Consider the following 144,179-nt stretch of genomic DNA (forward strand, 5'->3'; position numbering starts at 1 on the left):
GGGAATGATGGATTTTGTCTTCTTTGGCTCTGAAAAATAAAGTGGAATCATACTAGTAATTACATTTTATGTGGGTGCTGTTTTAACTTTGTCATTCTAAAAAAAGAATGTAATAAAGAGTGTGGGTTTGCTTCTGCCTTCAATTTGATTTCTTTTCTTTTAATCTGTAAAACTGTGCTGAGGCTAAATGGAAATTTTCAGTATTGCTGCAAGATTTAATAAAGCATTAAAGTAAATTCTCTATGTATTCTGTGTTTAGAAACAAGTAATTAAAATAGTTTCAGTGACAGAGTTCCTCAGCCAATTAAAAATATTTCTTTCTCATGTTGCTGCATAAGGAAATCCATAGAAATAAGGAGTCTGACTGTATTTGAGAAATTACAGGCAGAGAGACTTAAATGATCTTTTGATTAAATACAAAGGGCTGACACTTGACATCATTGTAAAAATATCGTCCTCCTCTCAAGCTTCTTTTATTTAGACTCATCTTGCTTGGAACAGTAATAGTTTAAAAAAAAAAACTCTGAATGAAGTGTGATTTAGAAGTTGACTGAATCAGAAACTTTTTTTCTGTTTTGCTTTCTGCAGTGAAATTTCATTCACTGTTGGCATTCATGACTGCCCATGTGACAAAGTATTAATGTGAAACAGCTATTTTCTCTTATGCAATACATTATGCAATACAAAAGGCAATGCCATTACTTTGATGCATGCCATTTTATTCCGTAACCTAAATGCCTTTCAAAGAAAACTGTTCATTTAATTTTTATTGCACATTACAAAGTTGCACCTACAGTGCCATATGAAGATAGAGACAAGCCCAATTTTCCTACTACAGTTTCTTCTTTTTCCTTGATATTTTTCAGATCTAGACTTCTGCCACAGTATTCATTTTTGTTTCTTAATGGTGGAAGTTAGTGAGACAAAGTGTTTCCTGACTGTGAGTTTGGAAAATGAGAGTATTTAACTTTCCAGAAATTCTAGTGCTTTTTTGTTTTTTCTGAAAATCATATTCAATAGGAAAGTTGTTCCAAACCTCACATTTCTTTTATTCTTTTATCTTTAATGAGGTTTTSTACTTTCAAGTAGCTCTGGAAGTCAGGTAGTTCATGTTGAAATCATTAATTCTGAACTTTGGAGACATCTCTAGGCTCTATGAGCAGATTTAAATCTTCAGACTTTGTAGTAGGTGGTAGGTGTAGTAGGTGTTACACAGTAAGTCCTTCCAAAATTTTTGAAAGCGGGTAGTCTGTCTACAAGCAGAGACCATAGGAACTGACAAAGAGCAAGAGCTACAAACCTTACTGGACTCAAAAGTAAACATCCCTCTCTGAGCTCTCCTAGCTTTCAAAGTCTGCAAGTTTTGCAGGAAGATAAGCTACACCAGCCAAACTATAAGAATGACTGAATTCAGAGATGAATTATTTTATATGATTTTTCTTCTTTATTTGTTGAGAAAATGTCAACAACCCAGCCCCCTAAAGCTGGGATATAGCATGTGCTTCTTCATCAAATTGAAGCTTACATTGCCATTTCATCCTCCCTCATCCTAGCTACTAGGATAGAAAGTATAACTCTTTTTCTTTCCCTTCTCTCACCATTCTCATCATTCATTGGGCCATGTTAACAAAGATATCCCAGCCAGATAAAAGTAAACCATTCAGAGAACTAGTGCAAGGACATATCGGTGGTCTGCTATCTGTGTTTTTAATGACCAAAGTACAATTTTCAGTCATATTAGTAACCATCTTTAGACTGGAGCTCATTGTAGGCTATGCTGCTGGCTCCTTGTTGTTTGTATCCAGTCAACTGTTATTAGCATATCTATTTATACTCTCTAAGCATAGTCCCTTCAGATAAAGTCAAACAAYGGGAACATGATAAAAGAATATTTAAAAAAAACCTCAAAACACTGAATCTTATCAGAGATAAAACTCAGTGTTGTTCATGCACTAGTTCAAACTGTAGCAAGCCATAATGGCAGGCACTGTGGCCAAATTCAATGTCACGCCCTGTTGGGGGAGAGAAGAAAGGCTGATTGTTGCTCAGTTCATTCTGCATGTCATCTTCATGTCTATTCTTGAGACGTTTCTTTATATAATGTGTTTGTGAGGTAGTCTGATAGTGAGTGTTATGGAAGCATGGATTTTTGCTGAAACCAGCATTCTCTTCTCCCTTTCTCTGTGCCCGTAGTGACTGCTTAGGATGTCTCATTTATCTTTTTCTCTCTTAGGCTTTAGGGAATTCTGTACTTCACAGCAGTGTCATAACACATCTAAAGAAAGCACAGAAGCAGGGGCACTGCTTTAATGAAGAGAAGCTGTTTGATGAAGGTGGATGGAGGAAAGTGTGAAAAGATGATGATGCTGGGTTTTTAACTGAATCTGTTAGTGATGCTGTGGAGCATGCAACCTGTCTTGCTTGCCATTCACCAGTCACAAGCTGATGAAAATCAATTGCTCTCACAGCAGGCCCAATCCTGCTCCCCTCTGCATCAACATACAAAAATAAAATACTACTCACTTCAGTCAAAGCAGGAGCAGGCTCGTAGTCTGGCATAAAGGACCTCCTTGTGTCCTTTAAAAGCATAGCCTGGGCCAAAGGCAAAGCATTAGTCTGTTTTTGCATTATTTATTCTAGCTCCAATGCTGGAAGGTGCTCAGCATTTTTGAAAGATACTGAACATTCCTGATGGATGCTGAGGGCTTTCCACGGCCACTGATGGCAGGGAGAGTGAGAGCACTCAGTCCCCCACAGTGATGCTCAACACCTAGCAGAATCGAGCCATTGATAAGGCAGAGGTCCTACAAAAAAAGTAGCATGTGGTCATTTGACTAAGAGCAATATTGAAGAAGAGCAATATCTGTAGTGACCTCCTCAGATGACTCCTCCTCGTCCTCTCTTTGCAAAATGCTTTGCATGCCATAGCCTGTATGAGAAGTAATCAGCATGATGTGCATGTTGCAAAACTGTGTGCTCAGGCCTTGCGCCTTGACTAGGTCAATCAGTTCCTCTTGCTCTCTGTGGGGATCAGGAGTGAAGGCACACAGCTGAAACGTAACCCATTCTGGCAATCCACAGCTGATGCAGGGCCTACACTAGTGGTTTGTCAGCAGAGAAAGTCTTTATTGATGATAATAATCACACTGGTATTAAATGTGACTTAAACAAAGTTCTTTACCTGAATGAGTTCTGCTAGTACAAGTCCTCTCTTACACACATGCAAAGTTTTTGCACTTATGTAGTTTCAGTGGTGTAATTGCATTTTAATGAAAAAATATCCAATGTAAACAAGCTCTTGGAGACCACTGCCAGGTGCCATAGGTCAGAGCAGCTCTCATGTTGCTCAAATCTATGTCCAAGGCTGGGCAGAAAATCAAGGAACTGTAGCTACCTCACAGCGCTAAATCTTTCGCTGCGCTTGGTCTCAGTGAAATGCATCAGGGAACCAACTTCATGTCCAGCAGAGTTCTTGTGAGGCTGATGAGTGTCTAAAAGCTACAGGAGAGAAAGCACACTGGAGAAGATATCTGGGTGGGTGTGAAAACTGATATGAACTTGAAAAGTTCTCAGTTGCCTTTGCACCCATGTGATACTACCTATCTTTCTTATGTGATTCTAAATGTGGACAGCCCTGACAGGACTCGCAAATTGCTAATGACTAACTCCATGACAAAACACTAGCCTCTCCAAACTAATGCAGCACACATGAACTCATCAAATAGCCTCAAATAAAGCAAAAATTGAAGTTCATAGGCCAAAGCATCTTTGAGCTGTGACAAAGATGTTTTTAGAAGTATTTCCAGTGTGTATGTGACACTTGTAATTTAATGTCTTTCTCTCAGAAAAGCCTTGTCCAATTCATCTCACCTCTGATATCAACACAATGGTTCTGCTGTTTCAATCCTGAAACCTTTGTTTTTAAAAATATCTTTGTTTCATATTCTTTTCTCCTGAAAAACAACCTCACCTTTCTTTCTTATGCCTCCTTCCACAAACTAGTAACTGCCACCAACAGCAGGAAAACAAAGGTTATGCCTTGTGGGGACACAAGCAACATCACGCTAAAGACCAGACTATGAAGTGGAGTAAGAAGGATGTCTTTCTGGTCAGATAACTCCTAAACTGCCTTAGGTAGATAGGACAAAGCCTCAGGAAATAGATATATTTAGATACAGCCATGGCTTCGAAACTTTCAGCTACACAAAGATTAAATAGACAGATTGTCTACGGCAACCCAGGTATAGAGGGCAAATTATTAAGGCTTTTTGATGAGTCAGACTGATTCCTCTGATTCGCCCCACCCTCTCTGGGATGCAGAGCTTAACTTCTCGTGGTGCCTGCAACCAGAACCACAAGCTGTTTATTCCCAGCACCTTCAGCCCCCCTCTCCAGCGTGGCTGGAGTCTGGCACCAACTGTGCGGTGTCAGGACCTGATTCTGCAGATGCTTCAGCTGGCAAACAGCACTTAGTCCTATGAACAGTCCCATTGACATTTTACATTGCACGCAACAGTATGTGTGCAAAGGATCAGGCTCTTAGTGTTTATGTGGTTACAGGTGCAGCAAATAAGACTCACAACAATGCATGTCATGGAAATGCAAATCGTTCTCATCTCTCCTGAAGTATTAAAAATCGTGAAATCAAACATCAGTACCTAAAATTAGCTCCACTACCAAGTGACAGAGATTATACAACATTCATTACAAGGTTTGCCAGGATTTTCAAGMAAAAAATCCCAGAAGGAAATATAGATCCACTCATTAGGACTTCCAATATCACAGTGAGTAAATTACTTTTTTTTWAAATCTTGAATTACAGGGAATATATAATCTCAGGGGAACTGAACAGTCTCTGAGCAGCTAACACTTCTGGCAGCAGCCCAAGATACCACGAGCCATAAATCACAGAAATGTCTGAGTTCGTGTAAATTCTGTGCTCAGCATCTACAGGAGCTTTCCTCCAAACTGTAAAATTCCTAGCTGATGCTTTGTTTCTTTGTCCAAATACAAACATCAGCTATGTTATCAGACATATCAGACATATGACTGTTATTCCTTGAATGGGAACCTTTTGCAACCCCTCWCTCTAGGAGGTATGTATTATATCTCACATGATATATCATGTATTGACAGTCAATTATAACATAAAACCATCAAAAAGGAGAACAATGACAGTGCTGTGACAGTTTCTTGTTTATGGAGCCATTATTTACCTGCTTAAAGTGCTTAAAGTTCTGTTAAAATTTAGGTATTACTACCATTATTATCGTATTATGCAGGACTTGAAATGTGGTTATTTGGGCATTAATAACAGTCTATAAATATTTAAAACATTATACCCCAGAGAGGGTTAATGTAATACAGGAAAGTAACATTATGACTACTGGGATAAATTGTGGAATGGAAAAATGGAAAAGTTTGACTATGTATGAGTGTGGAATAATCTCCCAATAGGATGGAGCTGATACTGCATTACTTGACACTGTTTCAGTGACAATCCCAAAACAGCACTCAAAATCTACTGCATTAACATATGTAAGATGAGAGACAAAATGGGAATATATTAGAACATGAAACTGATTACTTACACTAACTGGTATAAACAGAATCAATCACCCAGCTACTAACAGAATAAGAAGTTCATCATTGTCAGCAAATGGTATGGCTAAAAATATTTTGTTGGAAATTGGTTTATATCTCTTAATTTTTGCATCCCAAATACGGACACTTTCTTGGTCAGCCACCCCTCCTGTTTCAAAATCAAGACGTACGCCCTCTTAGTGCCTGTAAAACTGGTAACACCTGTGCACCACGCCAGGATATTAAGCTGTTCATATCATTTTATCAATGTTGTTGAGATCTTTGTATGGGAGAGAGAAGTAACCGCCACTGCAGTGTGATTTCTGGCCTGCTTGTTACCGGCTCGGCTCACTCGGCTGGCTCATTCAGAGTTTTCAAAAATGCAAGCTGACAGCAATACACCCGAAATGTTGGACTCAGCAATTTTGGAACGTATGTTTAGTTCAGTGTCTTGATTCCTTTTTCCTTCAAGTGTGCTTGGTAAGAATGAAATATTTTGCCTTAAAAAAAAAGATCATGTTTAGACAAACGCCTTTTATCTAAGCCTGTTATACACAATGCAGAGGCTGTACTTATGCAGGGGATAGTCTTAGTCTGGATTTGTGAGATTGGGAATGCCAGAATCCTAAATTAATCCTAACTACTTTTCTTTTGATTCTGCATTAAGCCCTCCTGAATTAAGTAAAGAGATATCAAATATGGGAACTTTCCATGTTAAAACCTCTTTCACCACTCATAAATATTCTCTATGTGGATTTTTGAGAACTTTATACTTGCTCAGGATTTGTAGATGTCCTGTACTAAAAGTTGCTTCCTTCCAAAGTGGCTCCTGTACATCCAGGACTTTGAGAGGACAAGCACAAAGCCCTTCAGAAAGAGATACAATATTCTGGGTGCTATAGCAAGAGATGGGGAGGAAGTTTGAACACATCTGGCCAAGAGAAAAGTAGCAGAAAGACTTCTCTCAGACCTTTGGAGCACTGTGAATGCAGGAGGATGAAAGACTGAGACAGCAGGTGAAAAAAGGATATTAAAACCCTCACAAAAGCTTCTGTAGTGTTTTCAGTTTAGACAGTATGGTTTTCATAGCATGAATAAACAGCACCGTTTTAGTAATGGGTTTGACACTGCATGGCAGATGAGATCTCTGTCAGAGGGACAGGAAGATTGCCGAGGGCAGACCACTGAGAATTCTCATGAAGTCGTGAGAAAGTAACATGAAGAGCTTAGCTGAGCACGAGTAACCCACATGTCCATCAGCAGTGTCAGTTAAGTAGCTTCCAGTCCAAACTACACCTTTATGTTCTTCACACTTGCCAGTATGAAATTGCCACACTAACCCGGTCAACCTTATCCCTTCTCTGTGCCCCTCAAGCAAATCACATATTATTCAGATTGCTGAGACACACAGTACCTCACTCTTAGTCACCTACGGATTGCTTTCTTACCTGAGTCCTGGATTGCACAACAGATATGGCTATTGCTTACTTAATATTTGTTATAAAATCTGTGACATCATTTTTTCCTCACGACTCTACAAGAGGAAATAGCATTTTATGTGAAATGCTGTGGTGAGTGTCAACAGGAGAGGTGTTTTAGAAGAGCTGAGGAGTATGCTGTCAGGAAAGTGTTTCCAGGCCTACCTTCCCTCCCACATCCAACTGTGTTGAAATAATCAAACGCTGTACCGCTTGTACTTGGGAAGAGGATGACTAACAGCAGCTAATTAACTGCTCAATCTGTTGCCCTCAGCAGCCACTGGGCTGATTCACACCTGCTGGCACGAAGGGGCACAGTCTGCAGCATGGTGCTCTGGAGGCAAATTAATTCTCAGGGGCTCTCTTGGGAGACTGCAACTGGCATGAGGACTCCACGTATGACGACCCTATCGTGGAGATTGCTAAGTGCCACATCTGACTTGGCAGATCCCCTGAATGCCCTGGCTCCGACCCTCTCTGAGTCAGCCCTGTCCTGCCTGATGCACTTGACCAGCCCACTTCATACTCTCCTCCAAGCAGAAAGGGGAAGGCAGCTACTAATTTCTTCCTGCCACATCCCTCTGCAGCAGAGATTGAGCCTAGCTCAGTGGTACTGGATATTAGTTTCTGCTTTCCTCCCAGTTTGCTGCTGCAGTAGCAAAGACTTGGCAGAGGGCCTTCTGTATCATATTTGATCTGTTGACACTTGCAGCAGTGCTGGACTCTAAAGCTGTAGGAGTTTCCATCTGGAGAAATATGGTAGCCCTTCCTGCCTCTTCATTCCACTCCCTATGGAAAACCTCCTTCTTGTTTTCCCAAATGCTGGGCCAAATAAAATATACCAAAATAACACTGGAGACAGAGAAGGAATCTCTTGCCTCAAACTTGGCCTTTGAGCAACACAGGCAACCATTACTTGTCTCACAAGTGCAGTAACACTGGTGGAATCCAGGCAGGGTTTCATCAGCAGGGACTGCAGGTTCACCCAGGGCTGCCATACAAACAGATATCCCCCTTGTCTGTGATGGCCAGAATGTCCTCTTTTGCCTGATTTCATACTAGGTTGAGTTCACAAAAATCAAGGCACTTTACTTTTCAGCTGGCTAACTGTTAAAACCTTCTAGGAAAGAAAGCGTCGGTACATCTTGAACTATGGTGGAGCGGCTGCCTGCTGGCCAGCATGCTATGACACTTCACTGATGCGCAGAGAAGGGGCAGGAAAGCCATACTTTTATCAAAGTTGTTAGAGATCCCACCTCACTCTTAAAGCTTCTTATTACTTCAAGGATGATTTCATGAGTGATCACATAATTCTGCKTCACTTGCATAATGTATTCAACATCTAATACATGAACCAAAGGGTGGCATTCTACAACATTACTTGCCTGCCACAAAACAACCATTATTATCCTGTCTGTGCAGAGCACAGCTCTATTACAGGAAGTTTCTTGCTGGTGGGGGACCAAGGCCCAGCACAGAGATACTACAGAGTGTCCTTTCTCACTTGCAGTTCTTCAGTGTCATTCCAGGCTCAAACCATTATGTCATCTCACCATCAAATAGATTGGGATTCCACCCAGAGCTGATGATGTAGCATAGTACTGTTCTCTAGGAAGTAAGATAAGCCTTATTTTCAAGCTTCTTTTATCATTGTCTAGCTTGGGACACCTTTAACATAAATGTATCAGACTCCCATACAGTTAGATTAATGGTGCAATCCCTTTGAGAGAGACATACAGGGTTTCTCTAAAATACAGCCTGTCTGTTTACTTCTGCTGAGGTGTGTATTTGAAAAGCACATTAGTAAGATCCTGTCTAATTTACCCTCTCTTACATGGATTTTTATCTGTGTGAGCAATCCGAGTCAAAACGGTACGTCCAGTGGTAATGAATGGCCACGTACTGTGTGCTGTAATTTCAGCTCTTTTTAGGGAGTTTTAAATCTCTTCATGATCTCCATCTGTCTCCTATTCTAACAAAGGCCATATGGCTCTTCAGACCCACCTATTCTCTGGTTAGATGGGATGGGATGTGTCTGAAGTATAACTGTTCATCTGAGGAGATTTCCATTTCAGGTATAGGCTGTCAAGAATGGTGTTACCAACCAGTTTTGGGCACTTCTAGGACACATAAACTTAAAGGCTAGAAGGGCTCATCAACATAGTATACCTGGACAGCCTGTTTAACCTGAGATGTAGAATTTCATCTATTCTTTCACTCCTTCTGTCATATCCTTATCTGTTTGAACCACGTTGGAACTGTAGAGGTGTTCAATATCTAAACAAAATTCTGAGAATGCCCTTCTGCAATTTATCTCCATCCCTAAATAGGTTGTCAAGGCAGCTAGTACAGGCGGCAAGCTAATTTATACGAGATAAAGTTCTCAGCCTCCATGTTCTCCTCCACTCTCATCCTTTCCTCTCCTCATCTGTTACTGGTCTACTGTTTTCAGTAGATGCAAATTGCTTGTAAAAATGTATATATATAAAATTTGTGATCTCCGGAAGAAGTTCTTCCCATGATTCAACAGCCTCTCTTTATTTGGCAGATCTCCAAGAAATGACTTTGTGTCACTAGCTAGGTTTTTCACATTTGACTGTATTGTCTTACCTTTATACAGAAACATTTAAATACTTTACAGCCCTTTAGACCCCTTACTCATGGATCTCTTAGCTTTAGCGACAACTACTACACCACAGCAATTCACAGAATGCACTCTCTGCATCTACAGAGACTTCAAGTTAACAATCACATGAATGTTCACATGATCATTGGTCAAACAATAAGAAAAGTACAGTTTAAAAACAAACAAATAATCAGTAAAATGCCCAGGGAGTCCAGCACAAGTTCTCCTTTCTTCCTATACAAGTTTTCCTTTTCTTATGTAACTTTCCCCAATGAACTGCAGTTTTCCTCAGCTAAGTCCTGAAAACAGCTTTACTGTGGTTTTTCACATCCTACGCCCCCTGTTCTTTGGATTTTTCTTATAGAAGTTATGGCTGAGATTTTTCACTTTTTGCTTCTTTTCATCACATTCCCTTGCTCTTTTACTCAGCTCCTCCTGGTTAACTGGTTGGATTATCCACCTCCATCTGACTTTCCATCCTGCCACTCCACCTTGCATGTCATCAACACCTTCGTCTCCTCTGAGCTTGTGAAGCCTCTGTTGGTGGAGGTCTTCAAGAACAGGTTAGATGCACACTTACTAGAAATAGCATAAGTACAGTTGATTCTGCCTTCAGGCAGGAAACCAATTAAAGGACTTACTGAGGTCCCTTCCAGACTTGTGTCTTTCTGATTCTATTATCCTCTGCATTAGTGGGAGAGCAGTAATGGAGCCATACTTCTTGGCACAAATGTTTCCAAGCGATTGTTGTCTTTCACTCTCAGGCTTTCAGCTGGAGCTCCCCTTCTGGCTGTTTGCGGGGTAGCACAGGCTGCAGCTAGTGCGAGGTCTCAGGCTTGCTATTTCAGCCTCAGCAATGACTTAAACATCTGAGCTTCCTCTCTCCATAAAGTTATTGACTAACTTTCATTTTCAGTCATTCGACATTTTCAAAGTACACATCTGTAGATACTTCTCTTTATTTAATAAGGGTCTTTCTCTGGAACTTCCCTGTTAGTCATCAGCTATTCCCTCCCGCTCTTGTTTTAGATCTTTTGGGGCAAACATCACTCTTGTGCACTACAGCCATGCAAACCTACAGAGATCAGTTGGGCAGCAGATATGTAATTGAAAACAGTTTCATTCTTTTTGTTGTGTTGAATGTTTTTTATTTCTTGTAATGTCTTTGTCTTTTCTGGTAATTTTGCAGGAAGGATACAACACTGCACAGCACACCCTGCTCTACTCTTTAACTACTCTTCCAATCAGGGACCAAATTCTCAGGTGTGTATGCAGAATATGCCAGTTAAAGAATTCAATCCTTCCAAAATTATTGATTTTCTTTCATATTAAATTCCTTAGTAAATAGGTTTATAAGGAGTAAAAATTTACTTTCCTGCACATAAAAACATTCCAGAATGAATACTACATTATATCCATCCAGCTGCAAATTGCTGTTATCTGTTACAGACAATTAGTTTATTATACTTCCTCTTAAAACCTGATACCATCCCATAATCTTGGAGCCCTAAGTATAAAGGCATCCATTAACTTCCTTATACTTTGGATCAGCCTGCAAAAATAGCTTAGTGTTCCAGGATTCTTCTCAATAGGGTTGCTTATTATCAGCTATCAACTGTTGTGCTAACAGTTCAACTCTGAGTACAAAAAAAAGCAAAAGGGTTTGCCAGCAGTTTTCTGTTATTTTAAGCACTCTGGACTGAACTTACATCAATATTGTTACTGGTGTACTTAAAATAATAGTCAAAAGAATAGATGACTGGAAAAAGGTGAGGTGAGTAGGGAGGAGTAGGAAATGCCGATGCTGCTGGAAAAACAATTTTTTTTAAAAAAAAACAGCATTTCACTGAGGCAGGTTTTATGACAAGCACCATTGACTTTTACAGAGATATTCCTAGCTTGAACTGAGAAGAGAACAAATGTTTTATAAAGGTAGAAAAGAGTTAAAGTAAATTTAAAAAGTTCAGACAAAAGGGATATTTGAAGCAACCAGAAGTTTTCAGAACTTTGGTACAGAGCGCACCAGGCTCAAGAGGCTTCCAGTCTTGTGTAACTTCTGAAGTAAATCAGTGCAGCTCACTGTGCAGGGGACTAACAGATGGCATTTTCAAAACTGAACATCTGACTAGTGTATGGTTTCCTTAGAAAGTTAGGGTTGTCCTTGTGCTGTTAGCCAGTATTTATTCACCTTTAGAGTACAACTTGCTGGGTACTAGTGGGTTGGTGCAATTTTTTTTTTTTTTTTAAATTTTTGCCTATTCCTTGAAAGTGCTTCTGTCTGCTAGCCTTTAGTTTGAGAGGGAACCTGTAAGCGTAAAGAGGGAAATCTGTATGTGTAAAATGTGATTATTTCTTTAAAAAGTTGTACTCTATTTCATATCCTTATATTCCTTTTCTCCCATTCAGTTTTCTAGTTGCTTTTATTATCCATTGGATCTCCATCATGCTAGGATACAGGAGCAACTCAGATAGACAGATACAGTTAGGCAGGAGCAAAAACAAAACAAGACCAAAAATCCTATGGTGTGAATGGAATTTCTTTTTTTCTCCCCATCACTTCTGAAGAAAAGCTAATCATTGTCACACCCTGCTTCACACCTGAGACAACACAGAGCAAGCTGCTCACGCCAGGGGAATCCTTCTCTGTCTCCTAGGGCTGCTGGTAGCAACATGACTCTCTCTTCTGGGTAATAAATCCCTCTTCATGTCTGCTGCAAGGCTCTTGAAAGATAAAAGGCAACTTCCCTCTTTTGATCTGGGGCTGGTAGAAAGACACATTGTCCCTCTCCCCCAGGTGCTGCTCATAGCAGGGCATACTGGCCCCTCTAAGAAGCTGGTAGTGCAGCTGGTCCAGCTCCCTAATGAAAAATGCACAGGTGCTGGGAATCTGCCTGAGGGTATGGTTCTCAGATGAGAGATGCAAATAAGGAGGAGTAGATGTGATACTTTGGAAAGGGATGGATGTAGAGACTAGCCCAGCACAAAGGCAGCCCTTCCCCTAGGGTATCTGATGGGCACTTCTGCCTGTGCTGAAGGATGACAGGGATTTTTCTTATTTGATGAGCTGAATTATTCCTTTCCTTTAATTCATTATGGAAAAAAGCTTAAACTGAGACACTTTCAGGGGAATGCCTATAGTATTCATTATCATAAGCTGGCAAGAGGCAAGACTGGCCTGTGATGGTAAAGAGCAGGGACCTGCCTCTATCAGTTTCAGTGCATCCAAGCTGCTTGTAAAGCTATTCCTCTTTCTTCCCTCCCTTTTCTCCTTACCACCTGGGGGATGCCCACTGCCAGCAGCCTTCAGTGATGACTGAAAGCACCYGGCTGTGATACTTCAAAGCAAGGAGCAGATACTGGAGGCTCAGAGCCTATGTCTGCAGGTAACCAGGGTAAAATACCAGTTTCCAGGGAAGCTGTTTTCATTCAGATGGCTGGTGCTGTCTGACAGGGAAACTCTCTAAATCAGTTTTCAAGGAAAGAGAACTGCTCCTGAAATAGTAGTTCTACTACAAAGACAAAAATAGAAGTGAGCCAGAATGAAATTTGATAGTCTGAATAGCAGATTTTGGAAGTCTTGTGTCAGGGGTCTATAATCAAATGGCTACCTTATCATTCTAACTCATAATCCCCCCCCMCACACACACACACACATACACACACTTTATGTTTGCTATGGATTATATATTGGGAAAAGACTATGATTTTTCTTTGTCTGTTTAGGTCATGGTGACCTTGCAACTCCTACACGATGGGCAGTCACAGATGCCTGACATAATCAGGTATCACAGTTGGTGTTTCCCCAAGACTGGTGATGTTTGTGAGAAATGCTTTTGTTATCATATTTCTTGGCTTCTACAGTCCAGGCTTTTTTGTCCAAAAAATCCTTTCATATTTGTTAATGGGTGAATGAAAAAAAGAAAACAATTTTCCTTTGGGAACAATTTTCTTCTAGCATAATGATAAATTTCATTTGGAAAAAAACCTGCTTATTCCAAAACACACTGTTAGCATTCTAAACCATTTTTGTGTGTTTCTAGCTATTATAATCTAATTATGTCTATTTTTAGAACACCAATGAATAATAGTATTAGGCAGCACTGTTTTCTGTGAGACAATCTGAGACTCCCAGTCGAGCTTCTGCTGGAGAAGCATATCAGAAAAAGTACCATCACAAATTTGCACCTTTGTAACAGAGGCAGGCAGACAGATCAAGGACTTAGAGGGCCTGCCATTTGAAGTCTCTTCAGTATGAGGATGTACTGTCAGGGATCGGTAAGGAGGAGGCTTTGTTCTGCTGCTGATAAAAGGAGGACTCTGGTGCCTGGGCCATCAACCTGACACTTTTCAAGACATGAATTTCACTTAGAATTAAGCACGAGCTGGTGGGCTGAAAAATAAAATGTATTTGTTTTTATTTTATTTACCACCTTAAACAGAGTTCCAGTCACTTTGTAAATAAATACTGATGGATAGTTAACCTACTGGAATGAAGGATTTTACAGCATAAAGATCAAACATTTTAAATTGCACAAGCACAGTAGCAGAATKAAATCTTTTGGGACTACATTATAGTCACTAGGGATATTTCCATTACCTTCAGTTTTGATCAAGCCCTCAAAACTTGTGGAGCACACACATTCAGTCACCTGTCACTCTAACATCCATATCACAAAGCCATCTCCCTAACAGACTCTAATAAACCTGAGCACGGATATGATGTCATCTCTTGCTCCTGGAGCAGCCCCTTCAGGTCCTGGATGAAGTACACCAAGGAAGACAGTGTAAAGGGGAAGTTGTTCAAAGCCACAGTTCATCTTGCACTGTGGCTAGAGAGATTACTTTAGTTTTTTGATTCTCTCTGACACCTGTTACTTATATAATATAAAACCCTTTTTTAAATGCACTTTCTTTTTAACATTGAAAAATAGAGTATGAAAAGAGGAGAAAACATAGCTCCCTTAAGCCTCCAGCTTATGTTATTAGATTTTCAGCACTCCCAGCATTCTTACTTTGCCCATCATCCACAGCCTACATATGCCCCTGCCAAGGAGTGGCTGGCATTTAAACTGTATCTTTCATCCAAAGGTCTCAAAGCACCTGATGAACTTCACCAGCTGCTTATTTACTAAATATACAAAGAGCATTTTGTTCCCTGCAACTCAGCCACCTCTAGGATGAAAGGCAGTTTTTTAGTCAGCATATATTACTTAAGGGATCTAGGCATAAAGCAGTGAATATCAACTTCTTAGTGAAACTAAAAGGGAATTTTAGACAGAAATGGTTTAATTACCCATCCAGGATGTTTTCTGGTAAGAAAGATTTAGTCTTTTCCRAAAAGTGACACAATTAGTTAAGTCCCTAGTTTTATCTCTGAGCTGAAAGACACCACCCTGCAAAACACTGCCTGCTAAATACCACTGTGGAAATTGGCTCAAAGTACTGCCTTGTGAACTACCAGCCCTGTTTTCTACTGAATTTTTCCTTTAGGATGAGGGGGACTAACACCACGTGCATTTTCAGTGTACAGAAAACAATAGTACATCATAAAAAGATTTTGTGTCTGAACAAACACACATAATGAATGATGATACTGAGGTAAACCCACTGGTAGGTGTCTGCCGCGAGATCTCTGCTTTCTGCCAGCGGATCTGAGTTATGTATCCCTGTGAAGGAAGGCTGGTGTCAAAGGTAGCACCTTTTCTCCCCTTCCTTCTGTCTTGGCAGACCCCTGTTTCACAGCTCAAACAGGATGGACTGGCTGTCGCACAGAAACACCAATATTTGTTTTCATGCACATGGAGGAAAAGACTGGATCTTGCTTCCATTGCTTCATTTTAATGCAATTTAGTGGGTGCAGCAGAAAGTGGACATTAACTGGGGTAGATTCTGGCATCATCTGTACCAGTGTTAATTTGAGGTAAATTTTGGACATGAAGTGACCAACTTCAAATATACGGCAGTATAAATGAGGGCAAAATGTGACTCTGAAGTACTAAGCTTACTCTTGCTGCATGCATGACTCTCAGTGCTTTAAGAAATGTTTCAAAACATTTCTCATCCCAAAAGACTAATTAAAGACACAATCCTTTAGCAACAGCTCACCCTTAAAAACTGAAAGCTAATTTCTGATGGAATACACAATAGAATACCAATGTTGATGCTTTCTGGTTGCTTTTCCATTCATCCATTTCCTTTACCTGCAACCTGATCTTCAGTGGCAAGAGTGAATGACTTACCAAGATGGGTGAGAACAATTCCTGATAACTCCCATATGCAGTGAAACAGCCTCAGACCATTTAGACAACTTTGTGAGTAGCCAGCTATAGTGAGGCCACAAGTTTGAGCACAAAATAATCCAGGTGAGCACACATAGCCTTGGCTTCCACATTCACACAGGGCCTGGCTGAGCAGCTGAAGAGCAGAAGGGGCATTTGGTCCCACTACTCGAGCACCTATAAAGCTCAACACTTTGTTTAATGCTTTGCTGTTTTTAAGATTGGAGTGGCCTGCACTTTGCAGGTGTGAAGCTGTTCCTCCTACCACATCAAAGGAAACTCTGGATATGGTGGTGTAGATTTGGATCTCCCACCAGTTTTAACTGGTATGAACTGAGTTATGCCTCATCAAGTCCATAATACTTTGGAACTGGTAAGTAATACCATGGTTGAAATATCATAAAAGTGATTAGAAATCTATAATTTGTACAAGATCTATAGCAGAAGTTGTGTATTCAAGGACCAGTTGTGTATTCAAGGACCAGTAAAAGCTAGAATTGAGCTTAGCGCAATGATCCTGATAAGGAGCTGCTATAATAAAAGTACTTATACTGTGAAGGATTGTAACCTCACTTCCCAACTGTAATCTGAAATAGTCCTGCACAAATAAACAGTTGCAGTGGTGTAAAAGCTCAGACTATGGGACAAAAGAAGACCGTGCTTTGTTTAGTGAATCCCTATAATCTATTTCTTTGCAATATTCCCTCATCTCAGAGACGCATCTGGTGTTTTAGGAACATTGCATTCAACAGTGGTAAAAGTACACCAGGGCCAAGAATAACAAATGAAAAATGAAAACACTCGGGCCTAATGCTGATCTCATATGGGTGTAAATCAGAGGGATTCCAGCAAAACCGTTGGAACCACACCAATGAAATACTTGTGTCTGGTTCAGAATCAAAACTGTAGAGACCAGTGATTTTCATCGAGTAAGACTCACTGTCAGGGCTGAAATTCTCTCATTCCACTAGAAAACTTTACTGCATAGGATCCTTAAAAGGGCTTTGCACAAATGTCACAAATGCTGTGGAAGTGACAAAGTTAAAGCAAAAACATTTTTACTAGCTCTTGTGTCTGCACCACATGATGCAAGGTACCTGTCAAAGCAGATTAAGCACAAGTTTTTGATTTACAATTTGCAGCACAAAAAGGTAGTTTGTGAGCAAATAGATGTATATTTTGCACCTATTTAATGGACTGGTATGTGCTTGATCCTGAATCCTTTAAAGCCACAGAAAGTCTTTCTACTGACTTCAGGGAGGACTGGATAAGGTGTTAAACACAAAGTCTTCAGTAACATTACCTTCTTAAAAATATACATCATTGCACTTTGTATTTCTAGTGTTGGCTTTAGGCATTGTCATAACAACAGCACTTGTAACATATGGCATTTTAATTTGAATAGACTGCCTTTAAACAGGAAACAGTTCTCAGCTGGTTATTGGCAAAACTGTTTGAAGACACCAGAAATTAAAACCTCTTAATCAGCTGTTTGCTGTTGGGAGATCCTAGATGGTGTGTCAATAAATGACTGTGCTGAAATCATTCTTGAGGCTGAAAATTCTGTCTCCCCTTGGAATCCAGCAGTGGGGAARCAAAAGGACATTGAAGACAGAGATACAACAGCTGCATTAAGTTTCCTAATACCACCTTCCACTGTAAGATCAATTCTTTTCTCTTGTTGCTGCATGCTTCCAAGGGCTAAATCACATCAAATTAGGACTATCATGAAAACACAGGCCTTCTGCTTCCCAGAGACATGATGCCAAAATGGAATAAATTTTGTATAATTGCCAAGTACTGCTGTTTTAATTTCATCTCATTGTACCTACATTTTTACCTCCCATTCTCCCTCCTATTTCAAATAGTGGTGGAATCTACCCTTCCCTTCCTGTCTCCCTTTAGAGCTGCTCTAAAGCTCACTATAGACAAGATGACTTTCTGTGGATTTAAAGGAGCTTTGCAGGAGGTACTGACTTTAGCTGTCCTCCACATGCTTCATACTTTGCTTTTAACATACTTCTTTGCAAATGATATCTTTCATTACCTCCCAGACTGCTTGTTGAGTTGTCTGCAGTTCATCAGCACTTGGAGGCAAAGCAGCCYATTGAGGACTATATTCCAGGTATGAAGTCTCTTCCTATTTTTCCCTACTGTCCTCTAGTACTTTTCCTACATCAGGATGCCCTTTTAAAGTCCACTTTGCCAGGAATCAGTATACTGCTTGCTTTGTAAACAGAGAAATAACCTACTCAGGCTTGCTGTTGTTTGACTTTGTATTCAGTGAACATCAGGGCAAGCAGCAGCTAGAATACCTGACCTTAAAGACTGAAGTTCACTAAGAAGCACTAAGATCTTGAGGCAAAGGGTTTCATATTACTAGCTCCTGTGTCTTTCATCGATTAGAGGTTTTACAACTGATAGTGTGTTTCAAGGTTTATTTGGGGACTTTGTCAGGAGGGCAGGGAGAGAGTATGTGAGTCTGAGGGTTTCTTTTATATGTGTGGCATTAAGATGGGAATAAACAAAGGCAGCAGAAGGGAATGCCATTAACATACTGTTTCCAGATCTACCACTCAGTTTACTGCTGGGTCAGTTCTCTGCAGGAGTGAGTAGGGAGATGGGTGGGATGGAGACCTGGGCACTGGAAGGAGGGAGAGTACAAGAGAGGGAATCTAGGACTTGTTCCTTTCAGAGGGTTTGTTCATTTTCTGCAAAACGTATTCAACTCTTACTGAAGCAAATGGCAGTGATTTGAATATTCTGAATATTTGAGTAAGAGTAATCCAAGATCATGTTTGAGCTTCACATTCTAGACTCTAAGGAAAGTGACTTAAAGGTGAAATGTTGTTGCCGTGTAGGGGACTTTGCAAAGTTCATTCACAGCATGCAAAATGTGTCCGTGGCAAGCTCTGCTACCAGGGTTAGATTCAGGAAAGACTCCAGGAGACTCAGGCACACCGGGAGGAGTACCGATAAGAAAGAGAACAGATCTATATTCTGCCCGTTTTCCACAGGTCAAATATAGAGGAGACTTCCAGAAGAAAAGTAAATAAGCATGTGAGGGGAGTCTTAAAGTTTTCAAATTTTACCCTGGAAAATGGTTTTCAAAGATGCCAGGCACAGCAATGCTATGAAACACTGCTGAAGATAAAGGCAGATATGGACCAAGGTAGTAAGCACTGAAGTCAGTAGAGATATCCACAGGAAAATTTAGCAGTAAGTTTTACGTTCAGAATTATCACTGAAGATGTTCTGGTAATCACTGTAGGACTCAGAAAGAAAGAATTTATGATAGTTCTCTAAAAGACCATGCTTGTAGCAGTGATCATGTAACAGGGGTGTGTGCACGTGTCCTGACCCACTGTTGTTCTTGAACTAGAGAGACTAAAAGAGAGCATGAAGCAACCTCTAACTTCTATATGCTATGGCTAAGGTGTTAAAGAAAAGAGGGTGTATATTGAAATGCACATAACCTTTTTTTAACCTCACATGCCTGCCCTGTACAAGATAAGGATTGACAACTGAGTTCTTTGTCTGCTTCTCAAAGAATTCAAGGAAGTGCCATTTAGGCTGTAGTCTGACTGTGCTCCCTATTTCGTGAGTGATACTTTCTCCTGCCAGGCCTGTGGTTACTTAATGTTCTTAATCTGCATTTCCAGTGACAGGTGTTTGTCTAAGGAAGAAAAAATCCAACAACCTAACATCTAGAAAACAGCGTTCAATCTTCAAGAACTACTCTCCAAATGGGATGTGGTTTCACTACTCCAGATCCTTCAGCAGAGAACCAAAGTGAAGACCGGGCTGCTCAGATTGCTGGAAAATGTCAGTAGCTGCTTAGTTACATGAACTTCAGCTGGTGCTCAGGAGATGACCTTCGGCTTCCTACAGCCTGATCCACCTTTACTCCATTCTCACTCCCTGACTGTGCTTTACCACAACTTTTTAAAAAGTTGAGCACTGCTGAAAGAATCCCTTTCTTGTCTAGCATCTATCCTGGCCTTCGGGCTGGAAGCAGTGATTTTTCTTTCAGGGACGGACAGAATATTCACTCTGAGTCAGACCCTACAAAAATTACAGTCTGTGCCCCAGACTCCTACTACCAGTCCAAACACACAGAATATTATTTCTCTATTAGCTTGCACCCCCTATGACCACTTTCACCTGTGATAAGTGAATGCAGGCTGCCAGCAATGCAAAACTCTCCAATACCTCAACTAGAAAGAGTCTGGAGAGCAACAAGAGCAATCAGAGATCTGTGAAATATAACCTATGAGGAAACAGTGAAGGAATTTTTGTTTTCTTAAATATAGAGAAGACTGAACAGAGACATGATAACAGTCCTCAAAAATGTAAACGGCTCCAGCAAAGAGGAAGGAAATAATCTTTCTCTCCCACATGGAGAGGATTAGAATAACAGGCTAAAATTGCATCAAGAAGGTTTTTGATTAGATATTAGCAAAACCATTTCTAACAGTAAGGATGGTGATACTGAAGCCCTGAAATAGGTTTCCTTGCAAAGTGGGTGGACTCTCTGCAACTGGAATGCTTTCAGAGCAGGCTGGAGCAATATCTGTGCTAACTAGACAGGTACCAATGACCCACTGCTCTTGGAGCAGAAGAAGGAACTAGGTAACCCCTTAAAATCCCTTTAGGCTTGTTTTTGTATAATTTAACAATTCATTGTCTAAGTAAGTTTTCACATATTCTCATTTCACATATCATTCTCAGGGAGAATTTTAGAAGTATACTTACTCCAATTCAATTGCATCTTTGTTGTCTAAATCCTCAGAGCCTTCCTTAAGATTATTACTCTTCCAAACACTAAATTACACTCTCTGTGGTTCTCTCCTACAGAAGGAGAAACAAGTCTTGCCAACCAGGGTTTAGGACCCTACCATTCACTGAAAGACATGAAAGACTAACACTCCTAAACAAGTTAAAAAAAAAAAAAAGGGCCTTTGGCTACCTAATCACTTGCCTTTGCTTTTGCAGTGTCATGCACTACAATATTGCTGAGCTGTGATCTTCAAGGAAAACCACCAGTGGAATACAGGAAGTGGGACTTGACACAAGAAAGCACTTACTGGGTTAGCAGGTTCAGTCTGTGGCTGCGACAGGCAGCCATATCAGATAATCCTTTCCACAAACTGAGCAAACTCCATCCTAAGTCTGATTGGATCCCTTGTCCTTGCTACTCTCACTGGCTGGCTCCTCTGGAACATCAGTACTTAGGCAGCCAAGAACCTTCTTATTTCTAACCCAGAATTTTTTCTCAGCCAGTTTATTAATTAGTTTTTGCACTAATGCTTCCATCTCTCTGGTGATCCTGCTTAGTGTATGCACAGGTGGCAGCAGTATTCCTCTTGGGTTTCATTCTATAAGGCTAAACAAGTCAAGCTCTTTTAATGTCCTCTCAGAAAATAAGGCGAATGCAACCAAAAATGGATCAGTAGCACACACTTTTTCCTTCTGGATATAGTAAAGAGGTGGTCCAGAATTAGAGAGGGGAGAAAGGGGGTCTCAGAAAAAAAACAAACCAAACCAAACACAAGACCACTTTTGTAACACAAAAAATCAAGTCATGGGAAAGGTTAAGAAGTGAAGTTGCCCTGTCATTTGCCCTGTTAGAAGTGTAGTTATCCTACAGAAACTCCTGTGGTCCTGGTTATGGTTCTCTCTGGAGCACCACAATATACCTTAGAGTGGTGGGCAAGAGCAATTCTTCCATCAGTCTTCGAACAGCATGGCCTACTTTCTGCTACCAGCCATCTCTACTGGCCCATGCCGTGGCCCGAGGATTTCAGCTCTTCCTTCCCATGCCCCCTTTGCAGAGGCCAGTCCCACCAGTGACACCAGCACTGCAATGCTGTGGTTACACATTCAGCAGCAATGCTGCTTGAACCGGCTTGTCCCGACCCTTAACCACTCCCAGCCTCTTTTTCCATTTCCCGCCTGGCTCCCTCCCTACTGCCAGCATAAGCGTTCATGCAGTTATGTGCAGAACCAGGTCAGGGAAGTGATCCCAGCCAGAAAAATAGCCTGGCAATTTTTTTTCCGGCTGGACCTAGTTCTTCTGTCTGGTTTCTTGGGTGGCTGCACAATCACTTTGGCTGGCATACAGGAGGGAACAGGATGGGGGTGGAAATAAACAGCTTTGCCRTCCTCCCTCCTCCCAAGTGAGGGCGGCTGCCCCACAAAGCCTCTCCTCTGCACTCAACCAGTGCAAGCTGATCTTGCAAGGGAAAATCAGATACTTTTCTTCTTTCATGGCATCTTTCATGACCTAGATGCTCCTCACACTCCTTTCAAGAAATGCTGCTCCCCATATGCTCTTTCCCCATCCATCTCTACTAGGTATTACTAAAAAGAATCCTTATGATCTCTAATCACAGCAACATCCATTAGAACGGCCAGTTCTGGAGGTTTCCCACTTGTCTCATGTTTTATAAACACAGACTAGAGGAAAATTTGGGGTCACTGAGTCTAAAACTAGCGAGTGCTGCCACTCATGTCACACAATCTCTTTTAGAAGTTGTGCTGCATTTTCTGTCTTAATCTTTGGACCATTACAATGGTACTTTCTTACATCATAATTAACAATTACTGGAAAGATAGTTTGAAAAATTAGTCTGTTTTCTTTGTAATCAGATTTAATAGTAAGTACATCTCTGTTACTTACTTCTTCACTGAGGCATTCCTTCTTTTCTTGGGAAGTTATTACAATTCAAGTTAAAATAAACCCACTTCCCTCTCTTCTCACGTTTCCAGGTTCTGAGCTCTGCTATTAATATGACATACACAAACAAACTCCAAGAGACATTTTATCATTTGAAGTTTTTTCATTCTAATGTGTTTGGCTCCAGACACTCCAAGGGAGGTTGATACAGCCATTACTACTAATATACTTTGCAGAAAGACTCTTTCATGCTATCTTGGGAGAGGGAATTGGGAGCCTGGTTTGATTTAAGTGTCTAGAAGGACACAAGGGTTACTGTAAGTTTTGCCTGATTTCTGTAGGTTTTCTGAGGACACCATGAAAGATTAGTACTCTTTGCAATACCTCTCTGGAGAGCATAAAAAAAAAAACCTCACATAGCATTTAGATAAAGTACTAAGTAAAACTAGCTCATTTAGATAAAGTACTAAGTAAAACTAGCTTAAAAAGGAACATTGTTATATATCATGTGGTCTTGTGTGAAATTACTGCACTGGTAATATTTTTTTATCTAGTAAATAAAGTGATAGATACTTCATTCCCATCTGACCACTAGAAGATATTTTGGACCTGTTTTGATGCTTATGGCACATCTAGGGACAGAAAAGCTTTGGCCAGACTTCACGGGTCATTTGTTGGAAACCTGTTCACAAAGAACCTGCACAACATGAACTACCAACAGCGGCTTTAACAAACACAGCAAACACCCGCCCAGTATAAATTACCCATTAATAAACAACATTTATTTATAAACTGATGAACCATGGCACCTTTTTATAGACTGTACTAAGAAAAGTAAACTAAAGCAGGTAATTATCTATATTAGCATCTCTGCAATAACGTACTTACACGGAGTTATTAGCTAACATATAGATTCCCATCAGGATGTCTAGTCAACAACAGCAGAAGGTAATAGCTGCATTTTGGTTTAAATGCTCCTTACATTAAAAAAAAAAAAAAAAAGAAGCCCATCAGGTGTGGAAGAGTAGGAGTGAGCAGCCTGCGTTTGCCCCTCCCTTTCCCTTGTAGGATTCAAACAACAATCACTTCAGTGATAACAAGGAACAGGAATCTTAATTTTCATTCGTGTGTAGGAGCCATAAAGGTGGCTTTCATTATGACTGTAAAATCAACCTCCTTGAAACTTAAGCAAGCAGTGACTATATTTTAAGAGAACCAAAATCTTTTTGTCTTGTTTTCTTTCAGAAGAAGATTACAATAAATCTAAGAACTGTTTGCCTTAGAAAAACATTACAAAATACAGAAGCCAGGTAGTGTAGCTTCTGTTTTATATTTTAGGAGGAAAGTTGTTTGTTTAGAGTGGATGTCTAGCTGTTGGCCAGGGGGGCAGATTTAGTCCAAATGATGATTCTGTTTTATCTTTTCACCAGAAGAGTTGTCATCGCCACTTTGTTATTGTGTCTCTGAGCAGCCATCACCTCTGCATGGCCCAAGGGCCGGAGGAGTGAAAGGATCTCTCAAAACTGTTATTGCCTCCCCAGTGCTAGAAGGTTTGACCCACTGTGCAAACACGAGTTATGGGGCAAAGGACCAMTGCACAGCAGCAGAAGCCCTTCTCAGTAGCAGCTGTGTGAGTCTGCCCCTTTCCTTGTTCCAGGTTAGTTATTTGACTGGATCAGCTCCCACCTGATTGATGCAAGTGCAAGGAAAGAGGCCAGAGGTGAGGGCTGGGCTGGGCAAAACTGCAGCATCCTTAACCACCATTGGCTTATGCTGCTGTGGAGCCACAGCCTAAGGAGCAAATGAGCTGTGTCCTAGCCCTGCTTTTCTGTGCAGCGTTAGCCCGGTTACTACACACAGCTCGCTGCTTCAACTCAGCCATCCATAAGGAATAAAAAATACTAGCTGTTTGAGAGGAATGCAGGGAGGCTAAAATCATTAGGACTTTGAAATGAAGCTGCAGTACTAAGCACTGGTATTATTGCAAAACTAGGCCTTTTGCTGGGAAGCATCAATGAGACAGCATCTTCCACTGACAGAGGTGTCAGCACCTTTCATAAGGCTGAAGTACTAGGACATGCACTTGGCTAAACTGTTTAAACAGAATATATCACCATAAATTTTCTATGCTATTGTGACCACAAAAATTGTTCTTCAAAAAGCCAGGCAAGCCTATCTGATCTGCAGGCAGTACAAAGTAGCAGAGTTTCTCTGAAATCTAGAGAGTCACACTGATTTTTATTGCCTGAGGATTCCACCCAACTTATTTTCCTACGCTGCAACTTGATTCTGGCTGCATACATTTCCATTCTAGTGTCATTTTTAGTTCCTTTCAGCTTAAGCAGAAAGCAAGATTTGCTTCAGGCTAGGATGGGCCGTAAAAATTTCAAGCTAAAAAAAGAGCTGAGGAGGGGAAAGGAAGGGCATTTTGGCTGGGGAAAAAAATGAGAACAAGTGTCTATAAACAGAGTAAAGTGGAAACTTTTTTTAGCCTTAACATCTTTGCTGAGGCAGCAGCAGCTAGCAGGCATAACTTTCTGGACTTAATCTCTTCAACTGTTATTTTTTCATCTGTATGCACAGGGTAGCTCTGATGTGCGCTGGGGAGAGAAGAGCGATCGGGATCACTACTACGGCTGTGCAGCCTATGCCAGGAACGTCTTGGTACACTAGCTGCATCACCAAGTCCCAGCCCAAGTGAGCTCATGGGGCTCAGCTGGACACTGCGAGGTAGCGCAGACGCGTAATGAAGACAACCGTCATGGAAAGTCTAAGAGGGATGCTTGTTCCGCGGACGGCCCGGACAATGAAGAATTGGCATGCCACCCCCTCTCTCGCCCCCCAGCTGATGCCAAGCGGGCGGCCGGCAGCTGGCAGATGAATAGTGGGTCTGTTCCAGCAGCTGCGTTTCCTGGTCCAGCGACTGGAGAGGCTCCGCGAGCACAGAGTTCCCGGCTACTTGCGTTGTCTGTGGAGGGAGAGACCCGAGGGCAAAAGGATGGCCTCAGAAGGGGAGAGCATCAACCTCCAAGTGAGTCCAGCTTGGGGAAATACCCATGGGAGGGAAAAGTGGGAGGGAAGATCCCCACAGCTGGGGAAATAGCCACCGCTCCTGTCACTCGCGCCTCAGCTTTGGCAGCCTATTTCACTTGAAAACTCAGTGCTGCTTATTTCCACTGCTTGCCTTTGAAGAAAAGCTAGTGGTGGGATCTCTGCTCTGTTCTGCCAGGAGCTGTTATGAGCCTTTTCCTGAATGGGATGGGGTAAGAAGAGGGGGATTACTCAGACGAGCTGCTTTTTCTTGGAGAAGGAGGGAAGCAGGGGCAAGAGTTGGTGTTCAGCTCTCAGAAGGAGGCAGCACAGACTTTACGAGCTACAAAAATCTGAACTGCTCCTCATCTCACAAAGCCTCTCTCTGTTTGGCAAAAAGTGCTCCCAATCTGGGGAGGAGAAGAAGAAATAAATACAGCAAATGCTGAGGGCGCGCAGAGGCCAGGGTTTCCTATGCAGGGTTTATAGAGAAACAAAACTTGATAAAGCTCTTTCAGTTCTCTGTGTTCCTCTTCTGAGTGTTTGTGTTTTTTGAGAAGGGTGTTTCTTGTGCTCAGCATGTGCTCTAGGAAAGGGCAACTACCCAAGGGTTTGGAAAGAGAAACTGTTAGAACTGAAATGGAATCAAACTTCAGAAGTTCAAAAGTCCAGATCTGCACTTCAGACAACTCTGGAGAAGGGGAGAAGGCAAAGCGTTGCCTGGGGCACGGCTTCCAGCCCTGGGAAAGTCAGCAGCACCGTCCAAACTTTGTAGCTGTTTTTTTCTCTCCGTAATGGTCTTAACATCCTCAGATGCAAAAGTGGGGAAGTCCATTTGGGATGGTCTCCATTTTTATTTCTTTGGCCCATTTCAGAGAAACTAAAATGGAAAGATTTGTGCCCTAGGAAATAATCAGGACAATTATCCCAGAGGTGGGTAAGTAGACTGCAAAGAAAGGGCTAGGCTTCCTGATCCTGCATATCGTAAGGAGAAAGAGGCAGGGTTACCTCAGCTGAGATATGAGGTGCATAGCACACTTTTTAAGACCCTGGAATACTTGTGCTCAGATAAGAGGCAGGATAACCAAGGAAAATACATAGGTAGCTTTGGCAGTTGGTGAAAATGGTTGCTATTCAGGATTGAGAAAAAGAGAAGCTAGACTTTCCTAGAACTAGTTAAAATGGGAAAATATATAGAAATCTGTATGTCAGGAATTGGGGATGGTGGGCAGAGGGGACAAGAAAATTATGTTTAATAAAAACCCAGGTTAACTCCTCATATTTTAAACCTTTCCACAGAATAAAAAGTTTCAGGTCTATGTTGGATTTGTAATCCAGTTTTCATAGGTGAAAGAATCAATTCCATTGATTAAAATGCTTATAAGCTTCTGAAAAATCTGGATTTTACTTTTTTCTGCAATCAGACTTTTCTCTTTCCTGAGGTTAAATGAAGAGCCAAAAATGATCCTCAGTATCTTCAGCCAAAAGTTAAGATCTTCAGCAAAAGCGAATAAGCCCCAAAGGGCAGCAGTTCCTTGAGTTATAAAATTAAAAAATTAAAAAGAGCATACATATATGTTTCTAGAGCAGGAAGGTGTGAGGTGTTTCTATCCACCTCTACACAGGTTCCCACAAGAAAAATCATTCTACTGAGATTTTCCTTGTGTCACTTTACAGGAATTTCACAAAGCCACTAGAAAATACAAAATATAGGCAAATACACACAGATTCCTGCATGCTTATGACCAGGAAATATACGGTGCTGGCAAGGGAGGGAAAGAGCATTACATACTACCACAGAGCTGCAACAAGTCTCTCAGTTGAAAGTACGTTTCAAAGCCTCTGCTGAGTCCCTGAACATGGAGCAGGTGTCTTCCTGAGAGTTTCCAGCTGTGGGTTTATAAGCAGCCCTGCGGGAATGCGCGCTGCCCGCTCTGGGGCGGTAACGTGTGGCTCTGCTCAGAAAGAGCTCCTGTATGGAGCAGCACAAACAGCCATGGGAACTATGGTACAATACAGAAATCAGAGTTTTTATTTACGGGGAGTGGGTCTTGTGTCCAAAACAGTTGCACAGCACCTACTAGCATTTTTTATACAACTTTTACATGTCCAGGTTTGACAGGTAACAAGAGAATGAAAATATGAGCCTTTAGCCTAGGCATAGGAAAGAGCTAGAAGAAGTGGATGAGATTTAGGAAGGCTCTAAGGAGAATTGATCAGCCCCCGATGTTTTGGCTCATCCCAAAACATGAGAACAAGAGCTCACTAAGCAAAGTTAAAAGTCTCTATAACAGGAGCCACTCCTTCACACAGCATGTAGTCAGCTTGTGGAATTTACCATCTCCTGGAGCAGGTCAGAACATCAAGTATTGGAGCAAGCATTGAGAAGAGGTCAGGAAATATTATGACCAATAACAATATTTACAGTTATGCAAGCTAAAAGAGGTACTTTCAAATCTCATAGGCCAATGGCAAGATAAAAATAAATACCCTTTTCAGCTCCCTACAGGCACTAGCATGGTAACTGACCAGAATGCAAGTGATATTTTGCATTAGAAAAGAAAATATGCCAATTGTTCATGAGTGAGAGCTAGGACCGCTTTTTAACAGCAAGAACTAGCTCACATTAATATACTTCCTCCCTCACAAAAATTCTCTTGCTCAGTGTGTTTCAATGGACTCTGTTTTACAGTTCTGACTTCTAGGAAGGCTAAGAAAACCTCAAACTGCGCACAGAGAGATGCTAAAAGGAAATGATGCTGAAATGAAAAAAAAACCACAAGGCAGTAGAGCAGTCTCACCAGATCTACACCAGCTAGCCAAGTGCTAAAACAAAAGATAAAACTTTAACTTGAATTAAAATTTTTGAATTAAGAAGATTAGTTTACTTATTAAAAGATAAGACTTTAACATGAATTACTTTGAATTATGTATTTTTCTTACCAGACATCTCTATTTATGACTTCCAAGTGAAAGTTTCACCTTCCTCTATGAAGCATCTCCATTGACAAGAAACCAAAGCAGGTAGACCAGTAATCTGGTGAGATATAGGAGAGTATATCCTGAGATAGCTGGGACTGGAAAAACACATTTGGGGTAGAAACAAATAAAAAAAACCCAACAAGATACCTATCCCTTTTTAATTCAGGAAATAAAGGTTTACAAATTAGATTAGAGTAATGGCTTTGATAGGCATGCTCTAGCTGATTGATCTGCACTACTTCATGCTATTATAACCCCTGACTCTCACCGCCTCCCTTTCCATAGACATTTGCAGGGGGGGATAGAGGAGGAGGGAGCCATACAGGATGACTCTTTTCAGTGGCAAAAGAGCCATTAAATCTGTTTAACTGCATGCCTCAGCTGCTGCAGTTCACGATCTGGCATCTTAACACAACCCTGTTTCATTGGTGATTTAAACTAATGTACCAGACTTTGAATGGGAGCAACTAAGACAACATCCGTTCTACCACTCCCACCACAGTAGCAGTAACCAGGGGGAAGTGTGTGGACAGCTGAAATCAGTAACACTCACACATTACCACAGCTAAATCTGTCAGAACCCCAGATGAATATTGCAAAATGGAGCAAAGATTGGGGTTGATTCGAAATGGTGCCTGAGTTTTATTAGGTTTGTATTTCTGTATTTTCCTATTCATGAATGGGTGTTATGTTCTGTATAAATGGGTGTTATGTTTAAAGAATGTTCACTGGATGAATGTCATCCATATTCATATTGCAAAGGAGACTATATGTTGTTTGTTACTTCTTTCTTTTTTTAGTTTACTCTTTGGCTTAAAAATTTGTGATCCTCTGGGATGAGAGCAGAAATAATACCTCACCATTTAGGGATTCATTCATACACCAAAAGTAGAAAGAGYAAATAGATAAAATAATCATTCTGGAAAACAGATCCTACACTGAAAATTGCTGGCAGAAGTTGTTTGGTGAATACTTTGAATGCAAAGTACATCTGCAGAAATCAAGACAGGTTTACAAGCAACTTGCAAGGAAAAAAAATTTTTAAATCATTGAATAATTTACTACAAGTGCTTAGTTTGACCAGGTCTACAACGGAAAGATTTTAGACAGGCAGTTATAGACCTGAGAGTGGGGACTTTTCCAAAACGCCCACAAAGCAAATGGAAAGTCCCACTTACCACTGTAAATTCCATCTCCCACATCCCACTTTCAGACTAGTCCTGATGAGGGAATGCAGTGAGTGTGTTCACAACTGGGTTAGACTTCTGTTTTTCTGTTTTTTGGGKTTTTTTTGTGTGACTTTAATATGTGCCTTGAGGCTGTGATGTGCTTACAAGTTCTTGGCTTGGACACATATTTGTCTGCCTCTGGAGCAACAGCCAGCTTGTGCTTTCTAGTGCTGTAGGACCTTTACCCTCATTCAGCCATTTCATAGCACAGTGGCAATCTAACATTACAAACCAAGCAGTGTCTCTGTCCCAGAGGGCTTCAGTAGTGTTGTTTGGGTTCTGGGATAGCTTGTATAATTTGTGCTTGGATAATGACATTCTGTGTTGAGAGAGAGCCTTTCATTATGAAAATTTCAAGTAGTTCAGAAAGAGACACTCTTGTGTCATCCCTGTAGAGTGTGTGCAACTCAGCCATCAAGAGCTGGAGGAACTTATCTCACCATGTTTATAACAGAACAGATCCAATTGCTAGAGCCCCTGAAAAAGGATCCCACCTCCCACTCCCAGTGGTGCACTCCACTGGCTGTCGCATTCCCATCGCCCTGGCAAAGTCAGTTCAGAGAGCTAAACTGTGTGAAAATTAATCACTTTTGGGTAGGGTTAGTTTTCTTTTGGTTTGCAGTCCTGAACTGGTTCCTGTGAGGATCAGACAAGTGCCAACACCAGCACCCAGGAGGGCGGGACTGTGCAGCCAGGAAAGCGTGTGGGGAAGTGGCAAGATCACTCATTTCAGATCAATTAGCTGAAGGTCAGGCTGCAGCCCAAAGGTGGATGTCGCCAGCAGTAGARGTACTTGGATTGCAAGATTTAGGATTAAAATTTGAGAGCAAAGTCTTTATAGGGCTAGCTAGAGGGTTAGACAAAGATTCAGTGTGCCTTGGTCAGTCAGAAGACAGGTGTGAAATATGATATTGCACTTGGGGGAGAGAATGAGCCTATGCACTTCCCCCCCATCACAGGGACTCGCCAGTCTGCAAGCCTTACCCACACAGTTCCCAGGAAACATATAACACTAACACTAGAAGGCCGATAAGCGTGATGACAGCACACTGAGAAGAAGGAGATGTTTTTTATAGCCATTACTAATTGCTTCTTTGTTCTCTAGTCAGATGTGGCATTTCTCCTCTACCCTATACATTCCTCCTGCCATCTCTACCTGGACACAGTCAGCATTCCCGCTTAGGGCCAACAGTTCATTTATGCCCTTTCCAAACAGAAGGGCAGTAGTCTCTCAACTTGAGAAAGTGGACCCCAGATTTTAGGGTATTTGAGTAAATGAGGCATGCGGAGTGAAATATATACCTGGAGTTATCCCAGGGTAATCAGTGGCCTTACACTGGCGACTAATCTGGTCCCTACCACTCCACCTTGATGAGGGGTGGAAAGAAAAGTAGCAACATCTTACTGAGGGTAGGAGTCTGATCCCATGCTATGCACTCAGCAAGACTTGTCCATGATGAAATTAGGCATGTGAAGACAGTGAAGAAAAAGGGATGTGGATGTTGCTGGCTATCCTTCAATTACACAGGGATCAAACAGTGAATTAGCCTGACTGACTGATCAGTACATCTGCTCTCACTGAAACAAAAGGCATGTAGAGGCCTCCCACAGAAGAGCATAAGAGACTGTTGTTACACAGGACTCCTCCACTGGGTTTAGACTTAGGGTAGGATTAGGATGGCCCTGCAAACAGAAAGAAAAAGACAATGATTTGACATTAGAACGATCATTTCCTCTGAGGTATCTAAAAAGTTGCCTTCTGAGAGCTATAAATTGCAGGAAGGAGGCCATGCTGCCAGGGGGAATTGAATGTGCAGGATGAGGACCCCAGGCCCACTGGGGCAGAGGGCGACACCACTGTACAAGCAATGTCCTCTCGTTGGACTTGCAGGAACAGGGATGTGCAGACCTCCCTGGGCCTCCTTACTGGCTGCCTGCGGGTTGCATGTGCGTCCACAGTGACACTCTGGGGCCAGAGTATCTCTTGGGAGACAAATTCATCCTTGACATGTCTCCTCTGAAGCCAGAAGAGGTTCGCAGGAGGAGAACTGAGTCCTTTAAGTTTGTTGTGGCAAGAATTTCAGACTAACTCAACTATCACAGTTGCTTTTAGAATAGTCTTCGCCATAGCCCTTGAACATTTCTTTTGCTTCAGGCCCACACTGAGGCCCCACTGTACTCTGTGGTGTTGGTCCTTGCTCAGAAAGCTTTCAGCAATGACCAGTGCAAGAAAAAAACAGGGCACAAAGGAAGGAGCCAGAAATAAAAAATTCCCTTTCTATATTGTATATTATGAGACTGATAAACAAATCCTCTTCTTGTCATGTTTATATAGCACTCAGCCAGGGTTCGGGCTACAAAATATAGTACTAGAAATACGTGTTTTACTCAGAGCTAGAGCTATATGAGCACTCGGCTGTGGGACATTTCCTTATAAGATTTACGGCAGTCCACGTTCTGGGGTGAACAACGTGTGGTGCAGACGTTTGAGGACCTCAGCAACATAGGAGCTCAGACCACAGCTAGAAATGCTGAAAACAACTGTGCRGGAGGGGAAGTTGGTTGTATAAGAACAGTCTGAAGAAATTCAGAGACTTCAAAAGAGGGCAGAGACCAAGCTCCCCGCTGGGAGGGAGGAGGATTTCAACCGCAGTTCATACCCCACGCCGTGGGAGAGGGCTCCACTGGTGGGTGGCTATGAAAGCACCTTAACAATAGCAGCTTTCTGTCCTTTTTAGAACTTGTAGAAAGCAAGTGAGGGGAGTGGAGCGGTGACAGGCCTAGGATGCTGGTGGTAATCATACTGGTGAGGAACGGGGGAGCCTGAGGGACATGGTGGTGGCCGGGGGGGCATGCGAGCCCTTTGCATGGAGCTGTGGCTGAGGGCAAACCCACCATCCTCCTCCCGGTGCCCATGAGTGAGCCTCTATTTTGGCTTTACCCCTGTGAGGGCAGCTGAGGCCTTCCAATACTAAACCACAGCTAAAGTGAATTTCCATGACTTTTGTGAAAAAGTTTCCTCCCCTGGCGTCATTGCCTCCCATTCCTGGGAACCGAACCATGCATCTGTGTCTGTTTCCTACATTGGACAAATGGGTACGGCATCTCAGTTCATTTACCCACTAAAAATGGAAACCATCAGCCCCGGTTACTGTCTCTCAGCCCTTCTTGAAAAATCTAACATTCTTCCAATCTCTCTTCTAAGAACCAAAAGTGGGCGAAGCTGCATGCATACAATAAACCCCACACAAGTGTAAGGTTGTCCCACTACAAAAGCCATGTGAGCATTTTCACAGCCATTTCCCCATCCCTGGCTTGTGAGTCAAGTGTTTATGACACTCTCTCTGAGAAAGGAGAATACAAGCAATGAGCTCCAAGAAACTTAACACTGCCGTAATCTGAATCACCCCAGGTATGTAGACATGTAACAGAAACACTTGAACTGAACACCTGAATAATAGAAGGACAAATGTGCAAATGCTGCAAGAAATTCACATCACCGGTTACCATATAGCTTGACACACCCCTTTGAACCAGGCAAGTCATAATTCTTTGTCAAATTACATAAATCAGCTGTGTGATTCTATAATTACTGTTGTGAAGACTATTATTCTTGGGATCTTAAAACTTTCCATGAAAAATAACCCTTGGGGGAAAAATTTCTCATGAAGATTCTCAAGCCAAAGTTCAACCAATGCTGGAAATTCTGGGGGAATCCTATCAGCTGGTTTAGAGAAATGAGAACAAGAAAATGAGATGTCRTACTGGTTTGGGGGTTGTTTGGGCCCTTGTTTCTTTGTTTTTTTATTTTTGTAAATATTTATGCATATTTGCAGGATTTTTCTCTTTGCACTCAGACAACTCCAAAAAACATTTTGGGGGATAAAGAAAAAAGCCCCAAATTCACCACAGACCTTAGTCATCCTAAAAAGATAACTGCTCCTACTAGTCTGATAAGAGCCAAAGGGGAAGCAACCATCCTCTTCTAGCCTATGTTTTTCTGAGGAAGGAATGTTTCTGCAGAAAATAACAGCACTGAAATATTCCATACTCTCACAGGACTTGTGTGAGAACCAAGTCCTGCTGTCCCTGGTTCTCAAAGCACTTTGTAAATATCAATGAATTTAATTTTGCATTCCCCATATAGAGAAGGGAGTGTTTCCTGCCTATTTTACAGATGGGTAACTCAAGGCAGAGAAAATTAAATGACCACTACCATTACCCGTGGACATACAAGTAGTAAGCAACAGAAACAGGAAGGAAAGATTGATCATCTCTGTTTGGCTGAACAGGTGAATTAACATACAGCAGCAGTGTGCCCTGTGGTATCATTTTTGCTTTGCATTGGGACTAAGTTCTTTGTAATACTAATCTCCACCATTTTTTTTTGAAGAAACTGTTAAAAATTGTTTTATTCAGTCATCAGAAACTGCTCTGTTACTTCATGCAATGTAAAGTAAAACATTAATTGAAGCTCCCAATAAGAGACCAAACACAATACCTTCTCTGCTGAATGTAACTTCAACAGCTGGAAGGCAAATTTCACTGGCGCACTTTCAAAAGTCCAGGCACACAGATGTGTTTGCACCTCTTTCTAAGTGCAATTAGAATCATGCTCAACCATATTGGTGTCAGAAGCAAACCCCAAGCCAAAGTGAAGCAAGCTAAATTAAATTAAAGGTAAATTCTGACTCAGGATGATCACACAGATTCTTGATACAACCTTACTATCCTACTTTCAGTTTGCACCTTTTTTCAGCTGATTCAGATTAAATGGTCCTGCATGTCCTTGTGTGACTTCAGGCTGCAGTCACACAGCTTCTGTTGACTGGAGCTGAAGCACTAAAGGGGGTGAGTTTCATCCTCAGCACCACCACCAATTATTATTGCTTCCTCAATGCAACTGCTCAAAGTAATCGCTCTGTCAAGACTGTCTGGGCTAGGAAATCTCCATTGATGAGTGTCTAAGCTAACCCAGATCATTGTGAAAGAACTTGTTTAGGGAACATGTGCAATTGCATCTTCTTCCAAAGAAGAATTAAGTTCCCCTGTCTTCACAAGTCGGGACAGAGATAGAAACAGTAGCTCCTTTAGATAGGCCCTCAACCATCTTATTGCAATTGGATAATTGTTCTCATTCTTGCRTATTTCATGGCTGATCACCTTAGCTGAAGATCTAGTTCTTCTAGGATGCTCAGAAGACCATGAGATGTACAATATGGGCTCTTCTTAACTCAAAAGTAAAGAATAAAGAAAACAGATACAAATACAACTTGCATAGTACAAAGCACCTATTTTTTCTGATCTTTTGCCTGTGGCAATACCTTGAGTGGAAATCCACACTGAACAGAGAGACATCCAGCAACGGATTAATACGCCACAAGAAAATATAATATGCTGCTGTTATCCTGCCTTCCAATAGGAACAGATTTGCACTCCATCTTCATTTTCCTGTGCTAGATTCTTGAGAGCTGATTCTGGATCAATTCCTTAGCCTCCATTTTTGGCATGTGGCTATGAAAAAATTGCCCACAGGAGCTGTGTCAAAGGGCTTTTACTTTGCTCTTAAYGGCTCCACGTACAGTCTGAAGGAATCTCAAGTGCTCACGAAATGTGGTTTCCCCTCTGGTGTTTGCTGTTCAGCTGGCTCAGCAGCTCAACCATTTAAAACCATTGTGAGTGGATTTAGCACTTGTGAAATAATGCTGGCCTATTCAGATCCGAGAGGCACGGGCAAAGTCCACCAGAACAAGAAAAGCCCCTCTTCCCTCCTCCTCAGTCGAGAAGCCAGGGTGTAACATAGTTCATGGGAGAAAGCTACTCATATCTGGGGTGGAAGCTACTCACATCTTGGGGGAAGCAGGTATGGGCCTACCAAAATAAAAGGCTGACACATACTCAGAGAAGGCAGAAGTCTCAGCATCCCTGAAGAAAACAAACAAATAAACACCTCCTCTCCTTAAATACAGGAAGTAAATCATGAATAAAAGAAAAGAAAAACAGGGATAAGGTGAGTGTAAGACCCACCCAAAATTAGAGGTTTGTCCTCTACTTCTACCAGACAGTCAAGAGAACAGCCCCAGAACATAGAGCTTCAGTCAGGGGGTGCTTGGCAGCAAAGCAGGAAAAGCTGGAGTTTATGCTGGCTTGAGTCTCTTCAGTTGTGTCCGAAGATCTGTTTTTTCATTTTTGTGTCACTAATTTAAGAAAGGCCAGGGTCCCGTAAAGCCCACAACTCAGCAGAATCATGGGAAGAAAGAAAGACAATCAGAAAAGAACTCAGAGACCATTTCCTTCCTGGCAAGACAGGTAAAAGTTCAGTCAAAGCTTAGAGTCCACAAAATAACAGATCATGAATAGTAATCAGCAGGGGAAACATATAACTGACTAAGAAAAGACAGAGCGTTGAAAGTCCTGGAGGCCTCTGTGCCCAGAAATCAGGGAAGATGGAGTTCCCCACTTCATCCTAGCCACAACTAACAAACATAGCTAGAGGTGTTTCATCTCTGAGCCATCAATTATTCTTCTGAGACCATGAAAAGAAGAGATAGCTAATGCCATCTCTGATGTGGACGGTGTTGCAGGCATGCTGTAGATCTGTATCATTATGCATTTATATCTTCTTGAACATCCACTCAGGTCTGGACTCATAAAGGCAACTGAAAAGCAGATGGCAACTGTTCTTGGTGGCTACTAATGAAGTTAGCTTTTGGTTAGCAATATTGCTGAATAGCCTGCTGATTCATTTCCAGGCCCTTTGCCCTGCCTCCAGCCACAAACCTCCAAGCATAAGCCTGGGTTATTGAACTAGTCTTACAGTGCTTGACTTTCTAAGCTAGTGGTGAAATGGCTGCTCTCCTATGGGTTGGGCTCACCAGGTGGGGAAATGGGCTCAGGAATAGGATTTGGGCCAGCTTGGTGGTGACCTCAGGTATTTGCACCCAGGGTGGGGCAGGGGTTGAGCTGAACAGGTCATTTTAAAGTGCTTCCTGTTGCCTCACTCGCATAAGGTACAAACAGGGACATTATCTCTCCTGTGGGAGCAGCTGACTCAGATGCTCGGCCATCTGCAGGGAAAGGTGTCTCCATAGCCACCAACAGCAAAGAATAGCTAAAAAAAAAAAAGAAAAGAAAAAAAAAAGCATCGCTTTGTGGCTGCAAATGATAACAATACAATTCCCCTTTTTGTGATCCAAAAGCAATTTTTTTCTTCCTTTGCTCACCTCCCTGTTTTTTCCTGTCTGGGGAGGGCTTGCGTCTCAGCTGACCTAAGAGGTCAGTCTGTCTGTTATTGATGTGCCTCACATAATTTTTTCTAGACCCCCCCCCCCATTTTTTGTTTTACATATTATCAAATGATTTATGAAAAGCAAAGTTCAACAAACTAAACCTCAAGGGAGTTATGCAAGAGCAAGTAGCACTGAGATGTATTTTCAGCTTTGTCATGAGCTCTGTACAATTGACCATGCGTGTCCATGGACTTGGTAAGTCTATTTACAAAGTACTCTGTGATTTTCTGCTGAAAGATGTTGTGGGTATATACTCTTGCAGACCTGGCTAGAGCACTGTGAAAGGATGCCATTCCCAGTGGCATACTGCTGTTTTTCAATCAGAGGACGCTATGTCTAGCCCTCCATTCCTTCCCCCCTCTAAGAAATAAGGGGACAGTATCTAGTTGAGTAACTTCTCCAGCTATATCAGTCATTTCCATACACGTGATGTATCCAGGCCCTACACACGATGAAGCACTTTCATTTGTTATCATCTGCCCAGTGGGTGTTACTTGTAAAGCAGATTCAGCAGAAATAAGAACAACAGTTATGAGAAGTTTGTCTTAGGACCAGCAAAATACAGAGACTAAGAGGATGCTGTGATTTACTGATCACAATCTTTCTATGGGAAGATCTATGTCTTTTGAAGGCCCTCTTCTCCTCTTGGTGCATTGTGGAGGGAGGGTAGGCCTCTGTGAGTCCTTTCAGTTGTGCTATAGATGATAACATCCTTTGGGCCCAAAACTGTGGGAATATTGTATCTGTTACCAAGCAGCATTTGGTCTGCCTTTTGCCTGAGGCACCTCTATTGCATACACAGTCAACACCAACATGTTGATACCTGTGAGCAAAGGGAAATTCACATTCTGTGCTCAAATGCCTCAGGAGCAGAGGTGTTAGGAGGATGTATGAAATTAAGGTAGGGAGGGCAGGCAAGAAGAGGAAAAACTTTGCAACCACATTTAAATATAATAGAGGTAGCTGAGTGAAGGCCATCAAACACGATTGAGGATCGAAGAGGTAGCCTTTGAGACAGTATTTCTTTAGAAGGTGAATTACAAAGAAAAAACTCTTCAAAAGGCCCAACAAAAAACAAGAATATTTGGTCCCAGGGCCAAAGCTGAGGAGAACAGTTGTAAGGATCCCATTAATTATTTATCTTCCTGGCAGGTAGAAATAAATATAGATTAAGAGTTATTAGTGACAACAATCATTAATTGGTGGAAAAGAGTTTCTTTTGCCCCTCTTCTCTGATCATCATAGCAGCGGCAGCAGACAGGGTATTAGGATGCACAAACAGGACATGAGAAACTGTGAAAAAGCAAAAAGGAGCAGACTAGCATTTCTTTTTAGTTCTGCAGAGAAACAGACTGTACTGAATGCACAGGAGGGCACCACAAAACACCTTTGCAGGTATACTACAGAATGCATTGACAATAAAGTTGAGGCACTCCAATGACAGTGAGCGCAGCAGGGAGAGACAGAAACTTGAAAAGGAAAAGTGTAATCAAAAAATGAGTGAACTATGGGGAAAATGCTGCACCCTCCTCCATCACTTTCTGCTGGAGCATGTAAATGCTTCGACACACAACTAAAACTGGGAACCAATATGAGCTCTTTCTCTGATATCAATTAAATGGTCGCAACAACCATGGTGTTCTACACAGGAGCCCAGATTGCTACAGCACTTCCCAAATGTCTCTCAGAGCCAAATCCACCCAGGAAATCTCTGAAAAACACAGTTCTCACTAAGGGGATATGGGCCTCTCCTTAAATTCTGCCATGCTATGCTACAACTTCTTTTTACAAAGTTAGCTTTATCAGGTTCTTTTTCTTTGCAGGGTTGACAGTTCTCCATAACGTTGACTGAAAGCCTGGGTCCAGTTTTACACCAGTCTTCCTTTACATGGCCATTCATAGCTATGCAAAATGTTTGTATAATACTACAGGATCATTCACATCAATCTTTTTAGCGTTTTGAACCTGTTTTGCAATGGGGTTAATGAGAAAACAAAACACATCTGAATAACAAATCAAAAAAAAAAAAAAAAAAAACTAGCCAAACCTTTAATTGTAGAGCCTGAACTGCAGTTCTTTTCACAGAAACAAGAGGACTGACATTTTTCTAATCTGAGAATATAATTCTCAGGGACAATGTATGAGAAAACAGCAGTAATACACAGAACACCCAGGAACAGTTGTTGAAAGATTCCCAGGGAGTTACTTTTGGCAGGACATCAGGTTCTGATAAAATTCACTGAAAACACTAGACTAACAATAATAATAATATTTTACACAAATGAGTCGTCTTTCATCTAAGGGTCACAAGGGTTTCTACAAACAGCAATGGCTAACAAACTGCTTGAGGAGGGGGAAATGAAATTGATACCTGTAGATGTTGCCAGTGTCACCGATTTAGAAGATAGGCTATTGTGTAGAGAGTGTTAGAAGGTACAGAAAGAAAAGAGTTAACATGTATAGGCAAGCTTGGGAGCATTCTTTGTAGTGGACTTGCATAGACACAGTAACCTATTTTTCAATGTTTTCTGTAAATCAACTGCTGACATTTCACATAGACAATTTGCGCACAGGCGCACAAACCAGGTAACCAAAGATTACATTGTGCAAATACACAAAGTACTAAGTGAATTCACACACATCTACATGACTCTAATGTGAAATCCCACATACTATGCTTGCAGTTCCTGCTTTGCACCATTCTGTATGTTTTCTAGGATCAGTCTGGGACTTAAAAAATATATATATAACCACATATAACTATATGAAGAGTTAGGGTATAGAAATCAAAGATTGAAGTGGACCACTTGTGAACTGCTGGAAATTTTGGATCCAGATCCACACTTTGCAGCTGTGCCTATCTCTGCTGGGGAACAATTGCACAGTGTGGCTGCCTTTCACAAGAACTGCGATATGCACAGAACCTCACAACTCCTCCACTGCTCTTCTGCCCATTTTATGATATGATTCAACATATCACCCTGTTTTCCAAACCTTCCAAGGAAATGCTGCATCTTAGCTGTCTCACTCTGGGCCACATATGAATCTCAGGCCTACACTTCATCTATTAGACTGCAAAGGTGTTGCTGGTATTGTTATACTGGCAAAACTTCCAGTGGAAATACAGCTTCTACCAATCAAAGAAGGTATTTGAATGGTGTAGTTCACTAGTTGTCACAGGCAAAAGGTATCCTGACATAATTCTGAAAATATAAATTGCATCATTAATAGCTTTGATGGCTTAATTTGATTGCTTCTGACTTGCTGGTGCAAGTATACAATCAAAATGTTTTAGCACTGTCCTGACCTAAGTGATGTGCTGAGGTAAGTGATATTTTTCTCCAGGGTCTCTCAGTGCATATTTTACATGGGAATTACTTCTTGCTCTTTCTAGTCATTTCCACTTTCAACATCACCCTTATTTCCCACCCCAGCACTCTCCTTGGAAAGCAAAAGCTGTTGCAAAGATACAATCTGTGCCCCTAACACAAAAGACACAAAAGTCCTAGTCATTGTTTACATGAAGGAAATTATGTGAAACACATCATGCTTCCTCTATGTCATGAGGGTAAAAACAATAGCAATGAAGGTCCTGTCATGACACCCTCAGTCTAAAGCAATGACTAACCAACAGAAAGATTAGATACCAGGGTGATCTAACTGCCTGCTGCTCCCAAAAGGGGGAGGTCCTGCTCTTCCTCAGCCTTACAACCCCTTGTTCCCTCTTATCTCCTGCTCCCAGATACACATCCCACCTTGTCCTTGTGCTGGCTTTTGCYAGACCCTTTTCTAAAACAGTTCAACTCATTAAACTTGGAGAAAATGGATCACTTTTTTTAAAGTACATTTTMCCTTGGCTTAATGTGCTGAATTGTCTCAGAACTGGGTTTTATGAATGCCAGAGCGTAAGACAGCACAGACAGATTTGGAGGACCATTTGCTTTGGACAGAAATGACTATTGGATCAGCTTAGCTACAAGGTGCAACCCTCAGAGTTGTGCAGAAGATACCATTAGCTTGCTGATAGTTTCACTTTTTTATATAGATGATAACAGCTATTTTCTGAGAAAATTTGGTCAAGTATGAAATGGGGTTAGCAGAATAGATGGTATAATTCAGAAGTTGTACTCAGCTAGAAATGCAGGACAGAATAAACCTGGATTCCTTCTAGAGGTCTGCCATACAATACCACGAAAGGATGAAGGGAGATTAATAGTGATGACACATGACTGGAATAGCTCTTATGGGTTGAACATACTGCAATAACAAGACATCACAGCTACAAAGAGCTGCAAAATGCTTTCCTCACTATCAGAAATACCTGYGTCTTCCCCATGGCTTGAGACAAAATCTGTCCCTAAGGTGAAGCATATGGACCCGCACCAACCTTAATGACTCACTGCAGAATTCAGTCCATTTTCTCTGTCCTGTTCTGCTTGTTCTGGATTGGGAAGGCACCTTGTGAGAATGCCTAAAGAAGCTTCAATGCCACCTCCACTTGAGTGTCCTCAGCGCTTCACAAATGCATGTGCCTTTGTTCTTTTCAGCACTCAATTTCCACACAGAGATGAAAGAAAATGCATATGTGTAGTTCCTATCATAGGCCACAGGTTAACAATTTACAAATGGGACTTGGCAGCCATATTTGGAAACTAAATTCTGAAAAACTGAACTGTTCTCACCTTTTCAGGTTCTGGTTTTGAACTTCTCCATAGTTATGGTCAGCGATTAGAGAGATTTTGTGGTGTTAGAAGAATGGTTTGGAATTTTTCATCCAGTCATCTGCCCTCAAAACTTAGCAGATGTCTCACTGGTACTTACCTCCATTTGTTACAGAGCTAAAACTTTTATCTTCTAAGTTTCTTTTAAATTTCCACTCTGTAACCTTTCAGAAGCAGAGCCTGTTCTGAATACAAAAGAACAAACAGCAATGTGGAAAGCGCAACTCAGAATTCAAGTTTTCAAAAGTGCTCATGTTAAATTCCATCTGAGCTAATGTGCACGTATGCACAGAAGCATTTACACACATAAATCACGGCTTGCTTATATCTGGCACATGCAAAAAGCACTGCTTGGCACATTGTTTAAATGTACTTGATCTATTGGACTGAATTCAGGTCTGCAGACAATTTTGAAAAAGCTTCTTTATGGTCAGGAGACACGAAAACCTTACTGAGTATCTTGCTGATGCATGCAGGTACCAAAAATGGTCACTGTTGCCTGTCATTTCCTAATGAAGTTTTTGCAGCCTTGTATCCTCAGGATTATCAAGATAGGTGCATGTCCTTCYTGGGAAGTAGAAAAGCTATCTCCATATCCCTAATGTTATGTATTTACCCTGCACAAGTACTTATAAACAATCACAGTTCCTAAGCTAACTGCAGAGCATGACCAAGCCCTRGTTCCAAGTAAAGCAGCTACCCGGAGCAGTAAATAGTTATAGCGACTTACCCAAACTGTATAGTTTTTTGCAGTCTCACAGAAACTGCTCACCATTTTGCCTTCATATTGAGCCCCAAATATAGAAGATATGGCCAGAAAAGTCCGAGCTAAAAACTGATGCCACTCCTAGAGTGCTCTTACCATCCTGCACCAGATTAGATGCACATCAAGTGAATTTTCCAGAGTGGTTTGTGAAAACTCATTAGTCAGTACAACATTGGTCACAGGTCTTTAAACTGTTGGTTTTTTTTTTTTAAGTGGGTCAGATTCTTTCCAGGTTCTAAATTATAGCTTTTGAGAAAGGAGTATTTCTTTTACTCTTAACCTGGAAATTTACAATCTACTCAGCACCGCTTTCAAGTTATGCAAGTCCAGATCTGTACTTCTTTCATAATTATCTACCGCAGTAACAAATAGGGCAGCGCCACGACTGGTCCCTCAAGCTCTATACTTGTGCCAAAGAATAACCAGTTATACTGGCATAATTAATTTTGATGCATTAATAACACAACACTTTTTGTCTTTACCAGTCAGCATATTTGCCAGTAAGATTCGGCAAATGTAATTTAGTAACGCTCTTTCCTCTGCTAACAAGGGGAACAATCTCTGACGTTAAAGAACAGGGGAGGAATCCTCATTTAAGGATTAATCATCGCTTTATAACTCCTACAAAATTCACACTCCAGGCTCTGATTTAGTTATACACAATAACAGTGGCTTGCTAATTAAGAACAACACGGGTATTAGCCTTTCTTCTTTTAGGCTTTTAAATTGCTGATTTAAAACTTCTTTCAGTGTAAGAAGCATTTTTAAATATCTGAAGTGTGAAATAGCAAGGACATACACGTCTTCAGCCAAACCCGCAGAGGTTTGGAAGAAAGGCATGATTTGCATTTAATACCTCAGCGTATAACCTGGGGCACTCTGGAACTCTTCGACACCAAGCTCAACGCAGCAAAAGGGGGGCTCCTCGCCCATAGGTACAAAGCAGATTCACCATTTAACTGACTATTTCTGCTGTCACTGTTGGGGGGCTTTGGCTTGAATTTCTCCATTTCCTCCTATGACTTGGAGAGGACACAAAGCAAAAAGTACTCCAGATGCATATGAAGTTGACATTTATCAACAGTCCTTCCAGAATCATCTGAAATCTTGTCTTGGTATTTGATTGGATTAYGTAACAGGGACCCTGCTTTTCAGTTCATGCAGGTTTACCAGAAGACCCTCAGAAACAGTCCCCTATTTACTATGAACTGAGACTGGGGTAAAAAGCAAAAGTTTTTTCCATTTTGTTTAAGAAAGAAAGGAAAAAATGACTTCACTTTTGAATGCCAGAGTGGCTTTCAATGAGTCCTACTTATCTATCAGTCCTGATAAATCTTCTGTTACTCTATAAAGAAGATAAATTACAAGGATCAGTCCACCACATCTGCTGGGTTTTGGTCTTAAGCCTTACTAGTGGAGTTTAATAGTGTTTCTGATTGGTTGGGGTCATTGGAGGTAGTTCATCTTAGCTTAAGACAACATTCTTTCTGATCATGTATTATTAAAAAAAAAGTGATTAAGTTTGAATTCAGTACTGCATAGAGTCTTTTGTTTTTCCCAATTCCTTTGATGCTGAACTGGATTTGATAGTATTTTTGAATAATGAAATTTGATGTCCATTTTGATTGTTTCAGCTGCATCAGTAGCATTGATTTTTTCTGTATTTCCTTTTGTTGACTTCTTTATGCTATCGAGACTTGGTAATCATTTTATAGCTGCAGAATTTCTTCCTAAAATCTGGTATATTATAAATATAGAATTAAAAGAGCACCAGGTCATGTGCTGTACCAAATCAGAGAGACTTTTTTAAGAATACATGGCACCATGAAAAAGGTGTGGAGACATGAATAAGAAGGGAGGAATGATAACCCTGGAGGCAGAATGCAGCATATGCACAAGAGCACAGCACGAGCAGTGGCAGGACTGGAGGCAGACATTAGGCAAATTAGACACCTGCAGCCACGTCCCCRTCATGTAGGGTTCAGCAGAGAACCACATGACCCTTTTTCTATTGACTTTGATGAAGGGATGCTGAGGGCAGATAGTGAAATTGTTTCAGCTGGGATACCTTCAATACGCACTGAACACTCCCACTGAAAGGGTCAGCTCTTTCTGTTTCCTCAGTGTCAAGAAGCAATACCAAGCTGGCTGAAAACTCATTCTAAAGATGATAGTGATATATAGGGATAATGGAGGGGAAAAGGGTGGTGGCTGATTTCTACTTCTATTATTCGATTACTTTCAAAGATATATGCAAGGAATGTACATTGTATGGCCCTATGCTGCAGTAGCAGGAACAGCTTGGGAGTCTTGAAAATGGGAAGAAATGAACGGAATGAAAACCAGTTATGGTGGACAAAACTATTAGATTTTATTATGTCCTTGCTACTTTCTTTCCATGGGATTCTAAATTCCCAAAGGAAGTTAATGGCCAGAAGGGTCCTTTGTGCATTTTCCAGGTAGCTGCAATGATTTCTTTCATATGTAGATGTAATTTCCATAATTCAATGATTTCTCAGTCAGTTCAAGGATATATTCCAGACAGTACAGACTTGCAAGCTATCCAGAAGCACCAGGTAGTCCAAATGGGGCTGCTTGTTCATTTAACTGTCAAATATACTGTTGATGTAAGAAGTGCTTTCTCCTGCTTTCTCTGGTTTCCTCTCYGTTTATATATGCACTCTGAGGAATTAAATGCAATATTAAAAGCTCAACAGCATCTATCATTTGTTTGCAGTAGTAGCCTTCTCTTACTCTAGCTGTAGCTGGAATAGCTCAGACTCGCTGCRGTGATTTTGCTAACATTCCAGGGACCTAACTATTCACAGGGACAGCGTATTTTTCATAGCAAGCCCTTAATTCTTCATTCTCTAGGCCCAGCTGGTCCACAGAGGCTGACATCATTTGACCACATAGTATAAGATACTAACCACTTGAGCTTTTGCCAGAGTAGAGGTTGATAGCTGAGCAGCGGATCAAGATTTCTTTTGGAATCGGTGTCCACTATATATGGTGTTATTCATCAGTGGCAAGCATTCGATGTCTTTATGCACTTGGCCAGAAGTTATTTTCAAGGGATATATTTGCCAAGATAAGAAACCAGAAAAAATTTAAACAATTTTCAATGCACTTCCAACTGCTGAACTACGTTTTCTGAACCACATTACTGAGAGGTGATCTAAACTTAGTGAATATTCTCTTGGGCTGCTATTCAGACAGTGATTCTCCATTTTATTTTCTTATTATGATGTCAACCACTGAGCATCACCATTATCAAGTGGGGCTACACATATGCACAATCTGGAGTCATTACAGTGCAACTCATAATGGGCTTATGTTGTTATTTATTCCTCTCTCCCAGTTTAAAAATCAAGTCTGGAACAATTTTATAAGGTTGTTTCGGGGATGAAAAATACTCTTGAAACAACAAGTGTCCGTCTTTCCAAATATGTGCTGGTGTTGCTACTTCAGGATTGACTCAACAGTGACATGTGCCTATTTCACAGGAAAGTTTGTTTGTTTATTTATTTATTTGTTTGTTTGTTTTTCTGTCCTCAAGCTCAGTGTTCTGAAAGAGCTGATGCTGAAATATTGAACAAATGCTGTTAACACTTACTTGGAGCAACATAAAAGCTTGGCCAGGAGCATTAGTCAGAAAAAATCCTGATATGGAATCATTTTCCATTGGAAAAAGACAGTTCTAGTAAATCTTTGCAAAACTTTGATTTAATCAAAATTTGTGAAAGTGTTCCACTAAACATTTCAGAATGAAACATTCCAGCTTTTCTCTTTGAAGTGGCTCTTTGTTTTGGATTTGATTGTCCTGGTATTTTGTTACAAAACATTTAAAAATAGTTGAGATGATTGATTAAAATGTTTTCTCTAAACATAATATAGATATTTAAATTTAAGGGCCCCCCAACTTAGAATTTTCTTTCCCAGAAAATTGTGAAGTGCTTAGCCATCATTCCAGATCAGAACAAAATAAACTGAATGTAACCAAGTAATCAGTGTGTATTACGCACTTTTCTGTGGGTCTGAGCCACAGACGACCTGGACCAGTTACAGCTTTCTGCTGAAGAGCTTGGCTCTTTACCTCAAGCTGCAGAGACTTACATGCTCAGCTTTGGATGTTCTCTAGTCAAGACGTAAGTGTCAGTCAAAGTGTTGGCTATCACAACAGTGTCTATTCTCACTGGATTCTGTAATCTGAGTGCTGTAAAACCCACCGAGTGTGTGATCTTAGTAAACACAGAGTAAATTCCAACCTYTGTAGCAAGATTTCTTGAACAAACACTTTGTATTTATAATATACTGATTAATAAAACGTGAGAGTTCAGGTTTTATGAGACCGTTGCATGCAGAACTGAGATTTTTTCTGGATAAAATGTGTTCCCCTTTCCTGATCTTTGAAGTATAGAGGAATAGCAAAAAGCAGTTAGTTATCCAATAAAAATTTACTGGTTACATACAAACTTCTGGTTGAGAGGCAAATTTTCTCTAGCTAAAAAGAGATAGTATTCATGCTGTTCCATCATTTACTAAGAATCAGCCTCATTCTAATCAGTCCTTGAAAGGCTATCCTGTTTATGCATTGCGTCAAATAGCTTTGGTGTAGAAAATTGAAGCACAGGGATGTTTCGTTCAGGATTTAACTCGGATACCAGCCATATCTCTGACTGCTGTCTTTTACATGCAAGATATGCCGATATCTCAGTAGGTGCTTATAATCTACAGTTTGGTAGGTCAGGACGAACTGCAGCATAGCAGCCAGATGGATTTTGGATGCGAAGGCCTGCCCTTCAAAGGAATGAGATGTCACACACAGCTAGTATGACATGGGCTCATAAGTAAATATTCAGATTTTGACAAATTAAAGATAGTGAAGAATCATCACAAAAATATTATGCTCATGGAGCCATGCATACAACTTCCCTCTGGTGCTCTTGGTTATTCACATGCTTGAAAGATGCTGCAGAAAGTCATGCCACATTGAGGCCAAGAGCTGGATACAACAACACCTTCAAGTGCCGTTCCATAGCTGCTCTCTGTCGGAATAACCATTACAGAGAAAGACAAACAAAACAGGAAGGTCCTTCAGGTGGTTCAAAACCCATCCATCTTTTCATGCAGCTGCAGTGGCATTATTACAGCTTCACAACTTTTTCAAGAGACATAAATCTGTTCAAGCCTTTCATAATCCTATTGACCAACCATCTACATCTTTGGGATTTCATTAAAGCTAGGTGAACCAATTCAGTAAAAAACCTTCAATGTTGGGACAGGACAAGATCTGGATAATTCAGCATCTTCACTGTTTGTCTAACTGCAATTTATTGTCAAATCAAGTCATGCTAGGTTATTCATAAAGAGGACAGAAATAAATGATACAGATATACGGGAGAGATTTTGGCCTGTGTATGCCATTCTCTGGCAGGAAGCTAGGCAGAAGCAGAAAAAGAAAAAAAAAAAAAAAAAGACAGACAACAGCCCATCCAGTACCAGGAGAAAAATAGTTTAGCATCATCACAAGGCAAGTTCTTTATGAGCCCACCTGCTTTTGGAATCTCTTAAATGCGTGCTTCTTGTCATTAATATCCAGATCCCAGAGTTGTGAAAAAAGCATGTTACGGATTACTTGGTTAAACCACATAATTGACTAATTAAGTCTAGCTATACCCCTATTGTAGTAGATTGATAAGCTTCAGTCAGCTTTGGTGTGAATGTAGCAGTTTTTCTAACAGTGTACAGAATACAGTTCAAAAGTTCAGGAAGAATAATATATTTGCAAGTCCTTAGGGATCATTAAATTATTCAGAGTCACCTTCTGTGTAAGGCTGATGCTGTATCACTTCATTTCTTCTGTAGTGAGTTCAGGAAGTGGTGTTCAACTAGAGCATATAAAGGTGTCAGATTTTCATTTGAAGATTTCAAGAGACAGAATTTATCCCCTCTCTCAGCAAGCTATCTTGCTGTCTTAATTTCTAATTTTAACTTACGTAGATTCAGTTTCCTTTTGCAGATTTTTGATATGCTTTCTCCAGCAGTAATACAAAGTCTTTTAGTACTAGGTAGACTCTTAAAATTGTGCTACTTAAAGTCTGAATCAAGCCTTTTTTAAAAGCAGGACAGCTGCATCTCTTTCAGTTTTCCATTTGGAAGGCATTTTTGGGCATATTTTCAGAATTATAGGGCTCTTTCCTGTGCTCTCTCCATATTTTCTGGATTTCTCAGCTACAATATCCAGTTTCTTAAGTTATTCTGGTGATAAGTTCGCCAGCCTTTTGAATACAGCTTTGCTCCTGCCATCACTGTAGCACTGCTGTGTGACATGGCAAGCTCATATTCAGCTCTTCTTCCATTAAGATCTCTAAATGCTTTTCAGAATCACTGCTTTCCAGTTGTATAATTCTCATATTGGTTCAACTGAGACTGGTTGCACTTTTTGATACAAACCTAAGACACCCCCTCATGCTTTCCATCTCCCACCAAATAAAAAAAAACAGTAGATTTTTATTACAAAATTATTGATCCTTAGATGCTCCCTTGACCATATGTGTAGCCTCATGGCTCACATGCCTTCCACCACAGCCTACTTTTCACACATTCTACTCTCCAGGCTTGCAAGGATCATTTATAACATCTATTTTAAGCCAGCTCTGGTCTCGGGTAATGACACAGACAAAAAGACTGAACTATACCAGCAACAGTCAACAGGTTGGTCCTACCTTGGATGGTTCCAGCTCTAACACTCAACAACTGTGCCAAACCCAGCTATAGCACCAACTAATCCCAGCCACCAGAGCATGCCACCGGGGCTGATAAAGAGTTCTTCATTAAATCTGCTCCTGCAGGGTAGCATACAAGGGAAGAGATGTTTTCAAATAATATTTTCTGAAATAATGAATGCCAGGAAAACAAACCTCACATTATACTGAGGAAAAGATGGTATAGTCCCTTTCATTCTTTAGTAGCTGAATCCCATATCAAACTTCCCCACTATTTGCCCTCTACCGTCAAACAAGCAGGGCCAGGACTATCCAGATCATCTTGCTTTGCCTTTCTTTAACGCTCCTCCAGACTTACTGTTCAAAGACTTATTACAAGTTAGCAGAAGGATATGCATCTCACACTGTTCTCTTTTGCATGCCTTGTGCTATCTAGGCACAGTGACATACTTAATTCTTTATGGATGCTGTTTCACATCTTTGTTGCTTGGGAGGACTGGAAAGCACTTCTGCATTCCCGTTAGGCATGATTACATCATCCTGCTTCTCCCCAAACACGAAAGAGAAATATTGAATATTTCTGCTTTTCCTGTATCATTAACACTTTCACCATCATTTTTCTAGCAAGTGGACTATGCCATTGTCAGGAATAATTTTATTTCTCTTATCCTTTAAAACACCTTGATGTCCTTAGGCTGTGAAGTAGAGGTTTCTTTCCCTCCCTCTCAATTCCTTCTCACCTCTTTAGATTTCCAGTCTCTAGTTTACATGATTGTTACCTACTTCCTCTTTCTTCTCCATTTGATTATATTTTTAATAGCTGCCTTCACTTCCTCACTTAATAAGGATGTGCCTCTAACCAAAGTTGCCCTTAGTCACAATTATGAAATTGTGGCTTTTAGTCATCTAGTAAACTCTTCTAGAACAATTTCCAGTTTTCATTCACATTTTTCTGCCTAAATAGCTCTGCTTTTGTCCAAGTTTTTCTTCCCAACTAATTTCACTCATTTTTTTCCCTGTTGCTTTGGAAAATTAGCCATTTGGGAGCACTAAAAACATTTGACTAAAATCAGAGATATAGTAAACAGAGAACATCATAAAATAAATCTTGTRTCTTTCCTAGAATTTTGGTAAGTTAGAATACTAAGTACAATAGAAAAGTGCCTTGGCTTCACATCCCRACAAGAAAAATAAGAGATCATCTTCAATGTTCTTTCAGAATGTGCTGGTTCAGTTCTTGTTCTAATTAAGTCTAATTACTTAGTTATTAGCAGGAGTTACTAGGCTTGCCCTGACAGTGTCTCTTCTAGGAATTAACCAACTCTACTCAGCTTGAAAATCATCTGGAATGTGTTAGACCCTAGTACCAGAGAAAAGAGAGGCTACTGGAAAAATAAGATTAAAAAGATTAGAAGCTCAAAGAAGCACTAAAATACTGAGTACTTGCCCATATTAAGCCTTTTAGAGGCTTGTCCTTTATTAACAATAATGATGATTAGTGCTGTGCTCTTAATGAATTGTATTGGATTGAAAAGTCCTAGGGGAAAATACTAAGGCATGGCATTAGTTTGCTAGATTTTTTTGAAATGCCTTGGTGAAGGAAGCAAGTTGTATAGCATATGCAGAAGTCTAAGAAAAGATGAATGAAATACACCTACTTGGTGCTTTTCCTTCCTGTTAAATGTTGGTGTTTGAGAAATATTGCCAAGCAAAGACCAAATGTTCATGATATGGTAGAAATTTACCAAAACTCAGAAAGGGCTAATGATGAGCTGGAGACTTGTTTACAATTTAAAGTTGATTTGGCTAAGATGTGATATGAACATAAAGCCCACCAACTCTACTCAGCTACTTCTACTGGTAGACTTTTTTTGTTGGAGATTAAGTATGATAATACATAACAAGAGGAGTATCTAGCAGTGTTTACACAACTCCTAAATGGCWGTTCTGTTCTTTTCTTAGATCAGATCTATTGAAATTGGGGGGGGGGGAGCTTTGGGAAAGTCCTAATAAAGGTTATACAAACTTTGCTACATTATAGCTGCTTACTTGATTTTAATACTACTACATGTGAGGAAAATAGCTGTTGCAGAAAACAGGTATAAATGGCTGTCAGCAGGGAAGAGTTGCATATATTTGGGAGGGGGGTACATATACTTGGGGGAGAGTGAGACCATGGCCAGCTAGGCACAGACATGTGAAGGTCAATGGCCTGTCAGAAGGACAATGACAATCCTTATCCTTAACAATCAGTTTATTCATCCCACGCATGTCTGCAGTTATACAGCTACTGCAGGCAATATAACTGCTGCAAGTGGCGAGTTTTGTATTTTATGTATAGTATTACATGGAAGTAATTCCACTGCAGGAATAAAAAAGTTGATTGAAAAAAGTGGGCTAAGAAAGGCATGTCACATTAGCTCATTTCTAAGTTTAAAATCTTGGCTGAGAAAAGACTTGGATATTTCTGACTTCAATTTCTGCCATCTAGGAAGGCTAGTAATGTAAAGGATTAGTCTCAAATTTCCACACTAAAATAAAGTCCATAGTGTCTCATCTCCATTAGAGTTCTTCAAGTTAGTAATCTTGAGAGCATAATGTTGAAATAATATTGCAACTTTTTCCTCAGTTATGATGAAGCCAAGAAAGTTTTATCAAAGAAATGTATTTAATTGGTGCAAATAACAGAACTACCTACTAAATATTTTACTACAGAAGATCTGGAATATATAGCTTGGTGCAGCAGCATGTTCATTTTCTGTGCTTTTGGCAATTCTTCTTAAAAATTAGGTCACTTGCTTTTTTTTTTTTTAAGAAACATTAGTAAGTAGCATATGTGAGATTATATACTACAGTTTGAAAGCAGCATGCTTTCTAGTGGTGTCATTATTTCACATCCTATGTAGATTTTGTTTTTCAACATACAACAGAAGATTTGTCAAATTGCAGTGGCAATATTTAGCCTAATGTTTACACTTCCCTATAGTTAAAAGCTAAATTAGAACCACCAAGTTGCCATCATTCTCTATAAGACAGTGTTTGGCCTTTTTTAAAAAAAAAATATTTTTCACTGTCACTTTACACATACCTTTAAATCAAATACATGTGTCTCATGCAATTTTTCCCATTACTTTTTTGCTGGGAAAGGCTATCTTCTACTTCAGAAATATTGTGCTCATATACAGGAAAGAATAAGAACAGCTACTGACCATACAACACTTCTTTTGCTCTACCTAGAATAATATAAGATTTATCCCCACTTAACCTTCAATATCCATCTTTACAACACACTTTTGAAACCTCAAGACTTCAAAGATTGCTGTATACTTTTTTGTTGTCTTCAGCTATCTAACAGGAAAGTATACAGAAGACAGAGCCAGACTCTTCTGAGGTGCACAAGGACAGGCCATGGCTGCAAGAAGGGAAAGTCTGATTAGTTATTAGGAGAAATAAAGAAAAGAGATTACTATGATGGTGTACAAACACTGCAACAGATTGCTCAAAGAGGTTTTGGTATCTCCATCATTGAAGATATTTAAAACTTCACTAGCATGACCCTGAGCAATCTGATCTAATTTCACAGTTGGCCTACATTTGAGCAAGGGGTTGGACCAGATGACCTCCAGAGGTCCATTCCAACTTAAATCATTTTCTATCTTAGGTATGAAAATAAACAAATGATGTTAAATATATTCTTTTCCCCACTTAAGAATGAAAAAGGAGAGATTTAATAGGGTCCTGTTTAACACACACATCCTGATACATATGTTTCCACCAGGAACACTTGCTTCTTCAGCAGTGCCAGTAAAAGATGATTGGGTTAAAAACAGGAAAAAGAACAGGTCATGTCTTGATTTGAGTCACACTGGCAAATGTGATGTGGTACACTCTCATGCTAGGTTGGCTGAGCAGTGCATCTGCTGGAGGTGATTTCTGGAGCAACTCTGAAGCTTGGCAAGGACAGCACTAAGAGCAGCAGTACGATGAGAGTTCACGTGGAAGGCAGTGCTGATGAACATTGATGCTGAAAGAGTCAAATATGCATGGTGTTGCTTTGTGAGTGGAGGATTGCTCTTCCATGAGACTGGCCATAGAGGTATCTTTCCCCTTGACAGAAATGGTGTTCTTCAGTATGTGAAATAATTATGAGATGAATATGAATTGAAGGTGCTCCTTTTGACCTACTTCCCAGGCAAGGAAGCAGAGCTTGAAGCCTTCTTGCTTGAAAAGGTAAAATTATCTCTCCATGTTGCCCGCGTCTCACATAAGCCTCCATTGTCTGGTACCAACCACATGGCTAATTACCCTACCTACTATGCAGTTTCTTTTAATGATTTCCTCCCATTTCTTGTCAACACCCAGTCTGACTAACCAAACTGGTTTCTTCAGAGAGAAGTGTGCTTGTTTACTCCTGTCAATAAATACACCTCTATTTAGTTTGCACTGTGAAGGTAAACATCCAGGATGATAACATAGGTTGGCTTTGGGAAAGTGGCTGATCATTCTGAAATGCTCCAGGACTGTGCATGTCTGAATCCTGCCTCATTAGTGAGTACAGCTTTCTTTACTCAAGAGGTTGCAGGATGCATCTTTACTTCACCACAAAATCAATTACATGTTCCATTAGCTCTGGTGTATTCTGGCTGGGGCCCTGAACCTTCACGTATGAATCTCCTGGCAGGTCTCCAAACATGCACAGCAGCTGAGGCCTTAGAACAGGACAATAATGCCATTTCTGTGACAATCTGCGCAAGGAACTTGAGCTCCAGCATTAGTGTTCTTGATACGTGGATCCTCCTGGCCCTTCAGAGAGGCCCGTGGCTGTCATGCTAGTGTCTGTAAGACAGCACCAAGGACACCTCGGCACAACTCTTGCTAGCATTTCAAAGCCACTGACTGTGCTGGCACTCAGAGCTGATGAGAGGCTTGGCTGGATTTGGTTGTTAGAGTCTTTGGACTGACTGGCGATGATCATTGAGGCTATCTTCTTTTCCTGTGGAGTCACTCCACCACAGTTTTTCAGTCAAAAGTAACTGTCTGAAGAGAGAGAAGGTGCTGGGACTTTCTGACCTGGATAAGAGCACCACAAAAAATGTTTTAAAAAAAAAAATCTGTTTGCTATTACATATAGTTTATGATTATCCAGATGAATGTCTTAACTGACATTTTGCTGTAGCCAGGTACTACTGCAACCAGGCTGTGAAAGCAAGCACTGAAGGTTTAAAGGAGAAAAGAGAGTTCAGCAACACTGCAGATAGCAGGCTGCGGAGGTTCCTAAATTAGCACTGACAGCAAGTCTGTGCAGCCCACATAGCGTCATGTAGCTGTACCAACTTGGGCTGCAAGCAATAGAGAGCAGGGTGTTGCTAAATGATTGCTCAGTTAATCCATAACCTGAATAAACCACCCACAGATAAGCGAGAGCTGATGGTGTGTAAATTGCTGGAACACAACCTTGATTCCAACTTCACATGCAGTGGAGCAAATCAGAAGCCGATAAGTTACAGTGAATAAAATTTGTGCTAGGGAAGAATCCAATCATGGATTTTTCTTTTTTCTGTGTATGGCACTGAGATCATACCTTTTCCTGCAAGCTTCACCCAGGATGTATTGTGAATCAGTGTACGTGAATCACCTGCCAAACCCTAGAGTGCGTCAGTGATAAGAGAATACAAATTCAAAAGTGCAGGTGTGGTGTCAGCAGCTGGAGCAGAGCTGACAGCACAGCCTTGAGACAATGACCCTTCCCAAATTTCTTCCTAACCAGGGGTCGCATTTTTCATCTCACTTTCTAGGTTAAGAGATGAAACAGTCCCTGGATTTGACTAATCTCAGTCTATTTCTTTGCAAACAATGATGCAATGATCTTCCTCTAGATGATACAGTTTTGTTGTCAGCAAGGATACTTAACAGAGAGTCTCACTGAGGAGATTTATTCTTGATAAACTGTTTCAAAGACATCATTTTGGATATCAAGACAAGCACAGCTTCAGCTGAATTGGGTTCTCATTTTCTTAATTTATTTCTCTGGCCTAATTAAATGCATCTTCTTAATTACTTTCTTAAACTAGAGAAGATTGCCTCAAATGCACATAAACCCTGTTTGGCTTGCAGATGTGCTGGCTATGTGCCAATTCCACCAAAGCCAAGAGGAGCTATTACTCAGTGCCTTTGGACAGAAAACCCCATCCCATTACTGCCCACTGAATGCCTGCTCTATTTCCCCCAGTGAGGTCAGAGGAAGCTTTCTTCCCCACAACTTTCGAGAGGAACACAGCTGGCCACTGAGTCAGGTATGCATCAAACAGGTCTTTAGCTAAAGCTGGTAGCAGCCCAAATGCCATTCCACAGACATTTGCTTAAATGTTGCCTTGGCTTTCCTGATGCAAAGCATTTCCTGTGACACTGTAGATATATCAGCATAATGAATCTCAGAATTTATTTCCATCCACTTCAAGTGACTAGAAAGACCTGAGACAGTGTAATTTTCAGAGAGCAGCATTTTCCTGTACTGTTGTCTGGAACAGCTGCCTAAGCAAAGTATTGTGGGTGAGAAGTTCCCACTGGTTATACCAGAAGTTCCAACCCTGTTAGGCTCATTAAAAGGAGCAGCACTTAGTTCAATGCTCAGGAGAGACCACTATTAATTTTGAAGTGGAGGAATTATAAATCAGTTATGGCTTCCATGAGCCCGAAACAAATGCTGGACTAGATGAGTAACAAAAAAGTCAGATGTTCCTTGCTTCTGTGATCAGAGACAAACCTGTACCAAACACTGTGGTCCCACTAGTGTGTCAGGAATCAGCAAACTGATCTTCCTCCCCATGCATGCCTGCTGTTTACGGAGTACTCTCACAAACATGATTTCAGCCATATGAGCTCTCTTGGTAGCCCGTGAATGTTTGCCAGACTACTGGTTTCACTAACTCATCTCTCTCCAGTCATCTAGAAAACCCTCACCACTTTCKGAAGCACCAAAGTCCACTCTCTGGGACTCTTGAATCTATTTTTGAGATACTGTTCCCTTTCTTCTCTCTCTCAACCTAAGCTTTGTTGTCTATGTCTTTGGGTAGAAGCTAATGGTGTATGTTCCTTCTCCAGACAGATTTGAGATAGGTAAGACTGCATGGGAATGATCCTTTCAGAGCAGGATTGCTCTGAATGATTGCTTTCAAAATTAAAACTGCAAGACCAAGTCTATGCTTGCTTGCATTCCATGCACTGTCAGTAAGTGCGGTTGMATGGGATTTAGGTCAAGCTCAGTTTTGCTCCTGAAAAACAATCTAATCCGACCTTTATTGTTGCTTTTACACAAAACTGAACAGCCACAGCAGCAGCTGTGTCAAGAGCTGTGCCCAAAGCACAATACTTCTCCAAGTCCTAGTGCAGTGTCCTTTCTGTGGTGCAGGGAAGAGAAAATTAAGACTTTAGGAGGCTGCTATTGAAACTCAGGGCATATATTGTTAAAGCAGGAGACAATTTTACCTGAAGAGAAATTTCACTGGGAGAAATTTGTGTCATGTAGTTGGTATTAGAAAGAAAACATTCTAACACTACAGCAACCATTAACTCCCACCCCCCCCAAATTTAGTTAGAGCCAGTTTTACATGCATGATCAGCCTCTGAAGTAGGGTTTTGTTTTGTTTTGTTTTAAAACAGAGCTCCCCTCCTGAGCTTTGTTGCAAACATTACTCGCTATAATTTTCCAGTTACAACTTAGCTCAGAGTCCTGTGTATTATTTTATCACAACAGAAAAGCACGAAGTAAACTCTAAAATAGAAGACTAACAGAAGGAAAAGGAGAGAGAGATTTAGTTCTATAGTTGCTGCATATTTCTTTTACTGTGTGAATTCCTATGGCATTGTATCTTAAATGAGTTATGTGAAGCATCTTTGAAGCACAAATGATCATCTTGCTTTCTGAACTCTTTGCCCCTAGACTTCAATCCCTACTTGTGCAGCTGCTCAATGAAGTTGCTGAATTATACAGTTTGCTTTTACAATACCTCCTAATCTAGGATACTATCCAGATAGCATATAACCCCTTTTAGTCCTCATTATATCTAAATCCATAACACACTGGAAAACCTGCTAGCATTTTAGCCAAGGCACAGGACAATTGATTGTGCTGCAAAATCCTGCCTACCATATCAGTGATGGAGCAACCCTTTGCATTTACTGCTGATCACCACCTACTGGTTATCTCAGGTCCCATCTAATTTGGCCATTTCTCCTCCCACCCTTCTTCTCCCGATAAATAGTGAAAAGAAATCATGATTTTTTAGGAACTGATACTGATCTAAGAGGGATTGGCTGCTGTAACATGGCACCTAGAGAATTAAAAACTAGAGCTTCTAAGCTCAACAGGAAGGCTGGTGGTGGAAAGGTGGACACGGAGCCATCAGAGCAGGCACCAGAGGGGGACAAAATCCTGCAGCCCACAACATCGAGGGCAGTGGGGCAATATCCCTCCTCCCTGTGTTCAGTCCCCGTTCAGTCTCAGAGGCCTACACAAAAGAAACAGCTCACAAACAAAAAGAGAAAAGCAGCAAAAATCCCTTCTGTTTTTACTGAATTCCTGATGGCCGTTATCCACAACGTCTTCAGGCTCTAGCCTATCTCTCCTCATTTTAATTGACTTTCCCTGAAACATAGCGTTTTGCCTAACACTCTCCATCAGCCCCTGGTTGAGATGCAAGATGTTTTATTTCTCACCTAGTTCCTCTGTTGTGCTAGTGACCGGGCGATCTCCCAAACAGTTTAACATTAGCTACTTAATACAGTTTGCCAAAAGGAATGGGCATGTTACCTGTTAGCATTAAAAAAAAATTCTGATCCTGGCACTTCAATTCTGCCACTTTGCCTGCTCTTACAAACTATTTTAATAGAGTTATTTTTGGAGAAGCATTAATGGAGTATAATTTAATTTGACATTGTGATCTTAAGTGAAATTGCCAAAGATGGAGCATTTTAATTGTTTAACTTCCACTGAGCCTAATGGAAGCTGAATAGGGAAGTCCCTGTACCTTTTTTTTTCCCCCCCAGAAACAGGAAACATTACTGGTTGCTTCAGTTTTGATCTCTSCCCAGCTGCAATTCATAGTTTATATGAACAATTACTAGTATACCAATGGCCATTTTTACAGTACACTATAGCAGTCTCCTGACTTTAGTACAGCTAGCTTTTACAGAACCATCAAGCTGCACTGAAATACAGAAAGAAAAAGGAAGAATAACATCATCTCATGAGTCCTCCTCAACGTAAGAATCTATAAACCCAAACAAAAGCATGATCCACCCTGGATCCAGAGCCAGGAAGACAAGGAAAAGCCAAACTTAATAATTCTAATTATTAAGGAAGTTATTAACAGGAACAATAGAACTAAGTTTCCAAACTCAGATGCCTAAAGTTGTTAAACCCATATAAAGCATTGGGATGCTGGATGCACTGATCTTAGATTTTCCTTGTGGGTACCCAGGGTTTTGTAAGGATGATTCATTGGAGCTTTCCCTTGTCCCCCACAGGTGAAGGGCTCCCATGCTGAACCCACAAGCTGTGTCTCCAGGTCTCTGGGCCCCAGTGCCCTCTAGTGTCAATGCTTTGCCTGGGAAAGCCAGGTCCCCTGCATGAGCTGTACCTCTGAGGGGGGAGATTAATCGCAGAGCTTGGACCCTGTGGGCGATGTAGTTTGAGATCTTGCTAGCTTTGTGTGGCTTGGGAAAGTCTGCACCATGAAAAAAATTAATTGCTCTTTTGCAATCCCTCCTCCCCCACCAAGGCTGCTCTCTCCCACTGCACAGGTCAGCCTGCCAAAGCAGCCAGCCTCCAGGGAACCACACAGGGCATGAGAACGTCCTGCGGAGCGTAATGCTGCCGGCTTTCTGCAAGGAGCCTGGCGGTGTAGTCTGGTACGTGAGTTCAGCTGAGGAAGCCAGCTCTCACGCAGGGCTAATTTTGTCTGGAAGAAAGTTCTAAAAGGGCTAATTGTGAAAGATGTCATAACTGCTTAGCCTGTTTGCTTCCAATTTACTGTATAGGGACTATATGTTGCATACTCCAGTAAAGGCATGGCTAGGCTATGCTTTCCCACTTGGAGAGAGGCTGCCTCTTTGCCTTGTCCAGGCTTTTGGTCCCTTGGCCTCGTAGAGGGCTCTGGAAGAGGGGGGGGAAAGTCACCTAGAGCACTGAGGCATGCTCCAGAGGGGAAGCTTTGGCTTTTCAGGGAAGAGGGCAAGTCAGTCAGCAAGCACTGGAGAGCAGACCCAAAGCCAAGTCCCAGAGTCAACAGGGAGAAGGCTCTCCTGGGGACTTAAAGGAAACTGCCAGGTTTGTACACACCAGGAAGGCGGTGGAAATTGCTGGGAGAGAAACCAAGACTGAAGGAATGGACTCACTCTGCAAAGACACTTTGTTTTAAAAGTTAATGTATCTCGCCAAGAGATCATGAGGTTTCTCTAATTAAAGAATTATGCTTAGACTGTTCTCATAATCTCAGTATTTACCAACTAGAGACTCTTGGTGCCTTTTGATGTGAGGCCATTCCACCTCAAGTTTCCGGCTGCTCCAGGTTTCTGTCACATATGGCCAAAAACAGGTCATGGCACAAAATTCAYCCCAGCCCTATCTGGATTTTCCTGTTGGTTCAGATTCATGCAACTTCAGCTAACATCAGCAAGACTGAAGAGAAGCCTGAGCACTTCTTTCACCATATCATCCCTAAAACAATGTATGTGTCCCCAGAAACAGAAGATACTAAATGTGCAAATGAAAGAGGACAGTTGGAGAGGAAGACACAAAGGATGGGTTTGTTTGGTTCCAATAGTGGGCTAAGACTTGGTGAGTTGCAGTCTGAAAGAAGGGAGGCAACATCGCATATTTCAGAGAGTCAGATCAAATTCTGGGTTACATTTCTGGTTCTGTTGCAGGCAGCCTATGTGCTCCTATGCAAGTAATATAGGCCACAGATCCCCAGTGGAAAACTGGAAAAAGGATTCTCTTTTCTCAACCTTTGATGGCTTTGTCAGCCAGAACATTGTTTACTGGGAGTCTGTTGTAACAGGACCCCAATGCGTGATGAGTCTCTGCGTACCACTTGAATCAGACAATGACATCCCACCCTTGTGCTCYGTATCCCGTGTTCCTGCAATTGATGCATCTCCATTCTGACTTGAACTACAGTGACAATTCTTCCAAAAGATGAGAAGCAAAGAGCCATTGATTTCAATGCAATACATGCTTACTGTCTTTGGAGGGACACAAGCTTGACCTTGCACGCTTAAAAGGGAGTATCCTTAGATGAGGCCTCACTCACTAAGGTATTTAACTGATGGTTTTCCACTGCTTTAAAACTCTGACCTCCTATATGTTTTCCAGCAGAATGGCAGACCTCTTCAGAGGTATGACATGTGTTCAAGAGCTGTGCTGTATGCAAGCTTGCTTTTCTTAGTTGCCTTTTGAGGATCCCTTAGAAGCAGACTTCTCCAAGGCTCCATAGGATACAGGTTGAAAACAGCTGCTTTACCCAGTGAGATAACAGCTCCCTGGATTTTATTTCAAGTGCCTTCTTTAATTCAGTCTTGCCTCATACTGACTATTTTTGCAGCAATACACACCCAAAAAATTGCTTAGTGCTTTGCCATCCAAAGGGGAAATGGAATTTAAGCCAGTGAATCCATAGTTGTTTAATAAGCTTTAATATACACCTTGAAGTGTTGATGTGGCAAATGTAGGAGACAGAAATCCTGTATCTGGTACTTCAGAAGTTGCTACGTTCTTGCTTTGTCCTGAAAAATAAAGTGCTCTCAACTGCCACAAGCTATCTGTAACTGTGCTGCGAGGCAAGTGAGGCTTTTGGGTGACAGCAAGACTCTCAAAGGCAGGACACTGGGTCTTGTTCTGTGCTCTGCCTCCATCCCTGATCTGTGAATGATATCTTTTGGCTTATCTATTAAAACATGAATAATAGTTACATTTGTAAATGCTCTGCACAAGCTAACTATTAATCCTACTAAAAATTCAGTTAAACTTTTAGGACCCTCTTACATTTTTATCTCTAATAGAGTTATTAACAGTCGTTCTGATTGAGTCCAGGGTCCCACTGTGTTAGTGATCATACACACACAGAAGAATCATTTTCTTGTCCTGGAAAGCTCTTAGAATATGGTGAGAGAAATGGTATTACCCCCATTTTTACCAAGAAGCCAAGACAGAAATTCTGCAACAGCCTAGAACCAAGCTTGGACTTTTCCAGCTCCTGGCAGTGCCTTTACCTCACATGATCCCATTCCTCTCCATCTTAGCAACAAGAACAGTAATGAAAACCCTCTAAAATGGAACTAAATGACTTGCCATAATCAATACAAGAACAGGAGCAATAGCCTCAGTCAGACAATAACCAAACCGCAAGCAGAAATGCTAAGATATTGGCTCCACACAAAGCAATCAAGCATGACAATTCTCRAGCCAGGCTCAGAAAGATGCTATGGATATGCTCCGAGGTACACAGAGGGGCTCATGTGTGCTCATGGGAGGACACAGCCTCCTCTCAAGCATGGCACCTCCTGTCCTCTCCTGGTTCCCCATAGCTCTAGCCCTCATGAGACAGGAACAGCCTTCCTTGGCACAGCAGGCTCCCAAGCAAGAGGCAGCCCCTCCAGCCAGAGAGTTTAATGGAAGGGTGTTAACACTAATTGAATTTGAACAGCCATGGCCATGCATCACTTTACATTTTCTCATGTTAAAATGCAACAGCCATTTGCTAGAACACTCCTAATGCGTTTAAAATTTTTCTAGAGACAGTCAAGGTTGTTTCTCTGCAGGACATTCCCAAGGAGCCTAGCACAGACTCAAGATGCTGCTTTGCAGACTTCCCTGCCCTGAAGTCCATTGCTAATTGCACACATCTGCCCATATTACCTAGTTACTGCCTCACTAATTTCTGTATTTAATACCTAGTTTGACAAATCTTGAAATAAAATATGAAAACAAGGGTTTATTGAAGGCTAGATGGGCAACAGCACTTTTTTTTTTTTAAAAACTGGCGTTAGGCCAGAAGCTCAACTGCGAACCAACACAACTCAGAATGTGCTCGTTCTTAACAAAAATCAGCAGATTTGGCCTTTTTAGGTGCAGAAACTGACTCAGTTTCCTGGCAGAGAAGGAAGCTGAGCCTGGCAGTTTTTGAAGAAAAGGGATAGTATGGGCCTAGGTGAGACTAAGTCAGCAGGGTCTGCTTGGTGATGCTGGTGAGTGCTGGAACTGGAGACAGGGACAAGGACCCACAGGACAAAGACATGGCAAATGTTAGCAGCTGGAGGTGGAAAAATGCTTTGTGGATAAAAGCCTTTATAAATTACAGAGGGACCAAATACCCCGAGTTTCACTGTTTATGGATGTGACTTCATCAGCTCTGCATGATCTCTGTTGAGATCCACAGTCATGGTGTCCTGTCTTTCTGCCTGGGCTCCTCCAGCTTCCTTTTCCTGGAGACCCCAAGCACTCAGAGGGCAACCAGAGGGACATGCAGGTCAAACTCTGCACCTGAACTCCAGGGCGGTTTAGAAGGAGGTTTATTTTATTTATTTATTTACAGTGTTTCCCAGATAAAGGCCTAGGAATACAAAAGTCACCTGCCTAACTTCGTTGACTTTAGTAGCTTGCCTGAATTATAAATTCAGTCTGTGTATTATATACACCAAACACAGGCAGGTAGAATACTTCTGCAGTTCATCTTAGCCACATCTCTTCCTAGATGTCACATATGCAAGTATTCTTTTTATGTTATACATAGGGAAACTAAGAGGCAGGGAGAGCAAATAGTATGCTCTAAGCCACACAACATGCGACTGATGCACAGATTAACCTCAGACTTCCTCACATGAAGACGAACATTAGTCCAGGGCTGGGGTGACTGTATATTGAGTCACAGATTACTGGGTGCATACATCACAAGAGACCACTGCTGTATGCTTGTCCCGTTCTAATATTTCTACCTAGGTATCTGCTGTCAACCACAGTCAGAGGAGCTGGACCTTTGGTCTGACTTAATAGAACTATTATGTTGTCTCAGTTTTAGAAGTCAACCTGACCCTCAGCAATGGATCCAAACACCCTTAGACTTGGAAGAAGTTCAGATTTCAGACTAGCTTTAGGAATGTTTTGAATTAAAATAACATATGAACACACTTGCTCTTTGGATCTGGCAGCAGTCTGTGAGATCAGGCCCAGCTTTTCTTAATATTTTGGGCCATAAGMCATCCAGCTTGCAGATTTATTCATCTTAACTTGTTTAGCTTTGTAAGCACAATGCAGTAGTTACTGTTGTGCCTCCCGGCTGCTCTTCTATTTTTTATAAACTCATTTTCTCTGCTAACCTACTTTTAATTTCTCTTGTAAAGCTGTTTTAAGTCTCCACTTGCTTTTTTCAAGCACCAGGGTAAATCTGCTCTGGGTGCTAAACACAAGTGACTTGAATAGGCTCCAGCTTCTATATCCTGACTTTGGAGATAATTGTTCCAGCTAATCCTTTTGAGTGCACTCCCAATTGCACATATTTAAATAGTTGTCCCCCCCTCTGCCACACCTACACACCCAATTGCTTCTGTTTAACAATCAAAAATCATGCATGGGCACATGGTAATTGCTGGTGCCAAGCAGTTCTTGATCCCCCAAATCCTCTTATTGCTTCTGAACTACTGATAAAGGCTCCTCCACCAGTATCACTGCCCATGCCCCCTCCTCCTCGCTCCAGCTACCTGGAAAAGTTATCTTCTATTCCAGCTCAGCTCTGAAGCCTGCCAACTGATTCCTGGATCTCTTCAATTCAGTATCATAAATACACTTAACTAGAAAGTTTAATATAGATTATCTAAGACAGTTATTTGAGAGATACATAATTTATGTTGCCCTGTAGCACAGGAAGCTGTGAGTGGCATCTGAGAGCGAATGGATTCAAGAAACTCACCCTACAGCAGTGCTGAGTGCCAAAGGGAGAGAAGGGTAGGGGAGAGAAAGGAGGTGCATGAAGGAAAAGAGCAGACTGATTGCAGGAAAGTGTGAAAGCACAGGAGGGAAAACAGAGAAGGAGAAAATAGAGGAAAAGGATGAAAGGAGAGAGCAAGACCAGGACAGAAAGATGCAGATGGGAACAGAGAGGCTCTGCAAGAGGCATAAGAGATATGAGGACTTGGAGGAAGGGAGAAGGAGAGAGCAGAGCACACACACTTGATGCGACAAGCAGGTCTCTGCAGGCTGCAACTGCTGCAGCCAGCCACGAAGCAGAACCCAATTGTAGTGTCAGCCGGAGGGCAAGGGCGAGGAGCGCGGCTCCCATTCTCATGAAGCTGTGCTRCTTCATGACTCACGCAGACTGCTCTCCTGTGCCCTGTGTGAGCCAGGGCCGGGACACTGCCCAACTTAACACCACGTAAAGAAAAAGGATTGAAAGCAGATATTTAGGTTTCTGTTAACCTCTCATTCCTATATATCCTCATTTTGGCGAGTTGCAACAGGAATATAAGGCTGGACTTTCAGCTAGGTTAGGCAGAGAGGCTCTGCTGGCATCTCTCAGCTGCACATTTGTTCCCTTATTGCTATGACTCTCCCCAAGGGGCTCCCTTGCTCAGGGATGCAGGTCCTGTTGTCATCATACAGCGCTTGCATTGCTGCGCAAGAGATCTCACCAAGCTTGCATGCGGGCATGAGGCGAGACACACGAGGTGGATAAAGCAAACAGAGAATGGGAGTTGGGTGGAAGGAGAAGTGAATGGTGCTAAGCAAGAAATCAGGGCCTGTGCCTGCCACTTGCCTAGCCTTCCACTGCTGAAGAGGTGCTGGTCCTCAGCCTCTGGAAGGTGCTTTCAGGTTAAAAAGCTCTCTTCCAAGCAGCTGTTATCAACAAGCCCCCTGTTACACTAAGCAGCGACCTCTCTCCACTTCCCTCTTGCAGAAAGGTAAGAACACCTCAGAGAAAAACCTTGATCAGGACCACTCCCACATGTGGGGAGAGCCTGAGAAATGAGGAAAACATCCCTGACTTGCTTTCTGGGCTTGACCCAATACAAGTTGAAGTCAATACAACCATTTGGCTCTGGATGGGACCCCTAGCGAGCAGAACAGCTGGCTATATTAAAAAATAGCCTAACCACAACAACTGGACTACTTGACAGCCTCAGCAGAGGCCAAAGAGGGGGACTGGCCCAAACACTCAGCTTTCCTTTTGCCTACAGCTGCCATGGCAGGGTTTAGGATACTTCTGTTTGTGGAAGGCAGCCAGGATGCTTGCTGTTGTGCTGCAGTGGAGGAGGGAGAAGAAGGAGAAAAAACCAACAAATAAAACAAGAAACAAACACAAAACTTTGCCTCAGAGAGTTCACACTCCACATGGTATTGACCAAAGCATTCTCCTTGTGTCCCTCCTCTTGCATATGTATTGCCCAGCTCTGCATTAACCTGTTTCCTCACCTGTGGATGGACATGTACAACTCTGCAGGGGAAATACAGCCTACTTGGGGGGGGGGGGAAGGGGGAGAGGTTGGCAATCTCTGTTCTGTTCCCAATTCTGCCACTGTGACACTGTGCCTAGACATGGCATTTTGGTCAAAAATATTAAAAATTGGCTCCATTCATTCCAGATGAAATGGTCAGGAGCTGCAGTGCAAAGTAGAATAGCTAGTAAGTGGGCACTTAAAGTAGAAGTATTGACTGAGAGCAGGGCCTTTAATCTCTGCTCCCAGCCTATGGAAAGGGAACTGTGCTCCTCTCCTACCCTGCAAGATGAGTTTCTGTGTGCTTTAACCTTCACCAACTGATGTTTGCAAAGTACTCCTAAAGTTGCCAACTGGCAAATACCATGGAAAAATACACCCCAGATTTCCCCTGGTGCCTGATGTGCTGTGTGCGTGTCTGTGTGCACTCGCCTACACGCGGCTGTTTATCAGCTGGGCTCCCCGCGATGCGCGTCTCTGCACCTACCCCCTCTCTGTGCATGGCCTGCATTCATGTCTGTTTTCTTTGGCATTCTTCAGCATTTCCCTTGGAACTAATTGCCAAATAATATAGTTTCTCCTCAGACATCCCCTTCTGCCAGAGCGCTCCCATGAAGAGGATTATCATTCTCATACTTCTGAATCTCATGCTGTCTTGGTGTCTCTTTCAGCCTGTTCTCCCCCGAGGAGAGGGTCACAAAAACCACAAAGCACACAATTTGCAATTAGATCTGCTCTGTAATTTTTTTCCCTTGAAAAATACAAGAAAAACTGTAGGTTTTGTAAAAATTGCACAAGTAACTTTAAGAAAGCTTTAGACCAAAAAGCCTGCAAGCTTTGGAAAGAAATATTTTAATGAACTGCCTCCAAAAGTCTTCAAAAGAAAGGCGCTTCTTGGGGGAAAAAATATATATAATAAGAAGAAAGTATTTCCCTTGAAAAGTAGTTTCATTGGAAAATTTTCAGGTAGTTTTAGCTAGCAATGCAGCACTCAGCAGCTGGGGAGCTCAGCATGCCCTCTGGTGCCAAAGCAAGGTTTCACAGGCCTTGTAATTTGACAGCTCCATATAGCAGAAATAGAGATCATGTTAAAAAATCCACCCCCACACTTGTGATCTTCTGCCTTCTTTCTTTAGTAATTCCTACGAAAATTAAAAATAACAAAAGAAGTCAGAACTGATGCAGAGGGTTTTTTGCTCTGAGTAAAAATAAAGCCTATGACTTATAAAACCCAAAAGAATACCTCACTGAGGCCCTTTAACGGTCTGCATCACTACACCACRCTTACGCAAAATGAAGCGCAAAAAGGATTTGCCTGGGGTCGGACTGAAGCTAGTAGCTTTTTTATGGAAAGAAGGCTGTATAATAAGGAAAGCCGAAACACTGGCAATGGGATGAGAGAGCCAAGTTCTGGCGCCAGCTCAGCCAGAGTTGTGTGATGCTCCCTACCCTTAAAGAATGGGCAATAATAATTCCCCATCTTTGGGGAATTGCTGCACAATGGTAGTTGCTGTTTGTTAGCAGACCCATGCCAGCTCTGGGACAGCACTCACCRAGACTAACTCTGCATGATATCAAGTTTTCCTCTTTGACATTATGGAGGAGGAAAGGCAGTGATCCCCACTCTCAGAAAGGGAATGTTTTCAAAGTGACTAGAAGGACACCAGATTTAGCCCGATGATATAAAGCACATTGATAAACCTTAAAATATGTCCTGTGACTTAACCCAGGGCTCTGTTTGCCAAAAGGGAATCACTTAATCTCATCAGCGGTCCCGTGTAACCCATCCACCCTCCCCCAGCCACCCAGGCTTTTCAGCTGCAGGGAAACCCAAGTTGCTTGTGAATTGGCTTCTGAACCACTGCACTTTACAGGGTTCAACTCTAAGACAAAGCAAAAGCAGTAATGGTTCAGTTTGAAGAGCTGTGCATACATTTTGCAGCTAAAAAAAAAAAAAGAAAAAAAAAGTCACAGGCATCTGATTCATACACCACAGATGGAGTGGGTAGCTGCTGACAGCAGTGGCACCAGGCATCCCAAGTAAAGCCAGCCTTCTGCATTTATCAAAAAAATGCCAGGTCTCTGAAGGCTGCTGGTTTTCTTAAGCCTCTTGTTTTTTGAGGCTCCAGGTTTATATTTGTAGCTGCTGGACTAGACAGAATACTCTGTAAGGGCCAAATCCACAAAGGAGCCGGATTTTTCTGACTTTAGCTGCAATCATCAGGACTTCTTCAGGGTCCTTACTGCATGGTAAGCACTTCTGCAGAGTGGCTCATTATGTAGCTGTCTAAATGTTAGCTCAGCACCCAGCTTTAATCATACAGGTGGCCTTTTGGTCACCTTGGCGGGCCAACCAAGCCAGAAGGAATGCCTAGTTTTTCATTGCACAGTGCAAGGATTTCCCAGACCCTGTGACTCCACCTCAGAAGCAGTGGCCTTCCCTGCCTGTGGTCTCCTGCCCCAAACAGGGGAACATGCCATTGCTTTCATCCACACGTGGGAAAAGCAACGTGAAAGCTACCTATTTTTGTTGTCTGTTTCTCTGATACTCGGAGCTTAGTACATTTTAACCCTGACCCATGCTTGGGTGACCCATTTCCCACTACAGGTAAAGGAGCTTGGGGGGTAGCTTGAAGAAAGTGTTTTCACTCAAAAAGAGCTCCTGACTTGCCTTATTTGTCCCCCTGTAAGTGACTGGGAGCAGATGGCTCAGCCTCCTCGTGCTAGTCACTCATTTGACCGAAGTTGTCAAAGCTGTCGTGTTTGTTCAGCTTCATTGTTCTCCCAGCCCTAACTCATCATCAGCCACAGATAAACTGTCAATRCCCATCATTGTACCACTGCAGCGAGGAGGGATGACTTCAGGAATAAGGAAGAAAGCACATTAAAGGGATCAAATATCATCAAACCCTGCACCACTTGGTATGGGTACCACTCTGTTGCAACAGGCTCATGTGCTTTTAAGCCAGCTAAGAGCTGGTAGTGTCTAATTCTAGGATGTCAGGACATGTTCCCAGGCTCAGACCTTTTGCCAACCTCCTTTCTCTGCAATGTGAGATATCTCTATTCTACTGCCCTAGACACCAGAGTAATGTTTAAGAAGTCCTGAACCCCTACACACTACCTTAAAGTCTTTACAGGCTCTCTAGACTTCTACTTTTATCTCCTTCCAGGATCCTCTAGCTTCTGCCTTTAATAGCAAGAAATACAAGCTCTGCAAAGGAGTCTCTTAACCACAGTTACTCTACTGTTAGAAACCACAAGAATTACATGCTTTTAACTAGCAAAAAAATCCCAAAAAGCACTTTCCCACCCTGAGCTGACCCCTTCTTAGGGATCACAGTTCATCAGTATTTCAAGCTGAATACAGTTCTTCCTGCCCTCTTTCTGCTACATGATTTTCTCACAGGAGCTGATGTTTGGCCCGAGTCCCCTTCTGAAACAGGGCACCTATTTCAGTGCCACACATACAGACAGCACTCTTGTAGGTTCACTGCCCATGCTCACCTTCCCATCTCTGCTCAGAAAAAGCCCTTGCTCCCCAGGGACACATCAAGAAGCCAGAGGCAGCAACATGAAGTGCTGGCCATAATTTTACTCTATTGCTCTGCCTGGGACACGGAGAAAAGATTACATTTTGTACTTTATCTGCTACAAAAGCAGAACTCACCATTTGAGATAGGCACAGTCCTACTTTCAGCACACACCTGGAGAAACCTCTTACAGCACTCAGCAAAAGAAGTTACCTCAGACCCACAGCTGGGCCTCTTCTCCGCATTTAAAGGATTATCCATCAGGACAGCACCAATGGTAAGGCTGTCAATCTTGAATAACAGCCAACAGTAGGCTGATTTTCCAGAACTGAAACTTGTCTGCCACATGGAAGTTATGTTTTTCTTTCCTTTGAAGAAAGAAGATCATAACTTACTGCAGATACATCCAGATCTTTTGTAATTATCCTTTGCTGGTAGTTTATTACCAGCTGATGACACTCTGGGTGAATTAAAATCAATGTCCTCCTTTCCTATCACCTTCTTTTTTGTCATATGGGGCAAGACAACTAGCAGAAGAACTCAGCTAACAGGAATGTTAAAGGAAAGGAGGTGGCTGAAAGCAGCAAGAAGACAGACAGCTTGTAATTAGGTTAAAAGCAGCCAGATGACCTACACCTGGTAAATACTTACTCCTCTCTACTGACAAAAAACGTGTCTGAATGATTAGCTAAAGTTAGGTGTGATGAATCCCACCCTTTGTATCCATGCTTTTCAATGCCTGACATTTTGAAGAAATAGTGTCCCTGGTTTCGGAAAGAGGAAAATGAGGATTGTAACATCTGCTCTAGTACCTTGTATAAGACAGCAGCCAGCAAAAAAGTGTTCAGAGAAGATATAAATCCCTGCACTGACAGTCCTTTGAACACCCTGCCCAAAGGGAAGATCTCTCTCTAATCCCCCTAAGTTTGAGGCTTGTCTGTGCCCTCAAGGAAGAGAATTTAATATTCCTTGTAAAATCCCTGGCTCGAGTTAATCTATGCTATCGTAACTCTGGACAGCTTGTTATCCATAAAAATACCCAGTATTTTTCTAACCTTGCAGAGCTCTTGTGCCTATTAATGCCATAAGGCAAGTGTGAGGGAACACTGGGTGCTTTTGACATTTTTAAAACACATGGCTTTGCCTCTTCCCCAGGCTTTCCAGATAAACACCATGGTGAGGCAGCAGTCCACCCTGCACGGACAGGCCTGTCGGCTTAGGAATGAGACTGGTAATGCTGTTTCTTTTGTCTCCCCAGGGCATGAATCCTCATCTCAGGATTAATGGTCCGATGAACATCAACCATTACGCAACGAAGAAGAGCGTGGCAGAGAGCATGCTGGATGTGGCACTCTTCATGGCCAACGTCACCCAGCTCAAAGCAGTGCTGGAGCAGGGGTCCTCCTTTCAGTATTATGTCACCCTGATCGTGCTCATCAGCATCTCTCTCTTCTTCCAGGTGATGATTGGAATTCTCCTCATCGTCACTGGTAAGGCAGCGTCCTAGCCCCTGTGTGCCCTCGCAGGGTGCAGAGCGGCTGGCTGTGATGCTGGGGCAGCCAGGAGGTGGAATGGAGAACCAGGAGCTGTGGCCTCTTGCCCTGTGCTGTTCCACTCATTGCAACCAGGGTTGTGGAGGGATTTAAGACAGCATGATGGTAGTGGTGGAAAGTCTGTGTTACTGTTTTACAAAATGGGGAATGTCTTTTCTTTTTTTTTCTTTTTTTTTTCTTTTTTGCTCAGTTTTGCTCTGAGCACTACTCAAGTACATTCACTTGTCTCTTCCCCATTGCTGATCCCCATGGTAGGGAGAGGAACCGGGTTTCAGGCATCGTCGCTGCACACGCCTGCAATATGCCCCTCTATGCAGCTCCTGCAAGTACCACATTTTAGCCATGTCTTTTGCCCTCATCCAAGCTGGGGCCTGACAGACATGTTAGGCGGAGGTATTCCCCATATTAATATCTCATTTACTGAATCCCACACTTCTAGTGCCATATAGACAGTAGTGTTTCCAACAGACTCGACAAATTCTCCATTCARTATGGGATTTCCTATAATTCAGCCTCAAATGCAAGCTCTGTATTAAAAGCATACACTGGCCAGTAGCACTGGCTACTTTTTCTGGTGTTTCCTGCATGCTTTTCTATACAGGGCATATGATTTGAAGCTAAGGGAAAACCTGTGACTTGGTCCCTCCCATGCCCCATGCTGCACAGCCCTTCCCCATGGCAGCAGGAGTGGCTGGAGCCAGCTGTGAGGAGAAAGGGGGCAGGGGACCATGTCTGAAGACAGAGAGCCACCGGAGTGCCATTTGCATGGCCTATTGGCCGAACAGCCCTAGTAACAGGGATGTTCCCATATTTGAACTGTTCAATGCCCATCAGCTATAGCTGATCCCATTCAGGTACCCCGATACCTCTTGTTTGGGTAGGGGAGGGGGCTAGCTCTGTCAGCACTTCATCTGAAATCTGGGCATGAAGGAGGAATTGGCCTCCCAGCCCTGGTCCAGCACCACTGACCTTGTCTCCCGCACCACCCAGCCTTCCTCAGTGCATCCTGCTGAGCATGTGGAGGGATGGCGATATGGCACGTGCCCGGCTAACATGCAGTGGTAACTAACTCAGTTATTTAGAGCCAGCCCATTGGAGGGCCTTGGCACCCACATTGCAAAAGAAAATACACATGACAAAAAAAAAAAAATCTTCTTCTGCTCTATCCTTCTACCTTGTCTTAGGGCAAGCTACGGTGCCTGTAAAGACACTGAGACCATTCCCCCAGCTCTGTGGCTGTGGTGCCCAGGGGCAATTTGCTCCATGTGTGTTTGCAGGCAGTGGAGGCTCCCTGGGGCTGGGGACTTTTGACTTGGAGTCCCTGTACTTTTGTTTTTGAGCCGAACTACAAATCTCCATTTGTTTTTGCACTGTATCACGCAGCTCGTTTGAACCTGAATGATGTCACAAAGCAACCCCGTCTAAATATCCTCAACAATGCTGCCACAGCTCTCATCTTCATCACGGTCATCCTCAACATCTTCATCACGGCCTTTGGAGTGCAGAAGACTGGCCTCTACCCTACCAGGAATTATAGGGGACCTTATTAAGTCATGGGGCAAGGGAGTCAGGTAAGAAAGGGGTGAGTTCCTATCACTGCCAGCCCCTAGAAGGGCTGTCAGTCTCACAGAACATCACTGCAAGATTGAGAAATGGAAGACAATGCTACACAAATAAGCAAAGACTTTCTGGAGGTGTATTGTTGTCCCATGGACATCCAGGGCCATTGAACAAATTCCCTCAGAGAAGGAGGATTTTCTTACTTGGTCTTTAAAGCAAGATCACCAAAGCTCCCTACTTCTGGGATTAATCAGTAGCAAGTAGTTTTCAGAAGATGACAAATCCCACATTAGCAGTTGTGGTTGGGAGCTAAATTTTGGAAAGAAAAATGGATGAGTTCTGGGAGACAGACAAAGACAGCAGTGTTATCCGAGCAGAAGGAGAGGAAGGTGCTGGGGAAGCAGTGGGAGAAAGAGCTCTTCACAACAGCCTGTGTGGTTTGGTGGTGTCTGTTTAAGAATCTAACTCTTATTTTCAAAAGAGTCTTGTGAATGAGAGCCCAGCCAACTGCTTGGCTTCACACATCAGGTCAGATGAGGGAATGGCATGTTCTTAGGTCCACAGAGCTCTTAGGTCAAGAAGGTCATTAYCTCTTGCTTACATGACCTGTCACGAGTAAACATGGTTCAAATGTAATATACTGGGGCAACAGCCAGCAAGAAAGCTTGATAGAAGCATGCTATGATGAGTGAGGAAGTGTTTTGGATTCACTGCAAAGGCCAAAAGCCTCTGTGAAAGCAGTACTGGCTTTGGATCTAGAGGGATGAGAGAGTTGAAGGGCTGCTCCCTGTGCTTGGTACCACGGCCACAGTGCTGGATGATCCTGGCACACTCTGTATGTATTCCTCCCTGCCTGTGTGGGCAGGGGTGAATCTACTGCACGCTCACTGGGCATTTTTTGTCTTTCCTGCAGGATATGGGCAGTGCGACTGATGGGGCAAAGCTCTCCTCTATATTTTTGCTGACCTCAGCAGAATCCCGTCAACCCAATGAATCCAGAGAACTGGTTTAAACTTTCAAAATTGTACGTGTTTTGTTTCATACAGGCCCTTTAGTGCTTTAGCACTTCTGCAGGGGTGAAAACTTACATTGCTTTTCAAAGGTAGAGCAAACTTTGAGTGATTTCTAGTGAGAGCTGTAGAAACAACAGCAGGTATGCAATTTCAAAGCACAGTTCTGTAAATCTTTTCTCTTATTTTAGTTGCCTGCTTCTCATATGCAATATTGCCTCATTTTATAGAGAAGCCTGAACAATTTATTTTATAGGCTAAATAAACAAAAAATGTCCAGCTTTTTTGTCTCAAGCATAATTTGTTATATTTAAAACAMTGCTATCTAATAGTTTATATCCCAAATGTAAGAGTGGATTTTTTTAAACTAAAAAGAAGTTCTCGTGGGAGGATAAAAAAGTGTGTGTATGTCAACGCAGATAAAAGGAGTTCAAATGTTTTCCTAGCTGTTTAAAAATAAAATTAAATGGGAAACAGTTAAGAAAACAATCAGATATTTCCAGCATTGGAAAATGAACAATGACAGAAAATAGATATTATGTTCTGATGTCATCATCAGAGTCCTATCAGGAATATTGTCTGAGTAGCCTGATAATATTTAGGATAAAAAAAAAGAGAGAAACTCATTATACATAATGAGACACCGTAGACTAATTGCCACACTGAGAAACAGCAAATGAATAGTGTATTACTTTATAAAAAAATTCAGCATTATAACTTAAGATGTTATCATTAACACAAATATTTTAAAATATGTAATTTTTATATTGACAATGTTGGGAATTCTATTGTACTAGAACTTTTTTTTTTCTTTAAAAATTAGACTGTTAGAATTCATGAATTTTCAAAGTTCTTTGGAAAGATTTTGGATCCCAAATTGGAATTTTGTAGTCACGCTGAAAAACTGGATACTTTTAATAGCCTGTTATAAGCATATTTAAATAATGACATGCTTTTCTGATTATTAAATGATTTTTCAAAGTAAGGCAGAATCAGTGTCCAATATGGATAACATCCTTTTGCATACCCTTACTGCCACTAAGAAAGAAATGTCATGAAGTTATGTGCATATTATTCTTCAAGAACTAATGGGAGCGACTGACACTGCTAAAAAACAGATATGAGCAGATTTTGTTTCCTCTATATTTGTCTTTTCAGAATTAAATTTCTGTTTAAGTCACAGGTGGTGACTTTGTCTGGATGATTTTGTGAATGATCTTGTCAACAGTGGCTTACAGGCAAGACCTATAGGCTAGCATCAGGTCTTACCCTCAAACCACAGTGGCTTTTTTGCAGATGAAGAAAAGATGTGTAGAAAAAGTAAAGTGGAAAACAGCATTTATGTACATATTGGAATTTTAATTAGAGAAGTTGAGCACAGTCTAGGTCTGTTTGGTGAATTGGGTAAAGATGTGGCCTCTCCCCAGACCAACAGCACCATGGGGGAAATGTTTCTGAGAAGTCTCTATGATCCTGTTGTCCTCCAGGACGAAGCTTCACTGTAGAGGCAACAAAACTAATTGCAGCCCCTGGAAAACCATCAGTCAAGGGCTTGCAGCCACTACTGGCCCAACTGGGTTTATGAAAAGGTAAAAAATTATGCATCCCATTTGCAGAATCCCAATCCCGTGACTCTGCTTCACAGAGCAGGAGACAAAGTGATTAGTAATTATGACTGAATGTAAAAAAGTAGGTTCAGCTGGGGAAGAAGCATCGAGGGGAATTCATTACCAAATTGTAACTCCAATATCAGTCTTACAGAGAGCTGCCAAACGAGGTACTGCAGTATGTAAGGCCTGAGCTGAGCAGGCTTCCTGTTATCCAGCACAGGAAAGCAAAAGACCAGCAGCGCACTGGAGTGCTTTTCCCCTTGTCACCTTTAATAATTGTTTCTTATTTTAATGGAATCAGACTCATTAGCCACCCTGGCTGCCTTTTTGCCTCTCTGTGTCTGACCCCCATTTGTGCCAAGCTGTTCATATTCAAGAGAGGCAGGGCTGAAAGGAAAAGGGGCCACAATTTTAACTTAAATAACCCATTGCCATGAAAGACCTGACCTCCCATTTGTGTAGGCTGCACCAAGGACTGAGCTCAGGTCCTGGCTTTCATGTGCAGTCTCTACTCCATGAATTGGCCCCTGTTTGTGAGAGAGACGACTTTATTCTCTGCAGTCCCTCTCCTGCATCATACAGCACTCCTGCTTTGCTGGGACATATATTTATCCAGCATTTCTATCCTGTTCCACATGATAAATTCCAGGAAGATAGGAAAAAGTCTGTTTGTTACCATCCCATTCTCTACAGCACCTTGCCTAAAGGGGACTAAAATAGGTCTCACTCCTGGCTAACCATGCTTGCCATGTCTCCCCGTTCTGCTAGCCACTTCATCACTTGCAGAGCTCTTGAGGGCTTGGGTAGAGAGTGACCTATCTCTGTGGCACTGACTGCACCTTTAATCATATGAGACAAGGGGAGGCTTTAATTATATGAGACAAGAGAGGGAACATCTGATTTCTAATCTGTGCTGTATGGGGATGGCAGGTATATGAGCAACACATGGAGAGAACCGAGCTCTTGTAGGAAGACAATGTATTTATAAAACGTGGGGGAGAAACAGCATATCCCCGATTCTAACAAAGATGTGGCCCAGGAGTCATCTTGAAGGCACAGAGCCACTTTAAGGCAGAGGATTCAAAGGTACAATCCAGATTTTTAACACAAGACATTGGTATCTAAAAAACAAACAACTTAGACATTCATAAGCAATGAGAAGAAGGCAAGATGTTCACACCAGAAAAACATTACAGACAATGACAAAACAAGTCTCATTATTATTTTCACCCAATACATTTCTCTTATAATAAAACCCAGTCCTTCTTCATTCTCTTTGCTGAACTGCAAATAAACCTCAGGCCCATAATTCATTCAGGAATGCAAAAGTTCTGGTGACAGGGTCAGCATTTGTGGGCAGAGCCACTTTTCAGTGCATCCCACATTTCTGGGGTCAGGGTCCCTGGCCTGGCCACGTCCTGGCTGCAGGGAACGTCTGTTCTGCAGCATGCCCCATCATTTCCCCTGCTGTTCCCATCCAGTGACCTGCTGGAGCAGCTCCCTCCCGGCCTGTGTGTCTGATACACAGGAAAGCACATGCAACCAGTTTCCTCCTACCATCGAATCAGGACACAGGCAGGACGCACACGAAGGCCAGAACTGCAGGGCAAACTTCACCACAAACTCAGGCAAAGCTTCCTAAGAAATCCCTGTGACAGAAACAAGATCGACTGTATGGGGAAGTCAGCTTCCCTGCTTTGGCAAAGCCAGCTTCCCTTCAGCTCTTTGGGAGTTGTGCAGATTCCTGAGATAAGCCTTCTTTGCAGCAGTAGCAAACAGTGTGCAACACTATCGGCCATATGGCAGTGCAGGAAACAATTGCCAATCAGAGGTAAGCTGCCTGTCGGGTTGTGATGGCCGGGCTACAGCCCTGCCCTGCCATACCCTGTCACTGCATGGCTGTAGGTCTTGCTGTTCCTGCAGCACTCCCTGCTCTCCTGCTCTTCATAACTTTGCTTGGGGGAGGAAAAAAACATATGTTGTTTAGGAACAGGGGCAACAGCCCAAGGGCAAAGCCCGGCAGTGCTCCTGCAAGATTTCATGCTGGCCTGTAAGTCATGGAAAGTGTAGCCCACTCTCAGTTTACAGCCCACGGCAGTCTGAGCGGGTACCTTATGAGAAGGAAGACAAGGTCTGTCCCCATGGGCTCTCTCCAAGCTCCTCCACAGAGGCTGCCAACTAGTGCCAATTAGTATTAATCAACTTTACAATGCCAATGTATAAAGACTGACTAAGAATGGGGCCCCATTGTGCTAGGAACAGAAGAACAATTGTGACGGCAGTTTTTACAGCAGGCATACTGGCCCTCAGGAAACTGGACTGAGACCCAATAACTCCTTTCATATCCACCAAGGAGTCCTCATGAGGTAAACAGTTCTGTTCGCTATTGGTCTGGGTGAAAAGGCATGAAGGAAGGAACAAAGTCTCCTGGACAGCTAAAGCATGGGGGTGAAGTCCTAAAATGCTGCTGGCAGTGAGGGCTTTACCCTATTTTCTAGCCGCCTCTTTGCTGGTTATCCTCTCTGGTGAGGAAGAGGAGTTACTCGTACCAATCAAGGCAGGGCCTGTGAATTACCTTCTGGAAGCACCTAATTCTCTCCACTGTCTGTAGACRAATGCAGGGTGCTGACTTTAGGTGCTACAAATCACATCTAAGCCAGATGTGAAAGTATATGGTATGAACAACCCTTCTTCCCTGTGTATGGCGTAAGCGTTATCCCTGAAGCCATCAGTTGCCCATCTGCAGAATGGGCATAACACTCCTCTCGGCTTCCTGGGACAGAACTGCTGAGTTCTGCTAATAACTCCCTGCATCCCTGCTGCTTGTCCTCTCCACCAACCTATCCCTGTCCCACAGGAATTGCTTGACAGGGCCAGTCCAGACAAGCTGTGAAACTTGCAGTCCCAGAGTCTGGTGAAAGACCTGCTTGTTTAGTTGTGGAGTTGTGCCTGTGTCGGTGAGCAAAGCACAGGCTCCGACACGCACTCGGCGTGCAACTGATACTGCACGCGCCAGGCAGAAACAGAGCTTGTTGCAACAGTGCATCACAGGCCTCAGCCTCTTAAAATCCAGTATTACATAAAGAAAAAAAAAAAAGTTGCCAGTTGTCAGCCTCTTAGTCTCTACATGTGAAAACTCCCTTCCCTCATTAAAAAGACTGCTATGATTTGAGCAGAAGGTTAAGGCTGCCTCTTCTTAGATATTCAATGCCTAAATTCTGACAGAGGCTCCATGAATTAAGAGATACAGTAGTCTCTCACTCACTTTTCACCATCTCTGCACACTGCACAGTATAGCTTTCTCAAATCTGACTCCATCAGCCACAGAACTCACACTGAGGCAACTGAATGATTTGACAAGATTTATACCCCATGTGCCAGAACCTGTATGTTCAGTTTTCTACTTGCAATAGTGGGACTTAATGAATTTGTCAAGCACCACAGAATTAATAATAAATGAAAACCTATTCTGAATTGGCATCCACTCCATCAATGTAAAAGCAAACAATTCTAGTACTAAGTCAGTATTGTTTGTATCCTATAGACCTTCATTACAATGMCTCCTCTCAGAGCTGAGAGCCACGAGCAGAATCCTATGTCATACTCTTCCTGATGCTTGATATCAGTAGCAGCCTTTTCAGGATGGTTAGGGGAAACGGAAGCTCCAGTGCAGAGCACTGACTGCACTGCGGATCTCTGTGCTTCTACAGTCCTCTAAAATGGTTACTGGGAGTAAAAATATTGCCTTGCATGGACAGGAGTTTCAGGGGCTGAGAATTCACCCTAGAGTCAGGCTGACTGTGAGCAGGGGCTCTTTCCAAAGCTCTTTCATCAATGCTGGCATTGGTCTGCCCATCCTTTTATTCACTCAGCTTTCTGTCTTCATTGCTCCTCTGCTCCCAGTACAAGTGCCAAGTCCTGAGACTACCTCCTCAGTACCAGGCCAGAGCTCCCAGGACTGTTCCAGAAATGAAGCACCAATAACTGTGCCTGTTCTTCAGTATAAACAAGCCTGCTCTTTACATAAAAGTCAAACTATGACAGGACATTACTGTGAAGCCATAACTTATTAAATTAACCTTTAGATGCTGCATAAATGTATAGGATTTAGAGAGCAGAATACTCTGTCTCCTCTTTTTCTAACAAAATCACAATTTTAAACTAATAAAATATTGCCACTTCTTCCCTGCTAGGGTTTCCCTGATATTGTTAGGACAAACACACATGTCTGTCAGATAAGGTTGCTAAGTTTCTCCTGAGGTGCCCTCCTAGAACCTCTGTATAACCCCTCCACTAGCCTCAGGCAGTGGATAAATAATTCAGGTGGAGTTGTAACATCAGTCCCTGCCACATCGCCCGGCTGCAAACGTGGCTTTCATAAGAGAAGCGTACTTCAGTCTCCATCCATAGCCCATACCTTGCTGAATATGAGCATGTTTTTTCCTAATGGTTGAAGTGAAAAGCATAGAGAAATATCTAAGCATTGACAGCCTAAAGTGCCTGTCAGTTTCTCCTCATCCAGACTTTGTCAGGTCAGTACATGGGCGTGTGAACACAATACAGTTCAGAGAACTTATTTTGGTCCCCTGTCCAAAAGCATAGATACCAGAGAGCCTCTGTGTGTGTGTGTGTGTGTGTATTGTGTGTATGTGTATTTTGCTTTTTTTGCCTATTTTTTTTCTTCAAGTATTGAAAGAGAAGGTGCATTACTGTAAATAACCCATTCTGGGTTTAGCTGGAATTTTTTCCTTTTTGTTTTGCACCATGCAAGACACAATAGGAAATATGGCACCTCTTTCACTGTACCATCCACCAGCCTGCATGGCAGGAAAAACGAGTCCTTCACTTGCCTAAAGCTCCCCCACAAAACTCCCCAGCAAGACAAGGAACCCACATCTTGGATGCAATAGCTCCCAAGAGAAGTTCCTGCTCCTCTAGTCTGACTTTCACTTCCTCGCTGAGCTGTCTCACAGGAGGGCTCTGGAGAGAGAGGAAGAGCATGCGCACTCAGCTGCATGCCTAGATAAAGTGCTTGCTGGGGTGAGATGGTGGATGACTCTGACAGGCAGCTTTGGGATTGAAGGCTACGATGTCTTCAGCTGGCGTCGGTTCCACATGCCCCGCTTTGAGTGAAACCAATGGAAAAAGTTCCTCAGGGAGAGACGCTCCACTTCCAGGCCAGCCTGTAAAATCCTGGCAGAAAGGAGAAGAAGGGTCAATTTAGGGAAATCTTGATCACAAAGATATCAGGGTGTTTGGCTCCAGGAGATCTTGTTTAAACAGTCCTATTGTCAGGAGACCGCAATAAAATTCAAGAGTTAGAATAGCTCAGGAGTATCTCATATCCATAAACAGGCATCTAATGGCATCTGCTGAGTTTTTATACACCTTTCAGAGTGGAGGATGGCTGAGCAGGACTGGTCAGGAGTAGGGACAGCCTTGCTAGGAGGAAGGACAGCTGGCAACATGGGAATGCTCATGATGCAAGTCCTTTCCTGAGTGATCTAACAGAAAATACAGAATAGAGCTCAAAATCTAGAGCTGTTGAGGCCTAGGATTTGTACATCAGGAAAAGAGTCACCTGGTGTGAAGGAATGAAGGAAAGGGACACCCATAAACTTCTCAGAAAATGTAACTATACCTTATGATCCTTAAAGGTCTCTCCGAGAGTTACCCTTCTGCGCAACTACTATATGTAGTATGGGAAGGCTGAGGGACTAAAACTAGACATACGGTGCTATAAACTGCTTGAAGAGTATTATACGTCCACAGTCATACATGCCTGATCTGCCTGTGGCCAGCCAACAGTGTGGCTGGAAGACACCAGGAAACAGCTCCTCTCTTCTTTTATCAGTGTCTGTATTTTGGGTACACTCATCTACTGGTTTTGAGGATCAGGATATGCTCAAAGACTCTCCTTCACTGACCAAGTTTATGGTGGCATTAATCACCTTCATCTCCTCAGATCCCTGCTCCCCTGGTCATTGCTAATCCAAGATTTCAGAGGTCTCCCCTCCTGAGCGCATGGTCATCATAAGCCGAAAATGAACACCTACCTGTCCAGGAGTTCCCAGTCCTCTCCTCCCCAGCGGTCCCGAAACTCTTTTGTGTTCATCCCTCCAATCTTGTCCAGGTCAGACTTGTATATGCCCAGGAGACCAAACCCATTCACCTCCCAGTAGCCTGAGGAGGGCACAAAAGAGGCACAGGCATTTTGGCACTCTGAATCATTAACAACTCAAGCAGGACTGCAGCACATCTGCTACTACAGCAGCTAGCAGTGACCTTACTTTTGAACAAAATTACTGGAGTGACACTCAAGCTACCCCTAGCACCCCAAGYGATGAAAACAATCCTGACACCAGAGAGAACTCAGCACCAAGGTAGAGCCAACCATATTAAAGCTTTGGGAAGTGAGAAAGGCTTAAAGACAGATGGTACAGGCTGCCCTCTAAACTTGTTAGCAGAGTCTCTCACATCTGCTGTCTGGCAGCACAGTATCCAATTTACCTGGACTGTCCCAACTTCAAGGGGTTGTCCCTCTGCCTAGAGGATAAACATTTACACAAAGGAAATTTGCTTCCACAGGGGCTCAGGATGGCCACCTCTGTCTAAAGGAAATCCTGTGCTCATATGATCTGTACTGCTTTCCTCTTCTCAACTCAGGTCTGCTTTCCCTCACCCTTGGGCTATCAGCTCTCCTCAGGAGGACAGGCTGTGCCCTCTAAAAACAGAGTGAGGGAGAAGCCCTCAACTAGTGTCCTCAGCAGCAAAATTTTCCATCAAGTCCAATACAGTCCTGGGAGTGATCATCTTTGGGTTAGCTAAAGGAACAGTGGAGACTGTGCTCTGGAGAGTTTTGCTACTGTAGAAGGCAGGGAAAGCAGAGACCAAAGAGCTGGGGTGAGGGCAGAGAAACTGGCAGAAAGGAGGAAAGGAGGGATTTCCTAAGGTACTCAAATCCACAGAGACCCCAGAAGACAACCAGGAGAAATGTCACAKATATGGCTCTGCTGGCTATTTGATCTCAAATTTCAAGTACCTGGCACAGTTAAACCCCATACTACATCCTACAACGCACTGTCATCTAGTGGCCTTAGTAGTACCTTAAGGTACAAACTGGCTAGTGATGGAAGAACAAACTGAGATGATAAATCAGGTCTCAGGCACCCTCCTTCATTCCTCCATTTCCCAAGGTTTGAGAGTCCACTCTCTCTTACCATCAGGCCACTGTGGGGACATGCCACAATGCAACCTCATGACCATGGGTGCAAATGTCATCTTGCCTTCTACACAGTGCTTCCGAATTGAATCAATAACTCCAGCTGGAAAGTGGATGTGGAGATCGCACAGGAAAATGATGCTGTGCGGGTCCTGGAAATGATCATACCAAAATCAGTCACACAGAGCTCACTTGCACTGTGGCAGGCCCCAGTAGAGAGGGGGTAGGCCTTGCCCCTCCATCTCTCCCCTGAATGCCCCATGTTAATGCTGGACACTGGATTATGCAGTTTCCAGCTATTGTTATCTCTGCTCAAGCAGTGCAGCTGAATGCTCTTAATGATGCTCCAGTTGCCATGCTCCCACCGCTGCACAGGGCAAAAGCAAATCATCAGTCAGTGGCTGTTCAATGACAGGCATGAATGACTATGATCTGGCAGAGCCAGTATGGYAAAGCCGCTAGTACTGATTTCCCTCCTGTTCGATAGTCCAAGCAGGTAGGCCAAGACCTGGACAGACCGCAGAGACTAGTCTCCTCAGAGTAATGGGTGAGGCCCCTTGCTGGGCCAGAGTGGACACACATCTACATTTGGTCTGTTCTGTTGGGCTATTCCCCTTCCTAAAAAACATGTTCAGTATGAAAGACAAGAGGTAGTGCAAGAATTATACTAGACATCCTCCTATCCACCCCACAGCCCCGCAAGCTTACCTTCACGAGGTCTATCCCTGCCTGCAACCCAGCAGAACGCTCGAAATTCCCCGTCAACTTCAAGTACCGATAGCTGTTGGTCAGAAAGGAAAGAGGTGGAGTTCGGTGCACACATGGTGAGGAGCACAAAAAGTGCTATTAGTGGTGGTACACCTCAGGTGCCATGATACGGGCAGCCCTTGTGCCCAAAGGCTCACTCACTTCTGCATGCACCAGGAGGAAAAAAAAGCACCTGTTGTGTRAGCATGCAAGCTCAGCGCTACTTCAGGTCCCAGTGCAGTGGAATGGGGCTCCAGGGTGCCGTAAGGGTCTTCTCAGTTATACAGCAAGGATAGGGCAGTCCTTTGCAAAAACCTTTTCAGCTCTATCCTAGGGCCTTGGACTAGAGCTTTCGCTAGGAACTCCTAGCACATAAAGGAAAGGATCACCCAAGGCTGGTTCAGGTCAGGGCACAGCAAGCCAAACAGCTATTCCAGCAAGTGGAGTCCCCAGAGGTCTCCATGCTTTCTGTCACATTGTCATTACTTTCTTGTCTTCTCTGTCCTCCCCCTTCCCCATCACTGTGAGACTTGCTTTTTGTCCTCTTTAACAAACTTGAACAAAAGCTAGGAGAAAAGAGATGTGGCTGGCTGGATGACTGCAGTAGGTACTACCTTCCAGCTTGTAACGACATTATATGCAGTGTACATATAGGTACATTATAACAACATTAAATGTCTGTATATGTGCAAGGTCTGGATGGATGTCATTTTGGGTTTCCAGCTGTAGGAGGCTATGGATGATCAATATACAGATATGCAGGTTTGTGGTGTTTGCAGGCATACGCATGTGAGCAGTTTTATATGACTAGGCAGCACACTTACCTGCGTAAGCTAGACCTTTTCAGAGCCTTCTCTACATCCATGTCATCGCTGCTGTAGTCTGTGATGATGACATTGAAGTATGGATCCCTAGTGACTCTGAACAGCTCTTCCATATCAGAAATGAACTGCAGGACCCAGCGTGCCTGGTTTTTCACTGGTTGTATTGCAAGAGGGAGAGAATCAAAGCAAAACTGATTTCAAAAATGGCATGGCTTCTAAACAGGCAAGGCTTCTTGCCCCCTCTCAAGCCCTGCTAACCTTGCAGGAATGCTGAAATAGGACCATGCTGAAAACATGGACCAAAGTGCCCAGAAATCAGTGTGTGATGGGAGCTTTTTCTGAGTTTATGAGCCATGGGAGTTTTTGCCCTGTCATATTTCTTAAGGGATTTAACTTGGAGAGAAAAGAAATTGATAGCGACCCTAAAGAGGTGGTTCAGGCTGGCCCAATGGGCTGTTATGGGCTGCCTCCAAGTGAAGCCCCAGCCATGTTTTCTCTCCACGTCCCAGGCTTCCCAGAAAGGCAGGTCCCCCTTACCTGGCACGACAAAGTGAACCACAGCACGGTGGTTCCAGGTGAAGCCCTGGGGCCAGCATAGCTCTGGCTCRTTAGCCACAGCCATCAGGTGCCGCTGGCGACCCCACACTAGGTTCCTCATGTTCCTCTCCTCCTGCTCATCCCCGCTGACGCCCTGCCAGCCCCGTGCAAAGATGTACTCTGAGAAGCGGACAAGCTGCTCTCCTCGTTCCAGCAACTCCAGTTCCAGCAGGTAGCGGCTCCCCCGCATGCGGTCCTGGCGTTTCTCCACATTCACAATACGCTGCAGCTGGAATTGCCTGCAGGAGATACAGCTGGGGTAGACATCTTTCCCGTACACCAGCACCTCTATCACCTCCACCCTGCTCAGCTGATTTGGCTCTGCCAGGCTCTTTCCTCCTGGGCTAGTACAAGCCTTTTTGTCCCCAGTTTCCTGCTTTGCTTCACTGTTTCAAAACTCACATCGGAAGGTTTATCACCTGCTCCCTAAACCCACAAGCCTGTGGGATTAGATCTGGGATTCTAGCCAAGAGAAAATACTTGGTGATGGGAATGAAAAAAAGGTGACATAGAAAATAACGAAAGCATCCGTATGATTGTAGGGCTGGTAATAGTGAGTGTATTTAATACCTCCTTCAATGATCTTGGCAGAAGAAGTACGATTGAGCTAGTGAAATTGGCTGATGACAGTTTATAAATAAGGAGTAGGACTAAGCAATCATATAGGAAAGATTGGGATGAACTGTAGGTCCAGAATAGCCAAAATGGGATGAAATATCAGGTCATGTCCTTTGAGGTAATAACAAGAATTTCTGCTGAAAGAGGATACTCATCAGTCGAAAATRTTAGGAAAGGCTAAGCATACTGATCAGTTAAACTGTGACTATGACTGATGTGGCCCTGAAAAAACAAATGCAATCTTAAAATGTATCATGGAAGCTATTTCCAGAGGGGATTGGGAACTAATAACACCATTCTATAAAACATCTGGAATATTAGTCACTTATGTACAGAAAAATTAACCTAAATTGAAACTAGTATGGAGAAGAACAGATAGGAAAATCACAGAAATAGGGACTAGCTCACGAGAAGGGGTAAGGAGGGTTGAATTGTTTGGTTTATGGAGGCTTGGAGAGAAAGACAGAACTTTCCTACTTGCCAGAAAGACAACCAGGAGGATACGTCTTGGGAGGAAAAAGAACCATATCAGGACAATGTAAGCTGATTATTTCATGATTAGGTGGGGCATCAGAGCAGTGAGGATCTGAAACATCTTCCCAAATGAGTACTAGGGTCTAGAAATCTAACTAGTTTTAAGATGAAGGTGCATATGTTCAGATAAGGGTTTGGAGTACTTGGTTGTTTCTGAGGTCAGGGGACTGAACCACATTGTCTGATAGGTCCCTTTTGGTCCTATGTCCTAAGTAGTGCTAGATTCACAAACTGGGATGTGACAGGCATCAAACCACACAAGCATAAGGAGCTCCAGTCCTATTCTGTATCAGCAGGGTTTCTTAATCTTCATCTGGTAAAACATTCCTGTGTCCTCTCAATAACTGCATTGTGCAAGGAGGAAGCCAGCAAAAGGCCAGTGATGCCAGCTGGATTGAAATCTCCAATCTTTAATGTTTACTGCTGGCAGCTGTCGAAGGATGATAACCAGCCTCCAGACATGATCTGGTGTCCAGCAGCTCACACTTCTCAGTCCAAAGTGGTGTTTAAAGCCCAGCTTTTCACACAGATTCCTTTCCTAAAGTTTTATTTTCCACATCTAGCTTATTCTCTGTAGTGTAGTATGGCTTCTCACATTACAGGTGTTCCCTGTGCAGGGTGGCACACCAGCTCCAGGACACTGCCCCTTAGTCTTTACACTGTGCCTTACCCTTTACTCCTCTGGTTGAGCTTCTTTAGGAAGACACGAGTGACTTCTATGGCCTCTCGCTCTTTTAGCAGCAAGTTTCCTGACGTGTTGCATTTCAGGTCAATCCAGTCTGTGCGCAGCATATGGAAGTCCAGGTTGTTCATGCTGAAGGTCTGCTCCCAGTTCACTGCTTGGTCAAACACTGGTACATAATCAAACCCATCCTCATCTTCCTCTGGTTCCCCATCCACCTCTTCCTCTTCTGCTGCTGTCTCCGCAGGTCCAGATTTGTTCTTTGTAAAAGATGCCACCTGCGCCTCTCCCTCACCCACATCCCTGCCATCAGCTGCCTTTTGCTCAGCAATGTAGGACTCCACTTGGTTTAGCCACTGCGCCTGCAGAACAGGCTGCTTGCTGAGACTGGCAGCACTCACAGTGCTTCTGCTTGCTTTGCCAGAGATTGGGCCTCGTTTTCTGGCTTGTGCAGTGCCAGTTGGCTGCAGCTGGTTGTGAGCTGCACTGAGACCTACTAGAGGCCTCATCCCTTTGCCAATCCTGCTGGCTGAGCCCTTAGAACCACTGAGAGGCTGCTCCTTTAGAGACCAGGTCGTAGAAGGAGGGTTTGCCTTTGTCTTTTTGCCCGGTGCTCCCCCCTGGACAGCTCTGGCATGCTGCAGAGGGCTCCTAGAGTTGTCTTTGACTCTAGCTTTTAAATGGGGTTTCTTCATTAGTGAACTCCTCTCTAGGCCAGTTTGGCCAAGGCTTTGGTTGGCAGAGGCCAACGGGGCTGCTTTTACGGCAGACCTCTTCACCCCTTTGTTCTGCAGTGCTTCTCCTATGTTGCTGCCTGTAGCTGAAAGGAGCCGACGACGCTTGTGGAGGGAATAGTCCTCGTAAACATTATTGTAGCCTGCCATCACGCTGGGAGCATTTCCTGCCAGCTCTGCCCTCCGTGCACCAGGGTGCCCTGGAGGGCTGGTGCTCTCCACATCYTGGTCTGTGTACTGCAGGTCATCCAGGTTCCCCTCCTGAAAACCTGCAGGAGTAATCACAGTTACACCTCTCATAGCCTCTCTGCTACCCTCCCTGTCCCAATCCACTGAGCTGCCCACTCTGCACGGCTGTTGACCCTTCCCCTTAGACATCCACCCTCCCGGAGGCAGCTCTTTCTTGTCTCATCTCACTCACTGTTGCAGTGTGAGCAGCAGATCCTCTCTCTTACTCAGATAGGAATGCTCTTGGACATGCAAGCTGTGCTGTTTCTGGTACTAACCTTCCCAACACCTATGAGCCAGCACTGCCAAAGCTGTGGAGGTGTTTGGCTGAAACTTTAGTTATTGGTCTGGCCACAGGTGCAAACACAGGATGACACACTGTGCATGTTTGGCTTTGTCACTTCTGCCCACATTTTTGCTGGAATTGCACCTCAGCTAAATTGTGGGCCTGATATGTAATTGCCACTATGGCCACCAGAGCCCACTGTTAGGTGGTCTCCCATCCTGTCCTTAGGAAAAGGGAAAGTGAGAGCAAAAATCAAGTGAGACACAGGCAGGAGGGAGAGTGGGACCAAGTCTGGGAGGAGAGAGTACAGAAGAAGCTGAAAAAAGCTAGAGTAAACTGTCCCAGTTGAAGCCTCAGCAATACTGTTCATCGGCAAGAATCTCCCCTCTTATTAAAAAGAGGAAGTTTGAGGCTATATATAACATTTTTAGCAGGTATGCAAATCACATCATAAAAATGAGCAAAAACATCATGTAGTTTTATGAAACCTGGCATGCAAAGTGGCCTTTCTCTCTCCTCCCAACCACAGCGAGGAAGGGTGTAATTTGCTTAGCATGGAAAGTCAACAACAACTTCCAGCTGGTGCTGGAAGATCACACAGAAAGAGTGACAGATAAAAAGATACTCTAGGCTCTGACGTTAGGGTCCCTACCTGCCTGCTCGGTCTTCTCTCCAGAGTCCAGGCTCTTCTCCAGCTGGTCGATTTTCATGTACTTGTAGAATCCAAATCTGCAGAGTGAATAACAAAACACAAGTTTCATGAAAGTTATTTTGCCCTTTCCAGATAAATTCTAACCACTGCTTCAGAGGTGATGGTCCATTACTCTGATTACATCTATCCAGCATCTCTTGATCCTCCTTTCCCAAGAAGTCATAGTCTATCATCTATCATCTTTCAGATCTTGGGACAACTGGATTTACTTTGCATTGTTAAAGACGTCAGCTTTCCTTCCTTATCATCCCAGTCTCTCAGACATTTTCTTGAGTGCCACCCCACATGCACGGGAGGAAATCCCAATATAAATACACTGAAACACTCCTTTAGCTTCCCTTAAATTGCTTAGGACTCACCTATAATGTAATGTTCACAAACCCAAGTCATCAGACTGTAAAAGTGGCTTATGTGGATAATTTCAATGATCTCCCTCTCTCTTTCCTCATACTACCACTGTCTGTGTGCTGTCCCATCACATGCCTGCACTTCAGGCTTTGGAGGAATTCCCAGGACTATTTCCCTCCATGTGTGCCCAATACCAAGAAAAACTGGTCTCTAGTTCCCAAATGCTGCTGCAATACAAATGAATTGCCAAAGCAATAAATTTGGGTGGCACTTTCCAGCCCACAGCAGCCAACTTCTCCATCTTCCACTATGAATCCCAGTCCCAGGAGCTCCCTCCCAAACCTACAATATGTTTTGTTCTTCCAATCCTTGAAATAGATATGTGGGAAGGAAGAAGATCCTGAGCACAGGGAGGCCACTGTCAGTCACAGGAAGAGTGACTCTCCCTATTCTGCAAAAAAGCCCTCCTGAGTGGAGGGGAGTCCTAACACAACGTGCTTGCCTGTGGCAGGGGGAGGGGACATGCGCGTGGCGGTTTCCTCGGAGAGCAATCTCTGGGAGCCAGCCCCTCCAGGGAAGAGGAACGCAGCAAATTTCTTCCCCCAAAGGAGAAGCCCAGTTCTGAGTATGGTCTGGTTTTCACAGTGACAGCCATCAGGAGGCTCCAGCTGCTGGCAGGCAAAGTTTGCTGGCAAATACATTCCCTGAGGTAGTCGAGGAAAGATACACTGCTACTCTGACCCAGCTTTCAGGTTAATAGAGCAAGAAAAGCAGCAGCAGCAGTTTTCCTTTGAGACCTAAACATATTTTCATTTAAAGGGAGCACTGGCTATCAAAAGAAACTATAAATGCTTTAATGTCTTACAGGACTTAGGGGATCTTTAAGAATTAAGGGTCCTAAAAAAGTGAATATGAAATTTCACCCTAATCCCAACTTCAAAACAGCCTGCTCCCTTCTTGCTATTCCACTCACAGCATCCTGCCATGGCTGCCATTTAATCAATCATGGCTGGAAAGATAACTTTACCTTTCCAAGTAATAAGAGTTTTCCTGATAGAAGCATTTGTTGTCTTTTTCCATGTGGCTCAGGCGGCTGTAATCATTCGGGTAAACAAAGGATAAATGAACCTGGAAAGAAGGGAGGAAAATAAAGCAAAACCCCCATACATGCAAGATATCCCCAGATACAGTCACAAGCTGACCAGCCCTTTCGAGGGGTTGTTCACTAGCTATTTGCTTCTTGAAGGTAGCCAGTAGCAGACTGTGAGAAGGGGCTTTGGAAAGGGAAAACACAAGGGAGTCTGCTGGGATGTGTATGTGAATGTATCTTTTTGCCCCTCTCTCAGCATCTGCCTGTCCAGCTCTGTATTTGTGTGTCTAAGCCCTTTAACAGAGTGAGAAGCAACTGGGAGAGGGCAGGGTAAGTCGTACTGAAGAGATGCAGGGGAATTTAGGAGCCCGGAAACTTGTGGGGAGACCTTCAGGCAAAGCAGAGGAAGCTAGGGCTGCCCAGGACCAGGCAGGTGGGTCAGAGGAAGACCCCTGCCAGCAGCAGGGCTAGGCTGGCAGGAAGGGGAGTGGGGCCCCCGAGTGCTCTGCAGCAGCGGCTTCATGAAGGTGGTGAGGGAAGAGCGAGGAGCGAGTGCATGCTATGGGGAGCGATGGGTGCAGATTCGTTTGGTATAAGAACCGAAGCAGGATGGCCAACTCAGTATAGACTGAGCTGAGGGACTCCACAACAGAGGCATGAAGGAGGTGACAAACTGCATTTGCCCTGGGCGCTGAGAAATCTGCTGGTGACTAGAATTACACGTGCAAGGCCCCCCTGGGGCAGCCTGGACTGGCAAAGAGCAAACCGTGCTGGTGACCTGCCACCAACCCAGCTGCTCTGGCAGGCATCAGCTAGACATGGCTCTGACATGAAGAGGATTAATCTCTGCTATGCTGCACGCCTCACAAGCATGACCTTTCCCTCCAGACCAGTTTTAAGCCTGTCAGGGGCCTTAGTCCATGCAGACTACAGTTTACCCCACAGAGAATAAAATCCTCAGCCATTACGAGGCTCCATGTGAAGGCAAGCTCAGCTCTTTGGTATGAGGTCCAAGGGGCTCTGTAAGACACACACACTTGTATCTCACTGAGACCAGAAAGCAGGGAATAGCACCTGACTCCTTTCCCTTGTTGTTGCCCTCTGGCATAAATGGGGCTGCTGCAGACCTAAACAGCAGATGGTCAAATCTGCCCACGAGCTTCTGTTTGGTGGAGGGGTCCATTATTAATCTGGCCTCCCTCTTTCCTCCTTGAGTTTACTTGGGCAAAAACCTGCTCAAGGATACTTACAAACTGGAGTCCCTGGTAGCGCTGCAGAGGAAATCCGTTCACCAGGTAGCTGGGCTTGTAAGGGCAGTCTGGCAAGGTTCGGCGCAGACGCGACTTACTGAGCAGAGGCACTGAGAAGAAACACACGGGCAAGTGTTACTGGAGAAACCTTGCTGCAACTGATGCAACAGCTTAGCTGCTTCTGTGCCTGGTTTCAATTTATCCATTTGAAATACTATCAGATACAGAAAGCGAACCATCTTGTACAGTTCATCTGTCTACACTGCTCTTTGTCACTCACACTACAACATTATGCCTGGGGATGCCCTGTGAGTTGGACTCTCAAGGAAGAGGAGACAGGTTTAGTCTGTGCTTCTTCTCCTACACTGACTGACATTATACAATGCTCCTCTCTTCTGCACAGGGAAGAAGAAAAGCTTGAACTTTGATAACATGGCTTAGGAGGACAATTTTTCTCAGCTGTTCTACTGCATGTGCTGTGACAGGCTGTAGCTACCTCTTCATTTTCTTTGCAGTCTTACCTTTAAAAAGAGTGTCCCGGGGGTCAGGCTTCAACATGTCAGCTGGGTGTGCCTTGCTGCCTGCGTTGTCACCAGGTTGGCTTGTGTGACTGGCCAACGTCTGCGGGATGTGTCCCACTTCATCCATCTTTAAAAGCGTTTCGTCTAGAAACCAGAGAGAGAACGGAATGGGGAGGAAGGGCTTATTCATCCCTTGCTCCTAACAGTGCCCTTCCCTAATGTCAGCCCTTTCTAAATGGTATTGCATCCCTGGATCTAACATTGTCTCTAGTATAGGCATGTTTAAACAGTGCTGATCAGGAGCCTCATTGCAAAGACACTGTGGGAAGGAGAGTCTTTGCTTCAGGAACCTGAAAGTACAGAAGCTGCAAAGTGGGAACATGGCTATCACTGAAAGCAAACACAGTGATGAGTGACAAAGGGAAATGACCTGCTGCTTTGTGAGAGGGCGCACCACTAGTGGTGTGCTGAAGAAACCCTATGGTGGCAGGAATTATTGGACACATCTGAATCATTAACATTAAGTTTGTCTAGGAGACTAGCACGCCCACAGGGGACTGGAGCGCAACAGTAATCCAGGAGCAAAAGGAAGCTTCAGCTAGAGACTAAGTATTGGTTCAACATCCTCTGCTGCTCCCAGAGGATTTCATGTCTCCATGGATCTTGCTCTGAGATGAAGGGTACTGAATAAGCATCCAGAAGGGAAAGACAACATGCTGCCAAGGGCACCGGGGTTACTGTTAGCAAATTCCGGGTACTGAAGAACATGGGAACCCCAGAAGGAATGGGATCAAATGTGATACAGGCAAAGCCTGATATGGAAGAAGAAAACACTGTATGGGCAGAATGGCAGCAGGTAGAATGTGCCAGATAAAGATGAGTCTGGAGCACTGTGCCAGTCCTGAGGGGATCTTCTGGGCTGTGAGTCAGCCTTCTACAGGGACTTAATCAGAAGAAAAGAGCAGAAGGAAAAAGAAAGGGGTCAGAAGACCTAACTCAAGGCTTAGTCTGGGTCAAGTGGCAAGATTCAGAAAATACAGCAGCAGGTTGATCTCCAAGAGAGAGACTAAGCTGACAACTATCTGGATTACATCAGGGAATCTTCCATGGGGAAAAGTGTTCGCATGGAAAGCCCAGGGAAGTTGGAAGGTGACTGCAGTAGACATGGAAAGGAGGACTACTGGCAGAAAAAAGTGAGCTTGCCAATACTGAGTAAGGAAAGACAGGATTACAGAGCCTGAGGAACGTGTCACTTGATGTGATAAGAAGGGTTTACAAAACAGGAGGGACTGGGCTGTTGTGCTTGCAAAATCCAGGAAGGCAGACTCAACAGCAACTTGAAGGGACTCGAGGGTGGAATGGAACAAGGCAGTATCCCCTGGTATCACTGGATGCATCGCATATTGTCCAGCATCTGGTGCAAAATCTCCTGTGGATCCCAGGACTGCTCCAGCAGCCTCTTCTCCCTGGTTGTGTCCAGCTGCCAGCACACTCCTGCGGTTCACACATTATGGGCTCCATGCTCTGCACAACAGGCAGGCAACCTCCATCCTGTGTTACTCTCACACCTGAAACAGCTTTCCTCGCCCTTGCAGAATCTCTTCATAGCCCATCTCTGACTCTAAATAGCCTCACTAACTCTAAATTTCCCTAAAACAATGTTCCAATCCTACTTCCAATTCTCCCATGTTTAATAATGAACCGCACTCTTGTCCAGAGGTCTCTTTCCTGACCTGTCTCCAGATATTTCTTTTAATAGTTTGTACACATGGTGTTTGCCTGGCTGGACTATGATTCATGAAACACCTGTTATAATGGGAAGGTGCTCAGGGAAACCTATGGTGAAAATACTTACTAGCAAAAAGGGAGAGGTATTGTGAGTCAATGACTTTGAACTTTGCTTCTGGGTCATTCAGTCTCCACTGGAACAGAGAAATAAATTAAAATGAAGTGTGAGTTACTTTTTTTTTTATTATTGATTTAATTGAGCCTGAGCAAAAGGAGCAGGCACAAGTCGTTTTTTAATCAGATGGACTCACAGCTTCCTCTTTCTCCTTACTATGACAGAGCCTACATAGAAGCAAGAGATTGGGAAAGAGCTGAGACTTGTCCAAAGCAGGAAAGGACAGAGAACAGCAAGACAGACCAAAGAGAGAGCAGAACTGCAAACACAGAAAATGGTCCAGACACAGTCAGGATTATCCCACATAGAGGTAGATAAGGGTTCAGGAAAGGACTAGATACATCTCATGCAAAGAGGAGCCAGGGCCTGGGAAGGGAGCGAAATCATTATAAACTTCATTCCCAAGCTCTGAGAGGATGCATATACAGCATGGCTATCTGCACAGACTTACTGCTACTTCCACATGGTCTGTTCCTTTGTCATCCTGCTTGTGCAGCACCTCGAAATAGTACCTGCCTGAAGCTGACAACCTGTGAAGAAAAATGTGTCTGTCACTAAGAGCATTAAGGAACATTTCTTAGCTTGTCAGCAGACAATGAGTGTAGAGCAATCACACCCATTAAACACAACCTAATTCCCAGAGTGGGTAGGGTTAGGACTGCCAAGAAAACCCAGATGCTGATGGCTGGACGGATAGCTTCTCCTGTGCACCTGGAATGCTTCAGACTCTTCTCAGTTAATTCTGAGTAACTCCATTCTAGTCTTGCCTGCTGGGCTTTCGGCCTCTGAGAAACCTGGCCAGTTCCAAGACAGAAAGCCCTGGATACAGTTCCTAGAGAGGAGTTTGGATTTGCTAATGGCTGCTTCCTCAAGGGAAGAAACATTCAACATTGCATTCGGCAGCAAATTCAGGAAGGCAGCTGGCACAGGTTTGGGTGTGTCACTTTTACTTTGGTGACACCCCAAAATAATCTCTTTCTCAATATTTCTAACTTCAAGTCTTCAAAACAAGTCTGGGTTCTCTTTCCTTCGCCTTCTGACTTCTTAGCCCTGCGCAGAGGTGGCTGGGAGTGAGGGGGTCTGCTCACTCACCTCACCATCTTTGACCGCTGGCTCTGAAATTTCCCAAACTCCCCTGGTGCTGTCCACTCCTTCCCTGTCTGTGAAGAGAAAGCAAATGCTTTAGTTAAGATTCATTTTTTCCCTGGTTACTGTGCAATGAGGGCTGGGGCAAAGAAGAGGGAAACTTGAGCCATTCCTCTTGGTAAACTGTCTGTGAGATCCACAAGCTGAGGATAGATTTAAGTCCCTTAATCACGAACCTGGGATTCCCAACAGCAGTGCCAATACATGACTGGCTTAAGGTACATCATATAGTACCAGTCCTGCATCTCTGGTGGTGTTGCCTATAGYTGGGCTGGTAAAAGAGACTTGATAATTCCAGCCAGCTGAGGAAGTACATAAGATAAGAGGGTTCCTGTCCCCACAGAAACATTAAAGCCTTGACAGAAGAAGCCGTGCAGCATGCACTGTACCTTGCCTACACTGGCCAGCAGCTGGAGACCAGAGACCTTTTCATCTGGACTCAGCCAGAACTCAGCATTGTCATCCGCAGCAATGGCAAACTGAAACTCCCCTGTTAAGAGATTGAGGGAATAAGTAGGGTTGTGGGGTAGATGTCTCTGCACAGAATGGATTCAGACCCTCTAATATGTTACTGTCACCCTTTTTCCTGGTGCAACCATACTTGTCTTTTGGATATTAGCTCCCCTCTTCTGATCCTTTCTGAATTCCCTAACTACTGTGATTTAAAACCAAACATTACATATGCAACTGGTTCACTGTCCCTTCTGCATTGTCTTCACCTGAGATTTAATCTGGTGAGCTAAGAAGTCCAGTCTCCCTTGCTCCAGTTTTTTCTTCCAGAGCAAATGTTTTGCATGAGAAGCTGTGTATCAAGGAATATATACGTGGAGCTACGAAGGGAGACAGAGGTGTTTGGGTCTCACTGTTCTGGCTGACGTTACAGGGATGACAGTCAAGGGCCAGAGGACCAGGAGCACATAGGTGAGTGTTAGTGGGCTGCTTTGGGCAGAAGCATGTAGATGGGAGATATAGATGTCATATGGTGTCAGATGGTATTCATGCACCTGGGGAGCTGAAAGAACATAAATCATGTCATGTGCAGTCTCGTGCATGCAAGAAAGAGAGAAAATGCTTAGGGTCTGCTCTTGCCCATGTACATGTCATGGGGCTGTACATTCAGGACAGCATTGTTTTTTATCTATTCAAATCTGTTTTATTCTGTGCTTTTCCTTTTCACCCTACAATGCAGGCAGAGGTGTTTCATCAATGCAACACAACAGTCAGTTATCCATAGCTAGCAGGGCCACCYACGTGAGAGATCTCATGCTTGGCTTGCCTGGGTGAGAGCGTTATTCTTCAGTATCAAGAAGGGAGGGAGAAGCAGATGGGAAGACACATGAGAGGCAACACAGCAGCCTCAGAGCCCTCACCATCAGCAAAAGGATGTAGGTAGCCAAATATTCGGAGACCGTAGTTGGTCCATTTTGGGGACACAGCCAGTTTCTTCAGTGTAGTTCGCGTCTGAAGTGGAAGAAGGAAAAAATAATTAGATGCGATAGGAACCAGAGGGGAGAGAAAGGGGCAGGGAACTCCCTCTCTGCCAAAAAAACTGGACAAAAAAAATGGAACATGTGGGCAGAGGAAAGTATGAGGTTTGCTCTAGGAGGAGGATGAGGGGATGGTGTGATGGGGGCAATGGGAAAGAGCAGGGGAGATGAGAGAAGAACTGGAGCAAGTGCYGCACTGACAAGGGAGGGGAAAGCTGCACAGGGGATCCCGGAGGGATGCTGGGAATGGGACGTGGTGTTCGCTAACCACTCAGAGGGAGAGCACCTAGTAAGGGTCTCCTTCACCCAGTGTCCGAGGCCTGGCAGGCCAGCAGGAGTAAAATGAGCCTCCTCCCCTCAGCAGAAGAGATGGCTCCTCTGAAGCCTTGTAAAAGTTTCCTGAGGGCACTGTTTCCCCAGGACCAGGAGGAAGGAGGAAGTGTGGTGATGGAGAGGAATGGGGACAGGATGTGAAGGGAGCAGGGGCGATCCAGCTAGGAAACGGTACAGGAAGGAAGGGGAACTGTGGGGAAGGGGTGTCTGGATCTTACTCACATGGGGGTAGAGAGGGAAGTGGAGGTTTTTCCTGAGCTGCTCAGTGGAGCTGCCGCACCAGTCCTCAAACACGTGCAGATTGGCCTGGCCCTGGAACTGGGGGGTGCAAAAGCAGAGCAGCATGAATTGCTGCATCCTTCCCCCACATCCCTCCCCTGTCCTGTCAAGCTCTGCAGCAGCGCCCAGCACCAGATAGCTGGTGAGAGAGAAGGAAGATCCCATTGCCATGAGGGTCTGGGTCTGCAAGAGACATGGGACCTTGTGTCTAATCCACTGAGGGTTTGGGGTTGGGGCCAGGTGACAGTCTGAAGAGGACCAGGGAACTGTGACAGTGCTGGGGAGAGCTCAGTTGAATGGCTAGGATTCTTAGAAGACTTTGCTGGTGAGTAAATCACTTCATTTTGCTCCACCAAGGAGATGTTTAACCAGAAAACTGTGCTCTGAGGCCATGGTCTGGGACACCCTGTGGCATGGCAGCAGCCCCCTGCAATCCAGTTTGGAGGGTGTAGGGTTTGATGTCGTCCAAGAAGGCATTTTGAGCTTCCTCACCATTTCAGGGCTATTTACTGACCAGAAGAAGAGAGAAAGGGACACCATATGGAAGGGAGTTGGTAGATCACCTTTTTGAATCACATCCACAAGGTGAAACTGAGAGAGGATGGTGGGAAAAGGAAAATGCTCTGGGAAATGCAGGCTCAGCAGGCTGGGGAGCAGCAGCACAGGCAGTTCAGTGTCTGGTGTCACCTCAGCATGTCCGTAGAGACACAGAAATGCTGAGGGGAGTGGGGGGGGTCCTTTCCCAAAGTCAGATGGTGGAGGAGGGTGTGCACAGAGCAAATAACGGTGGCTTTCCCTATTACCCAGCTGGCCCCGCAGGGAGAGGCTTTCTGTGCCTGGCAGAGAYGTGGAGTCCTGGAGTACAGCTTTGCTGGGCAACCCTGTCAACTGCTGAGTGCTTACAGAAATATGCTGCTCAAGGAATAGACTTTCTTTTCTTTTTGTCATATGCTATTCAGAAAGCAAGAGCTGGTCTGCCTCTCAGGAAAACCCAAGCTCTCTGCACGCAACCAGTGGAGCTGGACACTGAAACCATCCTCACAGAACCAGCTTCCAAAAGTGGAGAATAAATAAGCTGGAGACTTTAGAGGCTATCTTAGATGGGGAAACGCTGAAGAAAGGAATAGGTTGCCTTGGGACTGAGAAGGTTTGCCATGGCTGTCTTGCCTATATAAGGAACTATGGAGCCTGGCTGAAGCTGTGTGAGCAGGGCTCGGGAAATAGTTGGAACAGCACCCAAATGTCTATAGATGGCAGCAAATTCTCAGTTTTTGCTGGGGAGTCTCTCTAGCAGGTTTGCAACAGCACTCTAATCCCTCAGTGCACTTCTGACAGAGGAACCATTTCACCAAGTTATTTTTTCCCCGGATAACAGGTTGGGGTTTTGTTCTGTAATACACTGTGGATACACTGTGGCTTGACGGAAGGACATGGAGCAGACTTGGCCTGGCACCAGTTTATGCAGTAACGTTTCTTGTGAGCTGTGGGCTTTAGTCATGCACGTGAAAACCATCGCTGTGTGGCAGGCAAAACACAATCACAATCACTGCTTTTCTTGAGTGGTCTCTCCTCGGCCCTCCCTCCCTAGAGTCTGCATCGCTGGCAGGGGCTCCACTGCTTGTCTGGATGTCCATGTTGTCCCCCACTATCCCCTTCTTTCCTCCCCTGCTGACAGCCCTTAGCCCAGATTCTCCCCACTGGGGAAGAGGAAAGGAAGCAAAACAAAATGGATGTAATTCCCCAAACTGATGCTGCATAAAATTAGAGAGGAACTACACAGAGGGTTCAGAGTAATGGATCTAGCCAAGAGAAACTTGGGACACTGCAGGGAACTAGGATATGAATAAATCACTGTAAGGGTGACAAACGCAGAACTGGAACGTAATTACTGGGCAAACCCATTCACCTTGGCTAAATCCAGATTTGCACTGAAAGGTCTTAAACTACTTTTCTAAGCTAAATAAAGCAATGACAATTGCTGTTTCTCATGGAACATGAACTGAGGTGAACAAATTAGGCTTCCACAGCTAGTCATTGCCAGAAACTGAGTCTTCTGGCAGTCAGTCTCTGCTACCCACAAGCGATGCTATTTTTCTTCTTAAGAGAATTGTTTGCACGTGGCAGATAGGCTCACAGCTATATCAAATATAGCACAACACTCCCACAGTGTGGAGAAGCTGGCACTACAGTCACGTCATGGCAAAGAAAGATCCAGGGGATGCTCCCAAGGCTCAAGACTACAGAGGAGCTGGGTTTGGCATGGGGTAGCCCAGATACTAGAACAAAATTTTGTGGGGGGTAGTCCCCAAAAGGAGGCTAGCCTTGCTCAAATGCTTGCAGAGGAAACCTGGACCAGTCCTGTTCTAATACAATACTTTACTGCAGAGTTTTGGCAGTATTAGGCAGAGGGCAGCAGTAAAGCAGACACCACCATGCTAGGAGCTCTGCCAATGCATAAGAGATGGTCGCTGAGATTTCTGACCCTACCTCCCTGTCTCCAGAGTCTTTACAAAGCCACCTGAGAGGAAGCTCTGCCAGGAGCTAACGTGATAGCTGCTCTTTCCTGTGCTCACAACAATGAGAAATAATTAGCTGGTTAATAATAAACATTTCTTGCATGTGGTTTTGGGGTCTTTTCTAAAGCAACAGATTTTCTCCTGAGCTAGGGCAGCCCAGGTTACTTTCTGCTTCTTCTGAAGGGGGAAAGAAGAATGTTATCAAAAGACGTGCTGGCAGCCCAAAGAGCTGCTCTGGGAGTGAAAACTGAGCTAGGCTTTAATTTTAGGGTCCAAGAGTCATCAGTGCAGCAGCTGTTTTGAAACTCTATCACCTCTGCCCCTCTAGCTCAACTCTTGGCTCMCCATTGCTGGGAGCTGAGAAATTCCTCTGCTTGCTATTTGTGTCCCCTCTGGAACATATAGTAAAAGTCTCCTGCTTGGGGCTTTTGTTGCTGATTGCAGCAATGGATATGTGGCACTATCATTCCCAATTCAGGCATAGAGCTCCTGAGAAAGGACAATGGACTGTGTAAAAAATGGCTACTGAATTTCACTTCCCAGCTTGGAACTACCTGGCCCTGGTTTTCAAAGGTGCTGAAAATCAGGACGTGGTAAGTAACAAGTTAAGTTCCCCTTTCTCCCCTTAAAAACATCTGCTTTGGAAATTTGGGATAGACTTATTTGGCCAGAGCCAGGAAGAGGAATCAAGAGTCTGGCCTTAAACGGGAGCTGGTATYATTGCAGTCTCTGCCTTCCCATTTAGTGGGCTCCTTCCGCCCCTCAGGTTACTCCTCTTACCAACCCCACCACCCTATTTCTTATCTCTGCCCTGTTGAAGCAGTAGCACTACAAGAACCCAGCTTGGATTCGAAACAGCCACAGGTTGTGTCCCAAGAGCGCTGCCGGGAAAGGCAGCGCAGCATGAGCATGCTCAGGAGCGCTTGCACAAGTGACAGGAAGAGCAGTTCTTCCCAAAGAGGTTTGACCCAGCCAATATCCTCCTGAACACAATGTCACAGGCACGAAGCAAAAAATGACAGCACTGCGGGAAGGCAGGGCTAGCTAAACCTTAACAAGTACGGGGAGGTGAGAGCTGCGATGGGCCCTTGCCTCAGTGCTGACTCAGCAGCCTCCACGGCTTTGGGAGCGGAGTTGGGTTCCTATCCCAGCTGCTGACTCCTCCCATTGAGTGTGCTGAATTAACACCAGTTTGGATCCCTCAGTTTGTTTTAAGAGGCTTTGGTATTTCCACTTGCTTTAAGCAAGGAATTTCAGGTTATCAGCCCCTCCTAAGAAAACAGAAATGTACAGGAAAGTGAGGCTAGCACACAGAGAGTACAACCCCCTTTTCCTAGTCTGAACCCTAGCATGACAAAATCACCCAGTATGAAGACACCACAAACCAAATGGTTCCTCTGAATCAAGGAGTCCCAAGGAAGAAAGGCAAAGCAGCACTTGAGGCTGGTGCCATGGCAAGCAGCACAGTGGGAGGGTTGCAGCACTGGTGACATGACCCGCTGGATTGTAACTGGAGCAGGATGGAGTAGAGAGGTCTTTTCTAATTTAATTTCAGGCGGCCTTGGCATCTCAGAGGCAAATTAGCTGCGCACAACCCAAAGAATGTGCAGCGCTGAGGAAGATAAACTTGTCACAGAGGGGTCTGAGCCAGGGAAGAATGGCAACAYTGTGCTGCAAACTGGAAACTCCTTAAGCCAAGTTTATAAGACTCTTCTGTCTCCGCACAGCAGTCGTGGCCCCTCCTCTTGCCTTCGCCAGCTCCCCTGACTGGGTGACATACAGCAGCGAGCAGCTGGACTTTGCTCCAGCGTCTCCTGTGCTGGGCACTTGTGAGAATCCATCAAGACAAGTTAGCAACAAAGATCCCCTGTCCCTTAGAGCCGTGACACCTGATGGGGGCAAGTGAGGGAGGAAGGTACCTGGGCAGAGAAAGAAGGAGCAGAAATAGCTTTATCTTTCAGCCTGGTAAGGAAAGGATGCTCCCTCTTAGGGAAGGTTTGGGATTTGTTTGGGGTGAGGATGACATCCAGGATCAACGGTCTGGTTTAGTGCAGTACCTACTGAGGCGCTACTTGCAAGGGGATGCACTCCTTGAGATATGGCTGGCCACCTCCCAGTCTTATCTCAGGAGAGTAGAGAGCAGGAAGACTTCCTTCACTCTTCCTTCCAGTGCGAGGGAAGTCCTGAGACCGAGTATATGAAGAGTTGAGTTTTTAAATGTGCCTGGTGCTGCCCTAAACTTTCTCCCCTCCGAGTTGAACAGAGGCTTTTGCAGAGGTAAATGAGAACGATCAGACTGACCTGGAGCATTTCTGAAAATTCCCCCTGTCCTTAAACAGCACAACATAGTGACATTCACCATCCCACAGTGATGATTTCTCCTGGTGATAGCCAAGCACCTCCTGAATGAATGAAACAAAATACCTGACATCTCTCCAGTCTGAGGATGCAGAGGGTGACTGTGTGAGCTAGAACGCTTTGTCCTGATGTCTGGAAGGGCTAGTGAGGGTAGGTATCAGGTCCATTCACAACTTGAAGAAGCCAGGAACGAGGCTGAATCCTGCTTTCCCCCAAATGCAGGGTTTGGGATTTTTAGGGATTCCCCACATGCACACTTCCCCACAGCATTTTCTGAGTGGAAGATTTATATCACCAATTTCACCACCTTAAACTGAAAGAGGAAAATTGAAACCTCTCCTTCTTTGGCCACACTAGCTGCAGGCTCACCCTGCAACCCTGTTAATTATTCATGTTTGTCAGGAATATACCTCTTTGTTCAAACAAAGCCCATCTTTATGACCTGTGGGGGACAAACTGCCTCCCCTCACCACAGGAATCAGGCTGCAATTAAATTCTTAGAGATGCTGCAGGAAGGGCACAATGGGATCATAGATCCTGGATAATTAATTTGGGCAGAGTTACAGAAAAAAMTTAATCCCCAGGCCAGAAGAAATTTCAGCAGGTGGTTAAGAGGACAGCAAGTAGCTCCATGCAAAGCTGTGTCCATGGATCCATCTCCTCAATGGCCCTTGTACACCCACGACCAGGTGAACAACTGGCCTCTGTTCACACTCAGGGTCACTCCGCTGACCCTCTGGGTACAGACACAGTGCCACACCAAGGACAAGATATTTTGCCYTATAGAGACAAAGAGAAAACCAGTGAAGGAGGCAGGAGCTTCTCATGAACTGTGATCTGAGGGAAGAGTCCTGCTACCTGGCAGAGCTCTCCTTCCCTACAGGGAGCAGTGCAGGACAAGGCACAMGGCACACATTACCTTTCCAGGCATGGGCCCATGCTCAGGACCAGCTGCACAGCCCAGCTCAGGTCCTGCTCCTTTCCCTTTGCTCAGCACTGTGCGCGTCTCTGCTTGCTGCCCTCTTGGCAGCTCAGTACCAGCACAGCAGGTTTGCACACTTGCTCTGTGGCCTGCCAGGCACCACAGCACACAGGGGCACGAAGTCACCCTACCACTGGAGCAGAGGGCTTGGCAGATCGGCCCTGTGCTACATACACAGTTTCTCCCAAGCTACAGAGTGTATCCCACCAGTTGTATTTCTAACTCAGGTAAAGACTCTTGACACACCATAGCTGGCAGATTTCAAGACTAAAATGCTTTCTAGAAATCACCAAGGCAGTTCAGAGACAATGGGCAAAGCCTTAGACAAGCCAAGGAGATGCCACACAGAGCCCCAAACACTCAGTGCCATGGGAGAGAAGAGCAGTAAATACACCATGTCATCCCTGCACACAGCAGCAGACTTGACTGTGACATCCCGCTGGCTCCTGGCCAGCAGCTGCTTGTCTGAGAGGCAGCCCTGCCTGCATGCTGCCTGCAAGGCCCTGCAGCTGGAGGAGGCTGTCAGGCTCCAGCTGGGACCAGCAGTCCTGAGAGCTGATGCAGCAGAACAGATTAATGGTCCATCCAGTCTGGTTTTGTGCCCTGGACAGTAACTGGTGCTGGCTGCTTCCAGGAAAGCTTTAGCTCGCACAAAGGGGACCAGCACTACTCAGCAGGATGGCTGGAGGGAGATGCTTTCCATTTGCCAGGCAGTGACCTTCTCATATCCTGAGCAACGGGACCAGAGCTTGCTCCCTCATTAGGGGAGCCGAAGACCCTGTTCTCATTTGTGCCGGTCCCTAATCACCTTGAGGAATTTAGTGAGCTGACCCCATTAGCCAAGTGTCCCCTGGTTGGTGTTCCTCTCATTATCAGCAGGCTGCATTGCTCCCTTATCTGAAGAGGAATAGTGAGATAAGGGGATAGTGGAGGAAAGAATAAAYGAGGCATGAAGGAAACAAATGGAACGTTTGCCCCAGTTTTCAAGGGTCATCAGAGAAGGTCTCTGCTCATCAGAAGTGTCAGTGAAGAAACCTCTGTATACAATGTACAGGGGTTGGATAACAAGCAAATACCAGAGCAGTAGCATAGCATGACACTTTTACATTCCACAGTCATGTATTTGCTTGTTGAATTCTTGGTCCAACACATTCCCAGCCCTGAATAAACTTCACCTTTAAGGGTTAGTGGCCTGGCTGCTCTCTGGAAATTGTGAGTGGATGCTTGGTGACTTGATGACTGGATGAGAAACTAAATTATCAGGAATCTGGACATTCCTGTCTTCCTAGGTGATTACTTGGGTCTGTAAGCGTCGTTAGGCTGGGAGGGGGTGATAGGGAACAGACTTCTAGGGAAGCAAATGAATTTCCAGGCAGAGGTCCCACCCTTCTAATCTCACCACGCAGGTCTCTAACTACAACCCCCTCATGTGAAATGTTCAAGAAGGGTACCAACCTCTGGTATCCATSGTACAGGGTTGTCCACAGCTGCATAATTCGATTTATTCCTCCCACCTCTTTGCTGCTCTTGGTTCTGAAACACAAGTAAAGGAAAGTCAAAGCAACCCGATAAATGACTGGACAGTGACACTACCTAAGAGGGCTCAAACGTGATCAGAAGAACAAGTGAGAAAACAGCAAGTTCCCAGACCCTTTTCAAAGGAGAGGCCAGCCATCACAGACAGAGTGGGGTGGAAATGCTCCCTGCCTTTGTGTCAGCAAATTTCYGTGATGATACACCAAGAGGAAAGGACACCAGCGCTTTGTAACAGTTTGCCAGCACAGAGCTAAAAATTAGATCATTCCGCAATTTTTTGCCCATCCTTGTTTTAAAAGGTCTAAGCAACAGTTCTTCCAACACTTCCTTCAGGTAACAGTGCTGAGATGTATTTCACTGGAAAGCTACAAACTTTCTCCTGACCTTTTATTTCTGCCTCCATCTTGCTTAGTGCTACCTTCCTGTGCCACATATCCAGCCAGCTTCAGACTACTGCTGTGGCTGATTACGTCTAACACAGCTTCATCGACTACAGTGGAGTCATTGTACATTCATATTGCTGTGACTCAGCTCAGAATTTACACTGTGGCATGCTCTCTTTTTGTGTGGAGAGAGCTGTCTCTTGGGGCCCCAACATTAGAAAGGGAGGTTTTCCCTTTCAAACATTCACAAGACATCCCAAGTCTCCTCACCTGGTGTCCCAGTTTCTGAGGATAGTAAAACTGCAGGCTCGGGTCCCCAGCTGGAACATTCCTGTCTGCCAGAGCCTTAGCCAGTTCCCTCCAGCTCTCATATCCTGCACAGAGGAAACAGAAAGAGATGTTAGAGTACATGCTAAAAAAAGAAGCTGCAGCAGTTACCAGAATAATTTGGTCCTGTGAAAGGCTGAGAGACCTCTAACGCTCTGGAATTGCCCAGCAGAGGCCAGGAGCTGTTTACTTTATTTGCAGTGGGCAGACTGACACAGGCAGAGAAAAAGAAATGGCCTTTGCCTTCCTCAAAAAAATCTTCCCTTGCTCTTATTAATTTGTTATATTAAAGATTCATCACAGTTACAAAATGCATTTCAGAGATGCTACTGGTTACACTAAAGACGACCAATTTTTTAACTAATAACATGGAGGAAAAAAGCATAAGACAACAGCCAGATTCCTAATTTGTCTAACCACCAAAAGAATATTATTCTGAATACGCACCTATTTGCAAAATAAAAGCTTTCAGTATTCCTCTCTTGAGGGAAATACTGAATGACTGCAAAGACAGCACTTGATGGGACACTGAGCTATAAATAGCTAAACTATCAGCAATGAGGAAGTTAAGGACATCAGTATTTAAGTGAAGGCAGCTTCCAGGTTCAAATGCAACTTCCTTTTCCAGCCTGTCCCTACCCAATGCACTCTATCCAGGAACCATTCTGAGTTTCCTGCTGCAACCCCCTTGGCCAACTTGGGTTTATGAGGGACAAAGACAAGCAGGTACAATATAACCTTGTAGCTCCCAGTAATGCTGTCTACATAGCTAGCGAGAAAGAGCCTAGTAAACAATGTGGTTTTCAGGTCTGCTAAACACTTTGGCAGTGAGTCAGCAACTACCCAACCTGACAGGAGTTCAGTGCTGTGCCCATATCACATGATAGCTTAAGTGTGAAGAGTGCAAGTACCAAAACCTCCTCAAGCACTTGCTTCTCCCAGGCTGGTGAGGAGCCTGCTAAATATCTGTGTACCAGGGAGTGAAGTTGAGCTTTTTGCATATTTTCTTTAAAAATGGAAATTTAGGTGCAAGGGATGATGGCAAACCCATGGGAAAGTTTTTCATCCCTAGAACTCTGCAAGGCCCACAGGAGGTTGTTGCCTCAGTATATAAAGGGAAACATCCCACCAGCTTCCAGCTTCCCTCTTCACACAGGTATTGTCTGAATCCTGATACAGCTGATCTGAGCCCTCTGCACTGCTCTTGTGGCAAAAAGTAACAGGGACGTGCTCTGAGTAGGCAGCAGAGCCCACTGCTGGGGAAACTTCTACTCTTAGAGCCGGCATACCCGTCTTCACCCTGCTGCATCCCAACCCTGCAGCACGGGAAAGGCATTACCGCTAAACTAGAAGCACGCTCAGTCAACTGCCTTTATAAGCTATGTGATTTAGATCAGCTCCAAAGCATCCCTGAGCTATGCTGAGGCCAAGGCAAACCCAACAGCAACCAGAAGCCACAAATGGCCCCTTGAGAGATTCCTCTCCCCAGCTGTGTGGGGCTCTGGGCCTACTGCCCCTACAGGGCAACAGGGTTGTGAAACTCTGCCCCGGCTCGCTCCCAAATGTGGGTGCTGTGGACTGTGACAACAAATGAAAAGAAAGAGCAAGAAATATAGAAAATGTGAAAGTAAATAGTCACAGACAAGGGTCAGAGGCAACTAGGGTGTCCTGCTCCCCTGAGGCTAGTGGCTGTTTAGATGAGCAGTTTTGATTCAGACCCTATTAGATGATGTTTAGTGATGAATTTCTGATCTAGGTTATCCCACCCCCAGACTCTGATCTGAAGCTGTGGGTTTAGTCTATGACTAAAAATATCAACACCAATATTGAACTTGTGCAGAAGATTTTTTTTCCTTTTTTTTTTTTCTTTTTACTCATTCTGGGTGAGTAATCTACTGATTAATGAAGCCTAAGTGAGGATCATGCTTCAAGGATTAACTGATTGTCATAGGAAAGAAGAAGAAATTCCTGTATCTCCATATAAAATAACGTGTAGTTGGCAAGTTTCCACCTCACTGAGGATGATGAGGCATGGACTACTGTTTCTGAACATCCTGCAGCTGGACATAGTCTGCTTTGCAATGGGGCTGGAACAGTCTTTTTGGTTCACATGAAATTCAGTGCTCGCTACTTTGAGGGCTCATCTTACCAGTGGTTAAAGGGAGCAAGCTTTTCTTCAGAGGAGAGAGCAAGAAAAGGGGGACTGGCTAGATTAGAGAGGAAGTAAGTAAAACAGGAATACAAAAAATAAGTTATGGGACTGTATCCATGAAGATGATGTTATTTCAACTGTCAGTTCCTTCCCTGAGATTCACAGGGGGAAGAGAACTCCAAGAAAAATAATTTTTGTGCAGAGGTGGGAGATTATTTGTTTTTGTTCTTAAACTCAGAACTTCACTGGCCTTTGGAATAAGMTCGTGATGAAATTCCAAGAATTAGCCTCTACTGAAAAAGGATGTTGGCCAGCACAGACTGCTAGTCTGGTCCACCGTGGCAATTCCTGGGCTTGTCTGTGTTTAAGTTCCTAAGCACAACTGGCATGGATCCCACTGCAAAGCAAATACAGAAGCCTGGCTGGATGCAAATGCCAATTGCTGACATTTTGCTGACCCTTAGAAAAGAGAAGAAAGGGGTGTAATTGTCTGTGTTGTACAAATATTTACCTAACACTTATATCAGCCAAACAAGGAAGAGACAAAGCAACTAGAAATTAATCTGGAGGTAGCAATTTCTGTGATTTTTAAGTTGTACTTCTTTGGCAGGTTAACTCCCTGACACGGTAAGAAAAGAATTTCGGAAAATAATAGGGTGAACACTCCCGTTAGGGGAAATTCTTGGTGTTCCAGTTCCTCGCCAAAAGACTGGCTTTTCCCTGGGGATTTCCATACGGCACTCTTGGGGAAGAAACAGGTTTTCCCCACATGCTGCTTGGTAGGAGGAGGGAGGGAGCTAYGGAAAGCAGGAGAAGGGACCAAGCTCCTCCAGCCTCCTTCAGCCAGACCTGCAAGGTCAACTGCTAGCTGAGGGCATGGTGAGGGTTTTCTCCCCAGCAGAGGCCACAAGATCAAGGCTTCACTTTACAGGTACCTCCCATGTGAAAGCCAGAGAGCAGAGCCCTGTGGTAGGTCCACTGCTCAAGAGCATCAGAGCAAGGCAACAGGTTTGACAGGTTTGGACCATCTCTGAGCTATTGGCAAGTGCTGTGCAGTAGCCAGGCATCTGGAGCATTTTCTTGATGGCTATTTCAAGTTGACAAGAATCTATGTGGAAAAAAACAGTAGGCAGGAACTAAAATACCTCAGCAAACACCTAGGTATCTTTAAACGAGAACACCAAAACTATTACAGTTTTGCTCCAGCCCCTCTATGAAACTGGCTTTGGCTAGGATGGGAAAAGGTAAAAAACTGTAAAGGCAGAAAAACACAGGCTTAGAAAGACCATTGCTCCCGGCTAGGCGAGCAGCTGAAGATGCGAGGCCAGCCCTTGTGACCCTGAGCCCGCCGGACAGACATACATACTCCTGTTGTTTCTCTGCTCTGGACACTGATCCCTTCTCTCTCCCTTGAAGCACGCTGTTGCTCTCCAAGGCTGCTTTTTTGCACTCTTGCCCTCCGCGGCAGCAGGCCTGGCCTCCCCGCAGGCCATGGGCGACTGGTTCGGTAAGGGGGCTCAACAGGAAACCAACCCACAGTGAAAGAGGTGTGCATGGTTTCCCGCTGGACCAGCTCACCAAATCGAGCCGCCCAGTAGCCATGTGAGCGCTGCAACTGGCGTAACGCCAGACCGCCCCCTTCACCAGCCCTGCCAGTGATGCACAGCTGGTGCCACAGCATGACGGACAGGGGGATTTGTACAGTTTTGTGCTGCGAGAGGCCCTGATGAGCAAGGAGATGTGGTCAGAGAGGCTGGAAAGGGGCAGAAGGGCACAGCCACCCAAGGAAAGCAGAGGAGCCATCTGGAGTAAGTTTGAGGTCAAAGCTTACAAGCGTGCCTTGGGCACAGCAGTGAGACCTTCCTGAGCTGGGGAACCAGCTCATGAATTACCGCCAGGTAAACAGCCAGCCTCAGCGCTCTGGAGTACCCAGCTGTGGCACAGCCATTGCTGTCGCCTGCACAGCTATTTCAGGTGCACGTGAGGACTAAGTGGTAGCACCAGGCCAGGTTTGCTGTTGGCGGAGACTTCAAGAAAATTCCCTGGACCATTCCTTAGGCTGCAGACCAGCTGTTGCAGCCAGAAACCAGATGCGGGCCAGGGGGATGACCTGGTATACAGCTGCGGAGGATACTCGAGCCTCCATTGCAAGAGCAAAGCTAGCTTTTCACTGCTAATGACAGTAGCTGCCCAGTGGACTTTTCTTTCCTGCAAAGAAGCTATAGTTCATAACCTAATTGCTGACTGTCACCCAACCTTTAAGAGCTCAGCTAAGCAGGAATACAAAAAGAGAGATATTTATTTGGTATGATGCCACTGGAAAATGCTGGTAGCCTGCTACCTGGTTAGAAATTAAGGGGTACAAAAGCTGTAACAAGAGGAAGTAAGATAAAGCTGTTTCTTGCCTTGGGGCTGGTCAGAGCCCAAGGGTTTAATTCCCCTCTTCTGAGCTATGCTTTTTTACCACTCTCAGGTTAAAAATCAGCTAAGGAAGCAACAGGAACAGCAAATCATGATGGGGGGATTTCATCCAACAGTTATTAACTCTGCCAGAACAATGTACCTGAAGCTCAGCTCAAGAAAAAAAAAAAAAACAACAAAAAACCCCCCAACAACAACACACAGAAATCCACAGCCAGAGATGATAGTACCCAGGGAGCTATCAGGCCTGAGGGCAGGAATGTGACCAGAGCTGCTCTATCTGTTTGGAGATTAGATCTATCAGGCCACTGTGCTGCCCCCAGAGCCAGACAGCACCTGATGTTTCAATTAGTCCATGGAGATACCTGGCCCAATTGTGTAAGAGGGAAATCCCAGACCCCCTCAGGTGATCAGCTTTCCCACTGAAGGATGAGATTTGATTACTCTGCTCTTGTTACTGCTGCTTACATAGCTGCAAATGCTATTAACATCCATATGTTATCCAGGCCTTTTGTAATCATGCTAAATGATTTCACTCAACAGCTTCAGGAAGCAGCATGTCCATAGGCTGGTTCACATGGGAAGCATTTCCTTCTGATCTGAGACAGTCCTCCTCCTCTCTTATTGTAGGGACAAAGTAAGAAAAAAACTGGCAGGCATGAGGCAGGATTTTGTTCTTCATTAGCTCCATTGACCACAGACTCTTCAGCACGATGTAACATTTTAACTCTTGCCTTGATGGTCTTATTTCCCCACTTCCATCCTGGCCTAATTTCTTCAATTTCCTCTCTTCTGAGGGGACTGCAATGTGATTGAGGACTTTCCCAGTAAGATTCCTGGCTGAACAGGCATGCAAGGGCAGTACCCAATACCCCCTGGTATTGCCATTAGGCACCCTGAAAACAAACTAGTCCCAAAGAGACTGGGGAAAGGTTACTTGAAACTGAACGCGACATAAAAGCGCAACTCAGGGAGCTATTTGCAGTCTCACCTGCACATACACCAAGTCTCCTGCCCTGAATGCGAACCTCATTGCTGCCTCCTGCCTCAGTTGCTTTCATTGAGGTTATAACCCATTCACATGCGGCGCACTGGCAGTGCTTTCACCCACTCTGTGACCTCAGGTGTCAGAGGCAGTGAGGTTGTGATCCAACGACCAAATACTTCTGGCCAGTGAGATCATGGGGACAGGCTGCCACGCTGTGCTGTGCATCCCAGACAGCCTCGGTACATGGTACAGCTTCACGGCTGCAGTCTGACAGGGTGGATCTCCTTCTCACCTGGCCAAGGCAGTGCATCACCACGCACTGAGGAAGTGGGTTTTTAGGGAATTCATCTCACCTTTCATGCATCCTGACCAGAACAAACCCCTATTGCYAGCACCATGCTGTAGGAAAAGCAACACATATGTATGCAGCTGCGTGACACAGGGACACACAGCATAAAGATGAAATGTAAACTGACCTCGTAAAAATAGAGATGTGGGGGGAAGACAAAGTGAAAAAGAACATCCAATGTTTTTTGGTCATAGGTGGTAAGTGAAGGTTAGATCAGGTCATGAACCAAGGACAGGGGGCCATAGACACTATCAAAAAATCATTCAAAGGTAGAAGTGGGCCAAGGGAGAGTCTGTCTGGTTACTTATCCAAGTCAATAAAAGCTATAGGCGGAAAAGAGTGAACTCTTTGCCCTCGGATCAAGATCAGAATAACGCTCCTAGAGTTAAAAGGATTCAAGAAGTTATGAAATCTGCTGTTACAGAGGGAACACTGCAAACCTTTCCATTTCTGGTTAGTGCAGCACTCTGCAAATATGATCGCTGACCTGCTTCATACGTAAATCACAAGTTATAGAGAGTTTGTGCAAATATGAATTACTCTATTTTTCCTCAAATTACAACTCTATTCCCTGCTTGTGAAGTTGCATGGTTTTGTTATCTGCAAGTTTGCAAATTCTGACAAATTAAAATTCTGGCAAATTAGTTGACAAATCAAAAGTACCTGAAGTATGACTGAGAAAAAGGCAAAGTACTGCACTCAGGAACCAGAGAGGAAAATGAAGAGTCATAACAATACACGGCACTCATGTAGTCTCACCTGCAGGCTCACTCACCAAATAATACCTTGCTGCTATTGCCCCCTAGCTATAGGAAAAGTATTTGTTTATAGAGGAAGGAAGGAACTGATAAGCAGTGGCTGGGCCACTAACCTGGTTTGTGGAAGGTAAAATTCAAATCCTGCTTCCGCCACAAAAATTCTCCATTGCCCTAGTTCAGTCATGAAATCCCTCCATGCCACAAGAACATCTGGCAAATACTGCCTACCTCCTAAGCGCTCAGCAAGGATAAACACTTTGAGATGCAATGCTGGATTCAAATGACATAGTCTGAGTTAACTGCCAGCTGCATAACCCTTCAAAAGTATGGGGCTGAGGTCAAAATCAGCTCCAGAAATGCCTCAGTTTTCAACTTAGCGTGTATTAAACTGACTCCAACTGCTGTTTATCTGCATTTGCTGAGTTGAAGGTGAAGGGGGTTCAGGAGCTGACCCCAGTGTGGAAGACATTTCTGTCCCCAAGGCAGCTACATGCAACAGTGGGCCGAGGTGCATGGCACCCAAGCAGAGCTTCAGCTGCGCGGCCAACCCCCAGCACAGGTCTGACAGCAGCCCCAGGCCTCCAGGACACATCTCCTCCTGCATGTTCTCACCTCTTTGACCAAGCAGCTTAATCCCTCTTCCTTACCATCCTCTCTTCTACAGCTGCAAAGGTAAGGTACATTAAGGAGTCATGAAGAATTAAATTTGGGGAGGGGGAGAGGAAAAGGTGGGGGGTACTTTATTTTTTTTAGGGGATTAGCTGGCAGTTAGCATGCTCAGGTCTGAGACGTCGCGCTGCAGACGAGCTGATTCCATAGCTGCCAGCTCGTAAACTACTGCCATCAAAAGCAAACGCTCTCTTGCTTTTTACACTATTTGTGCACAGCAATGGAACTTCTCAAAACAAACACAGCCAGAGCTCAAAAGACCTGCATCAAGTCATACCAAGACTCAAGGGTGTTCAAGTATTTCATATCACAGTTGCACTTACGGAGCCAGGCTTTTGCCAATTATTAATATTTTTTTAAACATGGGGTTTGCATCAAAATCATTTACTGATGAGAAATCAAGATGTTGGGCTTGGTTGAGCTAAGATACTTGCCATGATTGGAAAAACTGGCAGGCTGACAGAAGGGCACAAAATCAAGTGTGTAAGTTTTGATTTTTCTTCCTGCTTTTAAGATCAGAGAAAGTCATTTGCTACTTTGTGGGCTCCAGTTTCTATTTCTTTTTCTTTTTTTGGTAAATGGTAACATCTGACATTATTTTTGGAACAAAATACTTCTAATCCTGGAACATCTACATGAGTCTCTACCAATTTACTCCCAGAGACCACATCCTCAACTGCTGACTCACACCCTGCAGCTCTGCATACAGTCTGCTTTTTCACAGAAATAATAATAATTAAAAAGTTTCCTATCTGGTCCTCAAGGTGACTGGCATGAAAAGCAGCTGTTCCACCTGGTTATGATCAGTGAAAGTGATATTCCTGGCACTCTCCCCTTTGTCTGGAGGCACCAGTGAAACCATGCCTTTCAGAGGCAGGACAGGCAACAAAGGCCTGTTCTACCACAGTAACAAGTTAATTAAAGCTAATGTTTGTCTCCATACATCACCAACTCAGTGAAGCAAATCATATGCACCGCACTCAGACAGAATTGGGATACTTCCTACCCACTTTTATTCATATGTATGGCATCATCATCAACTCCAGTAATGACTTCTTACAAAAAGAAATGCATCTGTAAATGCTTTCTACCATCAACTGAACCGCTGTTTTGATGTTCATGGTTTCTGAATAAATGCAATGAATAAGAGGCAACTTATGTATGAGACTTCCCTACTCTGAGTACAGGGAGGTACCTGCAAAAATACAGAAAGAAAATGGCAATTTATGCTATTTGGAAGACAGCAGTCTTTGCCATCTGTTTTTCTTTCTGCCACAAGACTGTGCCCAAGAAAGTTCAACAAGGTCATTCATGCAGCTCTCAGAAAGCTTTGATAAGTGCATTTGCCTCAACTGATCCAAGTACTGCAGCACACTAAGACTGTTCAAAGAGCTCTCCAGCAGAGTTTTTACACAGGAGCTGTCGAGGATGTGATGTTGAACATCAACTGTGCAAGAAACCTCCAACTCAGCATTTATTATTTCTTTACAGAACATAGCTCACCAATTATTTTTTGTATCTCGGATGAGGATTTTAATACAGACTAATTTTAATGAAGCTTGCAGCTTCCATGTAGATGCAGCTGTCCCAAAGTACCTGCTGCAACTTTATTTTCACTTAAGATCCATGTAACTCTTTGCTGTAGGAAACACCATCCATTGTTTTTATGAAATAGAACTTTTTCATTTCTCTACTTGCCATTTGTATTTGCCATTTTGCTCAAAACTACTGTAGCCATTTTGTTTCCTTGAATTCACCTCAAAGGCAGTAATCCACTCCCTCTCAGATGTATTGTTTCCATAGTCTCTGTGAGCACTGCGACAAAATTATTACCCTACACAATCAGTTTCAGTAATGACTAGAGGAGGTCCAGGGGCAAGATTAAAGGAAGAGAAGAATTAAGATAATGAACAGGCTGGACAAACATCTGCCAGAAATGGTGCAGGTAGAGCTGACCCTGCCTCAAGGCAAAGAAACGATTTGAAACGACCCTCCTGAAGGCCATCCCAGACATATCCTATGATGTGATTAAACTATTTTCATTTGCCTGTATTATTGTGGGTTATAAAACAATTCGTATTGCCAGGGCTCTGCATGGGACACTCTGCCCTGGCACAGAACAAAACCTCTGAAGGCACAGACATACCTAAACAATACAACACTTACCTGACAACTAAGCTAAGGAAGAAAGAAAAGCAGGTATACTGATGAATATCAGAGAAATATAATCCAATAAGTTAAAACCAGACACCTTTCTGTGACTGTGAAAGGGAGAGAACTGCGCCTCTGTAACCTGCGAGAGTAGAAGAAAACCTGTAAAAATAAGGGGACCCAGGAACACAGCTGACATGGAGCACAAAATGCTCATAGGAACCCTCAGAGACATCTGCTACAAACATTATAGCATAAAGACTGGGTCACTGGTGCTCAAGAGTGCTCCTTGCAACCACCCAGAGCAGGAGAGTACTCAAACACCAGCAGATCAGAAAACACCCCATTACACAAAATGGAAACAATTTTACAGAAGAGTTATGGGATAGGAAAAAATGAGAATACAATTAGAAGGTTAAGAAATGTAGCACAGAGCGTGACTCTTTCTGAAATAAAGAATCATGCCATCCTCATATTAACAGAACACAAATCATTTTAAGTAATAAAGAGGAACTGACAGTGTAGTGGTTAGGATAGTACTTTAGCATTGTTTTCTAGGCACATCAAATTAGAGATTGTCTGATGCTTGAATTTTGAGTCAACTGAAGTCAGCCAAAGCCCTTATATTAATGGATTTTAGATGAAGCTCTAGAACCACTCCAAAAATTTGAGGAACTTGGATACAATCCCTGTGTGTAGGTGTACCTGCCTGATTCTAATTCCAAATTTAAAACTGCAGTTTCTGGTTTAGGTTTACATATGACCAAACATTGACTAAAATGGCAGTAAAAAGCAACTGGAATTTCAGGATATACTTAAAGAATGTCTGAAATCTCTCATGAGATGCCGACAGCTCCAAATCCAAGCCCAAAGCTTCATTTGGTCTCAAACCCTAAATACCAGCCTTCCTCAGTCTTTGCAAAGGAGCTGAACCCTCCTCCATAACACCATTACTGAATTTAGCCAAAGCGTAATTTGGACCACTGTCCTATTTCCTCTGAATCATCAAATACTGACTGCTAGTCAGGGCAGGCAAACTTGCGAGATGGACTAATGGTTTAATATGCTATGGCAAATCCTATATACCTATGCACCATATCTTAAAAACCTGATCAACCTCTGAGTACTTAGGGGCAAGAACACATTCAAGCTCATCCAGAACACATAATCAGAATTTACATGGACAAAACAAGCTGCCAATCCTCCCCCTTCAGGCATTCTGCCTCTGAGAGAACATTAACTGTCTAATGGGAAGGGCCACAAAGAAGACATTTATTTCTTGGCCTCAAATATTTCTTTATTTACACAGCATGGGTTGCTATGGGAAAGAATCATGGTTGTGTAAAGTAAACTCCCTTACTCAATGACATAAGAATTCCAAAACACCAGCTTCTAAAATATTGTTTCTCCTTGTCCTGGACTAAATTCCATGTAACGTCCTGCTCCAGGTCTCAGCCCAGCCTGCAAAACACACTTGACAAAATCACTAAGAAAGTGGAAATCATGAGGAGTTCACAAAAACAACTCTTTGTGACAGTAAGAACAACCTAGAGTGATTCACAAGTTGGTATGCGACTACTTCAAGGAGCCCAGGTTGCAGGGGCCAGCCAAATGCTGCTGAAGTGCCCATATCCTCTGCAATCAGGCACACCTGAGGGCTTCCAGGGGTGAACCTTCACTTAGAGGAGACAGCCGAGTTAGTCACCTTGGAGCTGGGCCACTGTGTATTAGAAAACTATCCTATTTCAGTGGAATGTTTAACCATACTGCAGCTTTCCACACGAGTAGTAAAACTGCCTCACCAGCTGCTTAAGGTGGCTTGCAAAGACTGATCACAAAATTATCATTTTGTTTCAGTCATGTTGGTATTTTCCACAAGACAAGGAGGAGGGATTCCTATTGCCCAACGCTAGGGCAGAACGTGCCTAATGAACTTAAGGACAAATGAAACCATTAGGACTGTCCAGTCTGTCTCATATAATTCAGTGCAGGAAATTCACACAGTAATTCCTGTACTGGTTCAAGAGTAAATATCCAGTGAAAATGCCATCTGACATTGGGTATTTACATCCTGACCTGAGGTTTCATCCAAACTCTGCTTTCAGCCTCTTTGTGAAGTTGTACTGATCTTTTCCATGGGTTCTTGGTGTGATTCCTGTTGAGCTCTGCTGATCCTCTTTGACTCCATTCCCTTTCCACGACAGTACGAGTATACCATCTTATACAACTTGAGCACATATGTTAAAACACCTTTTTTTAGTGTGTTCTGCCAAAACTGAAGGTGAGCGAAAGCAGCTGGCTTTTTCACTACATCTTGCCAAAGGACCCAGTTTTTAATCATTTGTCTTCCATGTGCCTCTGATCCTACTTAACTCACAAAGCTCCAGGTTACACAACTGGGAGAGACAGGAGAGCATCAGACATCAGCTCTGGCACCCTGAAACACCACAGTATACTTTACATGCTACATATTGTTCTACAAGAAAATTTCCTAATGCTGTGTCTGCTGGGATGGAGATAAGGATTGTGCATACCTGTGACTTTCCAGTCTCCACAAGTAGCCCAGGGCAGTCCACTCTTGATTACTCTTTTAATCTGCTTTTTCAGCATGCTAATACAGAAGCACAGAATTGCTGAGGTTAGAAGGGACCTCTGGACCTGTCTGCTCAAAGCAGGGTCAACTAGAGAAGTTTGCCCAGGACCGTGTCCAGTTGGGTTTTGACTCTCTCAAAGGATGGAAACTCCACAACCTCTCTGAGCAACCTGTAACAGTATTTCACCATCCTTAGAGTACAAAAGTATTTTCTTATGTTCAAATGAAATTTCCTATATTGCAGTTTGTGCTCATTGCCTCTTGTCCTGTCACTGGGCACCATTGAGAAGAGTCTGGCTCCATCTTCTTTACTCCCTCCATCAGGTATTTACACACACTGATGAGATGCCCCCTGAGTCTTCTCTTCTCCAGGCTAAACAGTCCCAGCTCTCTCAGCCTTTCCTCATGAGAGATGCTTCTGCCCCTTAGTCATCTTCATGGCCCTTCGCTGCCTTTGCTCCAGTAGGTCAATGCCTCTTGTACTGGGGAGCCCAAACTCTTCCTAACAGCCTAGGGTGCTGTTGGCTGCCTTTCCTGCAAGGGCACACTGCTGGCTCATGTTCAACTTGTTGTCTACCAGGACCACCAAGTCCTTTTCTGCAAAGCTGCTCTTCAGTCAGTCAGTCTCCAGCATGTATCAGTGCATGGGGTTATTCCTCCCAGTAGGGAAGGACTTTGCACTTTCCTTTGTTGAATATCATGTGGCTTCTGTCAGCCCATTTATCCAGCCTGTTGAGGTCCCTCTGAATCACAGCACAACCCTCTGGTGTATCAGCCACTCCTCCTCATTTTTTATCATTTGCAAATTTGCTAAGGTGCACTCTGATCAATCCTCCAGGTCATTGATGAAGATGTTAAACAGTATTGGACCCAGTATCAACCCCTGGGGTGCACCACTGGCCTCCAGCTGGAATTCATACCATTTGACATTTGCTTTCTTTCAGTCCTCAGGAACCTCCCTGATTGTCACAACCTTTCAAATATAATCAAGAGTGGCCTCACAGTGACTTTGCCCAGCTTCCTCCACGCTTGAGGGTGCATCCTATCAGGTCCCATCAACTTGCATAAGTCCAAGTTGTTTAAATGTTCCCAAACCTGATCCCCCTCCACCGAGGGTAAGTTTTCCTTGTGCCAGACTTTCCCACTGGTCTCAGGGGCCTGGGATTCCTGAAGGCCAGTCCTATCAGTAAAGACTGAGATGAAGAAGGCATTGAGTACCTTACCTTTGCTGTGTCCCCTGTCATCAGGTCCCCTGCTGTACACAGCAGCAGGCCCACATTTTCCCTCATCTTCCTTTCACTGCCTATATACTGCTGATAATACCAATCATGTTCCTCACCAGATTCAATCCTAGGTGGACACTGGCTTTCCTAACCCCACGCCTGCATGCTCAGATTCTGTCTCCATATTCCCCCTGCATCACCTGACGCTGCTTCCACCTCTTGTATGCTTACTTTTTTATGCTCGAATTTTGTCAGGAGCTGTTTGTTCATACATACAAGCCTCCTGCTGCTGCTGTTCAACTTCCTGCCTTTGGGAATGGATTGTGCTTGAGATTGGAGGAGGTGATCCTTGAAAATCAACCACCTCTCCTGGACTCCTCTTCCCCACAGGGCTCTATCCCGTGGGATTCCTCCAAGCAGACCCCTGAACAGGCCAAAGTCTGCTCTCCTGAAGTCTAGGGTTGTGATCTTGCTATTTGCCTTGTTCCAACTTAACTCAGGTCTGTTCACCATGCCAGGCAAAGAGCACTTGTGAGAGTGGTTTTAAATCACACAGTCATCTCAGTATGTTGATAACTCCGAACCCCAAAAGTTTACAGCTTACAGGCAGAATTTTCAAAAGCAGTTAACTACTCTGAAAGCAGAAGTATCACTGAAAAATGCTGGGATTTGTGCCAACATATGTGCCTTTTGGAAGCCCATCCTAAAATCACAATACAGTTAACTATTTCAGAGTTTCCAAAATCACTTTCTACCTTCTACTWCCTTTCTGAGATCAAATACTCCGTCTCTCCCATTATAACGTCCATCTTCTCCACAGCAAATTTTAAATCTGCTCTCAAGACAAGGATCTTTGTGATATTGAAAAATGAGAATGGGTGGACAAAAGAGAACTGATTGAATTGTCGAAGGAATAGTGAGAGGTATCCTAAGCTAACTTTACTATTCATGTTCTTAGCATATTCATGAGATCCCGATTTTTCATTCAAATAAAGCAACCACAGAATAATATTCAGGCTACCACATCAGCATTTCACAGGATTCAAAAATCTTGGAGCAGAATGTAAATCCTGTTTGCTGCAGGACAGGACCTTGCCTATTTTATTGTGTAATGCTCATAACTGTCACTCTTAGACATACTGCTCTACTTAGATAACTGATGCCAAAATTATGCAATTAGATTTTGAGCAGCCGATTGTCTGTGAGCTTATCCATCCATCCATCCAAAACAAGTTCCACTGTGATGCAATACRCTAGCAGGTAAGCTGGCAAGTTAAAACAAAATTGCCCACACCTGATAGGTTCATTTCTTTACTGCTGTGCACTGCATCTTGGTGACAGTTAAGCCAGAGAAGATCTGGCCTATTGCAGGAAACAGATTCAGCAGTTTCAGAACTGTCCAACAAGCCACTCCTAAGTCTTCACTTGTTCAGCTGACACCATGAGTGACAATCACACAACATATGGCATGCACCTGATTTTTACTGCTCTTAAGGATTTGGTCTGCTTGACTGAACTTTTTCATATGTTTTCTGCAATGCTGACTGAAGTCATTAGGAGGTGTTAGTTCAGCACTGTCTTTGCCATCTCCCTACTTGAAGATGGAGTTTCTGCCCTGTCTGAAAAGCTGCTATATTGATGCATGAAAATTCACTCATCCTAAATGCAACACAAATGAAATATTAGGACAAGCACTGTGAACTGTAAACACAGAATGAGTGCGAACTATTATTGCACCAACATCAGCAGAGATGCATTAGCTCACGTATGTGATCACACCAGTGCAGTTGGTGATATCTGGGCATGTCCTAGTTGCTGGCTTACTCTCCCTGACTGCTTTTCAGTCACCATATCGTGGTGAGAATAACATTTAAGAATCTGTCTGCTTCCCAGGAGTGTTGGGAGGCTTGATTGTCTCACTTATTAAAACACTGAAAATGAAAACATTAAGAGTCCAACTCACAAGGTCTGCGCATTCAGGACTTGATACAGAACTGTTGCTGGTCATATCTGAAAAAAATTGGCCCCTAGGCATTCTGATCCTCATTAGCAATAAGAGGCACTCTTTACTGAGACAAAAAWTCTCTCATCTAGGAATCTCTGCATCTCTCCAGCTCTGAAGCTGGCAAAGTAAGCTTCAACAAATTTAACTTCAAATGTTTATAACACTGCATAATTGGGAGGTGTCAAAAAAACACTCCTATGCATCTTTGCACATGATTAAAAGCATGATTGTCACTAACCAGATCAGAGAGACAGCTGCCACAGAACCTTGGTGAAATCAGGTTTCTAAAGTATTCAACTGCTGTAAGTGACCTTTGCAGAGGGATGCCCTTTATGAACACCTCTAATTGTTCTGGGCTATCATGTATGAAAGAAGAGTTTAGTTAGTAACTTCATCCCTGCTACAGACTACTAAAGAATGGTTACAATAAACTTTTAAAACATGTACAATTTTCCATTGAACTCTGCAGAATTTTTTAGAGTACTTCTAAATTTGAGTCTCATAGCTAACCCTAGTAATTCCTTCAGGTTTTCTCCATAAAGGCAGAGTCCACTTATAGTAACAATGCGGTAGGGACTCTGTAGGTAAGCTCTTACCAAACACCACCACAAATGACAGGAAAGACACTCTAGGCATAACACTATCATAAAATTAATAGCAAATGGGAAGAAGATCCCAGAAGAGGAAAAAAGAAAGTGGATTTTCTACCAACTCTGCCATAACAAGCTCACTGTCCAGTCTCTCCCATCCCCTCTCAGTTGCCCTCGCCACACTTTTTCTTTCATTTTCTTTCCCCTTGTCACTCCCTTATACTCTTGAACTCTTCCAGCCTTTGCCAGTTTTTAGGGAGCATCCAAACCTCCCCAGCTCCCCACAACCCTCCCAAAACTCCTCCTTCAAGTCCTCTCGCATTTCTCTGTGAGCTGTCTCCTCTTTCATCAGCTGCCTGCAAGTCCGGCCCTGGTCTTACAGCGCTGGAAAGAAACGCGACCTGATAGTATTAATAAATGATAGCCAGTCCCTTCCTTTCCCTTTCATCTCCTCTTCTCTGGGTGTAAGTGATCTGTCTGCTGCGGAGACAGTGAGCAAGAGCCTGCCCAGGCCTGGCCAGCGCTGCTGTGCTGAGCCCCGGCGCTGACTCCAAGCCAGATTGACATCCAAACAGCTTTGCAAGTGAGCCAAGACATCGCTTTCCTCAGCTGCTCCCAGCCCCATGCCAGCAACTCAGGTGAAGACAACCCGAGAGGTCCAGCTTGGGTGCACACACACAGCACCACTTCTTGGTGCCTGCGGTTTTCAGGACAATACAAGCAATCACCTTTGCCACCTGCCCCATCCCTGGGATCAACCGAGGGGGCTGCAGCCTCCCACCAGCCGCAGAGCTCAGTGTCATTGCTGGGGGCGGCTAAGCCACACACACACACAAACAACTCTCAGACAGCAGAGTATCCAGATCTCCCCTCCTAGTGGAGCATCCACTGGAGGAAACTTCTACCGAGTGCTGCTTGAAGTGGCTCAAGCAGCGCTCTTCCCCCACACAGCCTCCCGCACCGCCGGGGCTTGAGGTCCTGCCACAGTTCATCTGGAGACAGTGGGGTATTTGTTCCCCTGCGAGAGCCTTGTGTGAACTCGGCAGCTGCTCTCTCGTCCTTTCCTGTTGGGCACCCCGTCTCTTCTCATAAAAGCCAATTAGATTACCTGACTCATACCTCACTATTGGGTAAAGCAAAGGAAACAGACCCTGACATGATAGAGTAAAGGATTATTAAGTGTCATATAAGAACAATTTATAAGATATTTTTCCCTCCCAGGACTTTCCCATGTAAGGGGGGGGGGGAGGACAAAAAACAAACAAACAAAAAAACCAAAACACTGGTTAAATGGTTGCAGCAGACTCCTGGAGCCGCAGGAATGGCTGAGTGCAATGGATATCAAAAGGCCCTGCAGATCCCCGAGCTGTACAAGGGCAGGGGGCAACCCTTAGTGCTGATGTGCCTACTTACGGTGCAGGGTTAGGTTTATCACAACAGAAAAAGCAATTGTCTCTTCCCAGTCTGACACAAGGTAGCACTGAACTTGAATGGACCAGCTGGGAGCAGGATTCAGGGAGGAAGAGGTACTTGTGAACCTGGGCTCGAAGGCTGAATCCCTAGTGAAATCCCAACAGCTTCAACACTGCCAGCAAGATAACAGCTGCAGCAGAGCACACCTACTCAGCAGCCTCATGTGCAGGCTTTAATCAGATCCCTTGAGACACTGAAAGGCAGTTACAGTCGAAGAGGTGATACAGGACAGCATCTCAGTATCCCATATTTTGTCTCTTTTAGTTGCTTGCTCCAGTTTGCTCGCTTTCTGAATCAGAAGGGAGTTTTCTAACTGATGGTGCTGAAAACCACAAGCTGAGAAAACAAGCCAGATGATTATTTTCTGCTCTTCAAAAAAAAAACAGAGGTCTTGTCCAATGGTAAAAACTGACCAGCTGCTTACTTGTGTATACAGCTGTATACAATTTGTATAGAACTGTATAGCTATAGGAGCTGAAGGAACAGAGCAAAAATAAGTTGCCACAAGCAACAACATTAAAAAGATTTTTTTTACCATTCGTCTTCCCAGTGATAAAGGTAACTTTCTCTCAGTTTTCTGGGGGATTGAACTATCCTAGGAGTGGTGCAAGGAAGAAAAAACTTATTTTAACCCCATGTTTTTGTTTACTCAGAGATGGACAGTTTTTAATTCACGTCGTACAAGCATTCACAACAGAGCTAGATTATCAAGGAGCTAGCCTTAGCCAAACCAGGAGAAAGAGAGCAAAGCCCATATAATGTAACTGTTGCTAAACAGCATCGAATACATTTGAGATTTTGATCTGCTCCTATAAGTTCCATGAACAAATACACAAGTGAAATAAATATATTAGATTATTTATTGCAACTTCTTCACTCAACTCCAAGAGCTTCTGCCAGAAATAGAGTTACCGTGCATGGAATAAAACCCACAGAGGTCCGCCCAGGGCTATTCAGCACGCAGTTGTGGTCCAAACTTATTGAATTTTGCTGGTTTCAATTAGGGACCAAAGCTGGTGCTTTAACTCCAGAATGAAAAATTCTCTCTGAAAAGGCGCTGCATATGCACAGTACCTCCCTTTGCATGAAATTAAAGCCTTACACAGGAATTTAGTAATTAACAGATCAGATCAGACCATTGGTTCATCCCATCAGATAATCTAGCTTTGACCAGTGGCCAACATCTAATTCTTAAAAGACAGAAGAAAACAACCTTCAAAAGTACCTTTAGCTGTATTAATTTACAGAAGAGGAAAAAAAAGTCCTCATGACCTATGCAAAGTCAGCTCTTACCCTGCAGCACAAAATCTGATTACTCTTCTCTTACCATGCATAGTTGCTAGTGTTATTATTAGTCGCAAAACTACCCAGCATGCGGAAAAAAAATCCAGCCACATCATTTGCATCATTGGCTCCTGTAGCACTGAATTAATGATGTTGAAATTACCCTGCACATACACGATAGATGTTATTTTATAAACAATGCTTTTTAATTTAATGGAGTAACTCCTTTACACTATAGGGTAAAAGGAAACCAAGAGACTGATTAGTTTTTGGAGCCATTTTGAATCCTGCTGCAGCACCAATTTTAACTCTACTCTTTTTATGGCAAAAAAAATCTTACATTCTCTTGTCACAAGTAAATCTATTCCRGCCTCAGCCATAATTGCTGTTTCTTCCCCTTGCTCTTTTTCACACCTCATGATATTTTCTGAATACTGAAGCAAACAAAGTTAGCTACACTGTTTGAGACGGAGATGTACCTGGGTTCAAAGGAATGGCTGAGCTCAGAGTTTCCTTAGTATGTTCTCTTCCATTTTTAAAACAAAGCTGCTCTTGATCACATTGACTTCAGCTCCGTGGGAGTCCTTCCACAGACTTCAGTGTCCTTAGGTCCAGCCCTCAGCCTTCACCTTACTTACATTTTAATTTGCTGCAGCAAACAAGGCAGGCAGCTGCGTTGCTTAGCCAATACTTTACCATGCAACATAATGAATAATTCCACGGCCTCTTTCCATCCTGAGAGGCCCCCTACACGACAATTTTTGAAAGAGGTTTGCTTGGATTTTTCAAATCCAGGTAAATGGTGTCTGGTTTCATGGTAACCTTTCCAGAGAATTCCAGTAAGTTAGAGGGATTCAATTACCCCAATGAAGGACGTATTGGTCCGACCATATCAAATATCACACTAGCCTAACTTTAATAAGCTTCTTATGGCCTGGTTTTGATCTCAGAGGCTCTGTGGTAAATCTGCAGCAATGCTCCTGAATTGCAGAGCTCTGAGAACAGAATTTCACTCCCACAGTAAATTCTGACCTTTTTTTATGCTCCTCTAAGGGTCGATCAGCAAGAAGCTGTCAAAGCAACTCAGGGCAAAATCAGACTTCCAGGGCTCAGCTTTCAAACCCAGGTGCCCGAACCATCAAGTCCTTGTCCAAAGGGGCACTTCCCTGCAGTCAGTACCTCGCTGCAGCATCGTACATTCCCCTCACATATTAACTCTTGGAAATGAGACAGTCATGTCCAGAGCCAAGTGCAAACACCTGAGGAAACCAAGACTTTTGAGCCCAGCTTGACACTTGCACAGAGGACTCGAAGGCAGATAGTGTCCCACCTGGGGGTGAGGCGGGTGGTTAACCCAGCAGCAGAAGCTGGGGTCCCTGGGGACAAGTGGGGGACCTGAAGGAGAGCTGGGAATGGGCAGCAGTGCCGTGCCCAGGCCACAGGCTGTTATTCCTCCCAAATTCAGTTCAGTGCTAGCACAGACACAAGGATCTTAATAGAGGCTTACCTGGTTAAATCAGAGCTGTGTTTGGCCCAGAGCCTTAAAGGACTTATCAGGTACTCCCTGCACCCTTTTGTCCTTCCACCACACAGCGGTGTCAAACACCAGCTGCTGCAACGCTGACACCTTCCTGCCATAGAAATTCTAGTGCTGTTTTGATACAGATCTTCAAACACTGTGGGCTGCTTAACTGTTACCATAGCCTTGTGCACCGCAAATAGCCTGGCTGAGGTAAGGGCCTGCTGATGGTCTGGAAACTAGAGGAGGTTCTTGGAAGCAACTGATGGTATTTGGCCACTCATATAGGAAATACACTTGCACAAACATGCTTGCAGACAGTTCCTCATCAGCTTCCCATCCCAAAAGGGTGCCAGGGGTTAGTTCATCCACCTTGGGGACGGTGCTGACCTCTTGTCTCTGATTATTCCCGCTCTGCTGCCCCAGTCCTAGTCTTTTCCATTACCCACTAATCCTGACCGCTTTGTAGTTGTTTCCTTGGATGCTCATCTGTACCCTTAATCCTAGCTCAAGCTCTGGCTGTTTCCAGTTGATTCCAGGCTTCCCCATGCCTTGCTCCCTTTGAACCCCATATAGGGGGCACAATCCAGGCATGGCAGCCTCTTCCTCAGTGCCCTCCCTAACAATGCTGCTAGCAATTTCATTTATTTGAAATCTGTATCTCCTATAGCCTTTTCCCCCAAACTATGTACTTTCAACAGCATCAGACTGAAGCATCTGAATGCAGGTCTCATTCAAATTAACCAGTACTGTAATGCTCCTAACAGGCCTTCATGGCGAACATGCATGATTTTCCCAGGTCTCATGGTCTGTACTAGCACCAGCCAAGTGTACCTAGGGGGAAGGAAAGGGCTCCATTTTGCCTTATTGGCATTTTGCCTCTACTTCCCTCAAGGCACTGAAGAATCAGTTGCAGTGAGCTCTATCTTGCTCCACTTTAGATCAGTAGGATTTTTGCCATTCATCTCCAAGGGAAACTATTTGGCTTATACTGTTTTGCTGAAGGATATTTATAGGTGCCTGGAAATGCATAAACATCATGGTTGGTGCTGGCTCCTACTCCAGATGTAACCCTTCCTCACACCACATTTTCTGCTGTCTCAGTGCTAAACAATTTAGTGTGTCTCTTTACTGAGTACTTCTTGATTATTCATTTTCTTACGCCACCATTTTCAGGTCCCCAAGCAAAGTGCTTGAGATTGTTGTCCAAGTCCCTGTAGATCTTTGTCTGGCAGCATCAGGGCACAGGTAACAATTTGCTCAGGCCAGGTACGTGGCAGGAGGTCTCGGAGCTACGGCTGCTCACTGGAACCAACAGTCCGTTGCTGCAAGAGGTTTCTAAGAGCTGCTCCTGGGGCAAAAAAGCCCAGAACACTTGACATAGCTGGCACCTTTCCTCTGACTCAGTAGATGGATAAAAGCAACTATTCGTATATGGCCAGGAGGAAGCGTCCTAAACTGCAGCACTACTCTGGAGCCCACACAATTCTGTTCTATGACAGCCACAGCTCAACTCCATGCACACCTGGCCCAGGAACCAGCTCTGTCCAGGACCAGTTATGTGGGAACAGTGGCAGAAATGAGTCAGGGACTGGATAAGAGCAGAGGACAGTGGTCTAGTGGGAAGAAAGTCTAGCATTCACTTGCACTTTCTGGCACATTAGGAGATCTAAGGAGGTCTCCAAAGGCATAGAAGCTACTTACCCTGAGCCTGTCCGGATTTTCCTTCCACCTGCACACCCTGTTTCCCATCCTTCCTCAGCCAGCTTCATACACTTCACTTTTAGGTCCCTTGGCTGTCACCTGTCAGTCTCATCTCTGCCCACATCTCAGTGGCACTCTAAGTCACCTCTAATACCACAATGAAAGGCATAGAGGTTTTGATATTGCACATTTTGACAGGTTCATAAGCACCTCTCTTTCTTTTTATTCTGAATTCCTAAAACTAAACTTCTCAGGGTGAGGTAGAGAAGGTCCATGGGACAGAGCTGGGAGAAGGTAGAAACACTCTCTGTGACACCCTATTCTWAGAAGCCAGTACAGCCTTTCCCAGTGAGCACAGAGGCAGCATGCAATACCTGACACCAACTCTCGGTATATACCTTCAAATCAAAGCCTTCCTGCAGGAGAACTATTGAGTCAGGCACTAACTCCAGGGCTGTTCCTGGACAGGATATCTGGCAAGCACCACGAAGCATGTGGCTTTCAAGGAGAGTCTGACTCTCCACACGAGTTTTCTTCAGATGTGCAACAGGTGCATCTGGCCCTCTCACATGTGCCAGTAAGGCAGAAGGGCACATTTTAGCTCTGAGGTTTTCCTACAGAAAGGTAGGGAAAAATTGTTATAGAGTTGAAATCTTGAAATCCCTACAGGCTACCGTTGTGCTGTTTGCGTATTGCCTTGCCCAGCTAAGCTTTAACAAGGTCCTGCAGTGACCAGGCAACTTGTAATAATATCTGTTATCTTAACTATGTGCAGGGCTACGGGAACACAAACAGGACTGTCAGAAATTAATGATGATTTCTCAGAATTTTAGACTAGTTTTTTAAACAATGACATTCTTTTCACCTTAGCAAGCTACAAGTGACAACTCTTCACTCTCTTAGTAAAGATCTCTGCCTGCTGAGATATAATGGTTTCTTTAAGTTTCCTTTAGGGAGGTGCCTGACACCTTTGGGTACTTGCGTACCTGCCAGCATTTGAAAACTACAGAAACATCTGGAGAGAGAAATGGGAAGATCTTGTAATTTTAATTAAATAAAATGAGATTAAGAAAGCTTTTGTTAAACAACTGAGGAAGAGGATGCTAAAATGAATATGGGTACACTCCCCTAATTAATTACAGACTCTAAATATACATGTGTCTTCGGGTATAGTTCCAGGCCTGAAGAGGTGTATACATTACACTCAGCTGCTTCATTATTAGGAGCCTGGTTGATAATTCAGTGTAGAAAGCCCCAAGACTGGAACAGCAAAGAATGCTGCCAGTCAGGACTAGGAAAAGTTGTACAAAAGCCCTGGATGAGCTGCACTGAGTAAGCTGAGAAAGAAAACAGCAAGTGACTTTGTAGATTGCAAAGACATTGTCTGCGGTCTGCTGTGCTCTCCTTATGGGCAAAGAGGCTGCCTTTTCCAGCTCTGCTACTTCAGAAGAGTTAGCTTATCGTAACTGAAACACGCACTGGGTGCAAACAGGCACATGCGTAGCCACGTTAGTTGACTGTGTTGTACATGGTGGGAAAGGGCAGGACTACAGAGGGCAGCCTGCACAGAGGAGGAGRAGAGGGGGAAGATGGGCAGGTCTGAAATAACATAGGGGACTGCTGGTCTGCATTTAAATGCATGGGCAGAGCAGTGTTGGGGGAAGCTGCGATTGCCCACTGCAGGGCAGTGACAAAGTCCTCTTGAGAAAGGAACTGGCGTGGGATAGCGTAAGAATTTGAAACGGAGCTGCACAGTTGCAACCTTAGAAAGGAAACTTGCAAGTGCCATGGCCATGTCATGTCTTATTTATTTCAGGATCTGACCTACCACATTCATGACTGCTCTCCACCTTAAAGGAACAAGGAAGGGAAAAACATTGTAATACGTATCAAGCTGTGCAGTGCCTGGAGCTTGGCAGGAGAAAGCAAGGCTTTCAATGTCATAAAAACAGACAGAGGAAAAATATTTAAGTGCAGAAAGTAGGCAAGGTCAGCAACATGCAGGTATATGCCTGCTGGGGTGGACAGGTATGTCTGAGAGGGGGAGTGAATACTTGGGGAGCGAATACTTGGGGAGCACATCTGCACACTCAGAAGGCTCATGGAGGCGCGTGCAGCAGCGAGACGAGGCGGATGGGCAGCCTAGGAGATGAAGAGATGGAGACTGTCAGCAGCAGAGGGAGAAGCGGATTGAGGCGTGGCTTTGGCTGCGCTTCCCTACTGATGCAGGGAGGTGAGGAAACTGGTGCGGAGGCATATGGGAGTGAGCTTATGCTGCATGTATTGCGATACACTGGTGTGATCTGGGTGCTGCTGACTTCCTATGGGTGGGGAGCAGGTACAGAAATTGCATTACACATCTGTGATATGCCTATGTATGTACAGTGATTCCTTAGGACACTTACATAGGACACATCAACATCTATTAGACTGTAATTATTTACTGAAGTCTCTCACCTCTGGTGCTTTCACTGCATCAGCACCCTACAGGGGGAGAATCCTTGGCCTATCCCTATGTATGAGGGGAAAACAACAAAAGATCCCCCTATGTTGACAAGGAATGAACATTAGAGGTAATCTATTTAACTGTGACTGAAACCACTTGTTCTTCCAGTTGACTGCAGGTGCAGACCGCAGCCTAGGTAACTCATGCTATTTTGACACAGCATCTAAGTCTGTGATCTCATTAATCCCAAGCTAGGTTTTAACGTTAACCCTAAGAAAGCGGGTAGAATATAATAAACGGATCCTCATGCCCAGGCTCCATACAGAGGACACCATCTCAGCTTGCAGGCCTCTTACGCAGATTAGAGACACAGTCAGGCTGACACAGAAGTGCCTCTGGTCTATAAAACAATGCACCATGCATTGCCAGCAGGTAGTTTAAGAGCAGCAACACACTACTTAGCTGCTAAAAACCCTCACCTCACCTCCACTTCACACCATGGCCACTCCAGGCTCAGAGGAAGGAGGGAAGAACCACAGCCAGATGTCCATTACAGATCAGCTCCACACAGGTCACCTTGGGTCAATGAGGTGCATACAAAATTGTCCTGCTAGTAGCCCTGCTATCTGCTGTGCAACAGAGCACAGCATCAAATTCCCTGGCCACTAAAAATGACACAAAGTGAAGTTCAGGTGCTGCAATTCTTCTGCTAGGAAATAGTAGTTCTTAACCTGGAACAAACAGGTTTAGCTAGATGCGCTAGGCAAACCCGAAGAGCACAGGTGCATTTGGAGCAGGAGACGTTAAAGACATTAAAGCACACAGAGCAACACTAGGTTAGACAGTCTTTTCCCTGAGACCTTCAATTGCTAGTTCCAGGGCTCCTGGTTGATTTGGTGGTACTTAGAGCACACAAAGATCATCTCTAGGTGGAAAATGCCTTTAGAAACTGAGATATACACACCTGCGGAGACTGAAGTTACAACCATTTCTTCGCAAAGCTACAAATCCAGACATTACTGTCACACACATGAAGAAAATGGCTTATTTACGGACAAATGCATGCAAAAAAACACACAGCGATTCGTGCATTTTCACTTAAGCCATAGAGTGAGATGACAAGACCCAAGCACTGACAGGCACAGCTGGTAAAATCTAGTTTAAAAATGTGTGAAAGAAGAAACAGGAACCACGTATGTGCAGCTGTACACATATATCCAGCATACTCTTGAGAAAAAGCACCCACGGCCCAAAACTGTGCAACCCAGAACACAGCAGTGCTGCACACCCCTGCCTTGCCCTCGGAGCAAAGCAGCTCTGCTGGAATTACTGAAGTGACCAGGGCCAGACTGGGACTTTCTTTAGTGTTTGTCACCAGCCCAATGGGTGACACAAGGACGTGTCACCACTGAGAGGTGTTTTTTTCCTCTGCTCTTCTCATCACTGTCTTCCTCATTCATTTTGTTTCCCTTGAACATGCCTGGCCTGGGAGTCCCCCCAGAGCACTGCCTGGTTCACAAACCAGCCCAGTCCCATTCATTTAAGCAGTCTTCCCCAGGGGCCTCAACCTCCACCGAGTCGAGCAACGCAAGAAGCCACACGCCTCCTGGAAAAAGCTTTTGCAGGAACTAAAGCCTTAAGCTGCCCTTATACCATATCACATGGCAGTTGACAGATACCCCCAGACCTACCACCACAGGACATGGGGGCTTGTGGTCATCCTGGTAAGGAGCTGCTGAGGCAGGGACCCTCCCCACCAAGGGACTGCAGCCATGGGGGACCCACGCTGGAGCAGTAAGAAGCACAGAGCAGGAGAAGAAAAGATCAAGAAGCAGCAGAGAGAGACCACTGGGCACTGACCCTGGCTTCTCGCGCCGCCTGGCACCCCAGCGACGGGACTGGCAGGGGCAGAGCCTAACACGCAGCAAGAACAAGGGACGTGGCCAGACTGAACCTGAGCCTGGGGAAGGGGGAGGAAAGGTGTTTACCTACGTGTTTGTTTAACTGTCTTCTTTGTTTCTTTGCTTACCTGAATCAGTAATTAAAAGTTTGTTAACTGGCAATAAATTAAGTCAAATTCCTCAAGTCAAGACTGGTTTACCCACGACAGTCACGCAACTTGATCTGCTCCAGTTTTGGGGGCTAAGCCAAGAATTACAGGCAATCTTAAGATCTGCAGAGTCCAGGAAAGGAACCTCTGTGGATTTTAGCAGCTTGCCTGGGAGGAGAGACCTCAGCAGAGCATGCAAATGCCCAACACCACACAGAGCAGACAGCAGAATATCATGACGGTGGATTTTAATCGGACTGTTCCGAGAAGTACATTTACCCCAGAGACGTGGGGGTCACCTTCCCCTCATGCTCCAGCCCCTATTCCTCTGCCAAAGCACTAGCAATTCATGCTGTCCTGGCTTCAGGGAAAGCACCAGCCCCTTTTCTCCGCCTTCTCCACTGCAGCAGGGGGAAGCCTCCATGCTGCGTAGCAGCTGAAGCACTTGTGCATCAAATACCAGCCTCCCAGCAATCCCTCAGAGCCTCGCGCACAGATGTTGACAACCTATCTGGCAGGATCAGTGGAGCCCAGTGCTGCAGGTGGAAAACAGACTGTTCCTGGATAGCCTCAGTCAGCAAAGGCAGGTGATTTCAAATGGCTATCTGGTTAGAAATTAGTATTTTCTCTCCAGCAGTTAACTCCAGAACAGAGTTCACTGAGGGGAAGAGAACATGGAAGAACGATTTCGCCCTGCACCTTCTCCTCCCTCTCCCCACAAAAAAAAGACAACTAAAGAGCAAGGAGGTCTCTCATTGCTACCAGCAAGCACAGGAAAAAAAAAAAAAAAAAAAAACACTTTTCCATCACAGAACAGCATTCAACTGGGAAAACACAGTTCCATCCTCAGGCTTACAAACTGAAGTGATGCAACTGGCTTATACCTCCATCCCCAGCAGTGCCCTGCAGGGTGACTCCAGCCCCAGTCTTTGTGCATTCCTTGTGCTAGCACAGAGCTGTAACCTCCCTCCTGTCCTTAATCCTCCACAGTGGACGTGCTGCCATAAAGCTGCAGCGAGGACCCCATGTTGAAAGTATGTCAGGGCCAAGAGTGCAGGGTATCAGCATGAGGAAGAAATCTTGTACCAGAGAACTTGCCAGATTTCTGCTACTGGGAAAGAGCAGGACATAACCTTTTTCTCTCCCAGTTTCCCAGTAAGTGCTGGAAATTGGGTGGTGCATTCCTCACCTTGCTGGGTTTTGAGCAAATCCTCACCAGCAAAACCAGTAGCCCTGAGCTGATTTGGCACCAAGTGCAACTCCTCTTGCAGCTGCCCCAGCATGTGTATTTTGCCTTTCTTTATCCATGTTAAAAATACCTTGATTGCCCTCATGTAGACACTCCTCATTCTGTTGCCAGCAGGGAAAAGGAAAGGGAAGCCAGGGACCCACTTGAAAGTTGTTTCCCTTATTTCACTGGAATGAAAATTACAGAGTGGTGCTAGCAGGATGGAGGCATCTGCAGCTGGAGCTGACATGACAGCAAGCACCCCCTCCAATTCCTGCAGCTCTCTCCTTCCTGTACCCCTAACATAAGTGCAACCTAGCAGAGGTCTGTGCACACCTCCAAACACAGCTGGAGAGGACACATTACAGATTAGCTGGTTAAGTGCATAAGACACAGCTAAGGCAGCTGTCCTGGCTGCTCTGGTTTCTCTATTGTTTGTAGGGAGAGTGGAAATTCACCCTCACTTCAGCAGAATCAGTTGTCAGGAAGACCATGAACATGCTTCCCTGTTTTGGGGGGAGTTTGGGGGGGTTTGTTTGTTTTTTCTTCTTCCCCCTTCCTTCCTGCAGCTGGCCTGTCTTTCCCCATGAGCAGTGCCTGCCAGCAACCCTTCCAAGCTCCTTGCTCCTCCAGGGTCTGGACACTCAGGAAACAGAGTTCACTGCAGCCAAGAACCTTCGCAGAGTGCACTACACATTTCCCAATATCTCCACCCTAAAACCTGGCTCTACTCCGCCTCAGCTCTTGCATCCTGACACCCTGAGGGCACAGCCCTGCAGTGCTCCAACCCATTGCTGAAATAAGTCTCAACACAAGCCTTGACTGTTTATTCTGGGCTTTCCTCAGGCTGTCAGAGGCACTTGCTTTGTTCCACCACACCCCTGCTGTCCCTTGAACTGCCTCCTCCTGAGCTGCAAGGCACCAGTAATACGCACAACTTACCACARTCCTCCCTGGTACCATTTGCCAGGGTGCTGCCCTGGCCCATACTGCAGAGGGGTCTTTCTGAAGGCCACAGTCCTGAGCGCAGACAGAAGGGAGAACAGGCTTTAGGGGATCGAGTCCCCTCCCCTGCTGCACCTTTGCACCCATTTCTTCCCCCTGGGGCTGTGCAACCCAGGCAAATACCGTGAATGGGAAGTGTCAAAGGTGAGAATTGCTCTCCAGGGGCCCAGACAAGTTTCTGCTCCTGTGTTACACACACTAACAAAGGTGGGTCTCAAAAGACAGGGCAGGTGCCCGCCTGGGGCAGCCAAACCAGCAGGACTATACCAGCAGGGCAGGCTGGGTCCAGAGTAATAGGCACTAATGAAACAGCCTGCTTTCCCTCTGCACCAAAGGCAATTGGAGCCCAATTGATGCATTTCATTCATCGATGTTAGCGTTTCACAAGGATAAGTAACTACTATCATCCACGTCTTTGCAGTCAAGGCTAACTGGGCCACAGCTGGCTGAAGTGGCTTGTTCTTAAGGTCTCAGCTGCTGAGGAACAGGGACAGGGAGAGCCTGCATCCTCCCCCCACAGATTGGAGCTGTAACCACTAGACCACAGCTCCCCCCCTCAGCCTGCGCTGCTGGGAGGCCAGCTCTCTAACAGACAAGTGCTCATTTAGGGTGGGCAGCTCCTGGGGGCAGTGAAACCTTCAGCAGCTTGTTATTACAGGGATGGGAGCAGCAAACACACAAGTTTTCTTACAGCAGCCAAATCCCACATCTGCCCGGAGAATTGCTCCCTACGCCTGCTGCTCTGAAGACATCCAGGGGCAGAAATTGGCCTCCCTACCCATTTATGAGACGCTCAGAGGGAGACAGAGAAGGAAACAGTTTTGAGAGTCAGGATTTCCTACTGTGTCCCGAGACTGCCCTGGCTGTGCCCAATTCCCCCTGCTGCTCCAGCATCCCCCCAGAGGCCATCCCAGCTGGGCATCCCCACTCCTCTCGGTGGGACGTCCAAGAGGCCAGCGGGCGCACTGGGTGCTCTGCACAGAGATTTGAGACCGTTTTCCTTCCAGCCTTGCCAGGCTCAGCTGGGTCAGATGCTGCATTTGGCAAGAAAAGCACTCTCTGCTAATTTTAGCATCYGGCTCTCCACCCAAGCAGCTCAAAGGCTATGGAAAGCTGGGCAGCACCGAGGTAATGAATGACTAGGAGAGTCTGTTTTCAAATAGCCCACACGGCTGCATGCTGCCAGCTAAATATAAACCCGCGGCAGGCAGAGGGGAGCCTGTGCTGGCTCTGGCTGAAGCAGATCCCTCCCTGCACAACACAGAGACAGAGAAATGCCAAATCACAGCTCCCAGTGGGAATTTGCTTCTGGGGTCTGGGCAGTACTAGCAGCGCTCGCAGTCTGCCCAGAGGGATCACTGGTAATTTGGGCTGCGGACTCATGGTCTGGATAGAGTTGCATGCATTTTACATATTTATGGACAGATCAGAAGCTCAGGCCCTAGCCTGGACCCTAGCGTACCAGTCAAAGCAAATGCAGCTCATATAGCACGAATGAGCGCTTGGTCTGGTTCTTTCCCTTACCTTCCCTTCTCCGCTGCACCGCATGTGGATGGGAAACTAATGCCATGCAGTGCATGGTGTCCCTGGAGGCGGCAGGAAGGCTGGCACATGTACCACGGCAGGGCCACCTCCCTCATCTCTGACTAGCAACCTCCTTGGCACTGAAAAGACTTTGCTTGGTGCCGAAGATCTTACAGCTCTTGCCGTGTCAACAGCTGTGTGCCATGCATCACCAAAACAGAGGGAAGGGCAGGAGGGAAAGGATGATGCCTTCTTCCTACTAGGAAATGGTTACCCAGCAGTGGGATACACTGCTGAGGTTGATGGCTGTAATACTTCAGTCTCCACTGCGGGAGATGGTGCTTGAAACAACCTACCAGCAGCGATGGGGTAAAAGCTGAGCGGGGTGAGTTTTCCCCTGTGMCTGAATGCACATTCACACAGGCTTCAGCAAACAATGCCTGTCCCTCTGTGTAACAGGCAAAAAAAAAATCCCCAAAGCATGGACAGAAAGGCCAAAACAGAGCCCTAACATTTATGAAAGGAGCACAGGCAGCCTGAACCTCAGCAAAAGGGAGCAGAGTTTCTGGATTAAACTCTACCCGAAGAAAGGTTTAGGACTATGCACAGATAAACCATCTCCTGTTTGATTTTCACTGTACCCAGAGAAAAGGGACTTTACAGCCTTTGTAAGTAAAGGGGGACATGTGTGAAAAACTGGTGACTACATTAGCAAATCTTTTTTTCTATGGAAACAACTGGCAAAGTGCTGAACATTTGCTAGACACCCAGGACAACACAGGTAACCACATTCTGGGAGTCAAGTAGAGCAGCTGCAACACTGAGCATAACGCTCTGTACAGAGAAACCAGATGTCTTGGCAGACAGAGACCGCAGTAAAAAGCTACCGTGGTACCAAGTTTCGAGGCACTAAACATCCCTATGACACCATATACCTTGTTATCCACCTCAGCACAGACAGCAGCTGTTTATGGTCTCTGCCATCTTCTGCAATTATTATTCCTGCATTTTCCTCCCCTCCCTTCAAAACTGTGAGTCAGTGGTTTACTCTGCGCACTCCAGTCCTTTCTACATCTCCTCTCTTTTTGATCTCTGCAACCAAGACTGTCAATTCCAGCTTCCCTGAAATCCCAAGTATTTGCTTCTAATGTAGTCTTCAGTTCTTCTCCTCTTACAACTTCTGGTGGCCCTTGGCATTTCCGATCACTCTCTTCCGACACTCATCTTGCCACGCCCCACTTTTGGCTTCTTCTTACTCTGTGAAATAATCCCTGTTCCCTATTTTCCTCAAGTTCTGCCTCTTCTTGCCTGCTTTGCTCATCTTTCACTTTACATTTCTTCCTCCCTTTAATTCTGTATGAGAYGCAAGACTTACCAAAATATTTCTTTCCCCTCAATGTGCTTCTATCAGATATCTAAACAAAACACAGGGTTAGAAGGAAAAGGTGAAAACAGAGTTTATAAAAGATCTAAGGTTAAAAAAAAATAATATTAATAATCATGCCATTTGGGAAGCAAGGGGTTTTGGGACAAAGTGTTCAGAGATAGTACTGGAAGACCCAGAATTAACTGGCAAAGCAATTACAATTTGCAAGCAAAGGAAATCATCCAGCAACGCTGAATCTCGTAGAAAGCAGACAGTGATCAGACATTACAGACAAACCAAACTACTACCGAGACCTGAGACAGAGGGGCAGCTGGAGTTCAAAGCCGGAGTGCATCCTCCCCTGTCCCACAAAAATACACATCATGGAGATGTGTTTGGAAAAACATTGCAAGAACAGCAAGGAACTGTATCATGTTAGGAGAAAGGAACTGTATCATGTTCGGAGAATTTGCATGTGCTGGGGTGGGGGCACAGCACAACAAACAGGGTAACAGCAGCATCCTTAGGACTTCTTCAGAGGCGCATGGAAGAGGAAGATGAGGATTTAGCAGGAGGTGAAAGGAACATGAAAGGCCGAAGCATTTATTAACCATTCACTGGACACAGATGTGCAATGTCATGCCAGCAACAGAGAAATTGCCAGTGGAAGAAAAGCCACTGGCAGGAGAACCAAATAAAATTCCCATCTAATGCTGAGACAATCGCAGTTCCACTATTGCAGCAGGAGAACCACAGGGACAGGTACGTATATGTGAACAGCTACAAGTAGTAACTGCAGGGGAGAGAAAAAATATCCATTACCAGGGTTAAAAATTTCTCAAACCCTGGTCTTACAAAGCGAGACCCATTCCCTGCAGGTGCAGGAGACCAAAACGGAGGCAGAATTAGAGTACCACTACCGGAAGATAAGGAAGCTCCCAGGAGAGTACAGTACAACTGTCCCTCAACAAGCTCTTTCTTCCTTTAAGAAGTGGCCGCAGAAGAGCTGGGCCGGGTAACCACCCCAGGGATCAGCGACCCAGCCAGAACAGCGAAGGGGGCAGGCAGCCAGCACCCTGCGGTGGGGAGGAGGAGGAGGCAATGAAGCAAACTTTGCCCTGTGCTCCCTCTTGCCCCAAGCTGTTTACTGTGGTAGGCACTGAAAAAACAAACAACTTYATAAAGAGAATTTCACCTCTGCCTGCAAGGGGAGACAAGAATGATGGCTGATACCAAACCATTTTTGGTGCTTCAGGCGTTAGCAACGCAGTCTGGTCAACACGCTGCGAAAAATAAAACGTGGACTTGGCAAATATTTTGTTTTCCCCACCTGCCATGCAGGCTGCATTTGGCACTTGAAGCTGCTTCTAGGCCCATATGAGCTTAGGTCCATATAGATACTCCAGGGGAACCACGCAGCAAATCATCACCTGGAAAAGTGAGACCTGCTGGATTAAAGCTAAAAAGGCAAAATAGCCTAGCCTACCCAGACCAAAAAAACATTAACAAGGCGAACAGGTTGGAAACAGCAACGCTGTGGCTCCTGCCAGGGTGCCTGTCCTCAAAAGCAGAGGGAAGGACAGAAAGATTCCTGGAATAGTGAATTTTAAGAAAACTTACTAATGCTTAAAAAAAAAAAAAAAAAAAAGACCTATGGGACTAAAGCATCCTGTAGGCACAAAGTTTGAGTTTTAACCAAGAAATTGAAGAAGAAATGAAGGGCTTAGTGTTTTGAGAATATGCAGTAATGAGCTCCAAACTAAGTGATCCACACATTGGTTAGTTTTTACTGTCCTAGCCTGCTTTACAAACTGAACATAAACCTAAAAGGGAGAGATGGTGATTGCGGACACTTTCCAGCAGATGTGACAGGGGAACAAAGTCCAGCAGCAGATTACATAATTGTCTGTGTGACTGAAAACAAATTTTAAAAAAGCTCAACTGGCCTGCTTAGGACAAAATATGGACAATGACAGGCAGTGCTAGTGCAGAGTGAGTTGCTGTAGAAGGTAACTGAGCCTATTAGTATATGGTGGTCTGGACAGGATATTCTCAGCCCATTATGAATTTTGCTCTGTGTCCTAGATGGGGTGAATAGCACCCAGACATGACTGATGAAATTTTACAGAAAATAATATTAAAAAATATAAATAAATTTTATTGAGGAAGTGAAATATTTATGAGAAGGGCTGGAGATATCTTAACTAGCCTCAAATGAACAGCAGCACTGAGGAAGCTGTCAGAGTTGCCAACACCAAACATACAGGCCAAGTCAAACAAAGAGCCCACGTTAATGACATGAAAACAACAGGCCTCTTGAAGCAAAGCAGAAACAGATTTGTTTAGAATAGCAGGGAAAAATACACATATCATTATGTAGATTATTCTCACTTTAGAGAGGTCTACTAGGCAATTCTACAACCTAGAAGATCATACATTTACTGGTAAACGGGATATAATAGCATCTGACAATGAACCACTATTTAGTGGGCATGAATTTAGCAATTTCAGTGAAACACAGGTTTGCATATATCCCTGCTAGTCCCCGTTACCTACAATCCAGTGGGCTAGTGAAAAAAAGTTAAGAAGATGAAGCATGCCTGTTACAGTAGACCTCATAGTCAAGTCTCTGATCTGTATTTAGTGTTTTTACATTACTGAGTAGCATTGGCTGCCCACTGCTGATATTTTGCTCAATTTGAAACACACCAAAGCATTTGTGCTAAATGGTATGGGAAAGTTCTTGGGGGAACAGAAGTACAGAGGAGCCCCAGTCAAGATCCTGGCCGAGGATAACAGAGGCAGAGCTAGTTTCCTTTGCCGTTCTGCTGTGTATACTTGCAGTTCTGATGCTCATGCTCCTTCCTTTCCACCCTCCTCCATCTTTTTTCTTTTTAGCTCTCAGAAATCATTCAGAAACAAGTTTGGGATGAGAACAAGAGATGAGCTCATCTCAGGCTTAGATTGCAAAGACCTGAAGCTGGAGGTGTATTTTGGTTTGGCTGATTAAACACAAGGACTATGGATTTCTAAGATCATAGAAAATAGAAGGACAAGGTTCACACCTGTTTCCACCCAAGATGTTACATGGATTCTTTCTTAGATCTCACACCATTATCTAAATAAAACAGCTTATTTCCTTTTCTGGAAAGCCCTTCTCAGCTATCATTGTCTGAAAAAAAGCAACTGAATTGGAAAATGGCTGGCAAAGGGAACATCAATGTACAGCAGGAACAAACATAAAAGGGAAACCCACAACAAAACACACAGCTCCGTCAGTTCTTTAGGAAATTGTTATAACAAAGAACCCTATCATCACTTCATCCCTTACTGCCAGAACCTACACGGCAGCCTCTGCCTTTAGGAAAACTTTCTGCCATTTACCTTATTGCAAACATCACCAGACGAAAGATGATGTCAGTCATCTCTCTCAGGGCCACCCTGCCTTTACATCTGCCTGAACTTGTACATGAAGGAAGGCAGAGCCTTCATGTTACCATTTCGGATAGTTCAATGCAAGCAAGCTATGTGCATGAACGAATCTTCAGAAGACAACAGCATTACTCCACTATTGCCAAGACAACAGCATACTCTTACAGCGAGAGGAGACACACAGGAGGGCGCAGCTCCATTATACCTGACTCATCCCGATCCAATCTGACTCAACAAGGCAGGAAGGTGTGGTGCAGGAATACACACTGCGCTGGCACATCTCTATGCGCTGGCACATCTCTACGCAAGTCCATCACAGGCAACATAGGTACATAAAGGGATTGAGCAAGAGTAACTTTCTAACGATCACATGCAATATTTGTCTGGCCCCAGAAGACCCCCAAATTGTTGGCACAGCGTGGGCAGATTCCACGAACAACACACACACACAACTCTCATTAGCCCTTGCACCGGGGGTCAGACATTCAGCGCCTCTCCAGAGAAGGGTCCACGGCTGCTTCAGAAGTCAAAACCCTACCTGACTTCAAGTCAAGAAAGGGAAAAAACTGGGCTCACAAACAACTTGTGGTACATGCCTCAGCAGCAGTGAAAGGATACYGTGGTCCTGGACAAGCACAGCATAGCCACCCTGAGGTCCAGGCATTCCCTGGCTGCTGCGTCGGCAAACCTCACAGCTGAGCTAGAGCAAATGCTTGCGTGATCCAGATTGCTTTCAGGGGCCCTGGCTTCTCTGCCAGCCGTGCCAGTGAGGACACCAACTACATTAGTAGCTTGTGTGCTGTGGATACGGACTCGGAGATATCAACCCATTTTACATATACCACTGCAGAGCAAGACGTGAAGACACTTATCTTCCCAGGGGAATGAACTGATGAYCTTGAAGAGAAAAATCTATCCCATTTAAAGTGACTACAGACACCTACTGCTCATCCTTCTCCCTACAGCTTATTTAACAGCAGCTCATTGCATGCTTTGGGGGATGGGGCTGCTCAGCACAGGTCCCTGTGAATGTCTCATTAGCGTCTTCAAAAGCACAGAAACATCAAATGCAGCCTTCACAGTATGGATGTTCCCTTGCTGCCGAGACTTTTCTTCAGTCAAGGTGAGGTGCTTTGGAGGCGTTATTTAACTTTTCCTCTGGGCCGACAGTTTCCACAGAGTGGAAGCAGAGATACTTCAGCCACTGTTCAACAGCCACATGGTTGAATTTCTCCTCACAGGCACACTCAGTAACCTTCTGCGCAGTTATCTATGCAAAACAGCGATACTGTGCATGTACAGGCAAGTAGCCTTGCATGTGAGTGATTGCAAAAGTCAGCCTGCGTGCATGTGAATGAACCTGCACACGCAAGTATACTCACACTTAGTACAGGCATTTTGAAGGTGCCTGGGCACAGCAGCTAGAGAAGGAAGTTGATGCACTACTTTAAATGAGCAACTTCAGCTGTCTGCCAGCTGTTCTTCCTCACACAAAGACATGCATCTGCCCATGCATACCAAGACTCAGGTCAGGGTTTAAACAACTCACACTATGTCATAGTAGTCCGGAGACCTGAAGATCAGAGAGCCCACCATGGCGGGGCGCAGCAGGGGTGGAGGAATGACAGTTTTTYCTGGAGGAAGAAAAGGGACCCTGAGGCTGCATATGTGGGTGGATGGAAGTCTTGCCATAAGGAAACTGTGACCCTTCAGAAGGAATTTTATTAGCGTGTCTCCACTGTTTCTCCTGCGCCCCTCTTCAGACAGTGGAACTGCGTTCTACGGAGTTAGAAAAGTAGCAGTCCAAAACACTAAAAAATGAGACAAAAATCATTTGCTGATAAGCTCGTCACAAACCCAGACAGGGAGGTAACACACTCCCTGTGCTATTTACACACAACAAAGAAATGTGGAGGAACAGGGGTGAGTTGTAGGAGCCGGGAGGGGCAGGTTAAAACAGGGCCCCTGCGTCCCTTGTTTCTCCAAGCTGCACCTCCCAGCAATTGCATCTAATCCTGCACACCCTGCTCCCGCCTGGCTCAGCGTGTCACTCACACCTGCAACAAAGGAAGTTAGTGCAAGTGCTTTTATAGCTCCTGAAGATACTGTGCTCTTTGCAGCAGAAAAAAAATTGAGTTTGCACAGCAGCAGCTGGAACTGACCTCACCTCTAAGTTTCTTCAGGGTCTGGGATTTGCTTTTACCGAGTTGACACAAGGTTTTAAAGCAAAGGGGAGCACTCGGGACACTGCACATTCTCCTTGTCCAAGAGCACAGCTCTCTGACACCAGCCTTGCTCTCTCAAAATACCTTTCTGCCTGGGTGATGACATGAGGCACTGCTGGAAAAAGAGGAGGAAAGAAGGGGCACCAGAAGGAGGCCCTGCTCTGCTGTCCTGTTCATCCAAATGGAGCACAGCAACAGCTCCTGCAAAGAGGTAGTGCCCTGGGGACAGCTCTTCTCTGATGAAGAGCTTGCTTTCCCTGGGCTTGCTCCCGTTCCCCTCCCAGCCATGCTGCAAGGCCAGCAGCATTTACACAGTGAAGGCAGGGCACAGCTTAGCATTTTGCATCCTGAAGAGAAAGGACTCAGCCTCCAAATCTACCTGCTCTGTCATTTTTCAGTACTTTCCCCTAACACACCTCATTCACCCTTGGGGGGAGGAAAAAAAAAAAGTTTTCTGTCTCCAGCACTCGCTCACAAGGGAGTGACCCATGCTGTGTGCCAGCTAGTGAAGATGAGAAAAGCATTTCCACTACAGAGCCCACTCCAAACTGGTCAGCTCCTGACAGCAGCAGGGAGTAAACAGACTGCCTCTGACTCCTCAGGTTTCTTGGCAGGGAGGCAGTGTCCTGCCTGTTACAACTTGTTTTGGATGACAACAAGCCACATCTCATGTGAGGAGAACTGTGGCCATCTCTGGCTCACATCAGCCTGCTTGTTTTTCCTCACTCAGCCGTAAATATGTTTGTTCAAGATTCCTATAAATGTCTGTTGGGCAGTAGACCAGCCAAATATGCACATTTGAAAGAAAAAAGTACAAACTTCGAGTACAAGTTCTGCACCTCAAGCTAGTGTCTAAATATTTGACTTTAAGGTTATATTAAAATGAACATTCAAGGCCAGAACCCCTTCCACCATAAGCTAGCAAAACTCCATAGAAGCTAATGGGTACTGATTTATAGAGCTGGTGTTCAAGCTATTACAATGTATTAAGACCTTACCCTCTTCACCCAAGCTTATTTACAGGCTTAACTTTCTTGCATAGTAGAGCTGCACATGCATGAAGGGGAGGACAGTCAGAGTCTCAATTTTTAAACATCACTTACTTTAACACCCATGCTTAGGCCATTTGACAATTGCTTCCTCCATCACACGCTGACCGGGTGGGGAGAAAAGGAGAATAAAGCCCCGGAGGAACCGCAGTGACCGGAGACTTGCTCTAAGGCACTGCCTCTGGGAGCCAGCCTCAACTCTTTGGGAAGAGGAAAGGCGCTTGCCTTCCCTTACACAGGCTACTCCACAATGCCTTCTAGTGAGCCAACAAGAAAGAGATCCATTACAGACATAAGAGACGGAAACAACGATCTCCCGTAGGTCCCCTTCCGAGCCTAACAGCTCTACAGTTTTCTGCCCCCAACAGAGAGAGTCTCTTAGCTTTTTGCCTGGAAAAATTACTGAGTAAATGGCCTTTTACAAACAATAACTGGGGAGGCTGTTGCATCAGACAAGCTGAGACTGTAGCTCAGGGTTGGTCCCCAGGTGCAAGTTACAGTAAGGTTCCCACCGGGGACACTGTGAAGGAAAACAATGCCAAAACGAGAGGGGAAGAAGCATTAATTGCTCTGAGAATCAGGCCCTGCTAGGTCAGCTCGCTACGGTCTCTGGAAAGAGTCACGATGCAGAGCCACCAATGCAGCTGCCCCGGTCCCAAGAGAAGAAAACATTACTTAGCCATAACAGCCCAAAGAAAACAAATACTATTTGTTTTTCATTCCAACTTATGATTTTTCTTAAAACAAAGCAGCCTTTTGTAGGTACTGGAGTAAGAGGAAGGGTGTGGAGAGTCACAGATTAGCCTTTCTCCTGCTAGCAGTTTCCAGGATCCTCCCCAGGAGACCAGGAAAATGGGATGCCAAGTGCCCAATGTGCCCACAGAGCCTCTGCTCTCAGGCAGTTGCACTCACCCCGCGACACTACATACCCCATAAGGAGCAGCCTGTTGCAGAGTTTTACCTTGCCACCCTTTCCAGCAGTAATTAAATGCCTTCTGCACGCAATCAGTAGGCATCATCTCTGGTGCCTTTGGGAGAATCTGGAACTTCTAAATAATTGAACTTTTATGTAATATAACTATTTTTCTCATCTTCTGTTCCAGTTGGTAGGGACTGTAGCGGTGTCACTGTTTCTAGTTTCAGTCTTAAAACAGAATGAATTTTACAACAAGGACGTAAAAATAATCCCTGT

At 44.1% G+C, this 144,179-nt stretch overlaps 2 protein-coding genes across 2 annotated transcripts; one reads left to right on the forward strand and one right to left on the reverse strand.

Moving 5' to 3' along the window:
* The first annotated feature begins 25,521 nt into the window (after positions 1–25,521).
* Positions 25,522–72,510, forward strand: NINJ2 (ninjurin 2). Its single transcript, XM_026070428.1, is given in 4 exon segments — positions 25,522–25,617; positions 25,619–25,675; positions 70,666–70,897; positions 72,344–72,510. Coding segments are annotated over 4 exon segments (552 nt in total).
* A 7,714-nt stretch (positions 72,511–80,224) lies between these two features.
* Positions 80,225–110,417, reverse strand: B4GALNT3 (beta-1,4-N-acetyl-galactosaminyltransferase 3). The gene is made up of 20 exons (XM_026070334.1): positions 110,348–110,417; positions 104,727–104,830; positions 103,993–104,070; positions 96,625–96,720; positions 95,953–96,043; positions 94,972–95,072; positions 94,529–94,596; positions 93,888–93,966; positions 93,389–93,455; positions 91,534–91,677; positions 91,013–91,122; positions 89,700–89,800; positions 88,265–88,341; positions 86,353–87,367; positions 84,471–84,769; positions 83,934–84,087; positions 83,071–83,143; positions 82,361–82,514; positions 81,197–81,323; positions 80,225–80,333 (listed from the first exon to the last, which is right to left on the reverse strand). Exons 1-20 carry the CDS (start codon positions 110,415–110,417, stop codon positions 80,225–80,227), a joined length of 3,117 nt encoding a protein of 1,038 aa, XP_025926119.1.
* Between the last annotated feature and the right edge of the window lie 33,762 nt (positions 110,418–144,179).

The sequence above is a fragment of the Apteryx rowi genome, unplaced genomic scaffold (assembly GCF_003343035.1).
Source record: "Apteryx rowi isolate R43461 unplaced genomic scaffold, aptRow1 scaffold_31, whole genome shotgun sequence".
NCBI lineage: Eukaryota > Metazoa > Chordata > Aves > Apterygiformes > Apterygidae > Apteryx > Apteryx rowi.